Source organism: Buteo buteo, chromosome 1, assembly GCF_964188355.1.
Source record: "Buteo buteo chromosome 1, bButBut1.hap1.1, whole genome shotgun sequence".
Taxonomy (NCBI): domain Eukaryota; kingdom Metazoa; phylum Chordata; class Aves; order Accipitriformes; family Accipitridae; genus Buteo; species Buteo buteo.
The window spans coordinates 76,319,365-76,463,543 of NC_134171.1; the positions used below are offsets into that span (position 1 = coordinate 76,319,365).

At 38.3% G+C, this 144,179-nt stretch overlaps 3 protein-coding genes across 17 annotated transcripts in view; 1 reads left to right on the plus strand and 2 right to left on the minus strand.

Annotated features, from left to right (window-relative positions):
• Positions 1-38,278: 38,278 nt before the first annotated feature.
• On the minus strand, positions 38,279-49,064 carry C1H4orf33 (chromosome 1 C4orf33 homolog). 3 transcript variants are annotated; one of them, XM_075024932.1, is made up of 7 exons: positions 49,019-49,064; positions 48,689-48,735; positions 45,244-45,433; positions 43,298-43,358; positions 43,055-43,106; positions 42,726-42,925; positions 38,279-41,019 (listed from the first exon to the last, which is right to left on the minus strand). In XM_075024932.1, the coding sequence occupies exons 2-7, from the start codon at positions 48,725-48,727 to the stop codon at positions 40,920-40,922; spliced, it is 642 nt and encodes a 213-aa protein (XP_074881033.1). In that variant the 5' UTR covers positions 48,728-48,735; positions 49,019-49,064; the 3' UTR covers positions 38,279-40,919. The 3 variants fall into 3 exon arrangements, with proteins under 3 accessions (XP_074881033.1, XP_074881122.1, XP_074881202.1); XM_075025021.1 differs by lacking the exon at positions 48,689-48,735 and having other exon boundaries at positions 49,019-49,063; XM_075025101.1 differs by lacking the exons at positions 48,689-48,735; positions 49,019-49,064 and adding an exon at positions 48,459-48,495.
• A 106-nt stretch (positions 49,065-49,170) lies between these two features.
• On the plus strand, positions 49,171-95,705 carry SCLT1 (sodium channel and clathrin linker 1). 3 transcript variants are annotated; one of them, XM_075036615.1, is made up of 22 exons: positions 49,171-49,297; positions 49,730-49,815; positions 52,385-52,452; positions 53,155-53,207; positions 54,120-54,189; positions 55,323-55,378; positions 55,757-55,889; positions 56,702-56,824; positions 58,858-58,923; positions 62,150-62,220; positions 68,301-68,391; positions 68,564-68,655; positions 70,373-70,550; positions 74,020-74,118; positions 75,826-75,897; positions 76,859-76,933; positions 77,446-77,591; positions 78,505-78,697; positions 80,092-80,288; positions 91,352-91,430; positions 92,519-92,614; positions 95,423-95,705. In XM_075036615.1, the coding sequence occupies exons 2-22, from the start codon at positions 49,782-49,784 to the stop codon at positions 95,483-95,485; spliced, it is 2,055 nt and encodes a 684-aa protein (XP_074892716.1). In that variant the 5' UTR covers positions 49,171-49,297; positions 49,730-49,781; the 3' UTR covers positions 95,486-95,705. The 3 variants fall into 3 exon arrangements, with proteins under 3 accessions (XP_074892716.1, XP_074892733.1, XP_074892725.1); XM_075036632.1 differs by having other exon boundaries at positions 49,201-49,297; positions 49,730-49,957; XM_075036624.1 differs by lacking the exon at positions 49,171-49,297 and adding an exon at positions 49,426-49,588.
• Positions 95,706-98,904: 3,199 nt separating this feature from the next.
• JADE1 (jade family PHD finger 1) overlaps positions 98,905-144,179 on the minus strand; it is a 46,278-nt gene continuing 1,003 nt past the window's right edge. For 6 of the 11 annotated variants that reach the window (XM_075036536.1, XM_075036567.1, XM_075036517.1 and 3 more), the window contains exons 2-11: positions 134,592-134,669; positions 123,601-123,683; positions 119,964-120,121; positions 116,042-116,229; positions 112,362-112,573; positions 110,738-110,905; positions 110,009-110,125; positions 105,808-106,338; positions 103,475-103,592; positions 98,905-102,554 (exon numbers count right to left, since the gene is read on the minus strand). In XM_075036536.1, coding sequence (XP_074892637.1) covers positions 101,653-102,554; positions 103,475-103,592; positions 105,808-106,338; positions 110,009-110,125; positions 110,738-110,905; positions 112,362-112,573; positions 116,042-116,229; positions 119,964-120,121; positions 123,601-123,683; positions 134,592-134,643 — 2,529 coding nt within the window. In that variant the 5' untranslated portion in view covers positions 134,644-134,669 and the 3' untranslated portion in view covers positions 98,905-101,652. Of the gene's footprint in view, positions 102,555-103,474; positions 103,593-105,807; positions 106,339-110,008; positions 110,126-110,737; positions 110,906-112,361; positions 112,574-116,041; positions 116,230-119,963; positions 120,122-123,600; positions 123,684-134,591; positions 134,670-140,696; positions 141,398-144,028 lie in introns of those variants that run through there. The other 5 variants (XM_075036593.1, XM_075036584.1, XM_075036602.1 and 2 more) reach the window with 3 other exon arrangements.

The following is a 144,179-nucleotide window of genomic DNA, read 5'->3' on the forward strand; positions in this document are numbered from 1 at the left end:
ATTAGAGACAGACACTTTCAGAAAGCAATTCAGATTTTCAAAGGAATGAATGGCTTTTGGAGTGTGCTTACCTCCTTTAAGTGACTACAGAGGGAGCGTGAGACAACAAAGTTCTCAGTTTAGGCATGTCAGCATAGTGCTAAAAGTTAAGTGATTAGAAGATCTAAGTTGTTTCTGACTATCAAATACTGTTACACTAGATAAAAATAACATGGGTGCACATGTTTCTCTCTCAGAATCAAACACTGAACAGAATTAAGGGACCAAATATAAGGACCTCACCCAGTTGATCAACATCATTTGCATGTAACAGAGCTACAAACGGTACAACAGCCAACAAGTGTCCATTCTAACCTCATTTAGAGCTCACATATCCTTTCTAGAGGTCTTCAAAACAGCTCCCATGTTATACAATCATTCCTAACTTCATTTCAACGCCTACATCTGGATCTAAATGCCCAACAGTAAAATGGCCCTTTATTCTTGCTTTAATACCTTTGCATGTAGGACTTGCATGTAAAAATAGTAATGACTTGCCCAAGCGTTTCTTCAGGAACATGCTGAACAAGATCAAATGTAGTTAATTGTAATAAAATCATTACAGGTTATAATGCCACTTGATGTTCATAGTAAAGTGAACTCATTAAGAAGAAAAAGTGGTGGTGTGTCTACTCCCTTGTAAGGAAACAGAATGATTATTATAAGTCAGCCAAGCTTCATTAGCAAAACAGCAGCATTTGTGAGTCAGAGCAGCACCAGCAGACAGCAGGCTAGCCTATTTGATCCATTTTTAAATCCATTTCTATTAGCCTTCAACTACTATTTTCAACGGTACAATGTTTAAACTGCTTACCATAACACAAAATCACCTTCCTCAATGTATAATTGAAGCATTCAATAAACAAGGTATTCTGGCAAGTAATGAAAAACAGGGCACTATATACAACAGTAAATATTTGACTGGTTCTTCAAAAGAAAATTGCAGCATTTCAATATTTACTTTCACTCAGAAGTGTTGATGATTTCCCTGCTGAGCAATAAAAGAGGAAAATTAAAAGTGCCTTCATAATCACTTGATCTTCCTTTTTAAAAATAATATTTGCCAAAATATCTCTGTATTCCTATTGTTTTTGAATTAGAAAATGTAAATTGCAAATACATTTGGAAGTGCTACTGTTTTAAAATAGCATCTCAAACTTTGATTTTCCTATCCGCTCTCTGCCCTAAAGCGATAGCAATTTCTCACTATGACAAGATGGATCTGGCATCCTCAAGCTATATCAGCATGAACTATCATCAGCACTTGCTGAGCATCTATCTCACGTTATATACAGTTCCTAAGACATTTATGCTACAATGGCAATTATAAAAGTAACATTGGCTGCCTGCAGATGGTTATTTGATCCATAACAAAAATGAGTCCTCTTATTGTTTATTATCACTGGTGTAAAATCCATCCTGTCTGAGTAGAAGACAGTTAACAGATATCTCTTTAACTATGTAGTCTCTTGAGAGTAAATCATCAGTTATACACGGTGATAAGGATGACCCAAAATGTCACTTCAATTTTGATCATTCAAAACATTTGGAATAAGTCTCGTCTAAAGTAGTAACAATAGCCTGCCTGCCCACGCCTTTCTTTAGAATTAAATGTGTATTTAACACAACTAGGTAGAATTTACAAGATAGAAAGTCACCTCATTTGCCAGCTCCCACCTAGCAGGCATGCAATTGGTACCAATTTATGAATCTCATCTCCATCTTCACCAGGCAAAAAAACAGAATTAGGTAGTGTGCTGTTCCTAGAATAGGTAGTATGATATAATTTATTTTCTTTTAAAGATTCTGACACTTATTTTGAAATACTTACTCTATAAAGGGCCAAATCCTTAGTTATGCCTGAAAGCAGCTCTTCAGCATTAGCCTTATTTTTCCACACCAAACCTCAAGTTTTTCATGATGAAAAGTGAACAGAGAAGTCTGATTTTTCTTACTTTGACTACCTCTAGTTATACCAATAGGCTAGGCAAGCCCTCTAGGCTCTCCTTAGAGTCAACAGCAAGAAACAGGCATCTCCAGAGGGCAATTTATCCCATCCCAAAACAAATGTTATGATACAGAATTGCTGACACCTATCTGTTCACCACTGAATAAATGAGATACCTACTTTTTCGGATAGCTAAAGATGAGAAAGTCCTCTTGGAGACTTTCTTTGTCCAAAGTAACACACGACTTAGTAAAAGCAAATCAGAATCAGCATTCATGGAGTAGTGGCTACAGCCAATCAGTAATTCCTGGCCTAATTGTAGGACAACAGCAACAGTGTTTCAGAGAAGAACAAAGAATATGTTATGATTAATTAAAACTATGCTACAGATAATTAAGTTCTGGTATAGATAAAATGCTATATAAATGTAACAAAATATTTTTTTCTGTGTTATCAGAACACTCAAAAAGCCTTAGGAAGGAAAAAGTGTTCTTTTCCTTTTCAGAGAACACATGTCTGAAAAACATTAGCCCATCACTCAACTGAGGAGACTGGATTTTTATGGATAACTATGAAATGAGGAAAACGTTGTCAAGCTTAATTTTATATTTTCTGCTTTTGTCAGCTTGTGTGAGTAACTTCCATCCCCTTTTTCACAGCTCTTAATGTATTAAAAATAATGAATAAAGGAGACTCTAACAGGAGAAGTCAAATATGACAATATAGTTAAATTACTTAGCATCCAGAAATCTCTTGCTTTTCAGATCTATGAGTTAAATATATGCCAATTCAATTTCCTTAAACACTTGACAGGACCTATTTTCTATGAGATTTCTTGCTAACAGGCTTTCAGTCACATTAAGTGCTCACAAAGTGCACAGAAGTTGTATTTTACTGCACAGCCCTAATTGAGCTGTCTGGGCTAAAGTAGCTGAATGTTACAGAAATGTTTATTATACAAGCCCACTTACTCTCAAACCAGAAAAGAACATTCCTGTACATTTGAGTGTAATTTATCCAAGAAAAAAGAAAGCAAAAGGTCTTTTATCACCCTCTCATTTCAGTGAATTATGCTTATGGACTTCTTTTACAACTCAAAATCTGGTTTCACTCCAAACAGCAAAAGAGCAAAGTCTCAAATACCTTTCAGTTGGCTCTCATTACATTTGATGTCTCTTTTTCACCAAGAAGTATAACTTAGTCCCTTGTAGCACCCTCCTATTTATAACTCGTAAGTGTTCATACCTCAGCAGCACTCTATGAATGGGGAGATGATATATTTTTGTTTTCAATAAACAACTTGTTGTGCGTGTTTGCCTTTTTCCTATAACTTCATTTAGTATTTGTTTCTCCATTTCGTTTGAGCATCTATCCATCCAGTCTGAGCTAAAAGTCATGTTTAAAGACACATAAAATACAAAGAAAGCAGATGTAAAAAATCCTAATACCTGCACGTGAAACGTAACTGTGACTGAAATGTCGCACACACCCAAAATCCCTCTATCTATCCCATATGCTTTCCTCATGGCAGCAAAGGAAGTAAAGGATGGAAATCAACTTCTCTCAAGCAGGAGACTAAAACCCAGCTCTGTTACAGAGTAGGGATGTGTTGTAGCAACCAATTTATTGAATAAAAGCTGTAGCAAAGCTATTTGAGTTGTAAAGCAAGATGACATTAACATGTAACCCGGTATCAGCACTTACCCAATAGGGGCTACTAGCTCACCTGACCCTCTCTTGAACAACTCCGTATCTCTGCAGCATGGCTCCGAGAGCTCCCAGCTGTGAGGACGGGGCAAAGACACCTGATCTGACCCCACAACTTGGGCCAGAATAGATCAGCAGAATCTATTCATTTGATCTCTGGGTCACACCTTATCTGAAACTGTGCTAGTGGCTCGCTGACTCAGTACATGCCTTGGAGAAGAAACGTCAATCTAAATGAGAAACTCAAATATTAGACTTGACCTGTTTTCCTTTATTTCTGAATATCTCTGTAGTTTCTTAAAAAAAAAAAAAAACAAAACCAAACCCAAAACAAAACAAAAAAACAATGCACAAAAACTGCACATCAGTTTAGCAGGCTCTTCTAGGCTACAGACGACTTTGGTTTAAATCCAGTTTTTGGCACAGTATGGCCCCACTCACACAAGCGTATTATCAAAAAACCAACCCAAGCTACTTCAACTTGAGAAAACAAAGGAGGAAAGAACACTAATGAAGAGCAAAGACTGAGAACTGTGTTCATTTGTTTGTAACCAAAAAGTCCAAATATAAAGTAATACAAAAAACATTCTTTTAGTAGGCTCCCTTCCCAACATGCAATCACTATAATTACAGACAGGGATATTAGATCACAAGATGGAAAGGAGCTTGCACCCAGGGCCATAAAAATAAAGTCTCTGCTATCCTGTCAAATCTTATTTCCCCCCTGTGTATTACCTCCGCTTTTCCAACTAATTCATTTTATTTTATTTCATTTACTTTTCCCAAGTGTCCTCTCATTATAATTCAGTGTCTACACTAGACCTGCACCTTGACTGACTGATTTTTTTTTCCCCCCTTATGTCCATGCTTGGCAAGCATTTAATAGTAATTAAGGATTTCTCTAGTCTATTCAAAGGGTATGCAGATAATCAACAGGCAGTGACTTTGATTGATAGTCACTGTCATGAAAACTGGAGGATGAAACCTTTGAGTGAATTTCCTTGAAGAAAAACTCTGTAGATAATATGTTCCAAACTACAACTGAGCCATATTTTTACTACATGCCAGCGTTGCTCAGAAAGATGGTACAGGCTACCAGAGACTGGCACAATGAAAGAGATTTGCTGCAGCCATCTGAATTTCTCAGTGATCTCATTTGCCCTGGGGTATCTCACCTTCTCAATATTACTTTAGACTCCTTAGTGATGTGACATATCAACAGAAAATCAATAGCAATAAAACTACAGTAAAGCAACCTTCATTGCTAAGAAATTAAGACATAAAGTGAATCTCATGGATTTCAAAATAATGATGAGAGATGACAAAAAACAACAGCAATGGTAAAAGGGCAAGAAAAGCGAAAGGGTCTCCATGGGTCATCATTGCAAAACATTATTTCTGTATACACACACTTGATTTAGTGCTGGTTACATGAGGTCTATAATACCACAAAAGCTAATAAGTCATTGCCTTGGATGACAGCCTTAGCACCTGTGCTTCATCAAACAGCAGTAAGCCTTGTAAATTACCTAGAGAAGCAACTGGTGACCATACAGCATGCCTGTAAGAATCTTGCAAATCCCATTTCAGGTTAGGTTAATTTCATTTTCAATATTATTAAAGCCCACATAAACACTTTATAGTATTATTTATCCTTTTGCCCTCATTACTGGTTTTAGGATCAAGTTAATATCACTTTTGCTTCTTGTTCTAACAGAGATGCATTATTCCTGATTTTTGAAGTAGTGCCAGCATGTCTTTGACAACAGTCTGGAACATCTACTAATTTAACAGGAAAAGTAATGGCTAGAGACTGATGTTATAGAAGACCCTAGGCACTTGTATTTGAGGATAGATGGATTGTTTATTTATATGAGAGTGAAGAGACAGGAAAATCTTTAAAAGTATTTGACTTGGTACTGGAAGTCTTTATTTTTGCTTAAGTTAAATTGCACCAAAAATTTTTTCATGTCGATAAAACTTACTTAGCGGTGAATAGAAATATTAGATTATGTGTCAGCATCAAGGAGAGAAATTCCACTGATTTGACTAGCTCTCTATTTATATCAGCGGGGAACAGTGTCACAGGGTCTTGATAGTATGCAGATGAATGTGAAACAAAGTAACTTCATGGGTTGCATCTCAAATTCCAGCCTAGAAATGTTTAAGATAATTCTGAGATTAATTGTTGCCAGCAAATGAAGTGATTTTACACAGGTTTAAAGAAGTTTCAAAAGGGAAAAAACACAAAAAAAATCTGCTTCAAATATTACGAGATGTGAGTTAACTCAGTGGATTTAAAAGTATTTGAAGTTGAAATCTACCATTAATTCCACCTTAGACAAATGAAAAAAACAACTGAATTCACGTAGAGGATACATGAATGGCCACTAATAACAAAGAGAAATACTGCACAAAAATTCCTCACTTATTTCTGAGTTCTGTTTATTAATACATTACACAACATGACTGCACTGGAGACAAATTTGGTCATTTTCTCTTTCCCTCTTCGGAAGGCTAGACAAGAAATACATTATAAACTTCTGCCATAAGAGATCTTGCAGTGGAACAGAGCTGCAAGAACTCTTTTTTGAAAAAAAGGCAAGTTCAAAGAAAAGTGACTATCCATGGGGGAAGGCAGCAGTCACATTCAATTCATTCCACAATCTTCAGCCACTACTTGCAGAAATTGTCTCCCTTAAAAGCAGTCTTTACCTTTACATAAATACCAGCAGCATTCTTTATCCCAAAGGTTTAAGCAGTCACCCGGTTATCCTGAATTCATGCCATGGAACCCGCTGAAGATAAGAAACAAGACTTAACTCCAAAACTCTGCAGAAAGGCACCGGAGAACTGAGTTCAGTGCTTCTATTGCTGAGGTCTGTTGCAACATTTTTTAACTGGTAGAACCTCCTAAGTACTGAAGATATACCAATATACATACAGCACTGGTCTAGACCAGGTAAGGAGCAACAGAAAACTGAGCAGTAAAGTCAAGCTGTGGTCCACCAAGAGTAAGGTAGAAAGCTCCTGCTATATGACAGCAAGCTATAGGCCAGATTTATTAACCGTAGCTATCACCTTCTACCAAGGTCACATCAAATCTGCAAATGTCTCAAAACACTTTACTGTGCCCATCAGTACTACTTAATTCTTAGTTTCATCTTCAGGTGGTTTATACCTATGAATGTGCTTCATCCAACCCCTGGCAATCTTCATAGTAGTAGCATTTTTGCATGAGATAAAGAATAACTAGAAATGCATAACATCTGCATATTGAAGGCATGTAAGTTCCTCACATTTAACTAATTTACATAAGTAGTCACAACCTAGATCTTGAAACAGGCTAGAAAGCCATGAGACAGGGGAATTACCTGGGCTTAGCATCAGACCAGAATAGGGCTCTGCCATGAACCACTGTTCTTGCCAGAAGCTACAGTTTCACCCTTCACCTAAAGGCCACCTTTCCCAGCTGTGGACTCTGAGTTTTGTGAGTGGTAACGTATTATAACCTTAATATAAAGATGTAATCTTAAAATATACCTCTCAACAATACAGATTCGATCAGATTCTTCCCACTCACAGAAACTGATGACAGCCACAATCAGTAGAGATTTAATGAAAGTGGAGAAAATTTGAACGCACGTCTTATAAAAAACAGACAAATGGGTTTCATCAGCTGGAGTACACCAATAGGAGGTCATTATCCAAGGAATATCATGACAGCATTATAGCCTTAAGACTGTAATGAGAACAACTTGTAAAAATGGTATAAAGATTGTCCACTCTCATTTTGGTCTCTATTACTAAAAATATTCTCAGTATGGTTTTTATTTTCCTTTAAAATGGATCCATATGTCAAAGGACTGAAGTTCAGAAGATAAATGCTTCAAACTGCAAATAAATTGCAAAGAATTTGCAATCCTCATTTCAGCCTCTATTAGCAATCTGCCATTCATCCTGTGTAATTGATAGCCCATTCTATTTGCTTCTCAACTTTCTGCTAAATTCTAGCTTCACTAAATTGTCATTCACAAGTGAAATAAATACTCATACAAAACACAGATTGTTAGGAAGACCATAACTGATACAGCTTAACATTGTCTTAGCTCATTGTATCAGCTCTAACAGTCTTGCTAGCCTCTAAAAATCATTCTTTCTACAAAGTGTATGATTCATCATTCCCAGGGAGGAAACCAGGTACAAAAGAAATGGAGTAGGAAGCCCAAAGAATTAAATAAATATGCAATTATTATTTGCTACTCCTAATTAGAAGTATGAGCAGCTCAATGCAGAAGGGAGGCCCAATAAGGAGAAAAAAAAGTATACAAATCTATCAGTCATGAATTCAAAGATCATACAGACAGCTATATTCCCATAGCTTAATGAGTTACTATTCAACTGAGCAGCAGTCACAGTGTATCTGCATGATTTTGGCCAGCTACATAGGAAAACTGTTAGCTCAAACAAAGACATTTAAATTTGCACTCATACCATACTGAAAATGTGCAGGGAGCCAGTTACTATAGCTGAGCTGATGCTTGTGAAGTTATCAAGTTAAGTGTCTGAGCTATTAATAAGGAAGAAGACATAAAGACTAAGTCCGCAAAGGAGAGAGAACATCTAACAGCGTAAGAGCACACAAAAAAAAAAAAAAAAGTCTGAGCTTACGTGGATAGCAGTGGTGTATTCTTTTGCAGGACCCACAATATGTTTATAAAATACATCAAATAAAGACTGTACCAGTAGTCCTTTCAAAAGCTACTTGCTTAGTCAGACATTGTTATTTGTAGTTATGGATGAAAAACCTGGCTTAATCTGTTCATTTAAAAGCTCTATATTGGCATCCCCTTCTTGATTTTAGGATTAATTTTTTTAACATTTATGGGGTGCATTTCAAATTAAAATTATTCAATCATCTTCAACACTATTTTTCTTTACAGAAAACGAGCAGTAAAGAACTGCTCACTTATCTTGAATTTAATTTTTAACACTCTTTTTTAATAAAATGCCCATTTGATCTTTTCATTCTCGCTAGTCATTTAGAGATCTCTTTAAGGGTGAAAAGATTTCTCAAATATTCCATATGCACCCAGAGCACACCTGGCTTAGGGGACGATAACTGATCAGGGAGATGGCTTACTGCTGGAAAGAATTCTAGGTCTGTCTGATTAACAAAGGGAAAAAGGAATGCACAAAAGCAAGACACTATATCGATTTATATTTGCCTGCTCAAATTAAATAATTATACTCAGTTTTTATAAATATTGGCCTATTAGTAAACCTAGTAGATTATTCCAGTTTCACTGGCACACATTGGGAGTTCAGGAAGTGGACCTGTTACCTTCCCCCTTCAAAGAATTGGCATGCTGTGAGGCAGATTGTAATATCAGTATTCAGATCAAGTATTTTGTACTGTGTGTAGTCCCACAATAGCCAACAGGACCACTTACAAGATACGACTCATAGATAAAGGAGTAGCAGACAGATGCTACTGCAGTCATACCTGCCACAAAAGGGGCAATCTAGAAATACACCATCACTCTTGCTGCCGCACAGAGAAGCCAAGAGAATAGAGAGATGATTCAGCCGTGCTGCTTGTTCTTTAACTCAGTAGAAAAGAAACACAGCCTGGCAATAGCTTCTACAAGTACTCAGCCTTTCCCTTACATATTCCTACGAACCTTAGAAAGCTGTCAGGCTTTCTGCTTCCTTCCTCTTCAAACAGGTGCTAGGAATACCCGTCTTCCCTTTGGATACATTAAAGGGTTGAGGAAAAGCACATTGCATCCCTACGTAGCCAAGAATGGACTCTGCTTTCAGGCTTCCTTACAGGTTTTCACTGAAGCTCCAGCAAAAGAAGTCACAGCTGTAGGGTACAGCCCCCTTCTCTGTTACTCATACCTGTGCTGGTCCCACTAGCACTACTTCCATGCAATTGATAGCTACAGCTGCCCATTGCTCTCACTACTGAAGCCAAAGGTGGGAAGCAAGACCTTAAAGCTTGTTTTCTCACGCTAGCCAGATGCATCCCTCTTTCCCTCTCGCAGTAACCACTTCATACAAAGCTTTAGTGTGCATGTTGTTTCACAGAGGCCAAATATCAGATTTCTCTTGAACCTGACGTCTTTTGATCCCCTGAAGTTTTCATACAAGCTAGGATTTAGGCAGACAGGTATAGCAGCAGCAGAGAAATTGTTCCATTACTGCCTACATTGTCTTCAAATGAACAGCTCCATGCTCCAGACCTTCTCTTTTAACCAACAAAGCCAGCTACGCATTTGCAAAAGGTTACACTATATTCTTTACAAAAAAAATTCCCATTTAGATCGATCTAAAATGAACTTTCCTGCATTAGACTGCTAACCTGTAGAACACTCTGGCTGCAGCTTTTATTGATTTCACCCAATAGTATTTTGACAAACAAGTTTAACATTGAAACCAACAGTTGCAATTTGGCAGCCAGGAGTTTCCTCTCTTTCATTTTAATAATGTTTCTGCCAGCACTCACTGTGCTTGTTATTCAAGATACAGCAGCCATAACTCATGTCTCTGGGGCATTATTGTATGTATACTTTGGAGTAAAGAGGGCTCTTAGGATGTCTAATATGATGTCCTTTGCAATCTGTTATTAGAGTATGAATCACCTTGCCAGTTAATCATACCATTATGAATGCGGAAGACATGAAAACCAAGAGGGATTGAAATGCGTATATTTCCAGATTAAGAAAAGCTATTTGAAAAATACAGGCAGGCTAGTGAAGATAGGTTTTGAACTGTGTTGGATTGGTGCACAAAACTGAAAAAATTTAATCAAAAGGGCTTTTTGCCTTAGTTGCTTGTAATGATACTGGAAAAGAAAGGGAAAGAACATGAAAACTTCCACCTTCTGCTAAAAATGGAGATGTAAAAGGAGGAATTCAACACATTTGGATGAAACCCAATATAATTAAAAAACAATAGATAAATATATCAAGCCTCTATTTACCTGCACTGTCATTTTAAGCTAGAATAGGCTGATGCATTTAGTCAGAGTCATCATCAGTACTGCGTAGCATCATTAATCTCGCTTGTTTATGCGTTAGTGTTCATTTTATTTTCCTTGTGTGTACTTTGCTGCCACCTCCAGGACGCTGTGGTTATAAGACCGAAAGTTTAAAAAACCTGTAATCCACTGAAAGTCCACCTCTGCTCTGAGGTGCAGTATTTCAAATTCTAAGTATGGCTTTAGTTTCATTTAAAAAAAAAAAAAAAACACCAAAAATCTGTTTGCAGACACTATTCACAAGCATGGGTGTCACGATGGCTTACAGATGCAAAAGCTGCAGGCTGCTTGTTAGAAAAGTAAAATGGTGCTTTAAAATAACAGCCTATTTAGCATAATGCTAAATTACAGAGGAAACCCTATAAAAAGATATTTATGGCACACGTTCATTCCAAAGGAGTATTTTGTGATTGTTATTCCACCTAATTCCAGGAAAAGAATGAGTAAACAAACAGTTCTTAAATGGAAGTATTTCACAGGGTTGGGATTTTTTCCTTTTTTTTAAACTGTGTTAAGTCATTCAAGGCACACTGCTAGCCCCTTAGAAGTAGGCAATAATTGCAGTGAAAAAAAAAAAGTTTCAAAATCCTCTAGAATGAGAAGGTAGTAGTGGTATCTTTCTTCCTCCTTTATTAATGAGAGGATCAAGTTCAAGTGGATGGAATACCAGATATCATTAAGGAATTTGTTTTTCCAAAAACTGTAATGAGGTGCTAAGTCTCACAGTGCACAGTTGTACACAATGGACTATAGAAAATTTGTCCAAAAATTAAGACTAACATTAGACTAGAGCAAAATTTTTTAGAATGCTAAGCAATTAGCAATACCTGCTTAATATAAGTCATGTACAACAGTCATTTTTTTCCTCATATATAAGTCTTTTCATCTCTTTCATCTTTTCTGTTACCTTCCTTTGGATATTTCCTGACATTATATCAATGTATTAATTCTGTACTGTACTTTACTCTCTTGACTGCATACTATACATCTTCACTTGGTCACAATCCCAAAGCTACACCCATGTTGATAATGCACTGGTAACAGTTCTTTACCTCTCTATCTGAACATCAAGCCATTTCCAAAACATATGACTTATCTGTTCTACATGCACTTTCAATGGTCCCTTGTTTGCCTAACCACCTTTTGGGCTGTTCACACAACCCTGCAGCCTTCATTACCTAAATGAATTTGATCTACGCCAAGCCAGTGTCCTAACTGACTATGACATAATACTTATTAAATACTGACCTATCTCATTATCATCCTTGTAATGGGATTCAGAACTTGCTAAGACTAACAGTATGTTCTAGTTGTAGACATACTATATACTTTTTTATGGTATCTCCAAAAATACAAGATCTTGAAGTCATAATTTACAACAGTGAAGGAAAGCTCACCAAAGAGATGCTACTAGAATTAGTTTTTATTAAAAAATAAGATTCGGTGAAAACGAGGCTGTACCTTACTAGGACTTTCTTTTTTATTATGAATCTTCCTATCTCAATAGTACAGGTTGCAGCTCAGTTTCATTGTCTACAATCTACACCCCAGATTTTTCAGTCCCTGATTAACTGTAACAATGGGCAAATGAACATATCACACACCATGGCAGAAATGGTCTGTAACACTGGATTAGGCATTGCCACACTCTTTCTCTGTAGAGAAAATTAGCATAGGTAGTATATATCACAGAAGCCACAAAACAAGTTTAGTGACATTCAAGCAAGGTCTTAAATTTGTTAGACTTTTGCAGAGTTTATCCTACTAGCAAGTGTTTCCGTACAAATCATGCTTTGCCAGGCGAAGCATTTGTAGATGGCAAGCTACAAGGCAAACACATACAAACATCTTTCCATGTTATAGCTGAAGCGCTTTGCCAAAAATCATTCAAAATTACGTGTATATGGTAAGTTATTTGGCTCCATTTTTATTTTTATTCTTGCAGTTACTTAAATACTTAGGTTGCTAAAGGTGAGGTGTGTGTTCACTGGGTTCTTCTAAAATCACTTGGCAATGATCTTACCAGAAAAAGTGGAAAGCATAGTAATATGACTTTGATTGATTTCCTGCACTAAGATCATTACAAACATATCAGAGTCATAAAAACGCATAGAATAGGTGCTCACTGTGTTTACAAAAATACTGAACTATACTTACTTTTTGGAATTCAAAAGGCTCAATTACTTTTCCTCTCTTTTAGATAGAATTCACCTGCTTTCCAACCTGATAAGAATTTGAAGTAGCTATTAATTTGTACACAGTAAATGTAATATTTCTTTATAGTTGAAGAGAGTAGTTTGAGAGGAAGACAAGACAAAAACTTCAGTGGAATGTAAGTAGCTTGATAAAATTTGACCTGCAATCCAGAAAACAGTGCATTATATGTCAATATTTCAGAGTACTTCAGAACTACTAAAGAAATTACACCAAAATAAAAGCATTGTACTCAGAGTAAGGACTCGGCTGCCTGGAAAATTCATCCACAGTAGCCTGAATTGAAATAGTCAGCTACTCTGGGACCTTGAACTAACATGATCATTTCCTGAAAATCCCTTTAAAAAGACATCATGACACAGGCCCTCTTTTTTTTATATTAGCCATCCTGAAGAACTAAAACTTAACATGAATTTATTTTGTTGAAAAGGGAAACTTGTGGTAATTCACAGCGTATCAGCACCTCATCAACAGGGCATATTTGTGGTTATTATTTGGACAAGGGTATAAGTGTCTGCTAAAAGAAATTCAATCACTCAAGTAGTAATAAGGATTTTTTTTATTGTTTTCCTCTGGATTATTTGTTTGCTTTTTACATGCTGTGTAAATCCTAGGATTTACATTTAAAAAATGTCTGTAATCCAAGGAAAGCTAGAAACTAAAATGAAAATAGTAAATACACTGAGAATTCCTGAGAAGAGATAATTTTCTGTTATTCACACCAACTTCTTTCTTATATAGAACAGAAATAAAAGGCTCATATAGCCTGTATATCTGAAATTAAGTTTTAAAACACATTTCTAGAACATATTATTAACTCCATTACTGTTGTAATACTTTATAGTTTTTTCCTAGCAGAAAGCTGGATCACATTTTTCTCGCTATTGTTAACTTGTTATAGTTCCATGTAAACATAATCCAATTAGATGTTTATCACATACAGACTTCTGCTGTCAATATTCAGTACGATTCTTCACCAGAAGCCATCAATATGACCTACACATTGTATTTTCTAACTGACAGGTCATGCATCAGCCACATGCTGTTTATTTGTTAGCTTCATTGATTTAAATGCTTTCTTATGCTTTTACTTACACATCCAGGAGGGGGATGATATTAGCAGAGGCCCCACAACACAGACGCAATGAACTACTCAAAGCGAACACACCATGAGATGAGTATCCATGTCTTGAAGAGCAAGAGAAAATTAAATACTGTAAGTATATCAAGCTGCTTTTGCCATCTTGATTAAAGGGTAACAAGCTTTCAGGCATAAATGTCCTTAACAGAGTTTATACATTCCACTCTACCATGTAGTATCATCAGTGTCTTTTTTTTCCAGCTAAGCCTTGTCTCATTTTTTAAAATACAAAAATGTAAACTTTTTTTTTAATAGTTTACACTGCTATTGTGACAGCTAATGTAGACAGGATAAAGAGTTCAAGTCTCCAGCGTGGAGAATGAATCACAGTTTCTGACACCTTTAAACCAGACAGAATTAAGCCTCTTCCTCATCACATGAGGTTGAGTGGAAACAGTATTGCTTCGTGCTAAAAGGATTTAATGCTCCCTTAGCCTTGTTTTATAAATAGTCTTCATGAGATTACAGCAACTACAAAACAACAGGGTGGTGTAATTTATAATTTCACCCCACAACAGCAACGGGGTCAGATTCCCTATATTCTCTGAACATAGGCAGAAAATTCATGACATCAAAGAACACAGGAAAAAATTCTGATCAAGACAAGCCACAAAGGAAAAAATTAAATTAGTGACCACTGTGGGCATAGTGCAACTCCTATTTCAGGCTAAATCTTATTGAGATGAGAGTCCCAAGACAGTCCCATTTAAACTAATTTAGCATAAAATACCACTCAATATAATGGTGGAAATGTCTAGTCTCAACTGTCTCCTGCAATTTACTTTTAATCTATAACATTCCCCACCTTCTGTGCAATTTCATGGCAGAAAAATAATACTTATAAAGGCTACTTTAAAATAGTGTTTCTGGTTACAGACCATACAGTTGTAAAGACACTGAAGTACCCTAGTGCTTCTATTCAAATGTAAATATTTGTGATTTTTAACATCTTACTATTCAAAGCAAAACAAGCTATTCATTTACCACAATTTTTTTATTCAGAACACTTTGAATAACTTTTACAGTCAATATTTTATATTTTCAAGGAAAGTAATTTTTTTCCCTTAGTTCAATAATCATTGTCTTTCAAATGTTGCTATCACCATTGCTATTAAATACCATGGCATCTTTTTCAGAAATTATAACAACTGCAGGAAAAGGTAAAATATTTCAAAAGCACATTGTAAATAATAAATTGGGCCGTTCAAAACTGCTGTGCCTCAGAAGGAGCTGAAGGCAGGATCTTTGAAATAATTACAATTATTTCCTTACTACCTTTTGTCTCAAGACCTTTATCAGTAATAAGTTAGTTCCTCCCAGTTCCCAACCCCTCCCCATGTCCACCCTCCCAAACATGAGTTAGAAAGGCCAGTACACCAAAGACTAAAATATAAAGTGCTGTCCATTCCCCATTTCTCTCCACTCACCTCATTCAGCAAAAGCAATAGACACAACAGACAGAAGGAAAGGGGCAGCAGAGAAAAACAATCATGCAGAAGACTGCACTGAAGATCACTTACCCACTTACTCCCAGGCATTCTGGCCCTCAGCAACCGTGGAAGTCAATGCTGAATATTCCAGTAAGATCATACTGTTTGAGTAAACAATTGTGTATAACCTTTACTTTAGCTGATAGAAAATGATGCAGTGTTCTATTATCTACACTGACAAGTGATTTATTGGTATACTTTTTATTCCTCAAAACTGTTTTCAGTATTACACTTCTCCACAACTGTACTGAATTTCTAACTCTATGTGCAATTCTGTGTCTGAACAGTAGTGCTAGAGATCCTTAATTGTTAATGATATATTACAGTAGTCCATTTTTCCCCAATACATGCTTCCTCAGGAATGTTTTTTACAGCTACTTTACTGCAATATTTGAAGGCTGATCTCAAAGTCCCCAATTTTTTTTTTTTCATACCAGTTGTTTTACTTGTGTCTTGTCCCCCCTCCAAGATTATACACAATCAAATCAGACAGGAATACTTCTCTACCAGTATTTTGTTTCACTACCAGGCAGCTTAGCGTATTTTACACCAAAACATTTCAGATGGCCTCTAGTTTGCTAGCTAGCTGAATACAAGTAACCAACTTTATAGATTCAAGATCATTCTGACCTATTTCACAGTCATCTTTGAAAAGACCAATGAGGCTGCATTTTTCAAAAGTTCTCAGCAATTCTCCTCCCATTGTATTCCAGAAAGTCTAATGCTTTGCATAGAAATAATTAGTGAAGGGGCAAATGTTTTAAATCCACGTATTGTTAATGCACTGGACAAGCTGCACTGCCTAGAATCATTCTGTTCTCACAGATATTGCAAAGACTTTGTTCTACTTTAAGAGCAATTAAATAATAATCTGATACTTACGTAGTCAAAAAAAATAATCTACATTTATTACAAAACAGAATTCAAGAACAGAACTACTTTCATGGGAATTTTCAAATATTAACAAGAGAAAAACAATTCCAAAGTGCAAAATAATGTAAGCTGTTTTCCCTCAGAAGTTATTTACAATCTATACAGAAGATCTATGCATTTGTCCTTCATATTCATATCTAGGTAGTCATGAATGGAATATACATGGCTTGAGCCCCAGCCTCTCAGTAAATCAGCAACTACTAAGTTGAAGTGGAAATATTAAAATTCACAACTGACCGTTCTAACAGTAGTTAGACACAATATCCTCAAGCTTCCAGTAGTAACTGGAGTACAAAGTTATCAAAGTCACTTCCGTAGTGTTTAAGAACCCCCTTCTTTCTTTAATACTACTTTCATGACTACTAACACAGTTGCTTCTTCAGAAAAGACATGTTTAAATAATGCTGCTCAGTGCCTAAATATAATTGCTATATTAATGCAGTGTCTCTTTCACTACATTTAATTTATACCTCCAAGTTTATGTTCAGCTTTGCCTGTACCTGTTCAGTACGACTACTTCTCATTCTGCAAGATCATTTGTAGGGACTTCATTCAACTTCCTTAATACACAGCATGGTCTCTCTTCTTTCGTCTACCCTGAGCTCAAGCTATTCTAAGTCTGGAAAAAATTATAGTGTAGAGAAATGATGCAGTGTCTAAAAAAAAAAAAAAAAAAAAAAAGAAAGAAAAAAGTAAGAATGTCCCTGAAAGCCCCATTATCATCATTATTACTCCTTATGCCTCTGCCGTCTTAGTTTTTTCTATTCCCTTCCCTCTTACTTCAGGGGAAAGTAAAGGACCTTTGACCACACTCTTTTTCAGTCCAGCCTCCTATGCACTAGTCATTAAAGTTAGGTTGCTTCCAGAAATGGGAATGCACAGTAAACAATATCCTGCTTTTAGAGTCACAACTCCCTCTTCAGCTCTAGAGCAGAGTATCTGCCCACTACCTCTTGCACATATCTCATTCAAAAGAGTATTAAAAAGCTTGAGATGGGAGTGGCAAAAAAAAATGCTTTTTTTTTAAAGGAAGAAAATCAAGTACAACTCCCTTTTTGCTGCATTATACACCTAAATAAAGGTAATGTCTGAAGAGTTTTTAAGGCGAATTTTGGTATTTTAGAGTATTTCAGTTCTTAAGGGATGCTATTTCTGTAAAACACATCAACCTGTAAAAAACAGTATGAAGCTTTCAGATCTCCAGTCCACCAAGAATACCAAAACATCATGCAATTGTGGGAAACAAGCCAACTAAAAATCCCATTTCTTGCTTGGCTTTGCTCAATGATTCCATATGAACTCTTTTTTCTGCGCTGCACGAGTTAGCTAAGCGTTAGCTGACTGGACCTAGTTTTCTCTATTTCTTCCTATAGAACCAGAATAAAACCTGTGGAACATTCCAATAGAGTTTCAGAACCAGCTTTTGCTTTGGCCTAGATAATTTACATAACTGCATCACGTGACCTTTGTGAAGATTGCTCTGTGTGAACAGGTTACTAAGCTCTTAAACCATATTCTCTGTTCACCCACTTTCACTGAAAAGTTTGCCAAGTCTGTCCCCCTCTTGCTGGGTCTAGGAATATGTATATCCACAAACATATAACCTACAGAAAGACACCATGGCACAAGCTTCTCCTTTCTGTTATAATGAATCTGTTCTGCCTTAGAGATGAACCAGTGCAGTAACTAAGTTCTTGTGAATTTAAACAAGGTATGTAGCCTTTTTTGTTTGTGAACTGTTTCTAGAATCTAATTACAGTCAGCTTGTTCACATAGTCTTCAGAAAATTCAAGGTGCAAAGACAAGTGAAATAATTTTCTTTAAAAAAAGATAAAACATGAGAAGGAATAATCTAATCAAAAAGAGTAAATACCTGAAAAAAGTTTTGTTTTCATGTTCTAACGTGTTTTGGGTTTTTTGGGGTTTTGTTGTTTTGGTTTTTTTTTTAAACAAAAGGTATATTCATAGAGTGATTTTCAAAGAAGGGGCAACATCAAAATTTGTTGATGGTACAGTGAAACTTATGTATGAACCAACTTTCAGCCCAGAAAATAGTTATAGGTGCATTCATACTTAAAAGCAAAGCAGCACATTAATTTGGGGTAATCATTCTCACAACTTTCACAAAACTACCGCATACATTGTTTCAAACTTAGTGGGAAGCTCACGAGATCTCAACTTTCCCATGTTCTAATCTAATAGAAGCCAAAGATATGAAATTAAGAGACAGCTTGATGATACCCAAGGTCCCTCTAAGGAAAAGCAAGTTATTTTGTAGCTTAGGTCCACAGCAGCATGCCAAGCAGTGTTTATGAACTTGGATACCCTTCTTAAAACTGCAGTTTTGCAGTTAATGAGCCATTGATACCCATACTTCAGCGATGCATAAAATTAGGACAGAGGTAGACTGCTGACCTAATAAACTTTTCATTAGAACTTTTTCAGATATCATTTTTACCAAAGTCATAATGCAACTAAGACCTAGGGAGGGCCCACAGATTTCAAGGAATAGTCCCACTCCATCCCATAGCGACCCCATTGACTTCAGCAGGACAACTGACACTACCAAACCATGAATTCGAACTCTGCACTTGACAACAGGCTGAGTAGGCGCTGAGATAGAATAATTGTTTCACCCTCTGCAGCCAGGGTTATACCGTGTTCCTCAGGAACCCAAGGGAATTGGCAATAAAGTCGCTCTTTATACAAAAGACAGGTGCAGTAAAACACTGACCTTGGATTGCCAGATATTTTCAAGGATATCATGTTGGCATTTTCCATGAACACTAAATTCAGTGAAATGGAATGGGGTTTATTAGATTAATTGGCAATTATTAAATTAGCAGTGAAATGATGATAGTACCTGAGAGTCTTGCCTTCCAGACCCTATCTAAGCAGCAATGAAGGGTTTAACTAGAATCTAGTTTAGTGTGAATTTGCAATCAAAGTAAGTTTACTGATAACAAAATAAGCCCAAAGATTTATTTTCATATCAAATATATTTGCAAGAGTTCCTAAGAATGGACAACTTCAACCCTATTTCAAAGTGCTATCAATCGGTTGCACTATGCAAGTTGAAAATAAAACCTGAGGGATAATTGTCGATACTGATGTGATATTCTTGCAAGAAAGAGGAATTAATGGACTTAAATAGCCACTCACTGTTGTGCCAGAAAAATCAAGATTCTCTCCCACAGCTCCCTCCCCTTTTTAAAGCAAGAAAGAGGACATTATGTAGAGAAGCACTAAGATGAAAATTAAGTCTTTTACTGAATTAAGACTTAAAGACAAATAAACACTGCTTCCAACAAATATCCTTTTAACCTATTTCACCAGTATAGGCATAATTGGTTGATGGCACAAACCTACCAAGCAACTATGGAGTTGGTCTAGGAGTTTAAGACATACCATTATAAATTATTTTCTCACTTGTGGATGACCAACAATGAACCAAAATTCCTTAATTTTGAGCCATTATAAGCACATTTCATTCCACTGTAAAAGAATCATCATTATTTATCATGACCCAATGAACATGGTGAATCACTGAGAATAACAGCATCTATTTTCTTGTAATTTTTCTGGGAAAGAAGCAAGAAATGTACATATCTACTAAGGGAGATGTCTCATATCAAAGTACATGCAACAGCTCTGCACACGTCAAAACTCAGAAGAGGACAAATGAATTCAAAGTCAGAGTTTTGGACGCCTATGAAGTCTGGCTTTATTTTACTACCTTCTATGCTACTCAGGTTCAACTCGTTTAATAAACTCAACAACTTAAAGCTTAAACGATTAAAGAAAGGACATGTAGTAAGAAAAGACATATTAAAAGTAAAAGCCACACTCAGATGTAGCCATGTTAAAAAATAGAAAAATTGTAATGAGCCCTATGCTTAGGAGAGAGCATTGTGCAGTTAATGTAAGTAATGAACCTTTCATGTGAAATGATGTAGTGTCACAACTCATTTGCATCCCACTTAAAGTGTAATTAAGTTTCCCTGACAGCATGGCTTATGGCTGAAAGAACAGACCTGGCTGCTAAATTAATCCAGAATCCCTCTAGTTAATAACGCTCTGCAAAGAAAACTTTACACACTTTCATTTAAAGTTCCTAAACTTACATTTAAAGTGGCACTATAAGGAATTTCAGAGGATGTTTTTAGACTTCAAGCCACACTCAATCTCACAGCTGACTTGAAGATAGGTGTACTGAATCCAAGACAAGGTTTGACCTTGACTTGAAAATAGGTGCACTGAATCCAAGACAAGGTTTGATCCAAGCCACAGTACACAAGAGGCGGCAACATGTCTAAACACATTTCTATTTTTTGTTACTCTTGGAAAACTGACCTCCACTTTGCAGGAACTCCATCACCAGGGGAATGTTCTCAACTGCAGAGAGAGATAAAAGGTCACCGTGAAAAGGTGCTCCTAACTACAGCAAAACAGATGATCATCAGCTGGTTCATTACTTGTAATGACAACCAATGTCTGACTTTTTAATAGAACAGTAACATCCAGCAATGCTCAGTAATAGTCAAAGTTATTTTGTTTTGAATTGAAAGAAGCCCTATTATTAACCATTCTTTTCAGCCATGCTCCAAAAAAGTGTTACTAAAAACATTATAGGATTGTCTATATAAAGCAGTCATGCTTTTAGTTTTTTGGGTAACATTTTATGTTTTATGAATCAGTTTATTCTTTACTGAGTTTCATCTTAAAGGTTCTATTTAGAGCTAAGAAAGGTGAAACACTCCTGAACAGAAAAATCCTGTAAAAACCACATGGATCTAAGAAAAGTTAACTCATTACCATGAACTGCAAGTTATGGACTGTCTAGAATAAAAAGTTTGTAAGCACTGTCATCTAATTTACCATTACATTCCTGTATGCATGTTACAAATAACGAGGCACCTACACAGTTTCACTATTATTCTGAAAATCTCATTAGAGAGAATCCTGTTTCTGCCACTGGAAAGAATCCAGTTTTTGCAGCTCCACAAGATCGTTCCCAAGAGTCACTCTGAAATACATTACATAAAAATCTGCAAAGTCAGAATTTGGATCCAAAAGGATCAGGTACACAGTGGCAATAACTGAACTGTATATGTTACAAAGGGCTTATTCCTTCCCTACAAAAGGGTTAGTTATAACAGCTTTTGTGACTACCACATAAGACTAACTGAAAAACAAAAGTCATATTTTGCAAAATATTTTGATGTTCTGGAAGACAATTTTACTCTACAGTTGAAGAAAATGAAAGCCAGTAGCAGTTATTTTTATATAAATAAATGTTCCAACTAGTCACAAAACCCATGGTTTTACAGCTGGTGGTAATAGAACACAAACAACCAAGTCTCTCTGAATTTGAGAGATTAAGGTATAGCTTTATAATATGAATGCCATCACTACTTAGAAGATTGGTCAAAATAATTTCAAGTATTTTCTGTTAAGGGGATGGTTTAGGAAAGCCTGTTGTGCCCAGGAAGAGAAGTTTTAAGCACCAATTATCCCTCCACATTCATAATTTATAACAACCAATGCAAAACCTGAGAAGTACTTAAAGTGTAGCCCCTTAGCTGATAGAATTTGCTCATATGCCTGAATGCGACTTTCAACATAAGACAACACAGTTTTAGCAATCCAGACCAGATGTTTGTTTTCAAGTAGTTTGAGTCATTACTTGGCAGTAGGAACTGATTTATCTATATCCACAATAGTAAGGCAGCTGGTTCCCAGATCTCTCCCAGATTCCATTTTTGACTTGTTTTGAAATACACCAAATGGTAACTCATAGAGAAAATAAGGAACAGGAAAACAGTGTGCAAGTAAATGTTATGAGTTCCACTAATTTACACTTAAAAATTAAATTCTCTTAGATGTGATGAAACCAGAATTCATAGTTTCTGGCTTTTGTATGGAGCCACTTGCAAGTCTAACATGTTATTCAAGGCCCCATATGTATCTCATCAGATACAACTGCGCCTTGGCCACACATTTCAGGGCAGCAAAATTCAATTTTGCTTTAAATGCAATGAGGTTTTGAGTTGGTTTTGCAAGTAATTATCAAGAGTTTATTGCCATTAACTGAACTAGTATTGTATAATAACAATTGTATAGTAATATTGTATAACATTAAGAATACGAATGCTATTATATTCCCACCAATCAAGTAGTTAGATATCAAAATACTAGATTTTTTTAAAGCAGCAAATAAATACGCTTTTTTTGGCAGGGACAGAGCAATTTCCAATTCCTTTGCTGCAACAGTGAATAGGAACACATGCTCTAACAGAGACCACCTAGGGTCCTTCAGGCAGCCAGAAAATTCTGAGGTACTACAGAACCACCAATCCTGAAATGAAGGAAAAGCTGCTGCAGTAGTTTTTTCTCTAACATCATCCTGCTTAAGTTCTGAAATCAGGTTCAACGGGCACTATAAATCAGCCCCGGAGCTTTGAAATCAATCTGTTCCTGCATAGAAAGAATATAGCTGAATATAATCTCTGCAACTTGTTTGCATATAGCTGTTACACTTCCTCTAGAAAATTCATTCCTTGTAATTGTATGCAAATGATCAACTTACATAGGATACTCCATATTTTGATTAGCTGAAAAGTCTCATTGCGGATGACAGTCCAGATGACATTCCAGTCTGGATTTAATCCATTTCCGTTGAAGTCAAAAGGAAAAAACTTATTTTCAGACTTTGGTGGCCTCAGAGCCCAATCTTGCTTTACTGGCAAAAAGAAACTGTTCATACTCACAAGTCAGGCTCCTGACCCAGTTCAATCTCTTCTTTAAGTATTGGATAAAATGCTCATATATTCTTCCAATCATATATCCATGGATAATATGGAATTAATTATTCTAAGGTGGCAAATACTTTCAACAAATAAATGATGCACCATTCCAACTGCTCCAGCTTATATCCACTTTTTATAGCAGATCAATCCCTTTGCAAGGCATTTAAAAGGAAGTCATTAAAATTTCAACCTCATTTGTAATGTGATATTGGCAAAGTACTTTGAACTAAAGCATTTTCAAATACTCCGAAATATTTTCATTATCCGCATTACTCGGACAAGGACCTCCAAGTTTCTCTACTATTTCCCTATTATTTATTATATAGGGGTTATTCAACTGATTCCCTGACAAAAGTTTCAACATATAAGTTTAAGAAATACAGAAGATTACCTATGGAAAAGAATTACTGAATGTTACCATTGCAAGCACTGAAGTGCACATGTTGAAATATAGACATGGATTTTGATTACTTTGTAATTTTTAAGAGTATACTTTCTTTAAATTGCCATACCAATAGTATAGAGATATGCAATGTTTTTGTTAAAGAGATCAAACTTCACTAAAATAACTGAGTAATAATTCCTGCTAGATACAACAGATTGTTCAGAACATCTTCCAAAATAGTGCCATTCCTATATACCTCCTCCTCTCCCATTTGAGATTGCACATGGGGACTGACAACACAAGAACTTTTCTCATGTTTGCTATTAAAATAGTTGTGGTAACTTCAGTAATTCCTTAACTGAGAAAATTATCATTAAAGTCATTTTTAGTTGTAATACAACTGGTCAATGGAAAATGAAATAGCAGTTGAGACTACACATCTAGCTGAAGCATCATAGACTGTTGTGTTTCATAGACAAAAGTTTATGAACACAATAAGGATCAACTTTTGACAAAAACAAATTTACAGGTGCTATTAAAATGGAGCAACATATTATCTTACAAGTTATAGTGAAATTAATTTCTAAACAGTTATGTTACTTGTACATGCCAGTAACAAGTACTTCATAAAGTCCATATATACACTGAAGAGTGCAGGCCTTCTATCGAAGTGCTCAGTGGTACCATCAGTTTTTCCATTTTTAATTTCAATTTGAAATTTTCAATTTGAAAACCACCAATCTTTCAATTCACCATTGATGTAAGGGTATAAATTAGTTTCTCTGTATTCATCTTATAAAACTGTGTACGGACATTTTGGATTAAGACAGAAATGTCTAAGCTACTACCACAGTGAAAGATAACTGCTTTTCAGTGTTAAATTCACTCTTACTGTGGACAATACTGATAAAGGTACTACCTTTTTCCTCTACAGCTTTTTCAAAGACTCGTTAAAAATAAAAGGACAATCATGAAGTTGTCCAACCGTGTTGCCTAACTACAGACAAATACAAAAAAATGAAGATCACTCAGAAAAATTACTCTTTTCTTTAGCCTTGGTTACTGCATTATGAGGTGTTACAATATCTGCAACAACGTAAGTGCTACCCATTAGGACAGAAAGTGATGGATGACAACGAATATTTATGTGCATTTAAGAACAGCAGGCTCCAACTTTATTTACATTGTGTGCTTCCACAGACACAAGATGCTGCAGATATGCATAAGAGTATCTCCAGGTATTCTATGGTTGAGAGACATGGAAAAAAGCTTTAGATGAAATCAAACACTGAGCTGGAAAAGGCAAAGACCACCTGCAGAAGTCTAGAATTATGCTTTTCCCCTCTCACAGATCTTGTTTCCCCACTTGCTTCATCATACATTCTGCACAGACTAGGTTCTTGGACAAAAAAAAGTTTACCTAGTTCATTGCCAGAAATTTTACTTCTGAAGACCGTTCTACCACAATACTGCATTCAACCTTATCAATTATGGCTGCATATCTTGTATTCCTAAGCTGCAGCAAATAATAATAATATTTTTAAAATCTCCCCTCTATTTGCAAGAAAAAACATACCCAAGTCAGCATTTTCAGAAAAATTCTGGTTTGGTCCTGACCAGATGACTGGATATACTACAGCATAAATTCCAATCCCTACTGGTAATTCAGTTCATCATGGAGGGAACTGTTGCTTATTTTCTAAATCAGAGAAGAATGGCTAAGCAAGACTCAGATGAGCCTGAGGTGACAAAATAGTAACTAATTCACCTGCCCAGCTGAAGACAAGACCTTTTGTTATATTGCAAAAGAAAGCATCAAGTTAGTAACTCACCTTGGGATAGCCACCATGCCAAATACTTACCTTAGCAGCAGAAGCAGTGTATTTGTATTAACAGCAGTGGTATTTAAAACAAAACAAAACAAAAAAACAAACCCAGGAAAGGATCGATTGCTGCTTAAGTACAAGAAACATTTTGATCACACAAGGTGAAATCCAATGAGTTTTGTCATTTAATTCAACAGGAGCCAGATTACAACTGTAAAAGTATAATGAAAGACTATAATCAACTAAAGTTTCTGCAGTCTTGATGACACACTCTTACAACTTGTCTCTTAAATTAATACTTTTCATTCAAGTACACAAACATTCTAAAAGCTACCTGCCAAAGTTTTCACACATTTCAGAAATCCTATTACTCTAAAAACAAAAATTTAAGTTTGCAGTTAACTGAAAGTGTGAGCTATTGAAAAAATGTATTTGTATTCTGCACAATGTGTTTAAGTGAGGCTGGACTTTTTCATAATTAATAGGGGAAAACCAGCTTTGGTCTTCATAGAGTGTCCATAAAGCTTAAGTATAAACTTGAATATAAAGAGATATCCACAGAACAGTTTTCTGATTAACTGGATAACCTGAACCAACTTACAAGGGATACGGAGGTATCCTGTCATTACGCCAAGTGCATTATTTCAATGATTTATTTTAGGACACTAAAACAAATTGAGTTAATTTCAGGTTTTAGTAACCAGAAGGAAAAAAAAAATATCATAAAGGAGAAGATGGTAAAAAGAGCAACAATTGTCAATTTGCAAACCTCTCTGTAAATGAAAAACTGGGAAAAACATTAAAAGAAAAGACAGTAGAGAAATTGATTTTACCATGATGGTTCTCATCTATTTTTACATTATTAAAAAATTACTTGCATTTAACCTTGAAGACAGTATATTTTATACGGAAACCTACTAAGTGAAATAGTTGGCAACGTGTGAATTATTAAAAATAAGAAATATTTTACATATTCCTGGATCTTATGCTGCAGTGCTTGAACAAAGGTACTTTTAAAAATAGCTTGAAGAACTCTTTTTCAACTTAAAACAGAGCACCATGCATAAGTAAGCATTTCTTGATTTAAGAGTCTTTTGTCTAGTGCTGTTACATATATAGTAACTGAGAAAAATATTTCTAAACCCTAGCCTTAAAAAAAATCCTCAAGTCTTATTAGACACTTCAATTGACTAACCAAACCTCTTTTAAAAGTGACCTACCAAGCAAAATATTTTAGACCTAATTTTCTTACTCTAGAAATTGTTTTTAATGTGAAAAAGCACCTGTGCAGCCAGAATGTTTAACATACAAATATGGCATAATGTACTTCTATTTCTCTACCATTAACATTAGAATACCAGAGTATCTTTTCAACCCATATACTTACCTGTTTATTCACAACTCATCATCGTGATACGTTAGTGTCTGGATGAAAACCTCTAACCATCAATTTTCTACTTACTGGCCAAGAAGCTGGAACAGCAAATTACCAGGAACCACTCTCATCACTGTGGCTAGCAAGGAGAAAGTACAAGGGCTCTGTTTCCTCCTGTGAATTTACAGCAAGGCACAATCTAATCCCAATTGTCATGCAAGATGTACAAAGAAATGCTGTATTTATAGAAATAACTATGAAGTCAGTGACATTGTACCCATTAGCTGTATCCAACTTATTTATAATCCAATTATTGTCCCCTATTAATGGAGGATTTTGTCAGTATTTTGGGAAATTTACCATCTGCTGTCCTGAATAGAACTCTCTTCACATGGATCTCAATTGTTTCTAAGCACTGAACACACCCAGACCTCTCTAAGACTTCCTTACCCATTGTTTTCTCCATGTCAATAACTACCTTTTTTTCCACATATGTAGTCGAAAGTTACAGAAAAAGGGAGCATTGTCTGCAGAAAACTTTATTCATCAGGATGCCTTTAATTCAGTAAAAGCTCAAGAATGGAGTCTGGATTTATTGTGTAAATTAAAGGGAAATGCAGTTCCTAATTAATGAGGCTATGAAGGCATGAAAACAACGTGAATTGTGTCTTTCCAAAAACCTGATCATTCTGAAGTTATTTTCCGTGAAAATTCTCTGATCTCATTGATAAGGACACAAATAAGAAGCCCTTTAATTCTTAAGAAAATGAAATAAAAATAATAATGCCAAGAGAAAAAACAAGGAAGAGTTAATTTCAGATGGCATTTAATTATCCTTGCAGGATACTACTCACTGCAAAGTAGTCTCCTCCAGAGAGGGTTCCTCCATATTCAGTCAAACAAAATCACCTGAAAACAGAATTTCAATTATAATGTTAAAACAAGGTCAGTCAGGGCCACATTAACAATAAACAAGCTTTTACAATATTTGTGGTGAAAAAGACAGTGAATAGGCAGATGGAGATTCAAGTTACTGCCCCTATGAAGTAAACAGGGGTACAATTTTCAGTCATTTGCATTTTGTTTAATAAGCAGTTGCTAGTCAATCAGCTGATACGTGTACCCAGCATACCAAGCAGATTACCCATCAGCCCCAATAGTGTGTGCATAGCTCCAGGAATAAACTATCTTCTGCTTAAGATAGGCATCAGAGGACAGAAAGGCACAGGGAGCACAGAAAACAAAACTGTAAGAAACTACACACTGGGAAACTGTAAGCAATATGTTCGAATTATGCAACAAAGGATTCGTGGTTCATAATAAAGCTTGGTGTACATAATTTGCATGTTTGTGAGGTTTTTTAGTAACATGGCTCTGTAACTGTCATGGGCTCTTCAGAGTCAGAAAGGAAGCATTCACGATTCCTAGAATACTAGATCGGACTTCTTGCTAAACACAAACTTGCAGATGCTGCTCAGCAAATCTCAGGCCCAAATTTGATTCAGACTATGGATGCGTGTATACTTTAAATCCAATCAATACGCAAATCACTATAGCAAGGCAATTCCAGCAGTTTTCTGGGAAAAACACAGCTGATTTAACAAAGCTGGAATGGACGTTTGAAATTACAACCTCATCATCTACCATAGATTTCCTCCCACACCCTGCGCAAACTTTGGCATGAGTTTTCTGGTTTCAGTTTTCAAATATACTTCCACTCGAGACTGCTTGATTCCAAATGGGCATTCCATGCTGTATGGTACTACTCATTGCAATTTATGCCCTGACATATTTAATCATAGATATTAATATTCCAGAGTGGGTAACAGGTGGCATCAGTTGATTTCTTAAAAATATAGCTCTTCCAGTGTGCAACATCTCCTAACACCCAGCCTTTCAGACTCACAAATCACTTCGGATTCTGCCAACTTTTAAACATTAGATATAAAAATAACCTTCAATACCAGTGCTAATAGAGCTTCAACAAATATGAAAAGCTTCAGACTATCTCCTGCTTCAAAAAACATCCTAAGATGTCAAATGCAAGCTTGTAGACCTTACTGAAAGCTGATATGTGTGCAAGCAAAGCAACAGTTAACCTTTTCACCAAAAAAATCTCAGCATATTCCTGTTGTCTCCATTTGTGAGAAACAGATGACTGATACTCAGCTCAATCAGAGTCTGACAGCAATTACAAGCTCCTTAACTGTCATTCTTCTAACAAGACCTAAGATTCTTAAGTGATTTCTAATGCAGATAGAAGGGCTGAGGGAACATGGAATACAAATCCAATGGAAACTAGGCTTGACAAAACAGCTTGTAATTAGTACATTCTAATTAGATGCTGAAAGACACCCAGCCATCCACAATTAATTCTATTCGTGATATGTCTTAGGGAACATCACAACTGAGATAGAAAAGACCACAAATGCCAAAAAATGTGAAAGAAATACTAGGTGGCTCCCATTATGTGGCCTACTGAAAAACAAAATACTCATCTTGTATAATACCTGGAATTCATTTTAAACAATCCAGTCCTTATGACCATAATTAGTTACATTATAGCTGCTGAAAAAACTAGACAATTAGTAGCCCTAATAAACTAGCCATTAACTTGTACCTATAAATGCCTGATTTTAAGAGCAGTATATTTAATAGTTTAAAAGAATCATTATGTTTGTCAATTAGCACCATCTTTTTTTAATTAAATCATCTCTCCATGAATGGAGAAATAAAAATAGAGGAGATGTTTCATGAAGTTTAAGCAGAGCAGACAATTCTTCTGACTAAAATCCAATTTTTAAGGGCTGTAATGGCTAAACCAGTGTTTTGAGCCGTAAATGTTGATACACAAGCTAAACAGGGAAAGGAGAGAAGTTGCACAGATCTTTCGACAAAGTTCTACTTTAAGGGGGTTATTCTGGTCTTGCTAATCAGGAAAAAAGTGGATTTCAGCAGAAAAAAACCAGACATTGTTGAAAACTACAGAGGGCTTTCAGAATACATTTAAAAATCATGCAGGAGGAAGGTGTGAATTACCAAAGAGGGAAATTCAGCATCTCACATTACAGTGAACACAAAATTGGGTGAATACAGTCAATGCTTGTAATGTAATCTGTCCAACAGCCCCCATTTTAACAGATAAATTACACATCTTATAAGCAATGCTATCATGATTTTAAGCACTTCAGGCATTGTAGACTCAGGAGGATGAAAATAAAGACTTGGCACTGTGATACTAACACATGCAGAATGTGATTACTTTTCCCTATATCATTTACTAAACCTGCTAATTAATCTGGAGAGCCTCACCCAAGCATCAAATCCACAGATTAACTGAGATGGAAAGCAGTCAATTTAATTCTCTATTAGAACTAACTAAACAGGTGCAGAAATAAAAAAAATAAATTTCCACTTCTCATTAGCTCAGATATTCTTTTCCAATCCTGAATGCTAAATCTCAATAAGTCTTGACACCTCAGAGATGTAACATGTGGAAATGGACTCATGTCTGAAAAAACTTCCAGTATATAAAAAAATCCCCTTCCTTCAAAGGAAGCAAGTGCCTTACATTTGCCAATACCTTAAACTGTAGTAGTTATCCCTTTTCCCTGACCCGATGTCCATGTTTATGTTCCTTTCTTTATGTCAACACTCATTCAACTGAACTTTATTTTGGTTTAGGGTTTTTGCAGGTGTTTTGCTGCTGGGTTTTTCCCCCCTCTCAGAGAGAGGACCTGGGGTCAGGGTTGGGTGGGAAAAGGGCTTAGTTGCTTCTTTATAGCTGGAGTTGTTGTCTACACTGACTCAACTCGTGGCTGGAAAAATTCCACTGCGAGCACAAAAGGGATATCAAGCCAGACGCACTGCCAAGATAAAGACGCCCCCTCTCTTAAGCAGCAGCCTGCACTCAACCTTCAAAACCATATTTTATCCTAAAGACTTCACTAATGACCATGTTATCAACAGTATCCAAACAGATATAATACAGTCACCATCGCCTACCCAAAGAACAATATTACCATGTGACCTGACAGAGTTTGAAGTATGATGTCCCTTACAGGAAGGTTTGACTCTCTTTCTCTCTACACAGATTATATCAACAATTTAAGAATTCAGATAAGATAGCCAGATCTATTTAACAATAAAAGGAAAACATGATTAACACTAGTTTGAACAGTGATTTGTGATATACAGACTGGTATCACTTTACCTATTGTCCTCAAGGCAAAAGAGCCTGTAGAAGTGATTGAAGGGATCCATCAAAGAATAATAAAGGAGCATAAAAAGCCACTCTGGCATAAACTACTCAAGAATTCAGAAGTGGCCAAGTACCCTGCAGCCTTATATGTTTCATATTTAGTTTTTTGCCTATGACTATATGATTCTACATCACATTGAATTACATATACCACATGAACTGCCACATTTATTCTGTACTCTCATTTCACGTGATGGACAGCATGCATGGAATGAATCTGCTACCAGCAAGACTTCTACATTTATTAAGAAGTTGGGAAGAATATCCAGAACAAACAAACAAAAAAAACCAAACCAAAAGGATTCAATTACAGTTCAGTAACTTGAATGATATCCTGATAAATGGAACTGTATTTCTTCCTCTGACACAGAATTTTTATGTGATATTTGCCAAGTCATTGAAACCTAACTTTTCACAACTGACCACTAAATGTAATCCCATCCTGCCTCACATTCCACCTCTACAACTTTATTCATCAGGTTAAAATCTCCAGTACAGGTTAAAAGCAAAAACAATGAGAGGCTAGTTTTGTTCTTCATGGTCCACCAGACTACAAAAGACAAATTTAGCACTTGGCTTTCATGGTGATCTGCTAACAGCAATAGAATATGAAAGTATTCCTGGATCTAAAGAGAATAGCCTGTAGAAGTCACTGAACTTACTTTCTTTTTTTTTTCTGGCCCTATCTCCATTTCTTCTTTTCCCTCAAAGCTCTTTCCCTTGACTCTCCTGGACTTTTTGCCAGGCCAAGTCTACTCTCCCCTACCTTCCCTTAGTTCTTCAATGATGTATTCCCAGCCATCCCCTTCTGTTTTCTTGTTCAGCTGCTGTTATATTTTATATCCTTTTCTCAGAATTAATCTTCCTTCATAGCTCCATGTCCCACCCTGGGTCTCCCATCCCCTCTTCATTTCATGGTTCACACTCATCCCACAATAGCTAAGACTGAGCTTCCCAATTTCCTGAATTCTGGCAGGTTTCTTCTTCCACCTCTCATTACCTTGGTTCAGCATGAGATTTTTGAGAACATCAGCAAGAAGAGCTGCTTTGTCCTTCCGTTGTAACAGACAGTGCTAGTATAACTTTACAAGTAATGAGAAACAACTGCAGGGAATTGGAAAACAATTACTTCAGTTGAGTTTCCAGATACAAGAATAGCTACAGTGTTTCAGATCAACTAGCACAGTGGCCTTTATCCATAAGTACATGTCTAAAGTAAGAACAGGAAGTAAAGAAAGCATGTGCTTATCCTCCTATACTCCCACCCTCCAATTATTTTCAGCTGAGTGGATTTCTTTAACCTGGTTTTGTATTTTTAAAAACCTCCACTTCATCTTCCTTCCAAGTACCTTTCACAGTCTCCCACTAAGTCCACAGAAACTTCTCAAACACACAGTGGCAATACAGTGTTATGAAAAGTACCACCTTTCTCTGCTCTGAGTGTGGTACTCACTAGCTTCATATGATGGTCCATCCAAGTCAAGCCCCACCCAGCTTCTCTTTATATTTTCATCCATCCAAACTCTATACAGCATCTATACAGCAACCCTCTACCGCATCCTCAAACTTCCTCTTCCAGGCTGAAGACAGCCCTAGCCTAACCAGTAGATATACATAAAAAAAGCACATTCCCCACCACATAACCTGTCACCAGGAAGCAGAAAGACCACTCAACATTGAACAAGTCAAAGCCTGGCAATTCTACCTGCCAGTGGTGTATGCCCACTCCCAGCAGAATCTTCAGAGAATTCACCTGTCAAGCTGCAAAAAGCTCTTCTGAAGTTTCCGAAAAGCTGTTTCACAGAGATTACAAAAGACGACTCCTGCCAGTAAAATTACCAAATCTCAAGATTTCATTCTAGAAGTTATAAGAATTTAAGGAGGTACAAGACCACATTTTTGTCTTCTAACATCATGAACTACCTTCTTCTGAAACAGCTAAGTATTTTGCTGAAATTAAAGAAGGATTGAAGTAGATAACTGGCATAACAGGTTACAGACCACCCTGCTAACATTTAGGAAAGTAATATGCCACTTTAAAACAAGAACCAATTATTTAAAGTGCCAGGCACAATTAAATATCAATACCATGGCTTGTATAAGCTATAAAGCACTGAGAAAATACCAGTTTCCAAAATGTTTAATTTGCTGATGGAAGCAAACTCAGCAGTAAGAAGGAAGTGAACCAATTACATTGCCTAGAATTAAAGAGATCAATAATTTTATGATGGCTACTACTGGCACCAAGTTATAAACTTCATTGCCTGCAGTGACTGAGTTCAAGGGAACAAACTCATGAAATGAAAGACAAGATTAAACTGGCAAAAAGTGTGTTCTACAGGGGGAAGTTCTGTATTTTAAAAAGGTGACACCTGAAAATTCCTTTTTTTCCCCCCCCTCAACAATCTGTTGCATGGTCCAAGAAAGCCACTGAACTAGTCTGGCTAGGTTGGTTTTAAAACAGCAGTGAAGGCACAATAATTTAGCTTTTATATCAGTGCTATTTTAACACAATTTAGTTAGTTATAATTTACAACATGTGTAAGAATACATTTGTATTTGCAAATAAACTACATCACTGGCAGAGGGTATTTACACACATAGTCAGTGGTAGTCTATGGTATTATTTCTGAAAATGAATCAAACATATTTTTGTATGTTCATAGCTAGTGCAGATACAAACAGTACCTCCTGAACCATCACTTAAAACCCTTCCACAGACCCTGCAGCTAAGGTTTTTGCTTGTTTTAAACCACAATAAAGAAAACAAGCAGTGCTAAACAGTACGCTCTGATAGAACTAGCTTTTAGAACTGAATTCTCCCAATAATACTGATACTAATTTCAACAGATAGACAAGTAGATGGAAAAAGGCATAACTGCGATACACTTTATGTTAACCATTGCATTGAGCTCACTGGGACTATTTGTATGAGCATGTGTATAGATGTTTATACAACCAGTGTAAATAAGGGTTCTATAATCAGGCTTAAAGCACTTCCCAGTACTTTTACTGAAGCACTGTTCAGAGACACTGTACTAAACTAAAGCATGCACTGAAAGCAAAAGCAAGGAATCATCAATAAAATAAATGCAGGTTAACTATCAAACTTCAATAGCATTATTATAAATGTACCATAATTAAATGCAATGAAGTCAACTTTAGAGATGGCTCTGGCAGTGTGAAAGAATAGTTTTAAATTTTACGTGCAGCAAATTATGCACTGTGCTGTTCATATTTTGAAAGTATTTTACATGGTCAGAATTTAAAATACAACAAACGTTTTGTGCTGTGCCTTTCAGAGGCACAAAACACCTCAGCCTGGGAAAAAGGAACAGCAAGCAACATAGTACTTAACATCACATTCATCAGTATTGTATCATCACAGTGCTGGGCAGTACAAACATTAACTGACTCACATTTCTAATGAGTTAACTGGAACATATAATAAAGTAGCTTGCCAACCATAGCAAACAAAACATATAATCCAGCATGAAGTTAGAGCTTACTAGCTCTAACATCTCACTTGGCATATTAGAGAAAATTATTTAAAAGTATACAAAGACATCAGCAAAATTTTACTCCCACTCAGAGCATTTGTGTAAAAAAAGCCCACTGTGCAGTGTCGCTATATGCAGTGTTAGATTTTATCACCTACCATACCTGACATCCTAAGTTGCTCCACCTTTGCATTTAAGATACAAATTACTTCTGCCAGTAGGACACATTACCACTCAAGTTTTCTTGAAAGAAAACTTTCTTTTTGCATTTTTGTATGAAGAACAATTTTCTGTCCCTCTTAAGCAACAGTTCATGTTGTTTCACATTCTTCTCTAAGCTTCACCCCAGAGTGTTCATTCGCACCACTCAAGCCTCACCCTTGAAAGGATGCACCATCTCTTACAAACCAGACTGTATTTAAAAAAAAATATATTCCTTCAGAATAAAATACAGCCTTTTAGAAGAGTTTGCAAGAGACTATCCAAGACCAAAACAAACAAACAAAAAAAAACCCCACCCCAAAAACCAAAACCAAATCATTTGCATATCACAACACTAACATTTATATTACAGACTGACACTTCATGGAATTTATCTTCTGTTAATTTTGTCTGAAAATTATTTATAGAAACACTGCTGTAGGAAAAGAAACATTAGAACTGTAACTACACAGTGTGGTATATTGTTTCTTTTGATAAAGTCTCAAAAGAATCAAAATAAGCCATCATCAGCTTGACTGAAACATTTTTTTTCTAAAATCAAGGATATAGTAAAAAGGAATGGATCTAGTTAAGGCTAACTAGGCTGGTAGCACCAAGGTATAGTTTTGATAACCTTCTTCTTCCCCCTAGTGGCAAGACACATAAAAAAAAAAGTCTGTGGGAGTGTAGCCATAAGACGTTTTCAAACACCAACTCTACAAAGATTCACTGATATTATAAGTAGGGCTGAGTCATGTAGAATTCTGGTTTTCATTTTTAAGTTCACGAGTAATAAACATACTATCACAAGGAGCTTCGAAACACACTTATGAGATAGAATTGTTGAAACAAACCTAAGTTCTTTTTACAGGTATATTTTTCATTCATGAAGCTCAGTGTTTTTGTTTTCCAGGTTATTCAGTCTGATCATCTTGTAAGTAAGGGGTTGCAACTATCCAAATACGCATTTTGCCTCAACTGCTCAAGTATTTACTATGAAGATGTGAAAAAAAAATTAAAAACACATTACAGCAAAGCTGCTCAGCATTTCATTAAACTTAGTAAATCAAATACCACAATAGTATAGACTAGGGCAGATAATTCTATTGCCTTATAGACAGGGGGGCGGTTGTAGCAGAAGATAAGAATTAAAATTTTCTGCTGAATTACCTGGCCACAGTGGAAAAAACACACCTAGTAGCATCGAGCACTATGTAAGCAATAGAAATATATCCATTATGTCAATTGGAATTTTAAGCAAGAGCAGTGTTTTCGAGCTCAGATTCTGCTTCTCTTCAGGATCGACATTCTCACAACAGAACCTACTGAATTAGAAAATGGATTAAACCAGAATTGTATTTTCAGAGGCAATGACAAGTTGATACTACACACTACGTCCTTGTGTTTCCAACTAACCCTGGCATTAAACTTCGGAAAACTCCATCCCTTATCCTTTGTGTGGGACCTTCTTCTGAAAAAAAGACAGGAACAGGGGAATTATTTCCTCAAATTTCAAAAAAAACCAAAACAAAACAAAACAAGCAGCACTACTGAAAACATGGCTCCGCATACATTTATGTTTTATATATATACTCTGTCTCCTAAGCTTCTTACCTCAAGATCACTAACACTAGGGCATAGGTCTATGACATCTAAGCTCACCTCTGTGACAGCACACAGCACCTCATATTCCTTAAGTTCCACACATTTCCTAGTTTCCTAATCAAAGTCTAAAGGTAAGAGGATATATGTACCACAGCTGAAGTTAAGCATGCACCTACTGCTTCAAGTATGGGGCACTACAACTACAGGATAAGGACTAAGAGATGATTTCTCCTTTTCATCAATTTGGGTGCTACAGCAAGGCACTGTTTCCAGGTGTTCACGTTCACACTTCTGTAAGAATCTAGTATCTTTTGAGGCTGTCTGCTCCTCTGATTCAGCTGACATTAGCTAATGGATTTAAAAACTGTTGTGGTAGTGGGGAAAAAGGTGATGACAACATTGCCAGAAAGACAAGAAGGTAATGCTAACCCAACAGTCTCACTTCCTTAGGAATTCTGGCTAAATATGGTAAAATAATTGAAAATTGCCACAACATTGACATTTTCACATGTGAAAATGTCACACTTAAGGTTACCTAAGCCTTTGCAGAGCTAAAAAAAATAATCAAAAACTGTGTACTCCCCAGCGGGTATTCCACCATTTCCAAAGTAATAAAATTCCTGCATCTTAGACTCAGTACATCACATGATGTAACTGGCACAAGGCCAAATATTATCCAAAGGAAACATTTATGAGACAGGTTGATTTTTTTTTTTTTTTTTTTTTTTTTTTTTTTAAGAGAGCAATGGATAAGAAGTGCTCACAGGGTTGAAGTCTTTAAATCCATTTCAAAGTGAAATGGATTTGTGGATAGACTGCTTGCGTGATCTGTGCTTTCTATCATGCAGCTCTGCATTTTATCAAATTGATATCCTCCATAAAGTATATCCAGTGTGACAATTTAGAAAATTTATCTGTATTATTCTTGATACAAGTTTGACATACAAAACCAGCACAATGCTGAATACCTCAATATATATATGCATGTACGTACACACACTGAGCTAGACTGGACTGAATCACATTCCTTCTATACCAGGATTAATAATTATTGAACATGTACTTAAATGGAACTCATGCAGAACATAGTTTGTTTTGTCTTCTCCTCCTGTCATCAAAAAGAGAGGCAATTCAGGAAATACAGGCTACAGTTGGCCTCCACAGTGTAAAACAAGGCCTGGTTAAAAGCAGATCAGAGCAAGAAAGCTACAAACTACCTAGCTATCTCAATGCACATTGATATCCACCCCTGCAAAGTCATGGGAGCTTTAAGTGATGCTGGCAAGCATTGTATTGTCCATTGACGAGCCACGAATTCACTAGTATGTGCCAAGACACTGTGCTTCCATCTAACATGCCTTACGTAGGACTCCCTCCTACAGTTAAGTTTCTACCAAGGGATTAATTTAACTTTAAACCTTCAGAAACATGTCAGCACACAGGTTCCCACTCTGCACTCTATGAACCCATACAGAAACCTTTGATAAAAGCCAGCACTTACAGTTCAAACAGACTCTTAAAGCTTAGAAACATACAAGTGAACCAACTGACAGTGGCATGGAATAGCATGTGCCTTGAATAAAGCCTGTATGATAACTCCCATCTTCAGAAGCATCTAGCATTATATTTTGTACTGCAGAGACAATTATTTTACTTTAAATTACTTATTCAGGGAAAGTAATATATTTCCCTCAAAGTTTATAATTTGCATCCAAAGTCAAATCTGAAGTTGTCAGTTTGAAGTGGGAATGAATATGAGATGAAGCCTCTGAATAAATAATTTGATTTACTGTCCTTTACATACAAAACATCATTCATCACGTGAAAACAACCTTTGTGAGAAAAATAGTAAACTCATTCTGAACCTTTGCATGCACTTTTTTGACACACTGTTTAAAATGAAGTCTAAAAGTTTAATGAAACGGTTTTTGCTTTTGACTGAAATTTCAAAAGCAGCTTTGAGATGTCACTATCTGGAAGATGTTTTTAATCAACATTTATTGGATTATTCAATATTTCAGACTGATGTCATCCTTTAGAAAAATGTACATGGATTGAAGGTAGAAAAGAAGCCAAACAATTGAATGTACAATACTTATAATTTTCAACAGATGGCACTTTATAGCAAGGAATGTATAGTGTCTAATTAAAAGAGAGCAAAAACAATTGGATGTCTCAGTGCATTGACGTGCCAAAGTCTGCATCTGAAAAAGCCTAATATCCTTAAATTTGAAAGTATAGTTCTATAAAACTGAAAGTAAAAAGAGGGAATCTAAAGTCAAACAAAAACTCTGAAGTAACATTCGATCTCAGATATTAATCACACAGAGATGTTCTCCACAAAGGCAGGATATTCCCATCTTCTCTTCTTCTCAGGCAGAGTCTACAGGTAGGGTTAAATTTAGAGACAACAAAGAAAACATGACCATCAGACTATGGTTATTAATGCGTACAAGCTCAGAAGAGAACAGAAAATCCTTTTAGTAATATGACTTAGAGTGCAGCCTTGTGCAAAACTTCACAGGCATTTTGATGTCTAAAGCTACACAGAAGATTTTTAGAACCATTTATGAGCTAAATAAACAAGAAAGGCCTGGGAGCATTGTTGTCTCTGAGTTTCAACTCAAGTTACACTTTTACATTGTCTGTCATATTATCTGAGTGGAATGTGCTTACTAATGAGAGTCAGGAAAGGCAAACTGAGAATGATGACATTTAGAGAAATCCATGGGGAGCTAACAGTTATCTTCAGTTACCTAATTGGTAGTTATAGAGAAAAAGTCACTGTTCTTGGAGATGCACAGAGAAAAGACAAAAAGCAATGGACAGAAGTTACAGCACAGGAAATGGCAATTAGGTAAATTTTCATAACAGAACTAGTTGAGTATTGAAACAGGCTACCCAGAGCATTTGAAGCTCCATCTTCGGAGTTACTCAAAACTTGACAAGGCCCTGAGCAAACTCATCTAGCTTCAACAATAGCCCTGCTTTGAGCAGGATGTTAAGACTACAAGAACACCAGTCCCTTTCAGGAACTTGTAGGATTCTGAATTTTTCAGTAGAAAATGCTACACAAAAGGATGAGACCCAACACCACATCCTCAGGGCATAACTTTTGAAAGATACTCCCTCAGTTATGACTGAGCCATATTCTCTCGGACTCCCAAAACAATCCTTCTCACAAAGGTAAAGAACACAACCACCTTTTACCCTGTGATAATGACATTTCAACAGGATGCAGGAAGTCCTCTTTCTAGTAAAGGAGTGAGGACCATGTCTTGGTCTGAATCCTCATTCTGGACAAAACCAAAGTTTGATTTTAAAGTCACCTATTTTTCATATGTAGGATCTGGTTAGCAGGTAAGCTTCCCATTTTCTAAGTTAATTTATATAGGATCAAGTCAGCAGCCACAATCAAGCAGCACTTACTATGCCAGACAAAAAAGGAGCACCTCATTTGTAAATCCTGTGAGAGTTTACAGGTTAGATGTTAACATCCAACAGTATACAGTACTGTTAAAAACATTCATGCCCATAAGTATAAAATGTAGGCACATACATTTAGAGTATTTCCAATATTAGGTGGCATGCAAGCAAAATTCTTGTACGTCTGAGCTGAATCCTTAAGGTGATGTGATAAGGTCTTGGAACAAATGAGCTTTTGTAGGCACACAACTATATCAAAAGGTTATACTAAACATTATTTGTCCCAGAAACTTTTCCTGGAATACATAAAACCTTTTGTAAATCTATCCTCTGTACCTAAAAATCACTAGAAATTCCACAGAGAATTTGAAGGAGAGAAGTGTGCTAATAAAGTAATAGAGATTAAGTTCCCCCCACTGCGCAAGGGAAAACTTCAGGTATAGGAAGGTACAGCAAAGGGTAGCGTTACACCTCCACAGCATCTTGCAATGCAAGTACTGGGCCACAAAATGCCACGATAGCTATATTCTTTTCTGTTCCTGAAGGAGGCATTCTTTCTCCTGAGAGCAATCAAAAAATTTAGGTGCATAAGAATCTCATTCAACAGCCAAGAAACAAACCAGCAGCAGTCAAAATACAGCAGAAACACAGCAACTACAGCAAACTGAAAGATTCCAAGCCAGATATTGGCCTTGTCAGGCTTAGAGCTCTCATGAAAACACAGCTGTAATTTTAGCACACTTTCTCCCCTTCATTAGTAGGAGCAGGTTCATCTCTTGCACAGATGAAAAACTCCATACCCAGATGAACTGAAACACAAGCTGTTGCATACTTCATACGTTCAAAATCAACTGGCCCAGATACTTTACAGTTGATTTGAAGATTGATCAATGATTTTGGTGTCAAGGAAAGCCTTAGTAATCTGATATTTACAAACTCTGCTCAGAATGAAGAAGTTCTTTCCATACAGCTTCATCCAACCTTAGTGCTTTAAAAATTTATGCCTCAATCCATTTAATTAGTGAGAGACTTCCATATGTCTGATTCAGGCTGCTTCCAGTCTTCTCCCATTAGTCCTTTCAGGTTCAAATCTTTGAAAAATTCCAGACGATGACTGTAAAGAGAGGAGAAATAAACAAAAAAGTTGTAAGTCTTATAGTATGTGTCTTAATAAAAGGCAGCAACCTCAATAGGTTTAATTAATTTTTATTTTGCGGTCATTTCCTGTATTTATTGGACAGGAATGTAACCAGCATTCCATGTGCTCATTTTCCAAAACTTGAGTTTATAAATAAAAAACACTACTATGTTTCTGAAAACCTTGTACTGGAAAACACAAGGCAAAATCCTCCGCTATGAACAAGTATCACGCAGCAAAATCCTCAGCTATGAACAAGTATCACGCAGCATAAACTGAAGTTAACAAAGCTCACCTTTTAAACTCCCTCAACTTACGTTGCCTGGAACTGCAGTCAGAGCAAAAGCACAGTGACCCTATTTTACGACTTATCCGCACTCCAATAGAGTAAAAATTGAAAAATCGTATCACAGGAATATCCTTTCATTACAGAAAAGAGTAAGACTGGATAAGATAATGAAGGTAGTAAATATATTTTTGCTGTAAGACTAAAAGTCTTGCTTTCTTTTAAACATTATGAACCAGTTTTTGCTAAGGATTTCTCCTTTAGGCTACCATAAAGACACAATAGAAGGAAGACACTGAAGCCAATTGCTAATTAATACTTACATGAAACAACTACCAAGCAGTAGACAGAACATCTGACACTACACTAATCATTTAAAAAGGTAAATGGAATTCTCTTACTAGGAAATCATTTGTAAGAGTAAAGACAAACTAAGAGCAATGAAAGTAGGAAGGAGCAACCTCTTCATATAATTGCATCTGCTACCAATGCCTGAAAAAGTCAAGGGTTTTTTTGGAAGGGATATTATAGAAAGAATAGAAAGAATCCCTTCCTGAAAAATACTACAGGCATTTTCCAGTTTACCACAGAAAAATAAAAGTATCTATTTCTTTCGGACACTGATAAAGAGAATGTATTTTATTATCAATAGCTTAGAATTTTTTTTAAATAAACAGTTGCAGAAGCTAAGTTTTTCTTAAATAAAGGCAAAAAAAGGTAACTTAACTAAAATATACTTTACCTGGCTGTCATTCTATGTTGAGTAACAAGTTTGCATAGGAACTGTAGTGTACCTTCTAGAGCTAGTTCATTTATAGAAATGCCCAGAAGTAGCAGTTTTTATCAAATCATCTCAGCCTCACAGTCAAAGAAAATAAACAGGCCCAAAGCACAATTTAAAAATCAAGATATTCTAGTTTTTCTGTTGATATTGGGTATCCTTTTATTATACTTTTCCATTCAGTCTGCATTTTCAAATTTTTTTTCTATAATATGGAACCATCTGTAGAGGTGAGGTTGCTTAGAACAGTAGGGGAGAAGCAAAAGAGATTTACTGGAAATGTATCTGGTGAAATTAACACTAAATGGCATTTCAGGAGGCGCTGGAGGCAAGGAAAAAGTAGAACAACCTATCTATGATTTAGCTGAGGAAGGTGATAAAACAGATGCCAATGGTGTTGAACGCATCATTTTCTATGAACCTAGGGGATAATATAGAAATCAAGCACTAATTACAGCTATCTGCCACAGTGCTTTATACAACGTACAGTACCAATGGATCTGGGGCTAAGCAGTATAATTAAAACACTAGAGGCACTCAATCTGAAAACCAGATTATCTTTAAGTATTCCAAGAATAGTGCAACTATATTACAAAAAAGCTAGTTTTAGCTTACAAATCTGGTTTCTGTCCTTCCTGTAGTTCATGTCGAGGCACAGGATGAAGCGCTTCATATTTTCTCTCTTCTCCTGAGCCGTGAATTGCAAATGCATTGAATTTGTTAGTGCATGGTGGAAAATAATTCCATGGAAGATAAGCTTTACCTTCCCATTTGGTTTTCATTCTGGTCACCTCAAACTCTAAAGGAAGTTCTTCCTGTTAAAGGAGGAAAATAAAAAAAAAAAAAAAAAAAAAAAAAAAAAGTGATGTCATCTTCCAATCAGGCAACAAGTACCTAGAACCAGTTAGTTTTTCTGTACATTATGAAAGTACTTGACCACTTACTTTCCATACTCTTCTTTTGCCAGAAAGCAGCAGCAACAAGTGTTGTCCATGGCTGTCAAAAAATCAGAGCACAATTTTCTTAAACTGATACCAAATTATTAGTGTACTGTTCTGCCACAAATATGTACATTCCCCATACTGGAACAATTTCTGTACCCAGTCTTCCTCATATGTCTATCTTAAAAGCATTAGAACTGGAAATGCAAATTTAAATTTGTGACTTGTTCAGAGTGCTGTACTTACGGACAAAGTTCAACTTCTAAATACTGTTCAGTTCTGTCACTCAGGAAAAATGCTTCTACAACTAAAAAAAAACAGGCTGTCAATATTTCATGTTAACTGTTTTGTAATATCCTGAGACTTTTATAACCCACTAAAACAATTCTGTTTTCATAATTTTTGGCCTGTCCCATGCCAGAGCTTGACTAGCTGTGTACATGCTACTGACAGCTTCCTAACTATTCAAAATGCTGTGCCATAATTGTAAATTCAAGAGCTTTTATTTTTAATGCCTATCATCATACAGAGCTTTATAAAGCACTGTACTAATTTTATTTACTTTACCAATTCCAGTTTTGGAAACACTTATCTTGATGCAGCAGAAAAATATGGCAAGTCTGCTAATTAATGTTAGCTGTCCATGGAGTAAGACAAGCATCAGCACACAGCTATTTCACCTAGTATGCTTGCTGTGAGCAAAGCTGACCAAGATAAGAGTGACCTCAGTCAATCACACTCACAGCAGGCACTCCAGGTAGGGCACTTAAGTGCAGAAGTCTTGTGTGCTGGTAGCCTGAGGATTCAGAGCACCAGAGACTAGGAAAAAAAAAATATATGAAAAGAGGAACATACACTCACAGAAGAGCTGACACCCCATAACTAAGAGTGCTAAATCTCAGAAATAGTAAGAAAGCATTTAGCTCTTAAATGGTTTTGCCCTGTAGATGGCCGATACTTTGGACAAGGGATTACTGTTCCAGGTGTACCTGAAAGCCACATGTGACTGTTGAATCACCTTTCAGGACCACAAGGTAGAACTATAAAGGTGTTTCTCACAGCAATGACACTATTAGAAAGCTTTAGTTAGAATCACAATTAGATATGATTGATAATGTTATTTATTTTTACATAAGCCTATTTACTACAGCAATATCAAAGAGGTGCTAATACTGCTTTAGTAGAGCTTTAATCAAAATAGTTCAATAATCACGAAGTGGAGAACTGCTGGAATCATTAAATTCTTGCATTATTCAAAGCACCACGTAAAAGTGACAGCATTGACAGGAAGGAGAAATAAAACAGCATTACTATAAGAATATACCCCATTCCATTCGGGTACAATTTTGAATCATTTTATCAGCTGCTATTTCTTTGTTTCACACCTTCCTATTTGTCAAATAGGCTCTGGAAAACTGATTAAAATAGACATATATTTTAGCTATTGCTCTCTACTTCTTAAAGCAAAAGTAGAACCTACCTTTAGTATTTCACTTCCATTTACCTACTGCAAATGCATTTATATATATGCCACAAAATTATTTTGATATTCAAATACGTCAAGCCTCTGTTATTCCACAAGTTATATCAGCAACCCAGAAACTAAGTTTAAGCACTGATACTATTGACAGGATCAGGAAGAGTCAACCTCATCATTCTTGAAATCAACCCAGCTCATTGGACTCCATTTCTTTATGGCCACCGAGTGACATAACGTATTTCCTTTGCTTCCCAGTCATTTGTACTGTTGCGCTGCTATAAAACAACCACTCACCTTACAGTCAGTAGTGCTAGTGATGAAAATCAATTCACCACCTAGAAAAAGAGCACCACTCTTGATACAGTTTGGGGTAGTTTTCAGTTGAATATAGCATGAGGCTTATAGTTACTCAAGGAGCCGTTTAAGGGTAAGGCAGTGATTACAAATAAATTCTTTCCCAGTGTTCTTTCCCAGACTGCTCAGGATATAACAGAAAGGAAAACTTTTACTTTGCATTTCAGATCTGATCTTTAAAAGCAGTACTGTGACCAAAGAAATGGAATTTAATTATATGTCATACACTCACAACTGTTAGATCAGTTGAAAAAATAACCATCACAGATTCTTAAATAAAGACGAGGCATATTAACTACAGAGGAACATTAGTGTCTACACAAATTGGATATATTTGCAGCAGAACAGTTACACTTACCCTCATAGTCCCACAGTCTACTAAAAGGTTTCCCTGGCTCTCCAAGCGGTGCTGCAGGATCATCAAAGAAGGGAGCATTAACTTCCATTAGCAGTCCTGCATTGTTCGACTTCAGCCCAATTGTTACCGGCTCATGGCTCACAGGTAAACCATCCCAGGTGTGTTTAATTGTAAATTCCATCTTCATATACTACATAAATGAGAAAGGAAGGTTCTGTCAAAGAAGATCTCAGATTCCATTTCAGCACGAACTGCACTGTTTGCTTGTCCAGGAAAAAAAGCACGCTTTTGCACAAAGTCAATCATCATATCATGTTTTTAGACACCAGAAGAACTGAAATAGTTTAGCTTTATAAAGCAACTAAATAAACAGTTACATGAATGCTTTTCATAGGTTTTTATACCTGCATGGTTACAAATCACTCTCAAGTCTTACCAAGCTTAAGGCATTTCAATTATGTACCTAAATAAACACCTTCCAAAACCATCAGAAGTATTTATCAAGAGAACAGATAAACAAAACAAAGTCTCCACTACATTATCTTAGATGATTTGGTAACATGAGAAAAACACATTGAGAAAAACCTTTCATGAATCTGAGATGCAAGAAAACGAAACAATTAGCTAAAGCTTTCCTTCATGGTCATTGCAAACCAGCCAAACTAAAGGATTTCAAGGAAAACTGCAAGCACATCTTGTTAAACACATTGAACGTTTGCAGAGCAGCAAGAACAGACTACTGCACTCCAACAGCTGTTGTTACTTAGAAATAACTGTACAAACCTTAAGAATAGCCTTAATCTATTTAATAAGCAAAAGAACGAGCGGAGCCCAGTTTCCAACAAGTTTATGGCCCCTTACCCTTCCCCTCCTCACTATTATGAGTTCCTTCCCATCTCCACAAAAGTGATCCTTGATTTGTTCCCTTACACATCTAGCCATACAAGAAGGGAACTGGCAGCACATAGCCTGACTGAGAATTATGCACATGCTGTTAAGTCTTGTGACCAGAGAGGTGCTAGCTCAGTAGCTAAATTGTAACCACGCTTCCTTCAGTGGGGAACACTAAATCAGGTTATTTAACCTCTACCCAGATACCCATCTTCTTGGGTCTCACAGAAGGGTAAGCATAACTTACCACATTCTGCAGGTGTTATCAAGAGGTGTAGTACATGAGACAGAATGTAACCACACGCATCACACTTCCCTATATGCCATAGCCTTGCTCTTATGACTACACATTAACTGTCTCATACCCTCTGCAACAGTCACATCAGCCAATTTCCCTGCACTGATGTTCATGATGAAAAGCACCAGACCTCCTCTCTTTGAGTTCAAGTTGGTAAAATAGCTAGAATGACATTAGGTTAAGTAGATATACTCACAGTGAAGGGGATGATGATCTGACCAAGGAAGTGTGACAGATAAAGAGAAAATCTGAAGCAATAGATTTAGTAATTAGACACCTTAATTTAAGAAGTCCAGTAAAAAAGGAAAGTCAAATATGGGACTATCACTTTTGACAAAGTTATATTTAAATAAACTGAAAACTAATTAAATTCTTATGTCAGCATTTTAACTGCATGATATGCTAGACAAGCATCGTCAGATGTGCTTTATGCAAGAGACCTGAGATAGCCCTAGAAACTATGAAAGACTACCATCATTAACATTCACTCCAACTCAAGGAGCAAGTTTCTGGAAGCAAGATGACACAAGTTGAAAGAAAACAGTGTACAAAGCATGGGAGAGAAGACAACCAACAGTGTCCTAACAGCATTCTTAAGCCAGCAGAAGCTGGCTCATAGTCCAGTATTAGCAGTTAACTCAAACAGGCAAAGCTAAATCACCCACAGTTTACAACAAAAAGAGAGAACTAGTAAGAAAAAGTATTCTGGGCAAGTACAGTGACAACTCTTCTGCAATAATTACAATGTACACCACCAAATAAAAAAGCAGTATGTTAAATAACAAGTCCCTTTCACAACACAAACAGCTGCTGAAACATATCCAATGGGCTATATAGCCTTAAACTGATCTAGAAAAAATTAATCCACAGGAAATGCGGACCAGTGTTGTGTTTTTAATTTTGTAAGCTGCAAACACTGAGCAGCAGGAGCATGAAGTATCCACAGATGGTAAGACCATTCCTAGCGTTTTTTGAAATGAACAGAATTCCTGTAAATGGAGTGCACAAGCTTTACACACACTTACTGTGAAAGGAAACAAGACAGAATTCCACAAGCAGGATCACTTACTCAAAAGAGTGAAGTTTAAGAGTAGATGGGTGCATCTAAGAAAGTTAATAAAGTGTTATGAACCCATTTTTTACTACACTATTAAATTAACATTATGCACTTAGAAGTCAACGTTTCCTTCTATTATTCTATTTTCAGTTTGTGCTAATATATTTAACTATTTCCATTCACTGGTCAAGGCAAGTATCTCAAACACCTATTTGAAAATACTGCCAGATTTCAACAGTGGTTTAAAATAATATAGCCTTCTAATAAAAGCAGCCTGGGAAGATCTTAAAATCCAGGGAGAATTACATGACTAGCTATTACAATTCCTGACTGAAGTAAGCAATGCGAAGCTTCTTCTTGTGCACAAGATTTGAAAAGTTGTCTCGGGAAAAAAGCCACAACATACGAAGTTTTAAAAAAAAGCAGTGAAATAATAGAATCTGCTAAACAACTTTAGACACACTACTGTAACCGCAGTGTCTAAAATGAAGATGAGACAAGACGCATCACAGATTCGTATTTGTACCTATGGTATATGTACCTATACATATACCTATTTGTATATGAGAGACAGATGACTTTTTTTGGTAAAAACCTTAACTCCTCCAGGGACAGCTTACAGTGTACTGAACCAAACATACTGAAGATTTAGCCCATTGTTGTAAACCAATATTACTCTTAAATTGAAGAACACGCAATTTTAAAAAGAACCATAAAGCTTTAAGGAAAATTGCAAAACATTCACTAGCCTTTTTCAGAGGTCTACCTAGCGCTAAGGTTGCTCAATTTACAGGACAACAGATCTCAGATTTTCCAAATTAATGGCCCTTGGTGCAAGTTTTAAGTTTATTACATTGCATGGACTTAGGTAAGCTGCTTACTAGCATGCTTTTAAATCATAATAAAACCAGCAACACATAGCAATGGCGTAAAAGTAAATTAAAACAGGAAGAGGAGACCTTTCATTACCTTTTAACGCTAGACCTCAGCCAGTTCTTAATACACTGTAAAGAGATGCAAACGCTAAACGAAATAGTTTTACAGCAAGTACTTTCTCAGCTATTTAAAAGCACTCGCACTGCACGGCCACAAGCTACCCAGAGCTGACAGCACCTGGCTGATATGCCTAGACCTCAGCCACATGAGCATCACACCTCACCAGCAAGGAGAAAGCTGCTGCTGCTTGTCGCTGTAATCACCTCATGTCTCTCCTTATCGAGACGATTGACGTCTTCCATCCTAAACCCTGTCCACGTCGGTAACAACGACAAAACCAAGGAGGAAGTAATTATGCTGGCATTTTTTCTTAATTGCTCCAAGAGGACAGGGAGAAAGTTGGCAACCAAATAAGAGACAGCAGCTTTTAATGTAGCTAAGACTGCACTCTTAGACACAGGCACGAGCTCCCAGAGGGCTCGAAAATTCCCCGTTTCCGCCCCCCCCCACCACCACTAACAGCAGCAGCGTTTCCTGAAGAGAAATTCAACCCCTAAGCTCCTCAGAGAAGTTTAACGAGAGATTTCTCACACCTCCAAGCAGCCGCTGCCGCCACCGAAAAGAAACTCGGCTCCCCGACAAACCGAGCCTTTCCCCTTCCCGCCTTCCCCCCCGCCACAACCCCCCCCAGCCCTGACTGGCAGCCGCTCAACAGCGCGCATGCGCGCACCCTCCCCCCCCAGCCCGCCCTTTTTCCGAGGTTGGCGGGCTCGGTGACTCCGCCGCCACGTGACCGGCGCGCTGCTTGGGGCCGAGCTGGGTCGCTAAGGGAAAAGGACGGCGGCGGTTGGTAGCAGCAGCTCGCGGGGCGGGTAGGTGGGCGCGCGCCCGCCGGCCCCCGCCGCGAGGCAGGCGCCGCCTTCGGCCGTTAGCCGCGATGGGAGCGCGGCGCCAAGCGGGGTTAACCGTCGCTGAGGCGGGGGGGTTGCCCTCAGGGCCGGCCGCCGCTCGGGGTGTTTTTTTTTCGTTTCTGGGCGGTGGTGGTGGGATTGCCGCGCCGGGCTGAGGGGAAGGGGTAGGTGTAGAGGGGGAGGCCGTGGTTACTGCCTCCGCCCCGGCCAGCTGCAGCCTTACAAAGGCTTTACTTCAAGAAGTGGGAGCCGGTAGGTGAGGGGGAGCGCGTCCCCGGTGTTCGGAAGTTATTGTCTCTCATCTTTCTTATTCGCCGGTAGAGGTGAAAGCCCGCCGGGCAGCGGGGGTTGGCGAGCGGCTGAAATAACCGGCTTTCCGTCGGGTTGTTGCAGGCTTTTCCTGGGGAGGAACTCGCAGCCGTGGTGAAGCTTTTCCCCTGGAAATATGGCCACTGAGCTCGGCAGCGGGGGAGAGCCAGGTGAGGTCTCGGCGAGCGGTCGGCTTCGTGGGCTGCCTGCCTGCTCCCGACACATCGCGGGTTGGCTCTGGTGCTGCTCCGGGGCTGTTTGAAGGACGGAGCTGAGCAGCCGAGGCCTGGACCCTGCCTCTCCGGAGCTGGGGTCAGTTTCTACAGAGGGTAGAAACCCTTTTGCCTGTGGTTGTAACGATGAAGATTGATATTCTGTAGCTCTTCTAGTGTTTGCTATAGTGAATAACAGTATCAAAGCTACTTTTTAGTTAGCTGAAGACTAATAATTAAAAGCTGCTGATGAGGGTAATAGCCAAAAACACGTGCATTTTGTGTGATAATGCCTCTTTTCTCCAGTTAAGAGACTACTGCGTTTCCTATGCTTGTCTTCCACCTGAAAGACAAAAAAGCTGTCTTGCCAGTTACTCATAAAATTTCTTTTACAGACTAAAATCAATATTTTTAATTGTGTTATTTGTTACAATTTTGATTATTTTAATGTAAGCTTAATATGACTGAATCAGGGTACACTTTAATTCCTTACCACCGAAATACTGGCAAAATTACTTCTACACACTTTATATTACTATAACTAAGGAGTGGTTTGACATGTAGTCCCAAGAATGTTACTGTCACTAATTAATGTTGTGGGAAAACTTGATAGCACAGCAGGGAGTAGGATGAGATCACAGTGCATAAAGTGCTATGGCTGTGCATCACTCAAAAATCAAAATTTCAATTGGTATTAAACTTTGTATGACAGCTTTGGGTGGCTAAAGGTGAAAAAACAGCTCTTGATTCCAAGGACCATAGTAGCAGAAGAGCTTCTGTCTGAGCCAACAGTCATCCTGGCTCAAAAGCCCATATCTTTATCAAGCTTTGCATGAGTATTTATTATACTGTGATGTGAACAAATCATGGTTTTTAAAATACTGGTATTTTGCTTTTTTATATGTATCTAATTTGTCTGAGTGTAGCTTCTTTAGTCTGTAAATCTGTAGGCTCTAAATAGAGCTCAGACCAAGTTCACTGTGAAGTGGTAGGAGTTGCCTTTTCTATCAAGGAGTTTAATTCTCTCTTTTAAAAAACTTTTTACATTTTGAAAGGTGCCAAATGACAAATTTGAATTTGGCTTGTATGCCAACTGAGACCTAAGTTATTTGAGGCCTGCTGTAAGTCTGATATATGGATTGATGTTTCTCCTGTTTTATGAATGTGAAATTGAAGTTCTAAAATGCTGAATGTGTGTAATACACACAGGAAGAGATTCTCTAAGCATTGATATTTTTAATGTTGTAAGTATTTGTTGTGTTAAATATGTAGCTGTAAAAAAGGTTCTCCAAATGAAAAGCTAGTATCTGGCACTGATCGGTTATAAATTTTTTACGTGAATGCATTTTGAACTATCAGCAGCCAACCCTACAAATAATAATTCCTCCATTTCAATACATATTTTTGTGATACTACTGAAGACATACACCTTTTATCAGAATGTATTTAATGATTCACTGTTGAAGGTGAGTATGTCTGTAAGGGGTGTTTAAGATTGTCCCCTTTTGTAGCTGTGGCCTCTCATGTTTGCAGACTGCTTTGGCTGATGTGGGCTGCTGCTTTTCCTCTTTCCTGTTCCTTGGCATCCTTTTACTATCATCTCCTTTCTATACTCTTTGTCTTTTTTCTATATCCTCCTTTAGAGGATGAGAACCAGAAAAAGAGCCATTGGGATGTGTATTAAAAAACAAAAATAGGCAAGAAGTTGTTTTAAATCAAAATGTTTGCATTACCTTCGTGACTTCCTTTTTTTTCCTCTTTACCCATTCCAGTTACAAAGGTGTTACTCAGATTCTTATGGTTTTGTTAGATGAAAGAACACTCCATGAACAAGAGGGAAGAGCTATTACTTCTCCTTTCCAACCTTCTGCTGGTTCTTTCAGAGACTACTTGTACTACAAATTAAATCCCAATAGCCAAAGTTAGATGAATAAGGGGGGAGAGTGACGCCTTAGTTGATGTTCCTAACTTAGCAGTGTGAAATCTCATTATTCATTATTCTTTGCTTCTTTCAGAAAAAGCAGATACTGGCAGACTGTGTTTCTTCATTCTTGTTTTGGTTTCTTCTGGATATACTTGAATGCTCAGATCCATTTATCAGCGAAGCTCTTGACCTAAGTTTGTTGAATGTTTATTGAGAACTGCAGGGTTGAGTTTCCAACAACAGGTTAATTGTCAAACATCCAGCTAATTGAATTGGACACACAATGTGATTTGTTGCATGTAGACCTCGTGAATCATTAAGATGTGTGTTTGTGGGTTTTCTAGGCAGAAACTTCATTTTTTTAAATTTCTAAAAGAAAACAGAAGGAATATGGAAGAAATGGAATTCATTATTATTACACAGCCTTTAGGCTTTTTCAAGTCCTATTTTCATTAAAATAATTGTGCTAAATTGAAGGCACACAACTGCTTCATAAAATTCTTCTAAGCACTACACTGTTAAACATATTTCTCACTGCCGGTCTGGTTTATCTAGATAATGACCTGTGTTGTAGCTATGATTCTCAAACTTTGTGTTTTTCAGATCAGGGGCTAAAGGTGGCACTTGGACAGTATGAAACGGATGAGATTTTGAGAGCTACTGTTGAGCAAGTATGTGAACTCAGGGATGGAAGTAAGAATTTTTGTGATGAGGTTTTGAGACAAACATCTTTGCATACGTAGAGCACAGCCCACTTTAATGTGGCCTGGCCTTGCTTTAGGTCCATCACACCACTCTAGAGTTGCTTGTTGTTTTTCCAAGCAGCAGAATAAATGTGTCATAATGGTGAATTCTGGTATTTTTGGTGCATTTTCAAAAGTTCGTCATATGCAGGAGAACATACCCCTGAAGTAATACTTGATTTCTACTTTAGTAGACTTTTTCACTTTTATAGACTTCTCTTTTCCAAGACACTTGTTTCCTGTGAAGATAACTTTTTGTGCTGGGTACCATAAGCTTGTCTAAAAGTCTGTGCAGGAGCTCGGGCATCAGCACTTTACTGATGCCGAGATGCATGGAAATGAACTAAGCACTTAGACAAACTTATGATTGCTCTTTCAAGAGCAAGATGATTGCCCCTCACATGCAATTATGCTTTATATCAGAGCATCTCCAGGGGAAAAAAAAAAAATTAGAGTTTTTTGAAATTGGGTCAGCACTCAAGGATTTTTGAACATAATCCTGGAAGTGGTCACGTGGGATGTTGTGTATGATTACAGTACAGGCAGAACAACAGCTTTGGGTTGCATGCAAAAATTTAAAACTATATGCAGTTGTGTGCAAGTACTAATACGTAAAGTATACCATTACAGCAAAATGCCGCTGGTGGTGATGGCATATCAGGATCCAGGATGATGGACCAAAGGTAACTAATTGCAAATTATAAGTGGGAATACTACAAAGTATTCAAAAGAAATTGACATGTGCTTTTAAAAGTGTAAATATCCAGGTGAACCTGGTCTTACGTATGCGTGTTCACAGCTCTGAGAACTTGTGAATGGAGTCTGTAAAAGTGTTCCTGTAGCAGTTGGTTTTAGACACTGTTCTGTTTATTCAGTAAATTAAATATATTACTTTTCTTCCCCAATCTGTAAAATAAAAGGCGGGAGATGAATGAAGGAATTCTCTAGTCTAAATTTTAAGATAATAAACAAAAGTACAGGTAGGATAGTGCTGATCTAGGTAACTGCTGTCTGTTGAGGTCAGGTGGATGTTTTTAAAAATGCTTATTTGACAATCTTCAACTAACAGTTGCCTGTTGGCAAATGGTTTAATAATCATTGTCATTTCCTATTACAAAAATAACCTATCCTTTCTTGTTAGATTTTAAGGCATTATCACTCTGGACTGATACAGAATTTTCAGAGAATTACTATCAATCACAAAAGTATTAGGAGGGAAAAAGTATATAAGTAGAACTACATTATTTTACATTGTCTTATAGGCCACTTTACTGTTGCATGTGGCACCAGTAACAAAGCCTAGTCTTCAGTCATTTGGGATTCTATGTATGAAATATTAATGTTACATTAATGCTTATTTATAATGTCCCATGTTCTAGTTCTGTTATACGGGAAATCTGCTATTAATGATCATACTTTAAAAGTAGTAATTAAATTTGTTCATTTGATTCTGGTGAATGTTGAGCTTGGAAATAAAGAAAAGTGACTGTTTTGTTCTGTTCTCTAGATTAAGAATTCTTTAAAACTAGTTAAATACAAGAACAGTGTTTCAGTGCTTACAAAATTTATTCTAAGCATGTATTTCAACTTTTTAGCTTGTCAACTCTAATCACAGAGTATGAGAAACACTTGGAAGAAATGAGACAACAGTTGCAGCTTTATCAGGTATGGATGTTCCTAATGTTTCAGACTGTATATTCTTAGTATTTTATAGTATTAATATCTAGGCCATTAGTTTTTGTCAATAAAGGAAAGTATGCCTGCGCCGTGCTTCAGAAACTTGCTGGACTGCAGTCTGCCTCAAATGAAAGAACAGAGAGCTTTCTATGGAAAGGTTGGGAGATTGTCCAAATTGCACAGATTACTGTGTGTTTGGAGAAGGACTGTTGTGAAATGAAACATGCATGTTTTATTTCTCTAGATGTTCTTATATGGTTGCAGGTATTTTCCTAGGTGACATTCAGATGAGGCAGCTGTTTCTCTCTTTCCGTACAGGTCTGACCTTGGCCATGTGGTCCAGTGCAGTCCTGCAAGTGTAGATACACCCAGCCTTTTTCATTCTTAATAATTCTTCAGATTCAAATAATTCTTTAAATGTTTATTATCATGGAGGCTGAGATAGAGGGGGACTGTCCTTATTTCAGCCACAGAAAAATGAAACTTTTGAATGCTTCATATGATCACTGAAAAGCAAAATGATATGTTTAATAATTAAAACCTGTGGCATACAGAAAGCAATTTTTACTTGTGATCTACATGCAGACGTTATACTCTGGTTTTGGTTTAATGTGCTTAATTTGTTTGATCTGTCAATCATAAAGATTCTGCAAATGCAGTCTTCAAGCTTGGCCAATTTCAGAAGGCAATAGAAACACTGTGGTTTTGTTACACTCTTTAGTTAACAAAACAGTTCATTTGACTCATGTAACTGAAGTTTCTCCTCAGTTAATTCCTGAACTCTTTTCTCAAATGCTTACTGTATAAAAGACAAGTTATCCACTGTATCCCTAAAAGAACTCGAGTTAGTGAAGAATCCATCTGTAGGAGCTGTAAGAGTTCCAAAAGGTACCTTTAATGCTCGTAATAACTTCTGAATGCTGAGGTGTAACAGGACTTAGCAGCTGTGAAATTTGAGTGGCAGCCTGTGACTTTCCTTAAAGGAAGTGACTTTCATTTACTGTATTATGCTGAATTAAATTGTCCGTCTGTTACAGTATCAGTCAGAATTAAAAGGTGAAAGAATCACCAAAGTTTCTGTCACTTAAATGAGTGCTTACTCTTGCGTATTTTTGTGTTAGGTGCAAATGAATGAGATGAGACTAAAATTTGAACAAGTCACCAAGGAAAATGAAAGGTAAATGATTGCACTGCCCTGTTACTACTGCTGTTTTTCTTGATTTCTAAACCCTAAAAAGCTCTTTTCTAGGACTTTGAAATCTTTTGAATCTACTTAAGAGTTGAAGATTTCATACTCGTGAGCTTTATGTGAGAGTCTTTAAGTGCTTAATATAGATTACAGCACCAGGTTTAGGAGATGTAACCATATCTCTAGAACAACTAGATATTCAACTATTTCAAATTGTCTGTTGTGTTTGTAGAATGTAATTTAATAGATTAAAATATGACTTAGAAGTAAATAGTACATACAGATTGAAGGTACGGTATACTTCAGTTGTTAAAAAAAATTCCTGTTGGAGAAATGCTTTGCTGAACTTGGTTCTTTGAATTTCAGGCTGCATGCAGAGTTGAAAGAGGCCCTTGAGAAGCAGCTGGAGGCTCTTCCTTTCATGCCTCTGGGAACTGATATTCCTGCAGATGAAGGCATAGTGAGAAACCTTCAAGAACAACTACAACTTACAAATCAAGTGTGTGACATGAAACATTTGTACTGTTTTATTTCTCTTGTTGTGCCTTGGCAGATTAGGGGAAGCTGGTTTATTTGTTGGTTCAGAATTCCTTTGTTCAGAGTTCCTTGAGACTATTTTGGGGTCCTCTTGACTTTCTGTAGCTGAAGAAACAAGTACTTATACTTTCAACTTAAAGACCTGAAGGAACTTCTTTCCTAGATTCATCTAAGTTTTTTTATGTTAAATTGTGCCTGTAACTTTAGCTACTTGACTTGATCTTTATATTGAATTCCTGACCAGGAAATTAGTGAAGTACTTTGTTCAATTCAAGTTTTTGTAGTAGCTTGACAATGTTTTTGATTAAAATGACATGTGATACAAGGAGGCAAGTATATGTGGGATATAGAAAATAATATTTAAATCTGAAAAGGTAAGCAAGTCTTCTTGAGCTTATTACAATGATGTATCAATCCTTTGTTGCGTATGATGAAGTTGAAGTTAAACTGACAGTTGAATTTTGGTATTTGAATATTATATATACTGTAGGCCTACAGTAAATACCTGTGAAAGTTTGAGCTATTAAAAAAAAAAAAAACCACTAGAAAACTTGCAGTTCACTTGTAGGTGGAATTTGATGAACCTGTGAGCATCTGTTTTTCTGCACCTGAATTTGGTATTTTGTCTGTATAGTTGTAATGTGTGCAGAGAAAAGTACAGAAACTGTCATTTCTTCAAAATAGAAGTTAAGATCTCTTTTTTTAGAGAATGATAGATGAAGGTAAATGTGCTATAATAGAATATTTTATACAAACCATTGTTCTCTAACTTAGGAAAGAGAACAAGCAATAGAGCTCTGGCAGACTGTATTACAGGAGCATGATCGACTCCAGCGGCAGTACCAGGAACGCATGACTGAAACGCAGATTCACGTGGCTGAAAGGCAAAAGCAGAAAGTAATTTTCATTTACGTTTTTGTTAATTTTGGAATGTCTTTCTATGCTGTAGAGATTCTGGGTTTGTGTGTAGTCAATCGGAAGTAGGGGGGTTCTACCAGTACTGTTAATTATTTTCCATAATAGTCATCTAAAGTTGAGTGGTCAGATGTGGTCACTGATTCATCAGCTAAATACAGTTACAATTGGAAGAGTTCTTTATTCCAAATATATGGGCAGGAACTTGGGGAATGCACTGAGTCTGAGTCTTGGTGCGTGTATATGTACCCAAGATACGCATGTGCATATAAATAATCATGTGTTTGAATTGCATGGTTGGAAATCTTCAGTAGAGCTCAACATCTGAAAAAGCTGCTAAAGATTTCCAAGTTGTGAGGTGGAAGTCTTCCATGTTTTCTCCTGTTTTTGAATGCTGAATTTTGTCTGTAACATCACAGTGGTATAGTGGGAAAAGTAGTCTCTGTTTCCTGTTGTCATTCAGTAAAGAAGTGTGTGAAACAAATGAAAACTCAAGTTCACCAGTATTCTTCTAATGCTAGCTTGTGTTTAGCAGTCTTTCTGGGGAAGACCTGTCAGGAAGTCTTAGTTCAGAAAAGCTGTTGTGCTCTGATGAGCTATATAAAGATGGTGTGAAAATTGTGCTGTATAAAGATAGTGTGAAGAAGTAATAGAAACTTCATGCCTGTATGTACCTCGCTGCAGATATTTCTAGGTCTGTAAAGAGATGTTACAAATTTTTTTTAACATTTCCTTTCCATTTTCAAGGACCCTATACTTGTGGGCACAATTACAGCTTACCTACATAACAGAAATTTTTTTTTTACTGATTTTTGTTCTTTTGTGGTATTAAGTCCACCTCACCAATATGTTCTTTTCCAAGAAACAGGAAAAATATCTGTACAGCTATTGTACGCTTTCAAGTTTCATAATTATTTCAAGTAATAGTTATGAGGACTCTTATCTACATGTAGTTCCATCTTTTTGCTCCTGTTCTTTTTATTAGATTATGTCTTGTGTTGCATTGTCAGTTATTGGTAATATACACATGGTAGAACATACAGAGTTATTGGTAGCTGTTGGAGGGTTTAGGGCTCTCAGATTCCACTTTTCATTGGTAACTAAATTCGTGGTGGAATATAATGCCATTGTAACAAGAATGAGGTTGAGCTGCCTTTTATTCTTAAACGCCACTGGTCTCCCACAGAAAATGGCTTTTCAGTTAAATAAACTTTTCTATTTTAGGTTTTGCTTTTAATGGAGGAGCAGAACATAGCTGTCAGAGGTAAATAGAAATAGGTAAGATCAACTAGAATTAGAATTGACAGAAAGCAAAGATGAGAGAGGATACCGTTGTAAGGATTGGACATAGTAAATAAGGGAGTTGTTGGAATATGTTTTGAGCATATACTTGGCCTTGAGACTGTTAAATAAATGCAGCACAATTAGTAGATACTCCAGCTCAGGGGCTTGAGTGTTCTGTATGCTCTGAAGACACTTGGCATGCTGCAGATAATATTTTTTTTTTCTTTGTTATGCTGTTTTTCCTAGGATGACAGAGTTCATTTTCAGGGACTCAAGAGTTTAATTGAACAGGTTTTTTTGTATGGACACAAGACATCCTATATGGCAAAAAGCAAATTAAACTTATCCATACAGGCCTTTTTTAATTAAGGGGTACATGTCTGCTACTGTTCTTGGCAAAAATGCTTCTGGTAGCATCATAGTCTGTGTGGCTCTTTAAAGGCACTACTTGTGTATGTGTTCATATTTTGACAGTAAGCGTGTATGAGTTTTGGAAGGAGGCAATTTGTAACTGAGTGAAATTCAGATACATTTTTCAGTAGTAAATCTAATTTTCCAGATTACTAGGTCAGCAGCTAAAAGCAATCTAAATAAAATCTACGAAGGCATATTGAATTTCCTGCAACATGTATGAATTTTTTTGAAAATGTTTTCTGTTGACTATGAAACTCTCTAATTATACACTCTTTATGATAATGATGATTACAAGAAGCTCTGAATTCTCTTTTTAGGATCAACTGACTGGCTTTCAACAGTTGACTCGGCAACTGCATATAGCCAATGAGAAAATAGAGTTGGTAAGTAAAACCTTGTGAACAGTGACCTAGTAAATTATTTTTTCACTACCAGAGCCTCAAAGTATAAAAGAAAAGCAAAAAGTCCTTCATATATACCTGGTTGAAAAAGAAATTGTGCCACTCAGATTTGCAAACTTCTCTAGGGATAGTAAAACATCAGGTAATAATGGCTTTTTTCCTGAATTCCAGACAGCAGGTTAGGGTGGTTGAGAGGGTAGCTCTTAATACTATGCAACCTCTTTCTTCAGGAACTCAGTGGTAAACTTAAACTCAGAATTGTAGTATGTGGTGAGTGTACTTAAGTCACACGTTCAAAACCATGTTCACAAAGCAGAAAATCACAGAACCATAGAATGGTTTGGGTTGAAAGGGACCTTAAAGATCATCTAGTTCCAACCTACCTGCCATGGGCAGGAACACCTCCCACTAGACCAGGTTGCTCCAAGCCCCATCCAACCTGGCCTTGAACACTTCCGGGGATGGGGCATCCAGAGCCTCTCTAGGCAACCTGTCCCAGTGCCTCACCACCCTCACAGTGAAGAATATCTTCCTAATATCTAATCTAAATCTACCCTCTTTCAGTTCAAAACTGTTACCCCTCATCCTATCACTACACTCCCTGTTACAGAGTCCCTCCCCATCTTTCCTGTAGGCCCCCTGTAAGTACTGGAAGGCTGCTGTAAGGTCTCCCTGGAGCCTTCTCTTCTCCAGGCTAAACAACCCCAACTCTCTCGGCCTTTCCTCATAGGAGAGGTGCTCCAGCCCCCTGATCATTTTTGTGGCCCTCCCCTGGACCTGCTTGAGCAGCTCCATGCCCTCCTTATGTTGGGGGCCCCAGAGCTGAACACACTACTCCAGGTGGGGTCTCACAAGAGCCGAGTGGGGGGGGACAGTCATGTCCCTTGACCTGCTGGTCACACTTCTTTTGATGATGACCTCTTATATAGGCTAGCTCTGCCACATGTTTATCGATTCCTAGTTTGGCTCTGCTGGCTTCAGTGTCTTCGTCACTGACCTTTTCAGGGATTTTTCTGAGCTCTAATCATCTCCTAGTGCTTCATCCATATCCATAGATTTTGAGACTTTTTAGTCTCTAAGCTTTAGCCTAGAACTTCCAGGATTGACAAACAATTTTAATATCTTAGAAAAATCAAGGTGAAAAACTTGAAGTTTCTGGCTGAGCAGCTTCATCTCTGAAAGATGTGATTCCTGTGTGATTTTTTTTTTTTTTTATTAACGTTTGTCTCAGATACTGGCAGTGCAAAAAGACTCCTAACCTACTAGAGGCTGTCTACTCTCTTCTGTCTTTGTCACTGGAACCTTTTTTCCTCACATCTGACCTCTTGTTAAAATATAAGCCTGTTTATTTGGAAATATTGTAGGTATGAAGGAAAGTTTACTACATTCTTTGTCGTGATGCCTCTGTTATTGAAAATTTTTATATTGCCATCTTTTCCCTTTCCCTGCTTTTTTTATTCTGTTCTAAGCAAGTCAAGTCTTTAAATGTCCTTTGACAATGTTTTTAAGATGCCTAATCATTCTTCTTGCTCACCTTTAAATTCTTTCTAATTGTGCCATCTTTCTTGAACTGTGGTGCTGGAAACAGTATAATGCTCCAATCGAGTCCTTACCAATGTTGAGTAGTATATTGCAGATTACTACAGAATTGTATCTTGTGAGCAGTTGTCCTGTTTACAAGCTGTTTTGTCAGTATTAATAAAAGCGGAATAATGCTCTGAGAGGAACTTTTGCCTTGCATAGTCAGTGATGGTCTCAAAATTAACTACTCTCTAAAGATAGATACTTTAGAGTTACTGGGGGGGTTGCTGTCTGAAAACAATCTCAAGTAAATACAATTATGAGCTTTTAAAGCAGTTTTGCTGAGGATTTGGAAGTTACAGACTGTTTGATCTGCTGTTACGAGCAAATTGGTAGTAGGTACCTCACAAAACAGAATCACTGAATGCTTAAAGTCATAAAATTGGAAAGGGATGATGTGGAGAGGAGAGAGTGAAATATGTGAACTCTTTGAAAGAGATGAAACAGATGATAAGATGAAGGTAATCCATTTGTCTGCGTTATGCAGAAAACATTAGGAAAGATATGTTACCAAAGACACAAATATGTCATGGTATAAAGAAGCATGGCCTTTCTTGAACTAATAAACTGAAAAATAGGAAGTGAAGAGACAGAGTAATTAGTCAGCTTTTTAATTGTGGTAAAACAGCTGTGTTTCCTAGATGTGCTCAGGTTAGAGTTGTTCAGCATATTTATGAATGTTCTGGAAATTCGATTCAGTATGAAGGCAACAGTGTTCACTACTGATGTTAAAGTATTTGGGGTAGTGAAAACTGAAGTAAACTGCAGAAATTTGCAGAAAAATCTCATGATACCGAGCATCTGAGTGAATTTTGTCTGACACTTCTTTGCTATTAATAAAAGCAAAATAATGCATGGAGGCAAGAGGGAGCTTTCACTTTGGGTACTCTGTGATGGTCTTGAAATTAACTGTTACCACTTTGAATAGGTATTTTAGAAGTAGGAAGTGATTGAAAACAATTCTTAGCAACAGTCAAAAAAGCAAGAATGTCAGCAATTATTAGGAGTCAGGGAAAGGGAATATACTGTGCTTAAGTCCATAGTACAGTAGCATCTTGAATGCTTGCCTGCAGCTGTGGTCATCTCTAATATCTCAATGATATGTATATGTAAGATCTAGAAAAGGCTAGTAGAGTAACAAAAATATGAAATGATTCTCAAGTGAGAAGACAATCGAAGGAGAATGACACCTCCAGCACTATGGCTGGCATAGAAAAAATGAAGGAGGAGCATTTGCTCATTTTTTCTCTGTCTCTAAACCAAAGGAATTCTTTCCAGCAATATGAGGTCTACTGTGGTACTTATTGTCACAAGGTATTCTAGACACCTAAACTAGATGGGAATACAGATGGTCAGTCTGAGTTACTACAATTCCTCATCTCAGGAAGTTCTTGCACTACCAAAATATGGGGAAAGAAGGGTAGGATTAGGTAACATCACTCTGTATTTGCTTTTCTGAAATACTCTACCTAAACCTTGGCGCTTGGAGACCGGCAACAGTGTTAAACAGACCTTATTGGCTATTTTTATGCTTACTATATTCTGTAGAAATGCCCTGTGACAAACCTGAATGTATAACATGTCAATACAGTAAGAAACACGTTACAAATACCTCCTTATTTTGCAGAGCAATCAACAGTTTCTGAAAACTGTAGCAGAACAGAATGTGGAACTAGAGCAGCTACGAAAACAACTGAGGTATAAACCAGGCAATTTAAGAAATAATTTAATATCTTTTCTATAGCTTTTTGTAACCTGTTGCTCTATCATGGGCCTTGTTTGTACTGCAAACTGACTTGATAGTGATAGTTACAACGGTTTCAGTTAATGCCTCTGAAGTTTGTTAGAAATGTGTGCATCATTAGCATTAGGGTAGCATATTTCCAGTTATTGTTTGGTTCAGCTGTTTCCTGAAACATTTAACATTTGACCTTTGATTTAAAAGGAACAATGTATCAGTATCACAGCAAAATTGACTCTGAAGATAGGTTTTCATTAGAATACAGTTTGCTCAAAATCCAGTTACAGAATTACTCAATGCAGTTCTGAAATTTGAATGTTCAAAGTAGCTTCGAGTTCTAATGTTGTTAATAAAATTTCTATTCACTGTTTCTCAATAAAGAGCTCTAAACCATAGGCTCTTTGAAAGAGGTAAGAGAAGTGTTAATTATATTCCTGAAGTATATCACGGAAAATGAGAGGGATATCTGTGACACAATTTCATGATTATTTGTATTTACAGCCAAAGTCTGTTCAATGCCAGTTGACTGTAACTGTTAACTCTTTTAATTAATGATGGCTGAGATCAAAATAATATTTAATTTCAGTAAATGGTAGATTTGTGGACTGACAATAAAAAGGAAATGGATTAATTATCAACCAGTGATATTTTTTGTATAGCATTACCTAAGGCTTTAAATAAGCTTTTTAAAATAAACTTTTAAGTTTATAAGTTTAAAATTTTTAATGTACTTAAATTTTTGTTTAATTATGAATTTTTCCTTTGATTTTAGTTACTGTAATTTCCTTTGATACTGTGATTAAAATATTTAATATGGTTGGACTGCTGTGATGTTTCAGTTAGTTTCATTGTTTGATTTTAAAGAACGTCACCCCAAAAATGGTAAAAATTTCCATTTTTATGTAAACAGTTACAGATGGCTCTGTGTGTGTGTGTATGCACACGTGTTCATGTGCTCAATTTTGCATGCAGCTTTTGCAGGTAAAGCTGGTATTTAGACACCTAGGTTGGCTGAATGCATGCTGATACTGGTTTTATCCCTCCAAGAAAGAACAGCTGCATCAGATGTTCCCTCTCCTCTCTTCCAAACCCATACAAAATATTACACGAAGAGCAATTGGTATCTGTTGTAATGCCAAGTGCTTATCACTGTAAACATCGGGTGTTATACAAATTTCAGCGTCTATTTAATAAGTCTAGTTGTACTATTTGTAGATATTAAAGTTACTGTGTCACAATACTCAGAGTAAAAGATAGAGGTTTAGAGTGAATGGACAGATTCATCAGTGTTGGAATATTAGTCACTGTTGACTATTTATTAATCAATTTTAAAATAGGTCTTTTTTTTTTCAGGATTGGTTGTATGCAAACTTTCCGTTAGAGCAATAAAAATTAGTATTGCGCTTTCACCACCCCCTGCTTGGTACCTTATGGTTTACTTACTAGAAGAATTTTATTTGTTTTAAACAATGTTTATTTTTCCATTTCCTTTGTAAAATAAATCTAGGACCAGAACCTGCTTAGAAATGCCAAGTTACCTCAATCACTGAAGATGTGTTTTTGAGGGGAACTTGTTAGCACTTCACTTTTATTAGCCAAGATTTCTCCATGGAAAAACTATTCTCAATAGTAGTGTGTTTTGGAGAGGGAAAATGTTGTGACAAGCAATCAAAGATTAAGGTCGTATTTAGGGTATTTGCTAAAATAAAGTATTTCTAAACTCAGTCATCACTTGCACTTTGCTTGTGCATGCTACTATTTAATTCTTAAAAGGGAAAGAACAACATTTTCATATCCCTACTTTTTTGGAATTTCTTTCCTTGCAGAGGGTATTGGTGCTGAATCTTACCATTTTGGTATCTCATTCATCTATAAATCTTTAGTCTTGCATTGACATGTTTATGTTGACTTGTAATAAGTGGATATGAAAGCAATTGGCATTAACTGACCAATTTTAGACATTCAACAAAAGCTATCAACATTCAGTTTATTACTGCATTTCTAATACTCAGTGGTTTTGATTAAAAAAAAAAAAAAAAACAAAAAAAAAAACAACAAACCAAAAAAAAACCAAAAAAACCAACAACCTTAAAATCACTTATGTTGTGGTTGAACAGCCAGTTGAGTATTTTTGTTGAAATTACAGATTATGTGATTTCCTTTGGTCTCACCTTTATTTCATTTTTTTTTAAAGGAAACTCCTTTTTAGGCTTGATCCTTGGAGCTATCTGAAATTCTTTAATGATACCACTTTGATCAAATAATTTAGAATATGGCATGACAACCAAAATGGCCAAACTCTTTGATTCATAGCCATGCATACACAGAAGGATCTGTCTAACTGTCTATATGGCAATGAGCGTGGATAGTAGAAGGGAAGTGCATGTTTTCTGCTTAAGTGACTGCTTCAGGAAGAAGGTATATTAAAAGGTAGATGTCCCTGGGATGGACTGAAAGCTAGTGGATCATCTTACTCTGAAATTTTACTCACATGTGCCCAAATATACATGCATATTTTTGATTAGTTGCTGTTTTATAAGTAGTGAAATTGTGAGTGAATTTAGACTTCCATCTAAGTATCCACAGGGCTAGAGTAGTCATCTTCCTTATTTCAGAACACTAGATTTCTGATTTAATATGTATCTAGCTGGGCAAGACTGCTCAACACATGTGGCTTAAGTCAATCAAAGCAGTTAACTGCATGCTATTAATTAATAAATGGACAATCAGTAGCCTATACATTAATGATCAATATTAATAATAACAGGTAAACCATGATACTAGGCATTTCCAATATAGGAATAAACAAACACAAATCTATAAACAGCCTTGTGTAATTGATCCCGTGAAGTACTGACTGATCTCACACACTCTTTCTTGCTTGCTCTTACATAGGTACGCACATTCTCTCCCACAGGAAGCATGGAATTAAAGTGTGGGCATGTGTGCACAGATACTCCCTTTTTGAGACTTACATGTTCCCTGTGCACGCCCCTCCTGCTGAAGGTGTGGGTGCTCCAGCTTTATGTGTACTTGCGCTGCTTCCTGAAGTCTGCTAATTGTGCCCTGCTGAGACAGCACCCCAGGAGTTCCCATGCACACACCTGATAATGTTGGTCCCCATTTATTTCACCCTGGGCTGTCAGTCTGCCTGCTGGTTGCAGGCTACTCCTGGAGTCTGGTGGGGTGGCTGCTCTCAGACTTGGGAAAAGGTGGCAATGCCCATGAAGTGACTCCTGGCAGGGTCAAACACAGCTTCACTGCTGGGCTGTCACTCTAAGGTCTGTCACCCACAACCACAAGTTTTCATGTTTCCTTTCAAGCTGTCATCTTCTCAGAAGTCTCTTTGTAACTGTTTAATCTGCCTGGCAGTGATCTCGAGCAACCTCTGTCATTGTTACTCTCCCCATGGCGTTCTCAGTTTTGGGCAAAGAGGGTCTCGGAGGAATTTTGCGTCTCTAATTACAAGCACTGATTACACTCATTTTCCTCTCGGATCACCTAAAAGTTCTTGCAACCCTAAAAACAGTACTATGTTTTACTCAGAAAGCTAATGACAGCAGTTCTATATAGCTCTAAAGTAAGTGTTGCAGTGATTCTCAAAGGAGTCTGGAATGTTTTCACCAGTTGTTTCTCTTACATGAAGTTACATAGATGTAGTTTGCATGGATTTATAGCATATATTGCAGACAATTCTAATCCTTTTGGATGTTTTTAATAGATTTACATTGATTTATGGTGATAGAGTAACAAGTTTGGGGAGGAAAAGTAGATTTTAAAAATAAACAACTTGCGTATAAGAGAACTTAGGTTTTATTTAGGTTTGTATGGCCTAGATTGAGTGTCATTTTGGAGCTTTTGATATTGCTAAGCTTATATGTGTTGATAAATTTTAAGTATTTTAAGATTAATACATAGCAAAGTATACAATCTGACACATGTAGCTGTAAAACACTTCAAATATGCTCCTGACATATTGTCATCATATATTTCTAGTATGTATGCCTAAAGGAAGACTGCTAGATTAAGTTTTGGTAAGTCATCTGGGAAAATGAAGACAAAATTAAGAGTTCTGCTGGAAATTATTCTCAGGTTGATAATTGCTTTTATTCTTTAGATCAGAAGCTGACCTTACCCAAAATAAAAAATTGACATTTGGGCAAAAACTCCCTAAGAAGTGTTTGAGAACTGAGTCATTGCCTCTCATCAATGTGAACATAAACTCAGTATAAAATGTACAATTGCACTGTACTATTTGCGTACTATTTACGTACTATTACGCTAGCTTTTAAGGGTCATAAGCTGCCATGCATAGAGACAATGTAATATTTAACGTATTTCTGTAGAGAATTGAGGACTGAACAGACATCGCATATTTATATGCTAGAATTTTTATTAAAACATCTATTAGTGCTTTAGTGTTTCAAAGCTCTCTTGCATACAGTTAATCATTTAGTTCACTGTATTATTGTTCTCTTGAATTAACTACAAGCAGCCGTCTCTGGAGTAGGGCTGCTTAACAGTCAGTGATCAAATGGTCTTCTCTGGTGACGTGAACTGTTGAGTTTAGCTGCAGGTATTAAAAATGTTTTAATCTATATGCTAATGAGATATTTTTAAAGATCTGTGGATAAAACATACTAGCTAAGAAACTTGGCATTGCTAGGGCATGTATCTACATTTCAGAATCTTAAAGCTTTTAAACAGAGAAAACTTGCCAAGATTATGTTAAGGGTATATTGCACAGTGAAGAATAAAAGCTGTATCTTTAGAATCAATTTGTAGACACACACCTCTGAATTTGATCTGAATCTAGTAATTAAAATGCATTTTTAATACTTAAGCTGTTCTGAGTTTTATGTCCTCCTTATTTTTTTCTTATTTTTCCCTTCTTATGCTGGGGTTTGAGTTTTTGTTCTATTTTACAGCACTTTTTAAATATTTTGGGGGAAGCAACTTAATGTCCTCATAAATTTAACAGTACTTTTTGTTGGAGAAAGGTGCATGATTCAGATGGAGTAAGATCAAAGTTTTGGACCTGCAATAAGGACCATGTGTCTGAGAATAATGTCTTTATCTTTGGGTTTGCTTTTTAAAGAAATTATAACAAAATTAGCTTTTCTGATTAATTAAGCTGAAATTAAGTATTTGCTATAGACTTGTTAGGATTATGCTTAATTTGCTTAAGACATTCATATAAGTATAATATGCTTTTGTCTTTTATGCCATTAAATCAAAATTATTATTTCTATAAGGAATTTTTGCTCGAAGTTGATTCTTAAAAGTATTAAATATTTTCTAGCTTCTTTCATGACTGTTAGTGCTCCAGATTGCATTAGCTTATCTAATATGTTTGCTCTTTCTTAACTGTATCATACATTCAATTATTGGTCTTTAAATTTAGCCTAATATGCAGCCTGAATAATTGGGTTACACCCCAGGTGAAGGACTCTCTGTGTCTTTCTGTTCCCAAGTCAGAGGAGTAGGAGGGTTGCTTATTTCAGTAAGCTTTTCTACTGAGGAGGAAGTCTGATTTGTTAACTAGTCCATTTTTTTTTCCTTTTCTGTTTCAGCTCATAAAACCTACCCAGATTACAAAGCACATCAGTTAAATTCTTCAGAAGTGGTTAATGATTTTTTTTTTTTAATTCCTAGTCAAATTGCTTTAAAAAGTGGTATCTAATTCTAAAAAAGATTTCTCCATTAAGTATCTGTGGTCAGTTATATTTAAGTTATTGAATCACTTAATTTTTTGATTGCCTAGTCCTCCCAAATATTTAATCAACACATACACCTTCCTGTTAAGCTATCCTTAAGAATTCATTTCCACAGGACAGTTGTTTAATGAATTTGGTATTCCTTTCTCACTGTGCCACATAGTAAGAAGGAGAAAAAGCGGGAAACCTTTTCTGCCTTGTAGGAACAGTATTATGAAATCTGACTGCCCTTCACAGCTACTTCAACAATGTTGTAATGGAGCTGGTTTCTTCCCCTATAATAATTGAAATGTAATTCATAGACTGTTTTCTTTGTACAGGCAAGCCAAAATAGATGGGCAGACAGCAAATGCTAAGGTTGATGAAATGACCAGATTGACAGAGAAGCTTCAAGGCCAGTTGGAGAGAAAGGTATGCTAGAGAAAGGAATCATTTTCTGTTACAACTGAATGGCTAGTCAGTTATCTGAATGCTGAGGTTAAATTAATCACAAGTTGTTCTCTAACTTGGTTTATGTTAGCGTGTCTTTATTTTATTCAGGGAGGATCAGATGATGGCTGGATAATACATATATTCTTTCTAGGAAGAAGATGTGATATCTGCCCAGCAAAGAGAAACAGCATCTGACAAACGCTTGCAGCAAATGCAGTCTAGTATAAAACAATTAGAAACAAGGTAAAGAGATCTCATTGATTTTAATAGCAGGACACATGCAAGTGACATAAAATACTATGGTTTTTTCAGCCTCTGGGTTTTGTGTTTCTGAGCAATTCTGTTTCTTCAGAATACAGATACCTTACACCTGGCTGCGCTATATCTTATTTGTTCTATTCTGCAACCTTTCAGAACAGCTTCTGATTTCAATGTATTTAAAATGATAAAACAGACCACCTGATTTTATTGACTGTAGAAAAAATGGAGAAAAAATGGACTGGAGAAAAAATGAAGCATATATTTTTCATTCTAGTGCATAAATTCTAGTTACTCAACTCTTGTTAGCTTCAGGTGGAGTTCTAAAGAAGAACATTCACACTGAAATTTGAAAATGTTTATGTAAACTAGCTGGTTTTGAGGTGAATACAGATTTTTCCTTCCATGTTAAATAAGATTTGGTTTCAGGTCTTAGTTCAGCAATCTTTATACAAAAAAGATCATTTAATAAAGTTGTTAAAGCGCACTTCTTAAGTATAAATGCTAGTTACAAAAGTAGTTTGAATACCTGCGAAGGAGTAGAACTTTAATTCCAGCACTATCTATTGGAAGATCTAAGACTAAATCAGGTTCTTTTGTGTGGATTTTTTCTGCCCCGCCTTCGCTTTCCAAGGATATGACACGTAGCTGAGCACAGTGATTTTGATTCAAGTATCACAAACAGTTGTTGAATTATTAACATTGGTCAAATGACCTGGTAACTAAGAAGAATTTGTAAATTTCTTATTGAAATAATTGTGTGATGGTTTATCTTCCCTTCTTGGTCACGGCCTTCTGAGCATGATTAGCAGACTCTGAAGTAACTCTAGAAACAAAATAATTACTAGGGAACCAACCTTGTGACCATGTGGTCAAGTACTGCCTTGAAGAGTTGCACAGACTTGTGTGGCTACCTCTACTTGATGAATTTCACTGGCCTAAGCATTGTGGAGGCTCTTAAGTTTATTTTAGAATGTCTTAAGGAATTAGCTAGTTTTATTATTTTCTTCAGGTTTTTGTAGAACAAAAATTGTGCTTTGGCTCTACAGAAATAGAGTGGTTGTCTGTCTTTGTATGTTTTGTTACAAACATGTTAGAAAAATAAAAATGCATGGCTGCTCGAAAAGGCAGCCCAAGTGTTGCCAAAGTGCTCGCTATGGATATTTGGAACCGTGCACTTTATTGAACCAGCAGCACTTGTGGAACTTTCTGAGGCTTTTTTGAGGATACCTCTGAGGCTATCTTGCCCTTTCTCATTCCTACCAATACTGACAATCATAATTAAACAATAAGAATTTCTGAGCTGTTGTAAAATTGCCAGTGGTTTTCTTGTTCTAATGGTATAGCTGCAACTTCATTGCCCACATCCAATTATTCCATTTCCTCCTCAGAGGGAAACTATTCCTTCTGGGGCTGTTCTATTCTGTTTTAATATAGAACATTTTCAGTGATGTATCCCAGGATAGCAACATTCTTGTAAGGATCTTGTGAGATCAGATATGTGAGTTAACTCCTTTAATTCTGTTTCTTTCTAGGACTTGATGAATATTAAAGTCAAAGACTCTGTCCAAAAACAAGCAGAAAACCAGGAGTGCAGTTTTGGCAACTTGTGTATAAATACTTCATTAGTTTAGTTTGAAAGAATTAGAGTATTAATTAAGCATCTTACTGTTAAATGAGTAAAATTACTACTATCTTGTAGATTACGTGTTACTGTCGAAGATGCTGAACAGCTGAGAACAGAAAGAACAGCCCTGGAGAAACAAATTGGAGAGCTTCAGACAAAGTATGCTAATCTAGAAGGGGAGAAATGTGAAGCTGTTGCAAAACTCCAAGATTGCATACAGCTCTTAGAAGAAGCTAACCTACAGAAAAGTCAGGTAAGGCAGTGGATGAAGATATTTCTTAGATACTAGAATACTTTCATCACTTACAGTTGTGAAGTGCCTGATTATATATTCTTACAGCCATACATGCATACACAACCAAGCTTCTTTTATGTCTGTTGTATTAAAATTAGTAATGCATAAGATAGCAAACTGTGAATGACCATACATTACTTAGACTTGTCATACAGTTTAAATTTCAAAGAATATGTTCGGTGCCTGGATAAAGGTGATCTAAGTGATAATACTGTACGTGAACTTGAATTTTCAAAATTCAAGTATTGTTATCTAATACTTATAAACAAATTGGGCTATCAGAATAAAAAGGAAGGTCCCGTTATGAATTTATAATTTATTAATGAAAGAAAAGCTAAAACTAAAGGGACTTTTGTTGTATGATGGATATAGGTCACCAAGAGAGCGAGTTCTGTGTTCAGTTCTTAATTATTCAGAAGAAATCTGGAAAAGTGACTGAGTAATGAGTGGGTGAAGTCTGCAGTCAGGAAAAAATTGCAAAGGTGTTTATTAGTGTATTATAAAATGGCAGAAGAAATTAAAATGTGCCATACTGGGTTCTGAATTTAGTTCTTACCAGTCAAAAAATGGTTTAGGAGACGGTGTGGTTGTCTCTTAAGAATACAGTCACGCAATCCTCAGTGGTGCTTGATACAATGAATAGAATGTTCAGAATGGGAGTTAAAAATAAAGATGCCTTTAAACATAGTGCATCTTTATATGCAATTTTGATCAGCCCATTTCAGGCAAGACATAGGAGAATTAGGAAAGTGCAGGAGGAGTCAACCAAGAAAACTAGACATGTGCAGAAGCCTTAAAACAAATTTTTATATACAATATGTGATTGAACTGTCATAGGATGTGTATGCCAAAAGTATAGGTATGAAAACAGTCAAATTCATGACAGGACAATCCACCAAAACTTCCTAAAGAACGAGGTCTAATCCAGCAAGTCTTGACATGTCTATTGATCAAAAAAATAGTCACCCTGTTTTCCCAGTTCTTAACTTCCCTGAAGTATCTGTTGTTTGCCCCTTTAGGAGATAGGATACAGGGCTTGGTAAACTTTTGTGTAATATGGACTCTTTGTGTTCTAATGCTAAGCTTCAGTTCAAGTCAGACTTTTAGAAATTTAATGAATTGTGTTTGCTGGCAAGACAGAACTTTAATGCACATCTGATGACTAACCATCAGTAAGTGAAACCCAGTGTAGCTAATGTCTGTGGGAATAAATGGAGAATCTTAGGACTGATTCTATTTGGGCTACCATGTTGAACTGTTAAGCAGTTAAGGAGATAAGTGCTCCCTTTTAGTCTGAAGTTGCTTTTCAAACTTGAGGAGCCTCCTGAGTATCTAAACTAGCTTTTTACTTTCAACTTTTGGAATAGTGAAGTTAGTGGTGCTCTTGCTGATTTCAGTTCTGTGACAAAAGAGGCAGACCTGCCTCCTTTTTTTCTGACAGAAAAGGGAATTAACTTCTTTAAAGAGATCCTGCTACCTTCTGGCCTGCTTCCAGAATAGATTAAAATATTGACAAAGCTTAGGGTTCTGGTCATTACTGCAGTTAAACTTCTGTGATTCATCTTGGTATGCAAAAGAGGATTATCATCTTGTTATAGTCTTTCTTCCCATATATTTATAGTCATTTAGGAAATCCTTTGGTGGCATCTTTTCCTTTTCATAATTTCCTCATAACTTTCCGCATCTCATTTACTTTATGAACCAATCTGCTACAATTCCCTTTACCTGTTAGGCTCTGGTTCAGAAAGGGGTGAAAAATGAAGTTTTACATCCTCTAGCTCTTGATGGCCACCTTTGGACTTGTCAATTCCTTTTTCTTAGTAAGATATTGCAATCCTTAACAGCATTTTCGTACAGCCTGATAGGGGGGAGAATATGAAGAATAAAAGGTAAAAATAAAATAATTTTTTTCCAGACTTTAAAAACCAGAGAACACTCTTTCATTTGAAAATTACTGGTAAGGAGTATAAATTACATTTCCCATCTGCTAAGTATTAGTACATCAGAGAAGTGTTGGAACACCATTTTTCATCCAAAAGTAGTTCAGCAGATCACTTGATGCCATTTGCTATGAACTCGCATGAAGTTGACAGAAGGAAGTGACCCAGTAAAAATTGTGATGTAAATCGCATCTCTAAGACAGTAAGTGAACAGTTACAGATAAATAAGTAGCTTGTTTTAAGTAACAGTTGAGATTAATGCTGTAAGTAAGAATAAACTGGAATTTGCAGACACTTGTTAATTTACTGCTCTGGCTAAAACATCCTGAATTTTTCAAAATGGCAAGTTTATTAATGAACAGGATAAAATAAATGCAGCATAATATACATATCAGTTAACTCTTTGTGTCTTAAACTGCGGCCACAGAGGCTTCTCCCTGCTCTGTAAGAGGGTGAGGACTGGGAGTAACAGGCTGTCATCATAATGCTGCTTCTGTTACATTAACATTATAAAGTACACAAAGCTAAGCTTACAAAAATACATCAGAAGAATTTTAAAAGAGTGGTTTGAGAAGTAAAATACAAAGTTGAATTGAATGGGAGCAGTAAAAGAGAGTATGACCGATGAAGTGGCATGTTACTGCCTGAAGTGAGTAACCTGCTATAGGCTGAATTTATATCATTCTTTAGGGACGTTTTTATGTCTTTCTCCCTTTATGCATCTATATATTCTCTGTGTGCCATCTAGGATTTTTCATCTCACCCATCAAGAATTCTACATTCCGTAATCTTTTCAGACCAGTATCTCCTATTATACTTTAGTATCAGTAGCTTTCTTGCATTCTCCAGGGGAAGGGTTCCTTGCTACACCTTTTTCTGTAATTCTCACCATTCTTTTATGCTAAAGAGCTGTTTGATTCATTGTTATCCACTATGAAAGGGACTGCATACACATTCTTTAGTTGCTTATAAATTTTTATGCCTTTACTTTTAATTTTCTGGGAGATGAGTAATTTAGTATATCAACCATAAAAAATGCTTAGCTATATGTAGGAGCATGTGTGTGCATATACAGGTATTCCGTTTCCTAACAGAGAACTTTCTATGCGTTATTGTTGGCATTTTTTATTACAGATCCTGGCCCCAGATCAGAACATTGGAGAGTAGCCTTGCCTTTTGGTCTGAGTTCCTATGCTTTCTTCTGTATAATTCCATGCCTGGCCAAAATCTGAAAGCCCCAATAATAAGTCCCAATAGAAAAAGGCATCTACTGACACTAATTTTTTGTGTGGTTCTGATTTATAAGAATGTGCATTTAGTGCAAAATGTTCTCACTGTGCTTGTTTTCTTGTTGGGTCTCGGTGTCAGCTACTCCAAAGGAAAAAAGGTTTTTTGAACAGTGACTGTGGTTTTTTTCTCTCAGTGCTAGATACTATGTCACCACTGAAATATTATCAGTAGTATTTCAAGTTGTTATTTTTTTCTAGGCACTCTTTGGGGAGAAACGAAAGGAAGAGGAAATAAAAACAATGAAAGATGAAATGTCTCAACTTGCAGAAGATAGTGCTGCAAGAATTAGAAAGGCAGTAAGTTATGATGTTTAGAAAGAATGGGAAGAATTTTTGGTTTTCCTCAGTGTGAAAAGCTATTGATGGTGCATGGTCATCATGAGCAATTCTCTTAAAAGTGTTTTGATAATATTGGTAGCAAGGAGCATGCTGACAGTACTGTACTGTTCAGCTTTGTTATCTAGACATATGTTCTTCTGAACTAAATAGTATTCTTAAATTTCTCAAGAACCAAAAGTGTTGACATCTGTGCAGACACTAGTATAGAGAAGGCTGCACTGTGAAGATGTAAAGAACGGCACTTCAATTTCAGAGATTCTGTTCAGTAGCACGTCAACAGACTGAGTGTTGTATTGGTATCAGAGTATTTAATTTATGATACATGGCCTCATCTTGGAAGTTGTCGATGGAAGCTTATCATGTACATTCAGATGATAGGACCTGTTGTAAATTAGACTATCGGTTTTTTGGCATCTCGATACTTAAAAATATTCCCCTATTTAGGCAAGTAAGACTCTTTTACCAAGTACAGCTAACAATCAAGAGGCTCAATATTACAGCACACTTAGAAACCAGAATTTGGTAGAGAAATTACTAAAAAGAATGTTGTAGTCTCCATGATTTTTGTTATTGTTGTTATGAGCAGCTGAAAAATGGAAGCTCTTCTGATAAAAAACTAGTAACAAAATCAATTTTCTTCATGTTGTGTCCCATCTGCAGTTAAAATGCAGACTAATCTACCTGGAGGTTCTCAGTGATTATGATCATGTCAAAGAGACTTGCTTTATTTTGAGGCAAACTCCAGAGGAAATAAAGGCTTGTTACAGGCATGTGTTGGCAATGTCTTTTGTTGCAAGTGGACAACAGTGTAAAGCAATTATCTCATTTGTAAGTTTTCAGTGGTGAATTGATTTTGCCTCCTTTCACTTTCTTCACTATGACACAACATGCACATGTACTATATAGGGATGAAAGGATTCTTTTTCTTTCCAATTCTTTCATTTCGAGAGGTTTCAGGAACATACCACCTAAATTTTCAGAGCCTTTAAAATGAGGATAAAGATCTTTCATGCTTCTACTCGGTGGTTACCTGAAAGAGTCACAAAAAATGTATGGAATACTTAAAACTGGGATATTTAACATCATACATGGTTTGGAGAAGGTGCAAGAGCTAAAGAGCAACTAGGATAACCCTTCTAGTTGTGACAATGATTTACTAATCAGAATTTAGAAGTTCAGAAATGCCCTATTTCTTATTTTTAAATTATCTCAGTAGAAGTGAATCTATCAAAAGCATAAGAAGTAAAATTTTAAACTATGAGTTGTCATGTTTCTCCAGGTATTAACAAATAATTCTTTTGTTATGTGATCTAAAAGTATCTGAAACGCAAATTGCAAATATCTTGCAACTAATGGACCACAGCTTTCCTGATAGTCTTGTTATTCTTTTTGCAAGGCCTTGTTATGATGTCTTCCTTTCTGCTTTTTTTTCGAAACACCCGCAGTTAAAGTAGTATGGATTGATAATAAACATTCTTCTAACATTTATGTAGTAAGAGTTTTCAGTTACTGCAGTCCCAGATATTTCCATATTTATATACATGCACCACATATAGACTATGTGTGTGTGTGTCTGTGTATGTGTATGTATATATATATAAAATATAGGATGCAAAAATAGTTCAAGGGATTAATTTTTTAGTTTTACTTTGGTTTCGATCACAGCTAGACTCTGCAAAGAAGCAATATAATGTGCAGATTTCTCGACTAACAGAAGAAATTTCAGCTCTTCAGATGGTATGGTGTTTACTGATTAAAATATTTTTGATAGCAAAACATTTGAGACTTCTAGTTTTTGTTGATCAAGTAAAATACTAAACTGAGGTAAAAGTCAGTCAACTAAAATATGATTAATGGGTAATTGTCTAGGACTATGCTTTATTATTGTATAGTATTTTGCATCCTGCATGTTTCCAGACATTAATGCAACATACGGTGTCTTTCATGCTACTTGACAAAAGCTACTGTGTCCAGCATCTTCAGCAGTCAGTGCAAAGATTCATATTTAGGTGTAAAGGATATTTGCTTTGAAAATTCATCTTTAATGTACAGATTTGCCTTACATGTGTACAGTCATATCTTACTTTTACTGAGAACTTGCCTGGCTCTGCATGAAATAATACAGTCCTGCAAATCCACCCATTTGTTTGTGTAAGTTTATTACTTCAGTTATGTGTATTCTTATCATAGTTCAGAAGCATCTTGACAATGAGATTCTGTGCTCTAGAAAATATTTCCCACGTGATGGCATTTCCTAAGTATCCCTGTTTCTTTCAGGGATAAATAAAGCATGGAAAGCTGAATATTGCATATCTGTAGTTGGGTGTATAGAAATGAAGTATTATGAAAGTTGATAAAGTATGCTAAGAGAAAGTCTGTGCATCACAATCATCATATTCTTGAATGTACCAGGAACTTATAACAAATTATGTGGGAGACCAAAACCACTCAGTGCATATGCACCTATTTATGGATTAAATTTGTTTAAAAAAAGGTTTCGTTTTGCATGTCTAAGTCTGTATAGTGAATGAGACTGATCCTATAGAGAAAATAGTGAGCATGTAAACATAATCAAATGCATACAAACCAGCAGCAAGAATTATATTTACAATGGCTTGGTTTTGGCTTTGGCACTTATTGAATTTTTATTTTGAGTTATTTTTTATTAGATGTATTTAAAAATTACTTTTTAAAATAGGAATGTGGAGAAAAACAGGGTCAAATTGAACGAGCCATTAGAGAAAAGAGAGCTGTGGAAGAAGAACTTGAAAAGGTAAGGCAACTGCATGCATTTTTGCATCACGTTTAAGATCTCTTTTCAGAAAGAAAAGATAAATTGACTTTTCCCATTTCTCATGGGGTTTTTTTCCCTGAATTTTCTTATTTTATTTTTTGAGTAGATTTTCTTATTTGTAAATTTTTGTGTAATTATTTTATGGTTTGGGTTTTTTAAATTCAGAAAGTGTTTCAAAGTTGTAATACTAAGCTGAAAAAGAGGGTTCTTTGATAAGTGTAGAAGTAAAAGGAGAGATGATTGACATAATCTAAAAGAATGTTGGTACATATTCCAGTTAAACTTAAGCTCAATAGACAGAAAACTACATGATTGCCAGATCTTTGAAAACTTTTTTTCCAAGTAGCAGCAACAGTGATAGAAATTCAGTTTTGTTTTAAATCACTGGAAAATAGGATGCAATGAGGAGTAAGTAGCCTCCTTGTCAGTACTAAAGTGCCAATCACCAGTGCAAGGTGAAGATGATCTTATATGTTAAGTTTACTCTTCAGATTTACAGGGAAGACAGAGGACATGAATCTGACAGTAGAAAACTAGAGCAACTGCATCAGAAATATTTACTTGCAGAAACTACAAAAGGTGACCTTCAGCTAAGTCTACAGACAACACAAAATAAACTGAAACAACTGGAAATGAAGTAAGTAATGGATGTTACAGAAATTAGAACGGAAAACAATGGAAACTATTTCTGACTGTTTAAATTGTTGATTATGTGTTAGGTTTTTGTCACATCTTTTTAACCAGTAGCAGGAATAGTATCAAGATACTGTAATTCTGAAGCAAGGGCAATTATGAATCACTGTAAAAGAATTAGAGGGCATAACGTGCTATAGAATGAAAGATTTTCTTTACAAGATGAGAACTGCAAGCAGCTGTTTGACAAAAAAAATTAAAATAGGAGTATATGATTTGGAATCTTGCTGCATTTTTAAATACTGTTTGTAGGAAAAGTTACTCTATGAAATATTGAGGCAGAATTTATTACTTTATATATTCATCTACAGGGTGGTATCTCCTAGTACATGCAGAACACTGTGTTTACATAGCATACTGAATTTCAGGTCTGTGTGTTCAGAGCTAATAGACATTATTGCAGTTCCAATAATACAACGGTAAAAAGTAAATATGGTGCACATTTTTAGACCAGGTGGTTGTTTTCAGCCTGAAAAGTGTGGAATTGTTTAGAAGCTTCAGTCATTTCTGCACTCTGATAATCATAAATCCTGTCACTTCGCCAGAGCAATCCTCAGTTGGGAATCTGGAAACATAAAAATGAAAATCTTCTATTTCACATTGTCATTTTACTGAGATTGCTACAGTATTAGATTGGTTTTATGAATGCCATCATCTTGATAAAATTCTTTGCTGACTGGTGCATAGTTGTAGCTGTCAAGCCCTTAAACATGCTGAGCTGATACAAACTTTCAGGAAGAAACAGGGGAACAGCTGTACTGGGTCACACCAAAGATCTGTCCCAATATATCTTTTTTTTCTTTAGTAGGGTAGTTGTTCAACTCTTGAGTTCCTACAAGACTTTTCTTCTCTTTCAGCTCTGAGGAAGAGAAATCTCGTTGCCAGGAAGTTATCTGTAAATTGCAAAGCATTCTGGATTCAGAAAGAGAGAAGAGTGCCTTTGTCAGTGAACAAAGGCTAAAACTTCAGCAAGAGAATGAACAATTGCAAAAAGAAATGGAGGGCTTGAGAAAACTGGCCATAGAGGCTCAACAAAAAGCTAAAATAAAGGTACGGTTTATATGTTATTTTTATTTTATCGTAAGACTGATATTTGCTTAATAAGGCAGCAGTTCTAAGAGAAAAATCATCGAAAGTTTAAATTAAGGATGAAAGTTTCAATGATGCTTCCTGGTTTCTGCTTAAAAGTAATTTTGTTGTAGCATTGTGTGTCCTCAGAATCTACTGGGTAACTCAATCTCTGCTAATTAAATTGTATTTTAATATGTATTAAATTCTGCTTGATAAGAAGATCCCAAATGTTCTTTGCTTTTTGTAAGATGAATAGATTAAATAATAACATATTTTCCTTCAAGTGACTTCACTTATTCCACTTCCAGGTCTTCATTTATCTGCTGTCTGTAATGTGTTAGGAATCTCTGTATGACTTTCAGTCCAGGGCATTCCTCTACTTGTATGTCCACCACGTTGTCAGAGCAGTGTGTAACTAATTAATTTAATAGTGTGGCTGTCAAACATTGGTTCTGTGTTTTCTGGACTGAGAACATTTTACTGTATGGATAGCTGCAAACAAGATAATTAGCTGAAGGATGATTGTTCTCTTTGAACGTGTTCCATTAAATGCACCTGAACAGGCTGCAGGTAGGGTAACGAATTAATAGTAACCTCAGCAGATTCATGGTACCTTTGGCTTCTGGAGGGAGTAACAGCTTTGATCCTTGATGTGCTTTCTAAACATATAAAGCTGGTACTTGCTTCTCTGCTCTTAAGTCCAGGAGTGTAAAGATACTGAAAAGGGATCTAAGAATCTGCAGCACTGAAGACAACTTCAGTAAGCAGTTTTTACAGGTTATGAATGGGGACCATCTCAAATCTGGTTTCCACGTTGCACCACAAGATAAAGGAAGCAGTCAAATGAAACAGGAAATCTTGTTCCAGCTCCAGAACCCTTTGGTCAAACATAGTTTAAAAACGAAGGATCAGAGTCTTGTAACAGATAGGTAGCGGTTATAAAGCATGTACCAGATCTTTGTCTGTCTCATTTTTAATCAGACAGGCTTCTATTATAGTCACAGTTAAGATTTATTGCTTGCTTTCATTTTCCTCTGATGTACAAAGGATTTTAGATGCAGTTAAGAAACTCCTCACACGTTTTAGCTAGATGAAAGATAAAGAACGTGTTTCTGTGGAGAAAACACAAGGGAGAAGGATAAAGATTATTTACAAAAATAAGCATACACAGCTCATTATCCTTTATTGTCAGTTGTACTATTTTCTTAAATTGGCTTTGGGAACATGTATCTCTTTGAGCATATAATTACAAGTTAATTATTGTATGTTACATGCTTTTAACAAATGTTTATAAATCTAACTCAAGTGTTGTTTAAAAAAAAAAAGGTAAAAAGTGAGAGACTTGACTGTACCCGATTTGTATTTTTTTCTAGATAAGCACAATGGAGCATGAGCATGCTGTGAAGGAACATGGATATGAAGCTCGACTTAAGGAAATGGAAGACACCAGTCAAAAGTCTACTGCTGAACTTAGACGGCTGTTAGTAGCTCAGCAAAAAGCAACAAACCGGTGGAAAGAAGAAACAAAAAATCTTACTGAAACTACAGAAGCCAGGATCAGTAAGCTAAAGTAAGTGCAATTTTGTTCCTCTTCTGGAAGTTGTTACGGTTTTAGTTCCTGTTTGGTGCGTGGCAGTAGACCTGTGGTGAAAAACCATGAAGAGCAAACCACCCAGACTAGATGATGTGCTTCCTGCAAAACAAGGAAGAATGTTCTAAGGAGAACTTTTGATGCTCTTCGTGAAGTTAGCACTGAAGTAAAAATTTTGCATCATGTTGATGTGTGTGAATTTTGTAATGACAAAAAGTAAATGGAATATATTACTTTTAATTTTGTCTTTCAAGATATAGCACAGTCAATTTAGAGAATTTTAGCTTTGGATTATGAAAACCTCTATATTGATAGCTATTCAGAACAGTCACTACAAAATCAGTTGCGGAGCGAGTCTCCAGACTTTTAAAATAAGCTGGAAAAAACCAACTGGGATGCACATATTACGTTCTCTTCTGAGCAGTTGCTGTCATAAATGAGGATACAAATGTGTTGCGTGATTGCCCTAAGCAAAAATACGATACAAACTTTACTTTGCTCTTAATTCCTACAGGTTGCCAGGTAACTAGCTGATGCTCGTATTCCCAGCACAGACTATAAGAATATTTTCATTTTTGAAAGGTCTTAATAACAAGGGCGTCTCACGCAACAGACATAGATTACATGTCATTTCTAGATGCTGGGGAATACAAGCACCTATGGTGCCTGCGAGCCTATATACAGACAGACATCAACTGGTTTAGAGAAGACGGTGGTGTTATTGGAAATGAGTGAGTAGAGAAGGAACTGTCCCAATGAGAAATTAGCCGTTTGCAAGTTATGTCTGAAATAAATTGTACAAAATTATCTTTGTTTTAAATGCATGCTGCTGTAGGTGGTGTTTGCTTCTACTTGGATGTTCATATCCATTAAAAAAATGTTGAGAATCCACACTGATCAGTTTATGAAATTAAGTAGATAGAGCATCTACATTCATCTTGGTTTCCCTTTTCACTGTGTGGACACATTGCACAGTGTTAAAATGTAAATGAATTGATCTGTAAGCAGTGGATTTGTAGAGGCTTTCCTTTTCTGGTATTGCCTTCCTCCACCTCAGCTTTCTCGCATGTCTTGTGTTTAGTTGGCAAGTAACAGCCAAACTGTGGCTAGTTGCGAGCTGACAGACACACTCACGCACTCACTCTGGTTAGCCAGCTAGCTGGTGCTTTATGTCTTCAAGATCTCTTCAAAATTGGGTGAAAATTGGAGGAGATTGACAGGCTGGTACACAGTAACTTCTAAACTAGGAAGCCTGATTTCGTAAGTCTCATTTCTTTAAAATTAAAATGGATAGAGAAGAATATAACATCGCATATATCATTATCTTTTAGGTAGTGCATTCAGTGGTTTTTAGAAGAAAAATTGAGGGCATGCAGCTCTGTTAATTTGAGAAACTTGAAATGACCCTTTAACTTTAGTAACTTAAAGTGCAGGATACACTCATGTATAGTTCTTTGCTCAGACTGATTTTAGAAGTTGCTTATTACCATGTTAACAAGGAAGCAAAGCTTTTGCCCTATTAGAATTGGAAACCTGTGAATTCTAGCTTTTACTTCCTTTGGAGTAATCTTTGGATTTTTCATGTTTTATTATTATAATGGTTTACATATTCTCAGCTCGAACCATAATATTTCCAGTATCCTATGCAATTTTTGGAGTCACAATTTTTTAGGCATAACTTGACATTTCTTCGTTGTCAGAATGCCAATGGTGTGAGCGGAATTAGGATCCACGTTTCTAAACATGAGCAAGGAAAATAACTTCCTGAAAATGTTGCCTATAACAAATCTCCCTACCACTACTCCAACTTGGTTTTCCATCTTTTTTAGAGAAGTATGTGAATTTGACCTCCAGTAGTCTTGTGTGTAGTAGTGCTTCCCTTTAAAGAGGAATGAAACTAGTTTCAAAGTGACACAGTGTCTATCATAACTAGTTGTACCTATTGTCTGTCCAAATACAGGAATGTTATGAGTTCCATCCTGCTTGAAAAACAAGAATGATTGATAAAACTTTTCTTGATGACCTTTCTGTTTTACTAGCAGCTTCACCGATCTGCTTTTCATTCTTTCAGGTGCTCTTCTTCTGAGTGTTCAGAACACTTTGTAGTAGTAGTGGATTGTTACCTATGATAACTAGTTCAGTTCAAATTTTTCAGATAGTTCAAAATCATTCCAATTAGACATAACATTTTTGCCAATCCTTCTAGAAAAACAAGTCCTACATAATCGCTCTGGTCATTTTTATGTCTCCTAAGTAAGCAGTACCGGGTTTTTTACCTTATCTGTCCAGATATAAGCTGTCTGTGTTTTGCCTTAAAATACACTGCATTTTGCAGAGATTACTAAACAGTTCTTTGAAAAGCCAATAAGTCTCTTTCAGAAGTCATCGCAGTGTTGAGCACATCTGTGAGACACTGGGAGCTGTGCTTATTCACCGACAGTTTCAGTGATATAGCTTCACTGTATGTAGTTAGCTGGGTCTTACTAATACTTTTTTGACATCTTTTGTAAATGCAGTAACTAGAGAAGAAAAATATTTTGTAGTGTTTCATGCTAAGGTAAATTTTAGCTGTTAAACTTGTAGTTTATTTTCTGTAAATGAAACTACAAAAACTCTCACAGTTGAGCATCTAGGTTCATAACCAGATCCTGAATGTAGTTCAGCAACTTCCAATTAAAAGGGAAAAATTGCAGACTTCCAAAACAATTAAAGTTGTCTGTGAAACAGCTGCTTTCCTTCTTAAAGCTTTAATGTTAAGTGTTAAAACGTTGTTATAGCAGACCAAAAGCTTTAGACCTTATTTATCTGCAGCAAAATGCTGACATAGAAAATGTAACAGACATGAGAGGAAGTCTGCTTTGTGAATCTGCATGAAAAATAGGTAGTAAATTTTGAAAATGTCTCTGTTTATGTGAGAGACTGCCTATGTGGCATCATCTGGAAAACTCCTGCAGTAATTTAACATCCTGTATCAGAGAATACTGCCTGACAAGCAGAATAGAAAAAACGTTCATCTTATATTAAAAATTGTAAGTCTACACTAAGTCCATGTGATTCTCTGTGACTTCAGTAGATATTTTGATGCAAGTCTAAAAGCAAAGTCAGTTACTTTTTAAAATGTTTTCATAGGTGATGCTTTTACATACTGTATAAGCTAATAGCAGAAGATTTTATCAGATGTTTGCTTTACCTAACAAGGAAGGTGGCAATAGAAGCAAGTTTGTTCTCTGCTAGAAGGTTGTAATTTAAACTGACATAAGGAATTGCATAATTAAATCTGCGCAGTGGTGCTCTGATATTACGGTGACAAGTGGCTATAACACAACCTATAAGTATTATCTAGAAAATTTAAAACCAGCTTATTTTTCACATTTTATGCTTTACCAGACACCTAGCTATATAGTGCAGAATGCAGTTGGTATGAAGATTAGCTCCTGAATTACACAGTAGTAGTTACTCAATGCAAAGTCCTTGCTTATATTATAAATGAATAATTATCATATTTGTTTTAATCTTATCACAATAACATTTTGAGTATTTTGAGTGCAAGTACAAATGGCAAATCACTTCTTACATTGTTGTGAACTAAAATAAAGTTTCTGATTATTTAAAAAGCAAAATAATTTTGCAGCAAATGCATTTATCACGGAAGTATCGGCAAGACCACTAAATAATAGACTGATACCGGACAAGCAGGATCTACTGAATTAAAAGCTCTGTTTGAAAGTCCTCTTGAGGCTAATGCAGGAAATGCTATCACCAAGCCTTATAGCAGGGTCCAAGTGAAAGGCCGATGTTCAGCCAGCTTTCTTATATACATACATTTTTAAGTTTATGTAGTTTTGAGAGGGCTAGTTAAGCTGTGAGCTTGCAAGGAAAACTTAGTATCTTCCTTAGAAACTTCATCTTGTCTCAACTGGGCAGCAAGGCTATGAACTTAGATGAAGATACCAACATACCCTTTTGGGATTTAAATAGAGAGCTCTCCAAGTTCAGCACCATATCACAGTTATTTAGTATATTTTGAGTACAGTCTGAGGCATTCCTTGGCACTTCATGACGTTACTGTTTGATGTATCGGATTCATGTAAATATGTGAGCAAATACAGAGATTGTGTTGGTGATGTGTAGCTGAATTTCAGTTTTTAATAAGAATTACTACTCTTACAGCATAGTAATGTGCTTTATAAGTGAATGTTTTTCAGGAAGTTACAAACTTCCTAACAAAGTCATATCCATGTATACTGGGGAGGTAGTTTACATAAAAGTGTTTTATATTGCATTTCACCAGAAGTTTGCTGTTAGGGCAGCTCTCGTAAGCATTGAGTCAGTGTCGCATTTGTTAGTGTAGGTGTTTCCCATTCCTTTGCCTTAAATTCATGATCTGTTGCTGTTTTTCAGTTCTATCCTCATTACTTTCATTTTCCATATGAAGGTGTCTGAAACATTTTGGCTTCTTTATTAACTTCCCAGCAGCTGCTGCTAACTTTTCCATATTCTGTGCTGCTCATTTGTCATCATTTAAGTCTGCAGTGTTTTGTTTGTGAGGTGTAATCCATATGCATAAAGGAAGCATTAAATAAATACTTCCAAGAAATGAAGCAACATCAGTGAACATTAGGTGATTTTTAATTTTAAAAAAATTAAGGAAAAGTAAATTTTGCAACCTGTAACAGTAGAGCAGAGTGATCATTTTTAAATAACATGAGAATCTAGTAGGTCAGTGAAAAACCTGTATATTAAAATGTTGATAAATAAGTTGATACTTTCAGGCATCACTGAAAATTATTCTGTGCTTTCTTGGACATTTGGGTCTCAGTTCAAGTTAAACATGTAATTGTTGCCTATAAAACTGAACTTGGAATTAAAAAACAGTGCTGAAACAGTAGGTAATGCATTGAATATTGTAGACTAAATTCCACCATTTTCTTCATAAAAATACATTACAGTCTCCATATATGAGAAGCGTTTTCTCACCTCTTAAACATCTTAAGATGATGTACGCTTTCAGAAGGATTGACTGGTAATAAACCTCATCTTCACCTTGCAAGACAGCAAGGAACCAGTTTTGCTTTGATATACTTCTGGCAAAAGTCAATCTTGAAGGTAACTTAGAAGGTCAGTGCATCTTGCAACATAGGTCATCCTTCCAAATAAAAACATTGCTCTTGGCAGCATGACCAACAGCTCATGACTAGTGTTTATTCTCTTCATACCTGCAAAATGTCTAGGCTGGCAGACTATGAAACAAAGCATCCATTTTAGATGTACTTTGAGAGCTAATGACATTTACTGAAGTGAACTTAGGCAGCAAATACTTACAATTATGAAATAGTTATGCAAATGAATGATGGCTGTTAAAGGTTGTAAAAAAGTGGTGTAGCGCTCATATTTATTTAAAGACGAGTTGTCCCAGGGCTTTTCTGTTGAATTTAGGTTCTCTAAGAATGTGTATATACATAAAAAATTAATCTCGTATCTGTATCTCTCTGTAAACACATACAGAAACCATCACCCTCAGGTTAAGTTCGGGGGAATTTTATATTTTAAGATTGGGTGAATTTAATGCTTCTTAAAGACCTGTACTGGGTATGGCTGGGATAGAGTTAATTTTCTTTATAGCAGCCTGTGTGTGGTGCTGTGTTTTAGATTTATGACCAAAATAGTGTTGATAACACCGCAATGGTTTAGCTGTTGCTGAACAGCGCTAATAGAGTGTCAAGGCCTTCTCTGTTTCTCGCTCTGCCGCCCCAGCAAGTTGGCTGGAGGTGGACAAGAAGTTGGGAGGGGACACAGCCAGGATAGCTGACCCCAACTGACCAAAGGGATGTTCCATACCATGTGATGTCATGTTCACCAATAAAACTGGGTGGAAGTTCTTCCAAAGTAGCTGTTGTTTGGATACTGTCTGGGCATTGGTCAGCTGGTGATGAGTAGTTGGTTTTGTATCAATTTTTTTTTTTCCCCTTCACTTCTTAAACTGTCTCTCTTGACCCATGAGGTTTTTTCACACCTGTACCCTTCCGGTTCTCTCCCCCTTTCCTCTGGGAGGGAGTAAGGGACCAATTGGGTGGGGGCTTACCTGCCAGCTGGGTCAATCCACCTCAAGACCAAAGGACAGATGTGGCTTTTGAGACGGAAATGCGTATTAACACTTCATTTTAGTTGAATTGGTTTGGTTACTTGCTGTGTTTCAGCAGGCTTGCATTTTTTGATGGTTGCATCTCTGCTAGGGTCTGGGATTGAACCACCAATTCAGCTCTGACCAGGAATAATCAGTAGAATGAAGTGAACTTCTGAGAGGCAATAAGTCATCTTTCGTGTTCCTTATAGGGGTTTAAATGGAAAATAGTAAGAGAAGTATAGAAATTCTTTAAAACTAGCAAACTTTTTTTTAAAGATAATTTTTTTTGTAACCCAAAAAGAGCTTCTAAGTCTTGGTGAATAATTTAACCATTATATGTTCATTAATTTAGTAATTTAGGAACTGACACTTACTTGAGTTTCTATTTGATTTTTTTTTTTTCTCCCCCTATATCTGGAGCATTGTTGTAAGTAACCTAAATAACCAAACTGGAATTAGGTTTAATGTTTAAAAAATTATTTTGATCTTCAGTGTCACTTCTCCACAAATTTGTGTGGAATTTGATAACAAATCTAAGCAATCCATGTTGTTGTTGCTGTTGCTGCTGATCTACAGGGTGTAGATTCCAACTTTACAGTTGGAAGCTCTAAGATCACTGTCAGTTTGAACGTCCCAAAACTTTAAGGGACTTGAGTGATCTGCCTTTGACAGCTGTGGTAAAAAAAACGGGTACCAAGTGCTTCCAGCTTCTTTTACATTTCTTGTCTTCATTTCAAAGACTTTACTTTTGAAAGAAATGAGGAATACATACACATCCTTTTAAAGGCTCTTGCTTTCACTGAAGTACTGTAACCTAGAAAAACAGTTCCTATGGCCATGTTTGGGGGAAGAGACTGGCTAGGACTGTTCTTATTACCTTACAGCATTGTGTATAAAACTATATATTTCTTCAGACTTAAGCTGAGAAGAATAAACGACAGCAGGGATAGAAAGTGAAATCAGCAATACCAAAGGAATATTTACGAAATCTGTAAATTGGAAGGAAACAAACTTCAGTAACAACAGAACACAGGACAGATCAAGAAGGGGTGAGAGAGAAAGTTCTGACAACAGAATTTAAGCAAAACCAGGGTAATCGGATCTACCAGCATTTACTGAAAGAAAATAAAGTGAAAGACTGTATGCAAGTTTAAAAAATAAGGGCAGATTATTCATTCATTCATTCTGTAAAGTCCACCTTGACTGGTCTGTACTTGTGGTAACTAGGTTAAACAAATAAATAAAAAAGAGGTCGTAATACAAGTAGTAGTAGATGGTTAATGCCTTCTAATGGGGATATCAGTATTTTTCATAGATTTTTGTGTTCTAATCCTGAGAATGAAGATAAGAATTGGAGTAAACTGAGAAGGAATTTGGCAGATAACCAGTGGTTATACATACACCGTTACCGAACTCCTCACCAGTGGCCAACACCCAAGAGCATTTTTGTTGAACATGATTCTGGTTGGACCAGGGATCAGAACAAGAACCACAGTGATAAGTGTCATATTCACCCAAATGACTGAATTATCCACAGAATGCCCTTCAGTGGAGTCAATCTTGAAAACTGCAGATGAGGAGAAGGTAGATCTTGTAACTTGAAAACTACAGGAAATTGACTTCTCAACTTTACTATGAATATTCCTTTGGCCTGTTAGACATGTGGATGATTGCTCAGTTAAGGTACAGTTGAGCCTGAGTACGGGTAGTAATAGGTATACACAAGTCTGTTCTCTTTTTAGAGATATAAACTGAATGTACAAAACAGTACATGAGACAATTTATAAACGTTGGCTTAAATGACAAAGAGGGCGAGTACTTTAGAAGTTACTTCCATGCAACAATGCATCTGAGGAGCTTTAAAAATCTTAAGTCTTTAACTAATAAAAAAAGTAATAAAATTTAATGCTAATATATAGTATGAACAAATTGGTAAATTAGTAATCTTAACCATCTGCCACTATTGTCTAGTAGTAAGATACAACATTTTGGGAAAAAAAAAAAAAAATTTGTTGTAACATAAACCCGTTATATCTGAGCAACTATACTGAATGACTTCATTTTTTTAATACTCACTTAAATTGTAGTTGTCAGTACTTACAAAGAGGGAATCCTTGCCATATTGTTTTTAAATTTAAATACTTTGCTTAGCTTAAGTCATCTGATCGCAGCTATTTTGAGTGTCTTTGTTCCAGTTTCTGCTTCTGAAAAATTTCTGTGTCATAGTTAGAGTCCCTGACTCATCAGTAGCCATGTGTGGTTTTTGGAGCTCTCCGTTTTCTTTAATTGAGAAGAATCTGCCTCTGAAGAATTACCTTTTTTGGTTCCTGTGTATGAAGCATTGAACAGGACTGCCTTCTCCTTCTCTCTCCGTCCTGTATAGTAGTACATTGAGTGAATTGCACGGCATCTTGAGATGAAGAAGTTTCCTCCATTTCTAAAACATTATTCTTGGCTGCACTTCTGTAATGTTTGGCAGCCATAGCTGCTTATTTTAAGATGTTCATTAAAGAAAAAAATTAACAGGATGAGAGACAGCTGCAGGTACTGGCAGTATACAAAATTCATAATTACTAAGAGTAACTGAAGCATATTATAGTATAATTCAACCGAAAAAACAGCTGGCACATGCTATATTTGTCATATGAGAGCTTTGCAGAACGTACTTGCTGCAGCTGGCGGATTTATCACCCGTCTGCCAAAATGCTAAAAGCTCACCTTTTGTTTCCCACTCACTTAACAAAGACAGTACGGGGTGGGGAGTGATTTGATTATTCAGCAGTTGGGGTTACTGCTCAATTTTAATATTAAAATCTCATCATGTGTGTTCAGGGGAGGGTTAACAATCAGAATGAATCAGCTGTCTAGCTCAACAGCCATCACATTTCCTTATGCTTACAAGGTTAAACTGTTTTCTTTAAATACATGTTCAGTGTGATCAAATTATAAAAATAATTTCTTGATATACAGCTGTATATGAGCATGTAAACTCTTGTTTATGGGCTGTGCTGCTAAGAATGCTAATTCCGCACCTCAGTACAAGTATAGGAGACAGATTGTTTTCAGTAACTAAGAATTTTTAATTTAGAAAATTGATCTATGTGGATAGTCCTCTAAGATGACATAACAATAAAGATGGTTAGTCAGAATTTAAGAATTTATTTTCAAAGCCTTTTTTGCTAGTGTAGTTGAACATAAGCAGTCTACACATTGTAAGGAGTAATCTTTGAATAGTTTTCCAGGGCGTTTATTTTGAAAAAGGTATGTATGAAAAGATAGGACAGGAATTGTATAAAATTTCTGTTCTGCTACTAAAACAGTTTATAAAAACTGAGCTTTCAGAAAACAGCTGTTCATTAGGGTTCCTATATTGAAAATGCTTCATCTTGATGCTTGATATTGGTTACAGAGGACAAATTGCAATAGTAGTGTTAAGTGTTATGTGCTATCTTGATCCTGCAGTTTTAATCCATCTTTAATTCTTATTTTATATAAAAATGTTCACATGTGGTAACACAGGTATAATCTATATATCATTTTAACTGTCTAACATGGTTTAAGTATCTGCCTATGTACTCTCATTTTTATAGCAGCTAGTCAAAAAGCATTGAACTGTTTTTATGGTATCTACCTGGGACTGGTTAACGGGGTTGGTTGACAACAAGGGAGTGGAAACTACCAGCCAGGTATACTCATCAACCGTAGGTTAACAGATAGAGTGCAACCTCGTATTTCAAGTGCCATATAGCAGTTTCCATTCAAAATTTTATAAAATACTAAGTTTAAAAGTTTTTGAGGGGTAAATTATTGTTGAGAACTAAATGCCATCATTAAAAGAGCAGAGGCCTTTTAAGATGAAGATCTGATGTTAAAGTGTCTCCTACCTTACTTCCTTTTCCCCAGAAGGAATAAAGGCTTTAGCTTCCATTACAGTGCATGTAGTTTCAGTAATAGGCAGAGCATCTAAAGGTTAGGTATCAGCTTTCTGAGCATTGTCAATGTGCTACATACTCATGAAGGTGGTTGCACTTCAGCATGCTTTCAGCTTGGCAAAGGAGGGCAAATAGATTTGAAAATTCGTCTTCACAAACATGTTTGAACCTCAGTGTAGAAGGTGAAACTGGTGGCAAGAATCTTGATCACACCATTTTCTGTGATGGCTGTTGCTTCTAGAGTAGAGACTGGTGAAAGGTTAGAGCAGCTCATTTAGTTTTGCATATTCCTCTGGCTAAATTACCAAAGTTTAGGTATTTCCATCTTTGGTCATACCTCTTTTTCAGTGGCTTGTTATGACAGGAGGCAAGAACTGTTTCCTTTGAGCACCAACTCAAAGATGTCTACTGTAACCCAGATATTTTTTATCTTCAGTACTACACAAATTCAGGATCACTAAAACATTCAGTATAAAAGTAAAAAGACCATTTTGAAGACGGTGGCTTTTTCCTTTTCCTCATGAAGTGTTACATTGCTGTCTGTCTTGCAAGTATAGTATGATTTGGTTTTAGGTACTTCAAAGCACATTCCAAAATGTCCACATTGAAGTTTGGTTGTGAGACACAAATTAGAATGTTAATCTAAATATTGAATGCACTGTGAAAATGCAGCTTATATTTATAGCATATTTGATAATGTGCCTGCAAAATAAGATTCGATAAACAGAAAAAAACTCCCGTAAAATGTCAGATAAACTCCTCTTGATTCAAACAAATACATCTCATTCCTCTGCCATTATAGTTTTGAATATACATCACAAAGAAGTGCTAGCTGTGTAGTGCTTTTGAAATGAATGTTTTAAGGGCAAGGCTGTAATTAAAAATACACTATCAGTCCCTACAATGCAAGAAAGTACCTATGAAATTATATTCTGATAACTGATGCACTGTATGTGTTAATCAGCATGTTTTCTTCTGATTAACAGAAGTGAGCTGAGTCAACAAAAACTTCGTAGCCAGGAGCTCATTTCTCAGCTGGAAATGGCAAATGAAAAGGTAACTGAGGTAAGATAACGACTGATATGACAACTACTTGCAGTTACAACCTGATGCATGCACACTAGGATCTTAACAGAAACCTATTTAGATGACTTATGTTGCTGGTTTAGAAAAAAGTAAGGATTTTTGACAGGAGTAGTCATAACTGGAAAACCCCACTGTTTCTGCTGATTGACACGTTCAGATGGCAGGAAGACAAATTAACTTTACTCTCAAATTACAAGAAAAGGTAAAGGAGAGATCGTCTTTCAGGGTTACTAATCTAGCAATTTTAGACAATTCAGGAAATGTTTCTGAAGTCACTTACATCTATGTATGCATGCATACCTCTAAAAAGGAGTAGGTATTGTGTTACGGATAATGTAGCATATGCAGAGATACCAAATTCTCAGCATACTATGTGTATAGTAGAATTTACACTGTATGTGCATATATGCATATAGATAAAAGCATTATCCATTAAAGATTAAGGGCAGGGTTGTTTTGGAATGTGCATTGTTCAATAATTAATGGCCACTTTAGAAAACAGCTATCCTGTCAGCCTCATAAATCTGGGATAATACCCAGTTCTATCTAGGATAAGTCCTTCTGTGTTGGTTTTTGTAGTGCTGTATTATTTAGAGGAGAAGAATGGGGCTGGTGCGAGAATAGATTTCTGTAAGTAAAGGACGGTTAAGTAAGACTTTATGTGTACCCTTTGATGAAGAGAACAGAAAAAACCTGTAGGAAGATTATCATCTCATTTGTGTTATCTAGTACTTTCTTTTTCCTCTTTGACTATAGCTACGACATTTACATTGTAAGATTGTGTAAATTAAATTACCTGGATTAAAATGTCAGGTTTTATGCATCTTACTTCAAGATGGTGAAATGAGTAAAACTTCCTCTGCAGATTACTCTGATTGGAAAAGTCATATGATGTCAATTTTGAGCTGGAAATTCTCTGTAATGTGTCAGCAGTATGTCTTCAGTCTTATTGTAAGCGGTAAACAGTTCCGCTTCTTAAATTCCTTGTTTTAAGCTTTTTCGCTACAGTATGCATGGATCCAGTAAAAAGAACTTTGCATTTGTAATGAGGTATTTCATTTACACAGGATGAAAAATTAATGATGGAATATCGAGAATACATCAACAGGCTTCAAAGGCGACTGAGCCAGGCAGAACAGAGGGCCGCTACAGCATCTCAAAAGGTACAAAACTAACAAAAAACATGTTACCCAAGTGCATTAAAAAAATCCTATTGAATACAACAAAAATACTCACTTCGTATCATTCCTGAGGTAGAGGGGATCATTTATGTGCGTTATCACTAATATAATTTTAACAACAAGCTTGTATTTTGGATGCGTCATCACAAAACTGATGCATATTCAATTAAGTGTCACCTTCTGACAGGATGCTGAAGTGACAGTGCATCAAATTTGTTTCCATAAACAAATCTATAAATTAAACTTGTATGGTTCAAAATGTGTGAATGAAGGTATATGATCATTTCCATCTGCAGAAATGGCAGCAAGCTAACAAAGCGGAAGAAAACCTCCTTAAACAACAGCAGCTCCTATTTACATAAAGCAGGCTTTTTTTAGCTTGGTGTAACCTCCTGCAGCAGTCGCAAACGGTGGCTTCACACGATAAAGAGCAAATTTTGTGCCGATTCCTACACCTGTCTCCTGGGGAGTTTGATGTAGAACAAAGCACGTCTTGAGTTGATGACTAGAGAACTGCCTTACAAAAACTGCTAGGTAGAGTAGCTGGTTTGTGGGAATTCTGTTTGTGGGGTTTTTCAGCCAGATAAGTTCCCTGGTCCAATTCATTGTGTGGCCGCACAAAGAGCACGGGGAAATGGCGTGCAGTGGAGTGGTTGCAGGACAGAATTGATAGTGCAGACCTGCTCAGTGTTCATCCAGTTGCAACCCTGAGTGCCTTCTGCCATGTCATGAGAATTTCCACAGTTGTTAACTTCTTGTCTGTCCGCCTGCATTTTCATTAGTAGCCTCCAGTAGCTGTGTCCCCAAAGATTGTAGGAGAAGTACAGCCCACGGCAGTTACCATCAGTTACGTGTAATGGACACACCAAGTCCTGTAGTATCAAAAATACTGAAAACTGTGCAGACAGAATAGGAAATACTTGCTTTTTTCCAGGCCCTGGGAAGGGGGGAAAGAAGGGATGGTGTATGTATCTCGCTACCGTAGTAAACATGCCTAGTACATGTTTCAGTGATTCTGAAAACTGCAGAGAAGGTGGGTCTGTTAGAGCTGTTTATATGCCTAAGACCTCCTTGTGCACCGTTGTGATCACTTAATGAGCTGAATTGTTGCTGCCTTCTTTTTCCAGTTCTCCTACAACTCAGTTCCAGCTTTCAGCAGTACTATTCAATATTTCTAGACATTAGGGATATTGGGAGGAAAGGTTTTCTTCTCTTCAGAGAGAGAAACTTGGGGCTTTGTCTAAACCCCATGCTACCTAGAATTCTGTATTTTCTCTGCTGGACAGTAGGTTTTTTCTTCCATCCAGCGTTCTTTTTTCGATTCTGTTTAAGCTCTACATCTTGAAGCAAATCCCATGGGGGGCTTATACACTGGGTTCGCTTATTTGCCAAGCAAATTTGTTACTCAAGTTGGTCTCCTGTTAAGTAAAGGTGGTCTTTCTGCCTCCTAATTTTTTACAGTGATTTAGGTAACCCATGTGCAAATTAATAGCTTTTTAACGTGGGTGATCCCATGTGAGTTGCAGAGAGGAAATGTTTGGTTGATCTAAATTGTCCAATTAGGACAAAGGGCATTTTTTTCCTGACAGCAGTGAATAAAGGGGCATAGCTGCCAAGCTATCGTAACCTAAGCCCCGTTTCCTGGCTGTAAATGCTCTCTGTCATGACAAGGTCTACCCAGCCGGTGAAGGTTTGCTCTGAAAAAGTGGTTTGGGTTTTTTTTACCTCCTGTTTCTTCTATGGATCTGTTCAGCAGCTCTAATACTTCTGAGGTGCTATCTTCCCTTAAAAAACATGGTCACAGCACCTTTCAAGGGAGTAAAGTCCTGGCCTCAGTGCCCATATAGGAAGAGGTCTTGCTGTTCCTGAAAACTTCAATAATTAACTGTTCCTCACCAGTCGCCCTCTGAAAGGTAACAAAGAGACTTGGCAAGATGTCCAGCAGCTAAATTGCTGTCCAGACCTTATTGCTGGTCTTCAGAACTGCCTTGCCATCTTCAGGCTTGGCAGAGGTTAGTGCTGCCAGCTGTCGAGCATGGCTTCTTTGTAGTGACTTAAGAACTTCGTGCCAAGCCCCTTCATCTCCCTGCCCACCCCACCCCCCCACAAAAGACATACCAGCCCTGTTCCCACTAAAGGCTGGAAAAAGCAGTCTCCAGGAGTACTGCTGCAAGAACGTCCGCTCTTCTGAATCTGAAGAAACAAGGTGTTCATTCTCTTCTAGCTCTCAGAAGACTGAATGTTTGTGCGTGTGCTTCCTCAGAATCAGAACGGTAACTCTTCTCTGTATTCTGAACCTGTAGGTTGAGGGCTACTTTCTGACTTGACTTAATTGTGTATTCTCATTCCATTATCCAGCTTGCTTGTAAAATTAAATCCAATACAGGCTAGAGCTGGACTATTAGGGAGTCTAGAAATTACATTTTTCTTGTGGTTAGTTCAATGACTATAAATCTTAGCTATTTATTAAATAATAGTCATTCAGGAAGAAACATAAATACAGGGTAATGTTTGCACAGGCTTAAAATGTGTGTATTCTATATGTAGATGTCTTTAAAGTATACTCCTGCCACCTAATCTTTCATCATCATGAATTCTTTGGGATCTGAAATGAGACAAAAGCAGTAGTCATCTATAGAGTGCGTTGTGAATTTTACTGTTTACCCCAAATTCCCACTTAGCTATGCTTGTTCCCTCTCCTTCACAACACCTTCCATATTGAAGTTCTGCTGCTACTTGGGAGCTTAAAAAACATTCTATAAGAAGCTATCTGCTTGTTTTTAATTACAGCTCAGCCTGATAACTACACAGAAGAAAAAGGCTGCTTCCCTGAAGGATCTGGAAAATATTTAAACATATGAATTGTTCATTCTCGCCGTGTTGACGATAAGAAGATTGCTGGAGAAACTTCATATTGGAGCATTAAAGTCAACTCCACGGCAAGGCTTGTAAAACTTAGATAAACATTTTCTGATTTATTCAGGTAAGAAAGGGGGTGGATGAAGATACTGTATCTGCATGCATAGTAAAGATTGGAAGAAGACTGCAAAATGATGTAATTAAAGTCCTTTAATGTAGCAGATGAAACAATCTGATACAGTGCTGTGGCATATTGGTCTTTTTTTGGTCTAAACACCAGCTCCAACTACGACAAGATTGTGTACAGGGAACAGATAACATTATATTGAAATTCATGAACAGCTTTGCTCACATACAGTCGATACCTTTAATTTTTCTTTGTAGTGCAGTAACTTGGGAACGTTTTGAAGATCTTTTATGAATTGTAGTAAGACACTAATTAAATCATGAATGCCAAATAGTTGCTGGTTTTGTAGTAGGCGTTACAGCTGCAAAATGCCTCCACTGCCTTCCAGTTTTAAGAATTCGGTTCAGTTTGTTCGGATGCCCCTGGGAAACAGTTAATAAATAAAATGCTCCTGTGGCTACTCATACAGCTCATGTCGAAGGACCGTAATCTTTCTTCGGTTGTGCTTTTTCTTCCTGATTACTGTTTTACAATTGTTCCTTGCTTTCCTGTTGATCTGCTCTCTCGGTTTGTATGTGTCTGGGAATTTCAGTTCTCCATTACTTCAGTTTGCACAAAGCCGGTTAAGTCATCCAGCTGTTATGCATTTTGAACTAGCGTGTTTGAATTCTACAGATGCCACTATGTGGGAATCCTCTTGCGTGCATGTTTTTGGTAGCTGAGAAACTTCATACATACAATTCTAAAATTAGAGCTGAACTCTGTTTTCTCTTTCAGCATATATTATAAACATTGGATAGGTGTTAACTGATTTTGAAGTGCTCCCATCTTGGAGTTATGTGATGTAATTTCGTGTCCTTCCTCTTAAATGTGAAGAGTGTAGTTCTAGTTTGTAACTTCTAACTCAGTTGATGGAAAATGCTTACCTGGTGCTTGGTGAAAACTGTTGTTTTGGACTAAGAAGCCCATACGTCTGTCACAGTGGATCTTCACCACATTTGCATTTTAGAGGACAGACCTGGGTTGATCACCACATGGAGAATGTAAGAGTTTGTGCCACCTCCTGAAAACCTGGCTGTTCAAGTACAGCCTGCAAGATGGATGCAACCTCAAGAAAAATTTCTGCTTACCGCAGAGGAAGTTACTATTTTCTACAGTTGTACACACACACATGTGCTTCTTTACTAGTGCTTTCTCAGTTTGATATATGACTGTATCCATTACAATCTCTAATTTTGCTAAAAGACCACAAAGATTTTTTTCAAAGCAACATGGATACATCGTCCAGCAGCTCCAAACCTCTGCTGCAGTGAGACTTTCATCAATCAACTGTGTATGTGATACAGAGGGAGGTAAGTACCAAGCACCTTATTTTAATTTGCATAATGCACATCTGAGATGATGACAGACCACCTGGAAGATTTTCTGTGAGCTATTAATCCCATTCACCTCTTAAAGAGAGGCTCTAGCTGTGAAGTGAAGCCTGGCTGAAAAATGGCAGGTAACTCTTAAGTTTTTGAGGAACAGTATTTGTGTTTTTGTTCCTTGAGGCACAGAAGGGCACCTGCCTGGTTCCCTTTTAGTTATGGGTATATTCATTTCAGCTTGTGGTGGGGCTCTTGTGTAATGGTTACTTGCCAGAATATGAACTGCAATGACAAAAGCACCTAGTAGTAAAGTTAAGGGGCAGCAGAGCAATTATGGCAGATGACACAGGAAAGAAAGACTTCCCTCCTGTCTGCCTGATCCTCTGAGCAGCTAAAAAATGACCAAACACATCTGTCTGAACCACAGAAGGGAACGTGGTCAAGTGAAGCTCGTCATCTTGCCACCACCTCCTTTCATTTCCGTTTGGTGTCTAGAGGCTGCTGGCGTGTTGCTCCTAGGTTGGACTTTCAGAGGAAAGGCACTTGCTGGTTAGGTAAGTTTTGCTCTTTCCCTCATGATGCTAGATTGTTTCATGGAATTGAGCAGCAGGCTTTTCAATCATCTGTCTTGGCTATTCTACATCTGTTTCTATCTTAGGTTATTTCTGGTCACTCTTCCATTGGAAAGTGTTTGTTTCCCCTACCTTCCTTTCCCACCCCAACACCAGTTTTTGAGTGTTTTAAAGATTCCCTAGTGTGATACCAATGCTCCCCATTGAGTAAAACTTTGTTCTTGACAATCTTTACTTAGGTAAAGTTTTTAGGTGAATAGTTAGTTAGTTCCATTCAACAGGTGAGATAGATATATAGATAGATAATCTGACTACGAAGGTAGTACAATTTCATTTTGGGCCTTCCAAAGGGCCCCACACACCTTCTGGCATAGGCCGGATCTTGAAAGAGCTATCACTGCGTATGAGAAACTTTTTCATAGTCTACTGCAGCAGTTACCAAGCTGTCCTCAGCTCTGACCCACTCTTACTCAGTAACCCCAGCCCTGCGGTGCCTGTCAGAAAGGCTGCTGTCAGCAAGATCTACAAAGCAGCTGCAAGAACCTCTTTCGGACTTTTATTCACACCTGGAAGAGCTTGTATTAGTATCTCTTAGGAGGGCCATCCTTTAATCTTTATTCTTTGAAATATGTTTTTGAGGGGTGCCACTCACAGCTGCCCACAACAGGAAAGCATGTGATACAAGTAGAGATCTGAGAAACATTATTTACCCATAGCTGTTTTTCAAGCTGTATTGCTAGACATATGCCTTCACAACCTTGTCCTGTTCCTGCTCTGCTCCAAGTCTGTTCCATGTTTCCATATCTTGAGTTTCAAGGAAGCAAGAGGGAAGGACCTACTCTGCCCTTCATGCCTTGTGTCCTAGAGATCCTGCTAGAGCAGCAAACATTCTCTGTCAGCATTGTTGACTATAGGCAGTTCGTAGTGTGAATGTACATTCAGTGGTCTTGTCTTGAAGATCCACAGGTAAGAACCTCATGTTCTTCCAGTGGAACACGTGTATGAAGATTATGGACTTTGGAAGGACATCAGATACCAACAAATGTAAACTATTTGAGGTAAGCAACATCTCTTTGAGGATCTCAAGGAAAAAAGCATACAATTTTCTGTTGGTGGGATAGGCACAGCTGTCAGTAACAAGACCCTATACTATTCCTAACCAAAAAAAAAAAAAACAAACCAAACCCAAACCACTTCTTTCTCTTGCAACCACAGTGTGGCATTTTGTAATAATCCAAATTAAATGCTTATTTTAACCATGAAAGTTGTTCGGATCATTGCAGTGAAGTGTTTAAAAACCCAAACAAAGTAACTACTGCAAATTCTAAAACACTGCTGGCAAGGATACTGCAAAAATGTACAGCATTTATTCACATACAGACAAAAAGGCACAATTCTACTGAATATCTTAACAAAAAATACAGCTGTCTTCAACTAGGTCTTTATAAATACTTCAGAAAAGGGAGAAAATAAATACAGGATAGGGCCATGTAATATAAAATAGTCATCTCTACATATACTTTTTATTTCTATCTGTTTGTCTTCATGCACCTTTTTTAATTAATTTCAGCTGAATGGACACCAAAGCTAGGCACGTAGTGAAAAATCTTCTGTACAAGGTTTTACAAATGTAATGACAATTTTCTCAAATTTCTGAAATTAAGATTTATACACAACACGTATAACCCTTCATTTAGCTTTGTGTGAGTTTATAACCTAACAAATGGCATTCCAGGCAACTTTACGGAAGTTCAACTAGCCTACAGTTTGACAGAATACACCAATCATCATAATCAAAGATCTCTTGGTCAGTCTGCACAAGGAAAGGTAATGCTTAAAAACAGAAATTCAGCAAATGGTTCTATCCCAATAAAATACAGGGCTGGGTTTGTATTGTCACTGCTGTACTTACAACACCTCTTCTGCTGAGCGCTAAGCATGGGAGATGAAACTAACCTACAGAGCTGGTCACACTGCGGTCGTCTTACAGCTTTTTTGGTTTTGGTTCAGCCTAACTTGAAACATTAGAAAGCTTATTAACCTAAACATCGGGGAGCAAAACAGATAAGGCATTAACTCTGCACAACATTAGCATTCATAATAGTGCAAATTAACAAGGTACCTCTTTCAAACTGGTGTGAGGTTGAATGTTTACTTAGAATCCAAATTTAGATTACTCCATCTATGGCTTGACAAACAATTCCCTATACGGTCATGAGTTTCTTACAGAAAGTAACAGTGCCTGTCTGGAAAATAATCGGGATGTTGAGTAGAACTTACCTGCATTTATCTTTTGTCTGTCTGTTGTTGTTTAATCAAATAAGTACTTATTCTTTTAACATGTCCCAAGAGTGACTACCTAATTTCAGATTCACCAGTTTGACTGAATTTCACCTCTGTAAGTCATGAAGTTAATCTAACTTCTTAGGACCAGCAATGGTTTTTTTAAAGGTATGCTATCTTACGCAAAATTCCCCTTCCTCAAAAGGTTAAGACTTCTGAGTTTTAAAACAAAGGATAGGGATGCACTCTGTTGAAATATTTAATCAGGTGATAACTTGCATAGCAAGATAGGGTGTTAATAAGCTTTTTTTTTTTTTGCCTCTTTTTTTTGGTGATTGAATCCTCTGGAAGACAGTTATGGCAGAGTTCTACTGTGTTTTAAATGTTCCCTGCTGAAGAGGCATTAACAAGTGAGCGGATGTGATAACAGCAGGCTAGGAGTAGAAAAGGGGGGGGGGGGGGCGTGTTGCAGGGAAGGGGGTTCTTTATGCCTGTCCTTCTATAACATGTTGCTGCTGAAACTTTTTCACCAGTACATACCTGACTTATATCTATGCAGAATTCCAAAATTTACAGGTTCCTAACGCTCCACTGTTATATGTGCACTCTACTTGGTACAAAACAGTATCCTAATGATCTGCTAATATTATTGCTCACAGCTTACTAGTTATTGCCATTTGCCATTATTAAAAAAAAAGGTACACTATCAGAATATGAGTTCCCTCTTCCATCAAATCTAGTCCAGAATAGAATGAAATATTTTTTCTTCTTTTGACTGTAAAGAGCTAATCACAATTTATTGCCTCTCCATTTTACTCTGTTTAAAAATATATATTCATGTCCACTTTAAAGCAACCCTTTAGTGTCATAAGTGTGGCTTTCCCAGTACGTACCATTAGTGCATATGTGGTGGGCTTTGGGAAATCCTACCGACTAGTGCCTTAGAAATTATTTTTTTCTTGAATTGTCATCAGACTCCCAGAGGCAGGTGACTGACTCAACGGTGAAGGGTTACTCCACGGGCTGCCGCAACCCACAAACCTGCGCCCTTTCTCAGACCTTGCTCAGTCTGAGTCTTTCCAAGCTGCTGTTGCACTGCAAGGCAGCTGCAGCCCTGACCTGTCCCTTCCTCCTCCTCCAGTATAACGTCACGGTTCAATCTGGTCATCTCATAAGTAAGTGTCTTGACATGTAAACTCTGGAGCTTATGGAGGGTTTTGAGCGGCCACCTATGCTCAGACTGAATGCAAGAGAAAACACTCTGCCAAGAGGGGAAAAAGACCTACCACCATCCAAGGAAAGTGACCATTTGTAATGGGGTTTAGCAGTGCAGTATGGTTGAACAACCATCTTCCATTCAATACACACTAGTTAAATTAAGAGCTTGTGCTTTTCCAGAAGGCAGGGGAAGGCAGTAAAATTTTATCAGTGCTTCTTAGCTACAAGGGATGAATGCAGCCTACTTCCCCCTACCCACCCTAGCCCCTTCTAAAAGGTTTTCATGAGTTATTTTAGTGTTCATCACAAATCCTATTATAGTAGTGATGTCATTTCTCTGCTTACTCAGGAAAGTTGCAAATAAAGGAGATTCAAACTTCTCACAGAATGGGGGGGGGGGGGGGGGGGGTAAAAAAAAAAATCTTTAAGTGCATGTAAACATGTTTATACAGCTCAGGAATAATGGGTTATCGATTTGTCAATCTGTAGCCACGTCTAAGAACTCTCCTCTCTCACACCAATAAATAATGTGGAGTTGGCTTGTAGGCAGTGACTCTACTGACCACGGTGCTGACACCGTGTCCCTGTGTCCAGTCAGGATGCCAGGATGCTTCGCCTAATAATGTCCGTCCTTCTGCTGATAGTGCTGTTTGGACTGAGCCTCTGCTGCCTGCACTTTTTTTCAGCCACTTCAGTCTCTGAGTCGCTCATTTCGACATCGGGGATGTACCCATCATTCTCACTGTCAGGCTTTAGCTTGCTTTTTGGCCTGTCCTTCGGTGAAACTCTGCCCACGCCCAGGTAGGGGTAGCTGGAGTTCTGGCGGCAGGTCTCCTCCGGGCTCTCGCCCTGCTGTTGCCTCTCCCCCTTCTTTGGAATTCGGAATCCGCCCCAGTTTTTCACTGGGCTCGTGGGTGTCGTAGGCACTTTAACTACTGTCTGAGTAGAGTTTACTTTGACAAGCCCCCCATTGCATTTAGGCACTATATCCCTCCGCGTGCCAGGTGCTGACCTACCACCGGAGTGGTTCACAGCCCTTTTATTTTCTGATTGCCTCTGAGAGAGTTCTGTGGGTCTCAGTGGTTTGTGGTTGTGTTTAGAAGTCTTTTCCTTTAGCTCTGCCTTGATCACCTCGCACTGGGGACGATTGTCTCTTCTTTTTCTGTGGTCTGGTATAACTATGCCATTTTTCTGCTGTGCTGATACAAGCCGTGTTTCTGCAAAGGTCTTGTCAAAATTTAAAAAGTTACCTGGAGCTGCACCGTCTTCCCTTTGGCTGGGCTGCCGCAGCATGGATTTGCTGTCATTCCCAGAGCTGTTTCTTACTCTGTCTCTCTTGTGTGTTTTTTTCAAAGAGTGGCTTAGAGATGTGCCCATTTGTTTCCTGAAGAATGCCGAATGCCATTTCAAATCCTCTATCTTGGGGGCATTGGGGCCTAAAGATGGACTATTGAACAACACCGTGTTTTCCATTGAGGAGAATGAGGAAGGCACACCTAAATGGAAACAAATTAAGACAAAGTCAAGCAATTCCATGTCTGGGTAAATAACTGCTTTTGCATGCACCTATTTGAACTCTGTTCCTCACACCTGACGTTCTTCAGCATAGATGGGTATTTGGTTGCCGACCCAGCACCTTTACGTCACGATTATGCGGCTATGTCGTGGTTTGACAACATTAACTACTGGTGTAGTTTACTTTCCCATAGCTGTGCTGCACCTAATTGCACTTGTAGCAAATAGAAATCCTAGCACTACTCTATCCCCTAGGACAGAGACAATCCTCAGAAGAGGGGGAGGAAAAGCAATCAGCAAGTGGAGCTGATTGATTGATTCTGTCTGAAATATGGTTTATTAGTTACTGAATACTTTAAGGATAATCTAGTTAACGCAGTAACTGTGAAGGTATTCATCTTCCTGAGAAAAGACTACTGTCAATGAGATTAGGCAGAAAAAAAGTGGTGTTGTAAAACCAGAGCACTACCTTTTCAAAATTCGTTTCTTTAAACTGCCATCTATGATGCAAAGAAGCACATACTAAACACTAATGCAGCGGCACTAATAAACTGCAGACTTACTAGGTACCATATGGCACTTGAATGTAAGTCATGGTCTCTCTGTCATACGGGGTCATTAAAGAATCACACCAGAAAGGCTCTGAAGCAGCAAGCCATTCAGTGCCCCACGGATAAGAACACAGACTTAGCAGTTTCTATAGCAATGTGCCCCCCATTAGAGCTACACAGATTCTCATTTTTCCTTCCAATCTGCTGATGCATGGTGGACTACACAAGATTTTAATGAGAATAAACGAGGTCCTGTTTGTCCTTCAAAATTAGCCAGTAGCCTGTAACCAAACCTTTCAATGCTTCTGCCTCCTGTGGTCTTACATGAAAAAGGTAACACTGAAGCATACCTGAAACTCTTTCTTGTTCCAGCTGCTTTGCGTAGATATTAAATATCTGCTCCTGAACTTTGCAAACAGATCTCTTGATTTTTTCCCTTCGGGTCACCATGTAAGTGAGATTACGCACCTAAAAGACATCAAATCGATGAGTTTTACAGGAATTATTTTTCTGTGATGTTGTCAGTCTGTGCTTTGAATTAATTCAGTTTAAGTACTATACGCCATTTAAACAAGTTAGTAATGTATTTAAATTTAACCTTCTTCAACACACTTCTTAGAAAAGAGTCTTAAATACCATTTAACTGACTGATTATTCCATCAGACTTGGGAGGGCCACAGCACAGAAGTAACTTCCGTGAACACCTCAATCCTGTACATACAGACAGGAACTCTAAGAAATGCTGGAAATGCTTAAATTGACTCAGTATTAAATAGCCTAGCACCAGTTGCTTCTTACTGTTTGAGACACAACACAGAATTATACTTAATTAATAGCATGAAAATGCGGAGAACTATTCAACAGTACCAGTCTTCGTGATGACCCTGCCATTGAAGTATGATTGATCTAAATGAAGGCAGGCCAGTCTCTTCATGCCGTAGCACAACAGAGGTAGCAGGGACTAGAAACAGTAACAAACTGATTGTTTGACTATCTCCGGGGTTTTTTTTAGAAGAAAACTACATTTCTGCCCTTAAAATATGACTGGCAAATCTAGACAGCTGTGTAAGTTTCACAACCTCCACTCTACTAGAGCTCAGCAGTTATTTCTTTCCCAGGCGAGGGAATCGCAGGGAAGTATACGTGGGTGTTCCCAAGGCTCCTCTCCCAGTTCAGTGTAGCTGCATAGAGCCTGGTGCCCTGTGGATTACAACTTTGGCGGCTGATCTCGCCCCCAGTGTAAGGAGGAGACGTTTAACAAGCATGACTGGTTTTGCTAAGGTCCTGCTCTATTGAAGGCTTCTAGTCCCAGGACAGCCAGTACTTTTACGTAACTGTCGTTACTCTGTGGATGTGAATGAGAAGGGGTCTGTCTAGCCCGGTACCCGCCCTGATACAGTCCACGGTCTTTTGTTCTTCGCCTTGTCTGATCCAAGCTGCACACACAACAGATACATCATGTCCACAGAAGTACCTGTTTCATTAGGTGAACTGGATGACACGATTTCAAAGTCTCTGTCTAGATGGATGATACTGTCACTAATGTCAAGTCATAAAGAAGTCTACCCGACTTTATCTTGACAAGGAAAAAAAAACTAGGCCCCATTTTTTACTTTTTTTTTTCATCCAAGTTATCTTGGATGTACAATCAGTGGGAACAACGGAGTAGTAAAGCATTAAAAATATTACTAGAATGATGTATCCTGTTTTGACATCACACTTAAAAATGGAAAGGATACCTACAGAATAATGTAAGATCCAGAGAACACAGTGACAAACTCAACTTATTTAGCTGATCAAAAAGAAGATCAGAAGAAATCTTGAGCACACGGAGCATAAATGAAAGATACTAGGTAGCAGCTACAAAGGATGCAGTAGATGCCTGAGCACCTGCTGTGCTGATTTGAAGACTAGATGAAAGGCTCTAGTTCTCCCACAGGTTACTGACGCTGAGGTAGGACCTCTTGAGCCGGGTTCTGTACGTGGCCTATAAGAGCCATATGCTGTACAGATGTAAAAAACTAAAATAATTTCAGTACTCTTTCTCGCTCTAGCTTATCTTAAACTCTACTAGTTAGCCCCTAAAAAAAACAGAAAGGAAGGAATTTGGGTCCTTGCAGGATCAGATGTACTTAAAACACCAAACTGATCCTACAGAACTGTTCTTTAAACATTCAGAACCTAATTGAGTGGAACATCATGTGCCTCCTAAACCTACTACAGAGACAGTCCAGTGAAATGTCCTCCTACTACGCTGTGTCAATGAGAAACATCTGCAGAGCAAGGTAAGCTCCATAATCTTTTTCCTTCTTGTGCACCAGGAAAGGAGCAGAGAGAGCCCTTAAAGGCTAAAAAAGCTCTAGCCAGGGGTTGCAGTACAGTCCACAGCCATCAGTGTTAATCAGTAAAAAAGCGTAAGCAGAAATACAACAATCCAGTTATAAGGAGAGTGGATTCTACAAGCCAAGACCTGCTGGCCCTGTGAACTAACCCTCTACTTGAAGAGGGTAACTGATGTGCCCTGCAGAAATTTAGTGTTAACCGTCTTTCCCGACAATAACAACGCTAAGATGCGGCATGGAGTGCCTGCACGCGAGGGCAGTAACTGAAAGCATCATTTGGAAAGGTGACTAACGAAGGCTAGCGCACCTCGCACAAGCGCGGGGGCAGCGCAGTGACTTACCCGCTCCAGATCCTGCCGGAGGTGTGTGAAGAGCTGCAGTCTTCTGAACAGAACATCCTGTTCCCGTTTAGCCAGATTGTCCTCTTCATCCTTCTTTGGGGTAATCAAAGGCTTATTGAAGTTGGCTTTTCTCTTCAGCTTCCAGTACTGGTAAAGGAATCCCACCGGCTCCTCAGGCAGCCGCAGCGCTTTAGCCACTTCCAAAGACTCAACAAACGTATAGAACTCATCCTCCAGCTGCTGGAGCTTCTGCTTGCGGAGGCTGACCCTGTGGGCCTCCTCCTGGTTTTGATCCATGCTGTGGAAAGGGTCGATGTGGGCAGGAAGAGAGCTGTCCTGAATCCCATTCCCATTCTCCTGACTTGGGCTTTCACTGAAAGTCTCATCATCCGTTTTCTTGGTGGAGCTGTGCTTGGGACAGTAAGACTTAAATTTCACCTCATCGTTCTCTGCCAGTATGGTCTTCATCTCCAAGCCACGGTCAAATGCACAGGTGACGTGAAAGGCTGTTCTGCAGTTCTTCACTGAACACTACAGAAATTAAATTAAAATTAATCAAATATAAATTTAAGAAGCCACACTACCTAAAATTGTTCAAGCAGCCAGGACTGCTTTGGAAGAACAACACTGTTATGGCGCTCTGCTTCTAAGCTGCATGTACTTTCCTGCTCTCTTTTAATTAGGTTTACGATTTAGTGCTTTCAGGCCAGGCAATGATCAAGTGGCCCAGTGGGGCAGGAATGGTTAACCCCTCCCTAGCCCAATCACGCTATTCAATAACCAGCAAATCCACAAGAGGAGCGTTCTTACCGTCTCCGGAGCCACTCACATAAGGCAGTGTTACACAAAGGAAAACGTTCCCCCTTTGACTGTGCCAGCATGAGAGAGAGGGAAAAACATCTCGGCGGCTCCAGGCCAGTCTGGTACTTTTAATTAAAAGTCTTTCCCAGCACCTGCACCCCGTGCTACCAAAAAGGCCTCCACCAAGGGGAATTTTTTTTTTTTTCCTGTTACCCCTATTTTACAATGTGAAATATTAAATCACTGTCAGTCACTACTGCACTGACTGCAGCCTTCACCTGGGGGATGAGGAGAACAGGGAATTCAATTTTTTGTCATCTTTCTTCCCTCCCAGTGAACCCAGCCATCGTGGAGTGACAGGCACTAGTTCAGCTGATTTAGCACTTCATTTCAATTACATGTAACTTTCTCTTGCAAAATGCTGTCATAGCTATTGCCAGCCGCAAACTGAAAGGTTTACATATATGTATGTATGTACATGCGCACACGCATATATATGCTTTTGTGTCAACTCACACCTCTGCCTCCAGTGAAAAGACGTTAAAAGTGGAAATGAACATTAACTAGGAGGAAACAAAACTGTGCTTAACACAAGTCATCTAACCTTAAAGAGAAATGCATTGCACTAGGATGTTTGTACAGTACTGTGTAAAGAAGCCAAATCTCTTTTCTCCTCCGGGTTTTCCTGCTCAGGTTGACTCGGCAGCCAGATGGCACATAAAGGTACAACAGAGTTTAAACTGCCGAAGTTTCAAATGAACATTCTTTAGTAAAATCAACATAGAAAAGGAATTAAAAAATACCAAAGCATCTTTTGCCCTTTCCGCTCTTACTAGCGAACATGGCAAAAGCAGCCCAACTGGAACACCAAACAGTACAGGAGAGTACTTTAAGCCACGGTTTCCGGGCTGCTATTGTCTAGAACAATCAGCTTGTAGCATGGCTAATATTTTACTGGGGGAAGAGGGGAAAGCCTGCCTCATCGGAAGGAAATCTGCTGAACCTGGGAGAATATGCACTCTCGTTTTTCCCAGCTTACTGCAGCTGCTTTCTGCCCAGCCTAACACATACTTCCAGCTGCCGGCTTTTCTAATTGTTGTGCTCATCTCATAACATCTCTGGAGAATCAATCTCTCTCAGTTCATCCAGTTAACGCTACTTCCTTTCTATTGCAGTGGCTTTGTGTAATGTTCTTCTCTGCTGTATGAAATTTCACAACACCAATCTATGTATTTCTCACTGCTAGCTTTAATGATACCAAGATTTATACAACTCCTACAACATGTCAGGCAAAACTGTAATTTGTTTGTCTCTGCCCCAAATTTCAAATGTAGAACTGTCTGAAGTGGTAGCCATCGTGCCTACATGTCATCCTGTGTCGTCACTGGACGGGGAGAGGTGGTATCAGAAGAAATATGGAAGGACACTCCCCTGCACACCAACATACATAAATACTCAAGTGTTCAACTTAACTTAAACTACTGTAAGTTAGCCCTCAGAACAGGTCTGGAGAATGGACAAAACAGTTTCAACTACGCAATGGTGGCCAAGAGGAAGGGGACAGCTCTGCAAGGAGGTATTACGATTGCAAATTTATATGCTGTGGACAGATTTATTTTCTCTACTTAACATTGACTATTTTATACATGCCTTAAATGGAAACGGACTGATAGGTTTCACTGGAACTACTGCTGCATTGCTGTTTTAAAACTTTTTCTGGCAACCTCATCAAATGACTCAGAGCAGAGGAAAAAAGGAAATGGATAAAACCTAATTTTAAAAAAGTGCAGGACTTTAGAAATTTCTGTGTCTTACCATCATGGATCCTGTAACATTAGCCTAGCCACAAAATAGAAAGAGCTTTACTTCTTCAGACTCCTTACGAGACAGTAGTATCTCCCTATCTGTCTCAGGGAGCTTTCTGAGGATCATTTTGCTGAAGTGTATGAAGCACACCTTGAAGGTGAAGAACATTACCACAACACTAAGCTATACTTTGTCTTTTTCTACACAATCACAACATGACTCCGAGTGGGTCACCTGTCCTTACTCTCATCATTTCTTCTCAAGTAAGCTAGATCAAAGTCTTGTCTCGTGTCTCAGGAAACCAAGTCATCTCCTCTTTCAAAAATCTAGGGCTTGGTAACGGGTTTTCTCAATCTCTCTAGATTTTAAAATTGTTCCTAAAATTATTATTTAACATTTCTGAGTGATTTTCCACTGTAAAGGATCTGCAAGTGCTTTACAGCTAGCAACCCAATATAAATATGCAGGTGAAACCACACTGCCCAGTCTGAAACACTCTGGTGCAGATCAATTCAGTTACTTAACAGCGACAATTCACAGGCTACGGTGAGGAAGGCTGAATCCAAATCCAACTGAAACTGCAGAGAGAATTTCCAAAGTATGCAATGAGACAAACTGGCACTGGCCCAAGAATGTGAGTTGTTGGTATGAAACAAATGGCTTCATAGTGCTGGCTTTATAGCTTAATTATTTATTGCATACGGAAATCATTCTTTCTGGAACTAGGAAGACTAGACATGCGTTTTGATTCTGCCCCGGCTTGCTGTTCCGGGCAGTCATCATCCCTGAGCTCAAGTGAGCACCAGAAGTCAGAACGGTAACGTGGCACTGCTGCTACAGCAATGTGAACTGGGCAACTCACACCCAGGAGTTTTTTTTCTCCTTAGAAACACTAAGAGCTCCAGAACCTACCCACAACCAACGGAGGAAATGGGGCTCATTTCTTCAGCTTGTAGCTTGCTTGAATTTCAGGGCAGACCAGTCAAACAATCTTTCTTTCCCACTGCTCAAAAAGCCTAATATTAAATGACCAGATATGCTCCTCAGCAACTTAAAAGCTGGACCAACAATAAAACAGTTACAGAAAAAACAGTTACAGCCGAAACAGTCCAATGTTAAGCAGTACCTAAAATTAGAAATTCAAAGCTACAACTAGCTTTATCATCAAAGTGAAGGTGTTCACTTCCACTGACTTCCCTGAGAGCTGGGCATGCTCAGCACCTTCAAAATTCAGGCTGTTACAGGAAATACTCAGCTCCCACTGAGGTATCCAACTTGTCTTAGAACTCGCTAAATAGGGACTACCAGATAAGTTTCAGCACAGCAGCTTTCAAGCTTCCTTTTGTATGTGGTACATCACAGAAATACAGGTTTTTTCCCTCTACTCAACAACATTTAAGTTTTATTTCAGTGTATTAATAAACATATCAGCGTATCTACAAATCAGGAATTCTTATGGGATGACCTGCCCAGAAGGTAAGAGCACACCAATACTCAAAAGCACTTTGTGTGCAATTAAGGCCACAGTAACAAACAGGAAATCAAAGGAATTCTGACAAAACAAAACACACGGATATCTGTGCAATTAAATTACCTGTATAGAAGCTCCAACTTTTTCATTACAAAGGCTGCACACCAGTGCCCACCTACTGCTGGGAATGTGAGAAACCTTTGTGATGGGCTCCATTTTTTCTGGGCTTCCGATGCTCACCTAAGAGAAAAAAGGTTAAAAAACGCAGAGCAACTATTACACTGTTAACTAAAAAGGGAAACAATTTTACCAAAGAAATCAAATTCCTTGGGCACATATGCAAAATTAGCGTGTTCCAAGTTCCTCAGTTTATAAAGAACTAAAAAAATTAAATTTCCTTTTTTAAAAAATCAGTTCCTCGCTGAATGAACAAAGCAGTTTCAAGGTGAAGCCCACCAATTTAAAATGTCATACAGGATGAATATTTTGATTATGAGAACCCACAGGAATTCTCACTGTCACATCCAAACCTTCCTGATTCACCTTTAAAGTTCCATTTACAAAATACAACGGTACTTTGTGTGCTTGTTAAATGAGCTTTGCCCGCAGCAAAGGCCTAATTTTTTGAGGCCTAATTTTGGTTGACAAAGGTTATTACTTCCTTTACAGAAGAGGCTCCATCCTGCCAGACTTTGCATCTAATTGAAGATCTTTTATACTGTCTTCCTAAGAAGTTCCACGTACATGCTACACTCATTGTAGCAACACACACTAGGTTGAACAGCGTTTTTGACAGATTTCTTCTCTCCCAGAATCACTGCAGCCCTGAACTCCCAGAGGGTTGGCACCTACCTCTGGAATCCACAGAGCACAACTAACGTGGACCCACTTGGTGCCACTGCGGGTCGGCTTCATGGCACCACCCTTCTTGGGACACAGCAAACACTTGGGCTGAACGCCAAGCGCGCAGGTCCTGCACAGCCAGCTGCCTTCCGGCACCTTCAGGATCCCGTAACAGGCCTGTGTTCCCATTTACAGAAAAGGGAAAGAAAACAAAGGAAACAACATGCATGAGCTGTTCACACGTAGCCTCTCGCAACTCTCAAAATGTTCTTTATGGAATTCTTAACACTATAGAAACATTAGCTTGTGGAGGATCTCAGGATGCTTTCATAAACTTAGCCAACCACTTTACCCATTCATTCCCCAAAAAGATCTTTCAGTGAAAGGAGCAGAAGTCATGACCAGCTGCTAGGCAAGAAAACACTGCCCACTTCAACTGGGGAAATGAAGAACATGTTTGCCAGCCCAAAGGGCAAGGGGACTGCTGACAGACAACCCTGCCAGCAGTGATCTAGCGTGAAGTTCAGTATCACAAAGGCTACACGTAACAGGAACTAGACTGTATCTAATTCAAAAGGCAAGAACCACAAATTAAAGAGCTCTGCTGTGCAATACTCAATGTTAATCCAAAGCACTGGGGTTTACTTCTTATTCAGAAGGAAAAGTGCAGAACAGCAACTAATTAAGACCACTTTTTTTTCGGTAGATTACATCTTTATGGAGACCTCTGTCCCAATTACTGTCAGTTTTACCCCTCTTAAGTTTCAGATTTGACATGATCCGAGACTACGGATAGAGAACCACTGCAGATCTAAAAACGCCACATCAGAGCATCTTGCAAGATAGCCACTTGTACCTTACAGCTGTCATAGGCATATTTCTTTATCATTAGTACAAATGCATTTAAGTAACACATGCAAGAAAATGCCACTCTTGCTCACCAGACACCACAGTTTTCCAAATACTGAATGACAAAGCAAACTTCTTAAAGCTGGGAGGGAAAGACAGCTGATAGGAAGTCATCTACTACAGTAAGAAGCATCCATGGAAACAGATATGCTAAAATTCTGTTCTTTCATGGCAAGACAACTGACATCTTACCTGCCACAAAAAGGTGGTATGTAATAGTGCTTCATTAGCTCAGCTCAGGTCAGTAGGTCCTCCATTAAATTAAATTGACTATAATAAATCCTACTAGTGTCCCTAGTGATTGCCTGAAAGTTTTTTCCCCTCCCTGCTGAGCCAAAGTTGCTGATACTAGAGGTGTGTTAGCCCCAGCAGTGTTCAGAAAGAGGGGAAAAGAATATAGCAAAAGTAGTGGCCAGGTGAGAATGTACAACAATACACATTGTGTATGTTTTGGAGAGGCAGTTCCTTACCTTGTAACTTCCTCTACACATAAGCAACACCATTTTTAACCCTCTTAGTGTGACATTTCTAGAATTATGTGTAACAATTATTCTTCTCAATTACGTAATTTCTGAATTCATCCCACCGCTCAATGGTGAGCTCTGCAACAACTTAACAGATCAACGTCTGTCACTGGAAAAAATCCGATCTGTTATCTTTAATGGTTTGGAAAAGTTTCTGTCACCACACCTTCACCCCCCACACTGTGCCCTGGCTGCCATACCTGGTGCACGCAGATATTGCATTTGTCACAAAACACCATTTCATTGCCATCTTCTCCATCTGGAGACTGACAGACATCACAGACAACGTCTTCATCATATTCAATCCCAAGTCCTTCTTCCGTCTCAATAGCATGACTCATGTTATCATAGCATCGTTGTTCAAACTCCTCTATGACCCTTTCCATCGTGTACTCGTCCAGCTCAGGCATGCCTGGGAAACAAGAGTTGTTATTTATTTAAAGGAAAGAGTGATAACCACCGCCACACCCAACTCCAGCTTCTTTTTTAACAGATGAGTAGATAGAGCCGAGCCCCACACGTACACATGTCATTCCTAGACAATCATGCCTATTCAAGCATGAACAAAGGAAACTGTGAAAAAAAAAAAAAAGTCAGAGAAGTCTTATAATTGTATTAAACAAACAGAAGCGCAGTATCCAAACCAATCTTTCAAAATCCCAAGAAAAACTTTCATAAACTGGTTTTGGCTTCCTGGTCATATTCTCATTTTTCCTTCTGGGACAGCACTGTCTATGGCTTTTGCTTCAATTTTGCAACCCAGATGTTGACTCTTTGGTGAAAGATTTGGGAGTATTCTGAACCAAAAGTGATGGGGGCAGAGGGGAGAAATCAATGACAAAACCTGCTAATGATACTTGTAACAAACTTGCAGTTTCTAACAACAGTTGTTGGGTTTTTACAAGTTCCAACACAAATGGGTGCAACCACAACTGAGGTCTCCATCAGACCCTGCTACACCAATGAATTAGTTTTAACAAGTGAAAAACACAGTTGTAATAAATGCAACATCAAATCTGGGACAATAAATAAATACAACATCTAATCTGGGATTTGGTCTTTTCAAACAGCATCCATCAGAAAACTATTCATAACACCACAGCTACAGGCTGATTACATTATAGTTTTCTATATTTCTATCAATTCAAATTTGTTCATTATATTAAATTACCACTATAGACCTGAAAAAATATCTATCACAGAAGCAGCAAGAAAAATATCTAAAAAGAGCATGGTGCTTCCCCCTCTGGCTTCCATCTCTCACTTGCTCTGACAATGGCTGTAATACTTCCAAGTCGGTACTACGCCAACATTTACCACAAAATCATGCCACGCAAACACCAGTGAAACCAAGAAGGCTATGCTACTGCAAATAATAATTTTCCTTTTGCAAAGTCAGTTTAGCACAAGAATTGCCATATACTTAAATCACAACAATGAAGGGTACGCTTAGGATATCCCACTTTTGGTCTAATTCCCAATACCTAATGTTTACTGTGACATACAGAAGATGGCAACCTCATGATGTGTGCTTTAACAAGAAAATCTGCCTTTCGGGTCTCCCTGTGAGTAACTGAGCCACAAATCCCACAAAACAAAGAAGGAAAAAAACTCTCTACCTCCCCCAGATCAGAAGACAAACACTCTACAAAAGTAATTCCAGCTTCCCTTACTGACAGGTAAATCCTTGCGGCAGAGATCAATGCATCTCATACTACCCAAACTGAGCAGCTGAAAGGTAGCAAGAGGGAACATCCAAAATCCTGCTGATGAACGACAGTGAATTTTGCCCTGCAGCCCACAAATATTGCACCAGCAAAGCAGATGCTGGCAAGTTTTATACCAGTTTGCAACTAAATGCTAACCTCACGATTGCTATCACTTTATAAACAACCTTTAGAGATATGTCACTGGCTGTGCACTTATAAGGGTTAAAAAAAGTGAATCAAGGGGCTGTGGCTTCAGTTCAAATGTTTACATTCATTCTTTTAAAGACAGAATATACATTTTCAGTACCTGAAGCACTCCCAACAGATACCAAAGAAAACACAGGGAATTCATAGCTGCAGGGATACCATAAAGGAAGTGCTACAACTGCAGATCAGGAAGTATTTCACTTTTCAAATGCCCATTAATAGTATCTGCAGAGTGCAGTGTCTGATAGAGCACCCAGGTTCATGTTTCAAGACCCACAATGTAGTGCCTGGTAGCGACAGGAGCATTTCCTTCCCTCTGTGTACAGCAAAACTGAGTGGATAAAGAATTAGAGCAAACAAACTACAACAAACTGCACCAAAACACAGCATGGAAGATCAGAACTGTGAAATTCTAGCTGTTTGGTGTTTCACGTGCAACGTGTACTTTGAAGGTTAAGTTGGTGTAGCAGAACGGCTACCACAGGGCTTCATGCACAGGTACATATCTGCATGAGGAAGAGCCCCTCTTGTGCGTTTTACCGCTAACGTTGCTTACACCCCAGTGTAACACTGTGCTAGCCCTCCTCTGGTTTTCACAAAAGACAGAGAGAGGGAATTATCTACATTGGATAGATGGGTATCAATTACAAATCATAAACAGTATTTTTAATTTTTCTTTGAAGAAAGCTAAGGGGACCTGGCTCAAGGCCAGGGCTCTGAGAAACCTGGTCTAGCGGAACGTGTTCCTACCCATGGCAGGGGGGGTTGGAACCAGATGATCTTTAAGGTCCCTTCCAACCCAAACCATTCTATGATTCTGTGACTTGCTGCTGCTGTTTTCCTGACGATAACTGGACAGGTAACCTAAACTCTTCAGTCATGAACTGTTCCAAAATCCTCTAAGCCCAACACTAAACCTGAGCAGGCCTGACTTGAGACCTGGAAAAAAGGCTTGGGTAAGAGACTGGGTCAAGGCTGGGTTGTCTGTTTCTTCCATATGTGGGTTTAAAACAGAGAAACTTTTAAAGAGTTACAAATGGTCAGTTTGTGGTTTACCAGGTCTTGAGTCATGCCGTGTACGGACTACAGCCAGGTAAAACCCGTATGACTAAACTGTAACCCAAAGCAGGGAACAGCCACAATGCTAAAACAAAAATCAACAGTGTTCACCAACATGTCCAAACCTCTTCCATCTGGCACAGCATCTTTTCCCTTATCTAAACAATGTGGTTAAAATTTGTGCTGACTTACATCCTCTTCAATTCCAGTGAAATCCTCTCCTGAAGCACACACCTTACCAAAGAAATGTTCCTGTTCATGCCCTGCTCCCCTGCCCCTTCCCACACACAATCCATTCTGTAGAAAAGGGAATAGTTGCTCCCCTTGTGACAGCTCCTCTTCCTGCTTCAGAACTGGAGCACACGGTCGCAGTAAGTTTTGGGAGATTCCTCCAATAAATCACTGTGGGAATTCCTTACTGTCTCATTCCCTGCACAATTCAGCTCACGTAGGTTCTCTAAACCTCGTCTAACTTCTTCGCACTGAACATCACTAGCTAAAAAGAAGATACGGATGTGTGATGCAGAGAGAAATAAATATGTGAAAAAAAAAGGGCTAACTGGAAAAACTACCTGAATGGTCCACCTGATGTTCTCTTCAAGGACCTTGACAGCAAAATGGAAACTTTGTGACAATTCCCTTCTGAAATGGAAAGCAGCATAGAAAAAAGCCACGCGGCCAGATTCTGACCTGGTCTAAGCAGATACAACTCAGCAGTAATGAACGCATGTATCTTAGGGCTTAACCACATCAGGCCTGGTTTCCCGTGGCTACCCCAACTCATATGATTACTACCTCTTCATACATCTATCATTTCTTCCCACTGCTGCCCTCCCTAAAATTATTCTTAAGATTGCCAACTTTAAAAAAAAAAAGTAACAAAACCACAAGCACTTATTGCTCACCCATTTCTTTGAATTCTTCATTGGCAAGCTGCAACCATGCCACATCCACCTCATTGAGATCGTAGCGACACACGCTGTCTGCTAAGGTTCGAATGTCAACATAGCCCAGCTCTGGAGGCTCCGAACCTGATGAAACAATGTACTTCCTGGGACGTGTAAACGTGACAGCTTTCGTCTCGGACACAATCCTAAAACAAACAAGACAAGCAGACATCAGATATGCTGGGCTGCTGAGAGACTTGTTTCTAGAGAATTCAAAATGCCTCATTCTAAGTGACTAACAACCATCAGAGATCATCTAACCATCTAAGCAATCATCTTGCACCGAGATGGGAAAACAGTACAGTGCGCTTTCATGACAGATTGGCAGTACTGTAAGAAATCAATTGGAGTTGTCTAGAAACCCAATTTATTACCAGAATTCTAAATAAAATAAAAAGATTAGAGGATAGACCTGTGCTTACTCTTACCTGAAATTCACACTTGTTTAAAGCTAGAGTAGGAACACTGTATTTATGTAGTGATGGCTGCCATATACACAGATGTTGAACTCTGTTTTAAGACTTTTTTTAAATCAATCCGTTTAACTACAATACCAAAATCAAGAAAGTTCAAGGAAAAAAAAGTAGTATTTCCTGCTATATTTGAAGGTTTTTTTCTCCCAGTATGTTTGATTTTTTTTTCGTGTGTGTGCGTGCATGTGTGTGTAGCTACAGAATTGCCATCTTTGTGAAATTCAGGAGACCTTTCCACAGAGAATCAGTAATTTGCAACTAGCTTTACCTTTGCTTACCCAAGCGGATTCAAACTCTGGCATCCTGGGTCTGCATTTGCTCTTTCACAATCACTAATGTCATGCCGGGCCAAGCGCAAATATTAATCAGCTGCTGCTGAAACTACCTTCTCTCAGGTTTTGAAGGCTCCAGTTGGCCAACAACCAACTATGAAAGCATATTTCAGCTGCAAGCCAACTGAAATTTTGTTCAACCACAGGCACTGGTTCAGGAAACGGTGAAGTACCTACAGCACATAACTTGTTCTAGGTCAGATTCCTGCAATGCCACAACTTTGCAAAGCCAGGAGCTAGGGGCAAAAAACGCCCAATTCACAAAGGACAGCAGTCATTCTACCAGCAAGCTGGTGACTTGCCTGCAAACAGCAAGGTAACTGTCAGTCCACCTGCAGTGCGGTTCTCTCAGCAGGGGACAGTGCACCTTCTCTTAAGTTAACTGCACACACTGAAATTCAGTTTGGATGAAATGCACTTCACAACTAAACGCCGGTACCTCCAGGAATGACAGGCCACACTGCCAAATGACTGCCTCCTGCAGCACTAGTGTTGACGATTTTTTTGCACTCTAGTGCTACAGGGGAGGAGACAGCACCACTCCATGTGGACACAACTTTGTGCTGGGAATAGCCTAAGCTCCACAACAAGCAGGAGATTCTCCATCTTATTTTACCCCCATCTGAGGTCCAACACGTTAACTCCTCACCCTGTAAGAAGACCTTGATCTGCCACTACTGTATCTGCACACATAGGTCTCAGTAAACCCTCTACCTATTTCAGTCTCCTATACAGACCTAAATCTTCCCCTCATCTAGCTTATTTCAGACAACAATCTGAGAAATGGTGGGCAAGAGCCAAATGCTGAATTTGGGGCTTCTGAGATGCAGAAGGGGACTGTGGAAAAATACAAATCTGAATGATCTTGCCAGCCTAACCATACTGCTCAAACTGTTCCTGGTTATACTGTACAGTATTAAAATATTACAGACCACTACATCTCACAGAGAATTTACTTGAAATGGGACACTGCTCTCCGAATCTTCTGTACCATAAATTCCTTCCCGAGTAGCCCTCCATGCAGAAATCATAACCTCTGGGCAGCACCCTGCACACGCTGTCTAAATACCACTGCAGTGGCACAGAAGAAATAAACACAGGTAGTTTGGCTTCAAAACAATCCACCTTCATCTCTTTATTTCTGTGATAGAAAGAAGTAAAAAAAGCAACACTTACTATGTACCAAAAAGCACATTCAACTGGATTATCCATCTGACTGCATGCTTTCACTGAATCACCACACAGACTTGCTCCTTTCCCCACCCCTCTGAACCTACTCTTGCTGCCCTGACCAGTCACTACAAGACTAAAATATTTTATTCTCTATTATGTACCTCAACAGCATCAGCTATCTGTACTGTATTTTGCTTCTGTTCTACACCAGCGACTATTTGACTGCTGCCGATTCAATTTACAGAACATCTCCCTCCCCTCCCAAAGTTAAGCACAGAACAGTTCCAGCACTCCAGCACCACCACAGGGCTCCCCAAGTGTTTTGTGAGGGAGCAAACAGGATAATAATCAGGCATCAGAGGGCCTCTCTGACCAACAGAAACTCACCAGTAGGACTATACAAGACAGCTCAGCAACTAAAAAAAGAGTGGTGCCTCCTGAGCTGATACCCACAACTGTGGGTGCCTTCTTTCCCCATCTCCTTTAGTATCTTAAGTATGGAGCAACATCTCTGTTGGCGATTGGCAGAGAAAAGCTCTCTCTTAAGTGAGTACCTGGATCTGATGCAGACACCAAACCACCTCCCTGTAAGATATGGGGTGGGGATCCCCCAGAAGGTCTCCCTCTGCTAAAGTCCACAGGTCTCCTGACCCTCCTGCAGCCTTGAGAGGTGCTTGAAAGACAAAGCAGTGAGGAGAAGACAATGTGAGCACACAGATACAATGTGTGTTTATTTATGCAGGGACTGGGTGAGGTCAGTGTGAAGCAGGCTACCAGCACTGCAGGGAAAAGACACGCTCCCATGTTCTAAACTGCACAGCAGAGAGGAAAATGCCAAGTTCTCCTTGGATCTCCCGGCCCAATCCTTCAGAAGGAGAAGGAAGGAAAGGGTTTACCTGATGTGTGGGTAAGTTCCTCATTGTACAGACCTAGTAGGGCTGCGCAGCCGCCTGCAGATTGGTGCACAGGACACAGAAAGCGCTAACAAACATTCCTGTAGTCCGCCTACTCCAAGGTTAAAGCTGGCAGATGCAGACCTAACAGAAGCAGTGTAGTGTCACACAGAATTTTCTGCTGTATATCAGTTTGGGCTGTTCTGAACCCACCAGCACTGGTGGGTCATTTGGTAACGCCTTATGGGCCAGCCTGGACTTACTCAAAGAGATCTAGTATGATTAAATGGCAGTAATCCTTGTTCTTCTCACTTTCTCCAACTCCAATCCCAACTAAGCATAAAAGGGCCACAACACACTCCTGCCCTTACAACTGTACTGTTTAATTTGAGACAGAAAACAATATCTAAGCGTAACAAACAAGGTAAGGAAAATATGGGTTTCTTGGATAAAAGCTAGACAATCTCACATTAATGTATTTTAGTTACATGGACATCTGGATGGTTCTTAAAGCAGCTGAAATGTTGTACAACAAACCATTTCCTAAGTTAGTAAATGAAACAACCAAAAAAATAACGTGAAACCAAAATAAATGCTGTCTTTTCTCTAGCCCTTAAATCTGGCTTGTCTTAACTGTTCCTTGAAAGGAACCTATGGCTTGGAACTAAACACAAGAAGCATCAGACAAAGGCTCTCCCAGCAATGCTGAATGAGGTCAAGTCTGGGCTGAAAAACAGAAGCTATTTTTAAGGTTCTGTCATCACACTCCATCCTAATGTAATGCCAAAACTTATTCTCTGACATTCGTATTTCAACACGCAGGCAGAACAGGCCTGACTCTTGACCTCTCCGACCATTCAAAAAGCTGAGGCAGGTTGCTCTTCGTCTCCGAGAACCGAGAGCTTTCTAGCTAGACACTGTGGAATAAAGCTCAAGAAGCCAAGGCAATGTAGACATAAGCTGCTAGCATAAACGTATGTGTATTTGTTTACATTCCTCCAAACTATACCTGGCTACTGGTTCTGGGATGGTCCCTGGGCTAACTGGCACCTGAACTCCCTTTTCCCACTCCTGCCTCCAGGGGTCTGCCAGCACATAGTATTCATCAGGGTTCAGCTGGAAGGAGTCATGTAACTTCATGGCAGTGATCAGGTCCGTTCTGAACACCTGCAAAGAGAGTGACCAAGAGAGAAAAATAGAGACACTGACATTTGATATTTACACTCTATGATTCACAGCTTCAGGGTAACCATGGAGCACAGTGTGTAACAAGGTCACTGTATCAACAATGAACTAACCCAGCCCACTGCAGGACCGATGTTTAGCTCCATTGCAGGGAAAGGGGTGGCTGAGGGTGCAAATACTGACAGAATGACTTCCAGCTAACTCCACTACAAGCCCTGGCACTCCCCCCTGCACTACAGACATAATGCTAAAAGGTGCTACCCGCTTTTACCTCTGTCTTGGCTGCAATAAAAGCTGCAGGAGCTTTGAGTCTTAAAACAGCAGCACAAGGAAGACTCATTTTTGCTCCAAGGTTTTTTGGTTGGTTTTGTGTGTTTTTTTTTAATTATTGGAGCTCTGACTAATCCAAAGACATTCTACAAATTCCCTGTGGTAGAAATCAAGGCGTGACTTTACCATGACCAGCTGCAAGAGGAAATTCTAAGGAGATGACTCTTTGTGCAAGTATTTCAAATAATAACCCAAAAGATCAAATAAAATAAGACCCAAACTGGAATTCTGGTGGCAGCTCCCTGTTCAGTACAGGTGGTTGTTATTCGATCAGCTACAGACACCTCTGCATCACAGCTGTAATTTTACTTTGCCTTTGTAAAGGCATCCACCTCTAAAATGAGCAGGATGTTTGGCAACTTTTGGGTTAGCAGCCATGAACAAGCAGCGATGCTGTCTTCAACAAGCCATAGAACGAAATAAAAAGGGATTCACTCTTGTAGCGGGCATGCTGTGGTACTGTTGTGGCAGCTTCAGCCTGGTTGGCCACTGCCTATCAACACTGCAGAAAGCAAAGGGTGCTATCACAGACATCAGAACTACAAGCCTGCACTTGTTTACGTGTCTTCCAGCTCTCCCCACACTGCTCTCCCTGTAAGGCAAGGCTGCTGCAGACTACAGCAACTGCACTCACCCCACAACCACAAATTTTTAACTACTCAATGCCACGTTCAAAAGAAAGGGTTAAAAAGCAACCAGGTGACAGAAAATAAGCACCACCAGGACAAGAAGAAGATAGGTAACGTCTTAAGAGAAGTTTCCCTGCAGACTTCTCAGTTTGTGGTGGACATCCACCCAGATCCACATCGCACAGTTACAAAGGAAAAGACGGATTACCAGGGCAGTGCTCCTACATTCTCTTATTGGGCTGCTAAGGGGGGGTGGGGTGGGGGGGTGGGCAAAGTGACACAACCTCCCAGTCCCAAACCACACTGTTTTACGTGAGCTCCCACCAACTGCTGCATATGGCTGAGGAAGAACCAGGTCTATACAGAGTGCTAATTAGGCAGGCCTCCCCAGGACAGCAATTTCTGTCATACACTACTCACACACCTGAAATCTCAATAGATTCCCTACGATTTTGGGGAAGTATTTTAGGGGAACAGTGAACCTGATGGTTAATTATACTTCTGAGAATATTTCAAAGCATGATTTGCCTTACCACACTGCACATCTTGAAACCTCTCCTCCTTCCCAACACACATACATACTACCACACTTCTGTCTCAGTATGTTTGTTTCCACTCTGGTTTTGTGACAAAAATAGCATAAAATCATGACATTTCTCTTAACACTTGTCTTGACATGTTCAGAAAAACTGCCAACATTAAAAAATAACGAATAATATTACCATATGAAGGAAAGGGTGAATGCAAGTAATGAAATGTAATGGAATGTTTTAAACAATCCAATTACAAGTCCTGTGAGGCTCCAATCAAGAAATGAGAAATAAGCCACAAAGTAAACTGGCTCACAAAACAAACAAGCACAGCTGGCCAGGGGATTCTGCACTTCTAAGTGATTTGAATTAAGGCAATCAAACATCAAATGAAAAGAAGACTAAAAATATAAAATGGGACGCAAAACTTGCTCAATGTGAGAGCCAAAGTAACTCAGGCTCTCAGATAAATTTGTCGCAGAAATCCCTCAGAAGCAAAGCTAATGCAGCACCTGACAGCCAAGAAACTCCTTCCCAGGCCAGTGGCCCTGTGACACCATTCTTTCTGCTCTAATTTCTGATTCAATCAGACTGCCTGGAGCAAAGCAGAGCTTACAGAAGTGCTGGCTCTCAGAAGCACTGAACACTTCAAAGCTAAAGGGTGAAACCCTGGCCACGCTGAAGTCAATGGGAATTTTGCCACCAACTTCAGTGAGACCAGGATTTCACCCGGGGAGTTCAGCAAGTGTCACTTTTCTGCCAGCACACTTATCATCAGCATAGTGTGCTGTGGTGAGCAGAAACAATGCAAATGGAGGGAGGGAGCAAGAGGGGTAAAAGACTGTGGAACAAAGCTAAAAGAAAGTATATGAGAAGTCCATCCAGGCTGAGAAAACAAGAGAGAACAGCACAAAATTGCAAAGATTCTGACAACAAATGCAAGGAAAGGGAGAGGAAAACACAGAAGCACATAAAAAACAACAAGATTCCTAATTATCTTGGATTATTTCTTGATACCTTTTCATGAGGTAGTTCTCAAAACTAAAGGGCTACTTCCAAAGGAGGTACAAAAGGTAAGTAAGGAAATCAAGCCTATCACCAGCAAGAATAAATTCACCAGGGGTCTCCACAAAAAACAAAAAAAGGTCTTTAACAGCCGACAATCAAAAAAGGCTGGAAACCACCAGTACTAGATGTAGTTCACACTGAACAATGAATGGGATTCTTGTGAAAACTCTTCTCTGGGACTTGGGTATACTGTCATTGGGGAGATTAATAAAGCAAGTTTTTTCTCAACATCAATCACTCACTAATGCATCAGAAACACATGTATTGGGCAAATATGTTAAATGAAGAAATTCCATCTCCCAAAGCTAACGCTTTCTTTGCAACCTCTCCAAAGTCCGCAGTGTAGTATTTGCCTGAAGACAGGCGAGATTCAGCAAGAGTATTTCCAAAGAACTGGATCGCATTTATGTGTTACTAACAATTGATCCATCCTGGAAAGTTCAAAGATTTCTATCTCCCTTGATAAATTTCCTCAAAGCACTACACAAGACAGACCTGTCAGGAAGCAGATTTCTAGTTTGACAAGCACTTTAACAAAGATCACATACCAAGACCCAATACATACTATGAAATAAATGCACCTAATGTAAATTTTCACTGTTCACAAATCAAGCTACAAATAAACCCTCATGTCTAAAATACTAGAAGAAAGACTCAGCAGTTATGTTGAATGAGTCTCAGACTAACAAAATTCACAGATCGAAACTGGTGCTGGCAGTGCCTGTGCCAACAGCTGAACTCCCTAATCTCCTGGTAAGAAGGGGGGGTGGAGGGCAGGTGCCAGCTAAAATGTAGCAAAAAGAAAAGAAAATGTAAATCTGAAGAAATGGATCCATTACTAGAACATGTATACAGCTTTGTATTTGATAGATGTAACAAAATGCAAATCAAATTCCAGAAATACCTCAGAAGGTTTTCGATCTTCATGTCTGGAACATGAAGTCCTCCGATGTCGAGATCTGGAATGCTGGGACCAGGTGGACAGACCTAGGATACAGAAATGATCATTTGCAGACACGCTGCCATCTATCAATAAAAGCCATTACTCTCTCTGCACACCCAAAGCGGCCCACTGAGTTCAGCTGGACTGTATAAGTCAGTCAAGCCAGAGACAGGCTCCTATGACAAACCTCCAAAAGACTCTTTCAAAATGAGCCAGAAAATAAAAGTTACTCAGTCGTAAACTTCTGTGATCGCTATTCCGGTTTTGTTTATAATTTTCTACTGATACATGCACGTATTGGCTGCACTGCACTTAACAGCCTTCACTCAGCATCTGAAGAAAGCTACCTCATAACATCCTTCCCCCTGAGCATCAATAAACCACTTTCTGCAAATAAGTAACTGACCAGGAGGTCCGCTGATCACCTGAGATGTACTCTTTGAAGCTAATGTATTGATGTCCTAAATATCTGTATCGGTTACCCAATTTTTACCAGAGCAAGCCTTTTCAAAATGACACACACTGTCATGCACACACAGTAGAGCCCACAAAACAAGTTGTAGTTTCTTCTCCTGAGCAAATCTCTCAGTGTAGTTGTACAATTTTTGTCTGCATAATTATTCATTACATTCCAAACAAATTACACCTTTTTGCCTTGAAACCTTTTGACAGAGTCTCTGTCAGCTTTCAGAAATATTTTAACAGGAGAAAAGGAAAAAGAGAAAGAATCTACACTCCATTGACAAGGTACTGCTTTGACACCACAGTACATTATACCTGTGCAAATCAACTAATTTTAATTCAGTAAGACTTACAGGTACAGCAGGTATTTTCCACTGTCAACTACACAGCGGTAATGAAAAAAAAGCCAATAAGTCCTTATGGGTTGCAGAGATGAAGGACTTGTAGTAAGGCCTATATGATAGGGAAGCTAGGACCTACATGTTGAACTCTGACAGATGAACACAGATTTTGCAACTCTGGGCATTAATTGTCAAAATTGAAGCAAGGTAAGCAGCAAACAGCTAGAAATCTTATATTCTGAGGTAAGAACACAGAAAAGATTATTATAAGCAAATGTTAGTGTTTCAGTATAAAAGCTGGTGATTTGAAAGGTTTTTAAAAAGTCATGGGCACTCTTCCTAAGCCACCCTATTTTACAATTGTATTTTTCTATTTCTCTGAACGGAAAAAAAAGGGGGGGGAAGTGACCAACTGCCATTTACTAATCTGTGTGGAAAGCCAGACTTGAAGATCATTTAACTACCACTCTATTTAAATGTTCTCTTGAAGACTAGAGAAAAAAACAAAAGCAGCGGTATAAACTCCTTCTGAGGATCCTATCAGCCCATACCCAAACTCAACCTAAAAAAGTCAGAGGGGAGTAAGTGAAATCACTCAAAAAGTGTCAGATATACAGCTAAAATTCAGAACAGAGAAACAGATTTTTCCTGCAATATAACAATACTAACATTTTAACATTCAGAGAGATGCAATTTCTTTAATCAACAGCCTCACTAGAATACATAGACCACACACATACCTACACAGATTAGTATTCCCTTCTCGTGGGTTCTGGTATTTTCCATCGGCAAGACATTAATATCTGACCAACTATCTGCCACTGAGGTATTCAGCTAGGTGGACCACTGCACGAGCTAGTCAGACACTTTGAAATCTCTAATTCATTTGTGGGTATGAGTGGTTTGTACACTGTTGGACCTGGGGGAGGGAGCCTGAATACAAGGTAAGGAAGTAAGAACAACAAGCTGTATTGGCGAAGTGGTGTTTGATTCCGCGGGTGTAGAGCTGGTGAGTCTGGAGGTTTTAATGCAGTTCTTCCCAAGTAATTCACGCATCTGGCAAAATTAGAGCAGTAGCAGTATGATGCACTTCTGGATCTTTACCCGTGTGCTTTTAATTCAGCTCTGATGACAACTTATCATAAACTGAAGACAAGCAAGAAAGCATATGGCCACCCCCTTTTTTTTTTTTTTTTTTTTTTTTAATGTAGGTATTAAAAGATGCAGATGCGATTTCCAGGTCTCTCTCATGCCACAGAGAAGCTACAAGGGTGAGAAATACAATAATCCCTACCGTATCTGCCATCTCCATTTCTTTACTGTGTCATCTACAGATGCTACACATCAAAACAGTCTTAAATGTGTACTTCTACTTTAGACACAGTCCATGTACACAAGGGTTAGGCCACTGGATTAATTAACTACTCCATGCAACATGAAAGATCAACTCTTAGCATCAAAACTACAGATCTTCATTTTAAATTATGTTTACTATACGAAAGCACACTAAGTAAAATTTCCATGCATAAGGGACAACTCAAACGCAGCCAGCCTTCCTCAGGATATATTATAATGAGTATTTTTTCCATGCCAACTAACTTCCTACAATGAATAAGGGAAAAAATAGTTTCTTACATAGTTCTGTAATAGCTGTTTCCTTGCACATAAAATTGGTGAATACACAGTGAAAACACACAATGTTATTAGTAAGTTACTGAAGAGACTGTTGTATTTTTTTGAGCAGTGTAAACTGACTGTACATAATACTAGAAGAAAAAGGTGGAAGAATTTCTCGTGGGACTGAGATTTTACTACCCACTAAGATCTGTAACTGTAGCTAACAGATGACCTTTGGCAAGGGCTTCACTTCAATAGGGAAAACATTTGCTCACTGAATAAACAAAACCCAACTATAAGGCATGCATTCACAGATTCAAACAACCACCACCACTTAGACACAGAAGTGCAAAAACTGAAGGAGCCAGCCAAATGATAGTAAAATATCCAGCCCATAACAGTATTAAATTTAACGACTTTTGAAATCTCAAATAAGAGCTTCAACTCTACTTCCATTAAAGTTAATGGCAAAATATCACTGCCGCCTTCAACAGTGCCAAGACCAGGTCACTGAACTACCCAAATCTGCTTTCATTAATAAGCAATCCACCCACTCTGAGTATACCAATAAAAGTGCAAGAGGAAAATAAAGGATGTTATTTGTCTTTTAAGCATTCTTTCCGTATTTTCATACTTAATCCAGAAGAGGGATCTCACTGAAGGAAAAAGTTCACAGGTAATTACAGCTACCTCAGTGATTAATGATCTGATTTTTACGTCTAAATAGACGAAGTAAGAACCATTCCTGGATTATAGAGAAGGAACAATCTACTGTAGTCAAAACAAACACAGGATTCAAAACAGCTCTTCTGTATTACTGAAGCACATGAACCTAAGTTATTTTAGAAAGATTCCAGACACTTTTCAACAAAATTATGCTCTTGCGTTAAGTATCCAAAATGACTATTGTTCATCAACAGTTTTCCGAAGTTTGCCTTAGTCACAAACTGGATTAGGATCACCAAGACTAGAAAAACAACTAAAGATCAAGACAAAGTTAAACCCAGTTTCGGTAAAATAAAAAAACACAAGGGAAGTCTGCATCACTGGGATTTGGAAGATGTAGAACTTTTGTAAGATAATATTATATACCTCATGGGAGAAATGAGTTCTACAGCAGATGGAAAATTAATGAGATGTTAAGAGAGCCCACACTACCAAAAGCCATGTGAGTAACAGTGAATATGAAGAATACACAACTCCAAAGGATGAAGCTAAACAAACACATTCAAAACATGCATCACTATCATCATTAGATATCAGAGATAAAAGGCGTATTATTAAGTGCCTATCCTGCTACATGATTGTGCAAGTTAAGGATGAACATAGTAGCCTAGCTAGCTAGCATCATCACTCCAGGAGATACACCAAGACCATTCTGATTCTTTTATAGTTAGGATCCTTTCAGGTTGCCTAGGTGTTCATGTGTTTTAAAAGGTTTTCACCACTGAGAACAATGGGAGGAGGATCATACTCTTACTACATGTCTCAGTTTTTCCCTTTGCATTTATCCACTTAGAGACAAAAAGCAAGAAGAAATCCCAAACCACTAACGAGGTGTAATTCACAGCAAGAGAGACAAAGCTCTAGCACACTACTGGTGCTGGAAAGGTGACTTCTAAGACTTGAGTAGGAAAACTTTCTGTTCCCCTAGGCTATTATATACACCTTACACTGTAAATACAGTGGTTTTATAATACCGCTACAGGGTGTATATAACACATACACCTCCTGATCATAAAAGAAAGCAATCAAGGAGTGTGAATTCTTTTTCTGTATTTGTGAAGAACACACACCTCCCAAAAGGAAAAACATAATCAATTTTAACTGTATCAATTTATTAAATGATCTGTCAAGAATATGTTTTGATTCCAAAAAAGCCCAACAAAACAGAAAATTCGTCAGGACCAATAAAGCAATTCAAGCCCTCAGGAAATTTTACCCCACAACTAATATACTACTCAGCATGAGCAGAAAAGGCTCAGCTATTATGTATCATGCACAAGGCTGTTGTAACACCACCTGCAAGGCACCCAGCTGTGTCCCTGGAGAACTACCTGCTGCTACAGCCTCTGAAAACTTCAAAGCCTCAGATCACCAGGCGTCTGAAAGCATTTCTCCCACCATAAACACACTCCTGCTACACCACTACACCAGGCAGCACAACAGAGCAAAACATCCCTGACGTGGATGTATGTCTAGCTGTCACTTCTGCTTAACACTGGCATTTCCAGATGCCTATACTGTTCCTCAACTCACTCTGAGACCAACTAGGTGCTGCTGCCAACACTCTGTCAGAAAGATCTGCAGCCTGAAGAGAAAACATAGATGCTCAGTCTCTCCATTTAGTGCCTGGCCCACAACTCTTTACAGTAAGGCTTCATGTCACTTAGACATAACTCCATGTCTAGAACCAAATTCCAGCACAGAGAAAACAGAAGCAGACTATTCTAAGGGCAGTTTTCCATTATGTTAGGTACAGAAAGAGCTGTCTGTGCAGAACTCTCCAAGCCTTATCACAGAGAAAGCAGCATGTATGCAAACACAACCTACAACATCATTTCACACAGCCAAATTCCCCTTCTTGTGTTTCTGTTGCTGGAAGATTTGCCCATCTATCTTCCTTATCTTTATATAATAGCGTATTATTATACAATAATCTCGTTCAAGATCAAAACAGAAAAAGCAACAGTCTTTTATCTCTTGTCAACACCGATCCTACTAAAAATTTAGTGTCATTTGACAACTACCCAATTGCAGCTGCTGAACAATGCATGGATCCATATGATCTCTGCAGTGCTTTACAACGTTGCACAATTGCTCAGTATCTGACACACATAATGAACAGTCTTTGCAGCTCCCTGCCACAGCAGCTCAATACAAGTTCCCTCCTATCATCCCTTTGCTCAGCAGCACACATTTGAGTTTTATAATCTCAAAGAACACACACATAGCCATGCATAGGCACATGTCACTCATTCTAACAGTGAGGAATTCCTAGACTCCATCTTATTTTTTAATCACAAGACTCAAGAGCCACTCTAGCTCCCTAGCTCCAAGGCCTCCCACTGTAGCAATGTTTTAGCATAACAGCATACAAAGCTTTAGCACAAGTTTAATACAGGTTATCAAAGTCAATTTAAGCACCTCCCAAGCTAGCATTCAGAGGTTGGTAACATGATGCTGTCAGGCCTTAAAGCTCCAGTGGAGTTAGGTGTACTCAGTATTAGCAGTCTTGTAAAGAAAAACGTGCCTCTCCAAAAACAACAGTGATGATTATGTGATGTCCCCTTCCTCAGATGTGATATCCCATCAGCCCTGGTAAGTCTTTCAAATCACTCTGGAAGAGTGCTCAAAAGCGTAACAACTTCACCAAAAGTCACCCTGCCCCAGTGAGCCTAACCTTCAGGTAAGATGCTACTTCTGACCATCTGCCATCACTCCAAATGCCACAACCCTTTTTCAAAAGCATAGTAGTTACCACTAAACTTGCTGCTTTGCCCAAATTCTAGCACTGTAACTACAGTACATTCTGTTGTTTAATCACCATCCCTCACCTACCAGCCAGTTCAACTGAAAACCGAAAAATATTCTTCACTTCCTTTTCATAAAATGCTGCAGAGTATTACGCGCGCTGCTAAGTAATTGCCACATTTCAGGCCAGCAGCGGCTGCAATTCTGTGGTAAATGACGTACACACCTAAGGTTATATACTCGGCAATCTTTGTGAAGGCACTCTGGGATCCACCTCAAACATAACAGGAATCCACTGGGATGAAAAGCCCTTTCTAAATCTAAGATCCCCGTCATTCAGTCAGAGCGATGGATATTGGCAAAATATGTTTAACTTTAAAATAACATTTGTTTAGCAAAGATAGAATAAGGGTCCATCTAAATTACAGAACTATATTCCATTATCCATAAGTATTAAATCTTTCATTTCTCAGAACCGATGCAAAACCTTGTAAATCTTAGAAGTGTTTTTCATCTGCAAGTGTCTTCGGTTCTTCTCTCAGACACTCTACATGTAGGATTATGATGAATTGATAACCCCTCCAAGAATAAATGAAGAGGCATCATGGGAGCAAGTAAAGTGTGAAGAAGATCATGCTCTGAATTCCTTGCTCATGGAAAACAGTGACCAAACTCTCTTTGACATCAAGGAGGACCTGGATTTCACCCAAGCTCCCTACAATACAACTGTCTGAGCTTCAGATCTTGCCTCAAACACAATCTGCCCACATGTCCAAGCAATTTGTGCAAAAGGAATGCCCTGAAGCTATAAATGGAAACTACTCCACTGCACAACTTTATCTCACCAGGAAACAAAGCACGTGGAATATGCAGCACAAACCACCGTTGCAGATTTACAGACCAAGGAGGCTAAAAAGTAAGGTCAAACACTGAGCAGGAAAAATGAAATGGCTTCAGTATCTAACATTTAATTAGAGTAAGACCTGGAATCATAAAGAGAAGGAGTTTTTGCAATGGAGGAGCAAGCTGAAATACAATGTAACAAAAATTGCTTAAAAACTATCAAAGCCCTAGCCAGCCATGCAGATAACAAGGACATAGATGAGTTTGAGGTAAACATTACTAATTTACTTAACACAGGTTTTGAAGAAGATGGCATATACATCACAAGGCTTTTAGGATGGGCCTGGCTAATATTAATACCCATTATAGCTGCTGTAATAAATTATCTGGAAAGGGACAGAAACTAACAAGCTGCCAGATAACAAAAAAAGGATTCCTTTCAGGTGCCAATAATCTTAAACCCTTCCCCAAGCCTCTCCCAATACCATTCCTCTGTATTTAGACAAAAGTTCAAAATCCAGAACTATGCCTGCAGCCATTTTTCATTCAATTATATTTCACGGATAGAATGTTCAAAAGTGACCTGTAAGTTCAGAAAATGAAATCTCTGAGAACACACTCGGATATCCAGGGACTAACTGCAGAACTGCTGTGCACAACTTCCACTGACACCTCTTGCTCAGTGCTTCAAATACGCTGTCTTGGCCCCATGTCTAAATGAGGATTTAGAACTCTGATTTTAAGGGGACACAGCTTAACAATTTTCAGTAGTTAGGTTGAAGGACATAAACACTTTTGGGGGCCTGAAGTCTGCACTTAGCTTTTGGGAAAGAATCAAGTCAGAGGGCAAAACAGAAGTGATGAGAAAAGCAAAGGTTCTATCTTCGAGCTGCAAGGCTTTAAAATACTGCAAATAATACATAACCACTCACACTAAATACCTTACATAAGTCAGTAAATACATGTATGTTCTCTAGGACTGCAGCTACGCTGTTAAGTGTTATTCTGTTCCATCTTTCACCCCTAAATGAAAATGATTCTCCCTTCTTCCATCTCACAAAAGAAGAGGCACCTTTCTCTTCCTCTGGAGAGCTACAGATATGCTTGTATCTTCAGTATAATACATTTTTAGTGCTTGGGGTATGAAGTTTGTTTTTCTATCACCTTGTGACTACCAAGGAAACTGATTCAGTTCAGTGATCTAATGGAAAACAATCTTTGTATGTTCATTTATTTTTTTAGATAAATTCCATTATTAGTAGCATCACTATAATTACCTTATTAATATGCAGGTTCCTGCATATTCAATAGTTGAACCAATTGAATCAATGCAGGTTCAATAAAATAAAATGTGTATTTCTTCACGCCAAAATATTTTTCAGGTGGCACTAGTCTACACGCTGGAGTCTACCCCAGACAAGCTTCATCATTCAGGTTACTCCAACAACATTTATCCAGTGACACTCATGATGAATCCGAGATGCCTGATCACACAGTCTACTAAGGCACCGTATGACAACCACAGAACTGAAGAAACCCAACAGTTGGAGGCCCAATCCTCACCTTGTGAGATGAGGGAAAGCAGTGCTGAGCTCTAAGCTGAAGGGCTATCGAGTTCAGTATGATGGGAATGCACGAAGTGCACTGGAGGGTCAAGAGGTGCCACTGACTGAAGGGAAGCAGATGTTTGGCAATAGGATTCCAACTAAGTGGTGATTAAAATTTCAACTTTTCAATTAGAAGACAGCTGTTTGAAGTGCTCAGAATAGTCTATTTAATTGTTTTCTGCCTCTGGAAACTCTGAGAAGGAAAAATAGCTAGCGAAAAACTTAAAGCCTTCAACACGAAAATTCAAAGAAATTTTTACCTTTTTTTTTTTTTTAGGCAACAAAATTTGCTTACCCTTCTAACACTAGTATCAGTACAGTGATTCAGAGATACTACTGACAAAGTGATAATACAGAAATTAATAGTAAGAGTAATCAGCAATTCTACTAAAGACAAGAAAAGATTAAATGAAGGTGAAACCTGTACGGGGAGACCCTTGACATTCACACACAGTTGCAAAGAAGTACTGGTATCTCCTCTAACAGGACAAGTGGAGAGAAAGGGCCTGAGCACCAGACATTGCTCTCAGGGATGAGTGAACGACAAAAAGCCTTGGAGCTGCTGACCATTCCTTAAATGTTATCTCAGTTTCTGATTACTAACCCTTGATCTTTTTGAACATGTGTATAACAACAGCATGAATATGCAGGAACCTGTACCTGAATTTGCCCAGTAACTTCACAAGGGGCAAAAAACATAATCAAGTCAAGAAAAAAAAAGTGTAATGAAAGGGAAGTGGTATGTATTTCAAACAATACTTGAAAATACTTTACAAATTTCACTGCCTTTTGCCATGTAAATTATTCAACAAATAGTTATTCATATTCATTAGACTTTAAAATAGAGAGATCTTAAAAGGACAAGAGTTTGGGCTTTTTTTTCCTAACTCATTTTCTTAGCTCTTGATCTATGGAACAGATGAAAATACATTTTTTGGGGAAAACATAATTCAGTAAGTCGACAGCTCTATTCCAGATAGTTATGTATCAAATGACATTACAAACAAGCATTATAATCAGCAACAGATCAGTCAATTGTATCTATTTCAGAACTTCAATTCCAAGATTATCTGCTTCATATTTTATTCGGTAAAGCCTGTAACACAAGGCACATGAAGGGATCAGAGTAAAAATAAAATAAAATAAAATAAAAACAGATAGGAGAGTGAAAATAAACACTATTATCAAAAAGAAACACTATTATATAAAGCCGCTAAGGAATGAAAAAAGGGTAAAGCAAAATTCTAGTGAAAGAAATCACATTTGCTGCTACTTCTCTATTTTACAAGTAAAAACACATCTTTGTTTTGGGGAAGTACACATCACGTTTGAGGAAATACACCTACTTAAATTTTTATAACCCCAAGTAAACTTCTAACCAAGAAAAACCAGGTCTGATTCAGGATTTTTTTTCTTCCAAAATCCCCCAACTGCAGGTAGCTCTCCAAAAACAAACCAAATCCCATACCTCTTTAGTAAGATTTTACTCAAATCTTATTTGGACTAACTCCTAATCAGCTTGCTAGTTCTCACCTCCTCCAATCCTTCTATCACTCCTTCATTTCAGCAATAGTTTGCCTAAGGTTGTTTTAAGGCGCAGATTTGGCCATACCTGAGCAGACTCCCATGCAACACAGCTACACCTAAAAAACGCATGCAGGTGAAGTAGTCACCTATGCAGGGCCACAGTGCAGCACAGAATAAAGCTTTCAAAAGCACCTGGAAAACTTCCCTGACCATTTTCTGTTACATTTCAGACTGAAGTCTCACAAAAGACTTCAGATTTGAAGATGTGCACCCAGACAGATCAAATTAAAACCGGGAAAATCTCTCAGACAACTGGCTAAGCTGGACTATTGTCAAGTACAATCAACTTGCTTGTTTGGGCAAATAAAACTCCTTGGCACACTTCCCAAACTGCCATTTTATCCCCCTTCCTCTTTTTTTTTTTTTTCCTGCTTAAATGAAAGATTATCAATCCCTCAAATCCAAACACAACAGATAAATATACCATACAGGGCTCAGTGTTAGTTATGTCAGTATAGAAACAGTTAAAAAAAATAAATACATTCTGTATCCAAATAACTGATCTACTGAATTCAAATTCTTGAAAGTTATTCCTCAAATAAGATAATCTTCAAACGAAGTAAGGAACAACTTTTATGCACCGTCAATCTTTCCTACTTCAGTTTGAAGCAATATACCTTTCCATTGCATGAGAAAGTATGAGAACACTGAAGCAAATTTAAAATCCTAATGCAAACTTCTATTAAATACTAAGCTGTGGATAACGTTAGCAGATGTCTCCATGCAAGTTCTGTCCTTGTAATGATAAATTATACTGCTTGCAAAGATTTTCAAGAGGACAACCAACTTTTTCTCTTGTTTTATCTTACTAACTAACACTGTATAATCAATACAGTGGAGGGATCCTAAATCTACTGCCCACCTGTGCTCAGAACGACTTGAGTTCAAAACTAGATCCTTATTAATACACATTTCTACCAGTTCAACCAATATGCAAAATGCCTCTGTCACATAAAGCACTGCATTAAAACGTGTTTTCAAACTCATAACCTACTGCACTCTACAACAAAGGAGCACTTACTGCCATTGTCGTCAGAATCCTCACTGCTGCTAGGAAGCCGACGTCGTTTCATGATCTCCACGGGAAACAGCAGGCAGCCTGCAAAGCAATGAGACAGCACTTAACCCAAGATAATAACACACAGTCATCAAATTGTGTTTCTGATGGCATTCGAGGATTTACAGCACACGAAGGAAAACAAACAACTTTAAACAGCATCTGAAATATGAACAGTGAGTATCTCAAGGAGGATGCTTAATTAGACAGTCCTCATACAAGTAGGTGAACAAAACTGGAGAGCACCAATGACAACCCCACCAATACTTTCACCCCAAAACAAAAGTGTATTTTGTTCTGAGAGGTCTTAAAATCACTAAATATCTGCAGTCAACATCCTTAGCTTCCCCTGCCCATTCTGACACTAGATTTGCAATACAATAACATTTTTACTGCTTGTGTAAATATTTACTTTGGCTAGTATGTTTTGGCACCATTTTATTCCTGTTTAAAGTGCCAGATTTATGAAATCAAAGACTAAAGTCATCCACTTACATATAAAAAAAAAGAAACATCAGCAGTAGCAAGCCAAGTTTTCCCAGATTAACTAAACATTAAACATGCATCATCTATGCACTGGAAGGCACCACCCTCTAAGGTAAGAGTGTTGCTTCCTCCTGCAGGCACATTTCCAGCACCATGCCTAACACTAACTGTCTTTCAGGAATCAGACCACCAATTGATTACACAGAAGCTTCTCCAAACTGCCAGACTTCTACTGAGTTCAACTGCACATGGACTGGTGATGTAAAGGCAAAAAGTTCCGTATCTTTTTAACTGCTATTCACAGAGCATTGGTATTTTTGCATGTATTCTCTGTGGAATGAAATCAAATTCAGAAAAATTAAGGAAGCTGTAAATAGCTAGTCAGCATTTACGTGTAAAAAGCTACTAAAAAGTGTAAGTTGAAGAGCAGAAAAAACATGACAAGACAAGTGCAGAAAGGCATATCCACTGTAAGTTAAACTGACAAGGACTCTAGATGCACATCAAATCCCCTGAGTCTTTGCTTACCACATATCAATGCTGGTATCAACAAGGTCTGGGTGTTCTCCTAGCAGCAAAGCCCTCATACATACCTCTGGGGCGCAGACTTGGAAATCAGATGCCAAAATACTTTTTTTCCTTCTAGGTAGGTGCAGAAAATCTAACCTCCTCATTTTCATGGGAGTTGAGATTTCCAAGAAACCTTTCAACAAAACTCTTTTCACTGACCCTTCAGTACGCAGCTAACTACTTCAACTTTGTTCACTGAGAACACGTCTCGTTGTAGTAAACTCAATAATGCTTTCAACTTTTATAAGACTAATTTCCAAAATAAGGAAACCCAAAAAGCCTAACTAAAGCCTGACACTATTTCCAAAAAAGCACAAAAATATCTTCCCTTCCAAAAGTGATTCATATAAAAGAAATAAGCTTTTTTTTTTTTTTTTTGGAGGAAATTAATTTTACCATCACTAACAAATCACAAGCAACTGAACCGGAGACTGTATTTTATACTTCCAGTGAATTTAATATACTTGTAATAGGCCGAGCATCGCAAGATTGCCTCCTTTTTCATATTGTACATGCAAACAGAGGTGGGGGGAAGCCTCCTTCCCACTGAATGACTTTCCAGAGTGGGACTTAGTATGGCTGTCTTTGAAAACTTTGCTCACTAAAGGTAAAGAGAAACTGAATGGTTCACTTCACCAAGATCTTTTGTCACCATTTCACAGAGTGAAGGTTCACATGTAATGTCTCATGCCAGAGAATAAAGAATCATAAATGACAACCTCTTACAGTGCTAGAAGAATTCGCTCCAAAAGAATTGCTTTGAAGCAGACCAGAACTTTGTGTGTATGGCAGATGGAAATGCTGCCAATGAATCAATACACAGACCAGCCTGGCCCATCAAAATCATCTGAATACAGATCTGGTATAAATGTAGTAGATCCAGAGCCAAGTTCTGATACGGTCACTTGATAAAGACAGAAAGCCAACATTCAGATCCAAAACCGGGTAAGACAGAACTGAAAAATCAATTAGCTGCTACAAGGCCAAGACCAGGGGGATAAATATCTATTCTGGAAGGTACTTTTTCTAGTGACTTGCATACTTTTCCTGTAATTGAAAGAAATATTAACAATAGCAATGTACAAGAACATACTCACTTAGAATGGAAATATCTCCCATAAACAAAGTTAAAGAGGATATATAAGAAAATACAGAAAAATTAATTATCTCAGAGATGTAACTTGTATATTCCTGGTCAAACTCCTCAACTTCTTGATTCGCTCCCACATACTCTGAAAAGTACTATGTGCTGTAAAGCAAAATAACACAGCGCATATGCACTGAGACACACTCATGAGCCTGCAATGAACAATAAAATCTGAAATTCTGCTCCTCCACATCTTTTTGGATAAGTGTATTTTGAGTTCATCTTCTCCTAGCCATACTTTCTGCAAATTCACAAAATAAGGAAAGACCCAGAAGCTTCTCCTTCCTACCACGTCTTTAAAAAACAAACTAAACATCTTTGTTGTTGTTTAAAGGAGAGAGTGGTATTCACACCTCCCAATTCAAGCACTCTCCACAGTTCTTCAGGAGATAAGAGAAGCCAGAACAGCAGCCACTGTCCAGGAGCACAGAGTATTAGATAAGGCAGCTAATTTCCTTGTCCACTCTAGTCAGGTTTCTGAAGTTGGCCACATTGAAAAGCCTGTGTTATCAAAAGTATCATGAAAAGAAATACTCCATTTGATGACGCTTTTGTGAGATTCCTTTATAGATGCATGTGAAAAAAAAGAGTTAAAATCCAGAGATCTCATTTTCCCATCTTTGAACCTATCCTGAGTTTACAGGGAGCTAAATCACAGATGGAAAAGCAGCATTTGGCTTCTTAGAGCAAGTCTCAAGCCGCGTAAGATTAACTCCCTAGAATTTTTGTCATTAGAAGTAATAAAACAGCTTTTTTTCAACTTCTAAAATTATTTTAAACTGTTCCCACCAGATGTTCATATCCACAGTTCAGAACACACGTTCTAGGGAGAACACTGGAACAGCTAATAAGAATTACAACCACACAGATTGAAATGCTGCTGCTCTTAAGGGCATCACAGTACCTCTGTCTCAAAGACTTACCAGTTTCTATCAGGTGATGGTGACCTCAAAGTCATGCAAGAACTGCATTAAAAATAAACATGGATTATGGATAGTGATGGTTAATGTGCAGATTGAAGGTGCAGGCTTCCCCTGTTCAACCTCAGACATACACATTTTCCCAGCAACTTTAGAGAGTACTGTGAATTCAAGTAATGCTTTTCTAATCCTCAATGAAAGAAAAAAAAAAAAAAAAACACCAAACCAACAAAACAACTATAGTAACTCATTCTTCATGGGACATCCTTAACTAAAAATAAGGAGGTACTTTTACACTGAAAAAGGCAGGATGGAAAAAACTATCAAACTTTTCAGTAAAATTACTTATTTCATTCTCTTTCCTTTCCTAATCTCTGAGATTTGAATGCCAGCAATACTACTTTTCTTTCAAATTCTCACTCTTCACAGTCATGAAAATGTTGGCATTTTTCACTTGACTGTATTTTGACATACACTTAATATACTCAGGTGCATATAAATGCATCTGATCCAACTCCAATCTTATTAAAACATTCTGAAACTGAAGTAAGTCTGTCAATTCCAATGGGTAAGAAGTAGAGGCAGGTTCATCAAGACTGATTGTACCACAGCTAGTTTAATGGTACAAATTGGCTATGATCGCTATGCCTGTAAGCCAAAGAGAATTCACATGTAAGCATAAAAAGGGTGAAATATTTAAGCTAAGATTTAAGATTCATACCAATAATAAGTAAAAACTATGCGCTCAGCCTGCAACACTTGCAGGACAGGAAAAGACCACCCAGGTTACCGAGTTCAATTCCCAACAACTGCACGCAACCACGTAATTGCTGTTTAGTCCAGAAGTTTCCACAAAATATTCACTGCACCCACACATGCCACAGAACAACTTCCCAAACCCCTTTGCAAAATGAATGCTTCTCTGAAGCAAGGAAGCAGCCAACGAAGCAGTGCCTTTGAAGCCTGTATCTTCTATCACAAACATTTCTACTGCTGTTTTTCCCAAATTCTTACACAAGCCCCAAAAGGGCATTTGCCCATATCCCGTTCACCTGCACAGTAAGCCCAACACTTGAAAAGCTGCAACAGAGTCCAGCAGCTCTCATGTAAGAAAGGCTGCTGTATCACCAAGCCAAACATTCCCTGAGTTTTCAGTGACACATCTGAATTCCTAATAACCCAGTGACCTTTGTACATTGTTTCACTTTCCTTTCCATGAAAGATGATTGTTACTTCATGTTAAAATCACCCTTTCAGAAATCAGACAGACCAACACACAGCACACTGATAGTTACTTCTCCCGAGAACTCCATTATAACATTTACCCATTTATTGGGAGGGGTTAAAGTGGACTCAGGCAAACGCCAGCCTTCAAGCAAACACAGCTTTCTAGAAACCGCCATAACTCTGCTGGCAATGTTACCCAATTTCCAAGGGTTGACGAAGTATCTAAGAACACTTCCTGCAATCACACCACCGCAATGGCAAAGATGGGGCAGAGGCCATGACTTTTTAGCCACCAAGCACCCTCAGATGAGCTACCCATACCAGGGCAGTACTGGTGAGGCTGGCACAGGTTGCAACGCGCTCTGCTGTGCTGCTCCAGAGGCTGAAGGCACTGTGCTTTACAGAGACACGTCACCAGTGGCTTTTCCATCCTTTTTCATCACACTAGCTCTGAAAGCTAAGCTCTGGGTTTTACTTGTTGATTAGGTACAAACTTCAAACGTACAAACGCACCTCCGAACTTACATGGTACAATTGCTCAGATGGTTTTTAAAGGCAAGATTACAATGCCTGAAACACTTCTTCTGGTTACTGTATTTTGAAAAGAGCACTAAGCATTTTTCGAAATACTTGTAAATGCTATGCAAATGAAATGGCTAGATGATAATCCAATATAATCAATGTCAGGCCACAAAATAACATTAGGATTTACATATCCTTGTAGAGGTGAGCAACAAACATCAAAGTCTACACAAATAGCTAGATACAGTTAGGCATACAGACATTTCTGTCTACTTCCCAGTATTCGCTGGCACTTGCAGTGCAATAGGTTAGAATAAGCAACATGACGCAGTACAGCAAACTCACTATTTTTACCAGTATGCATTATCGTGTTCCTGCATTCTTAGCTCTGCAAGAGATTAATTTAAAACAACCAACAAAACCCAAAAAACACACTGGACAGCAACGCTAAAATCTTTCCTTTTACTTTTTTCCTCCCACACTGAAGTCCCAGGAGTTGCACAAATACGAGTGAAAAAAAAAAAATCCAAATCCTTTCTTCTAGCTTCCTCAGAGCAGAAATCCAGACATTACCCCGGCGTGGCAGTGTGCACACACGTACATCCACGTGCAACACACCACAGAACTTTCTATGCAACTGCTGAGCAGTTAAGAACACAGTATACTTTTTCACTCAGTTTGACCCCAAGTAGAGAGATGATCAAAGAGAAAGATGTAAAGTGTGTCAGTCTTTGTTATGCAAATAGCTAAACAGAACCAAATTTTTTAAAATTATACGTGAAAAAACCTACATCCTCAGGTCAAAGGTTTTACATAGCACAACTCTTACTAAAGTGTTTTTAAGGGCTGTATAAACCTCTGGGTAAAAAGAGTGCATAATTCAAACTCTGACAGACAATTAACTGTAACCGTGTTAACGGATGTCACTATAATAAACTGCACTGAACAGCTGCAGAGACAGAATGGGAAGAAAGCAGAATTATGACAGATGTACACCCTGAAGACAAACCGAAAAACTGGCTTCTCCTGAAAGCAGCCCAGTAACTGCAATGAAACCAGGACCTAATTATCTCTAGTACACGAGAAATCGCTTCAAAACACTTATTGTACAAATGGAAGTGAAGTGTGACATACTCTTAACGGAATGGATAGTAGATGAAGACATTTGGCTTCTACTACTGTACTCTTTTTAAATACCTTGTTATGACACCAACCCGGTCTTCACCAACTGACACCTGACATAGCAAGAAAAAAAAAATGGTTTCTTCCTTCTGTGCCCAGACAAAAACAAAAACAAAACAAAAAAAAAGAAACATCAGAATGAAGTTATACTATTAAAATCCATCCATCTAAAACTTTATAATTCTTCTTTATCACCTATGGAAGCTTCAACAGCTACATTTTATAGTCATGAAGATAAAAGAAGAATTCTTAAATTATATACTACAGTATTATATAGCACAGTCCACACTACAAAAAAGTCACAGACCTTAAATTTGCAGAAAAAAATCCTCCAAGTCTCACAAAACAAAAAAGTATGTTCCAAGGCCAAGACTGTTCTCCACAAGGAGTATTTCTACTGCCTTCAGCGCACTTATTCCAAATGTCACAAGGAAAGGCAGAAGCACAATTTGGATGTATCAGCCCAACACTTCTCAGCAATCCACATGTTCATTTATGCACCTGTGCAAGTCAGCTCATAACGTTACCTTATAATCTGGGCAGTGGCAGCAAATTATTCCCAAACTGTGCTGGTGAAACTGACTGCCCAAAATGTTGAGCAATGACAAATTGGGCTCCATGAATTAATTCAACCCACCCTGCACCCACTGTAATTCATCTCTTCCATCTAGAAAAAGCTGTCAGCTTGGTCAGCTCCAGCTGAAAACAGGAGCGCGAAGCAGTAGTACTAACCACATGGAGAAAACATTTGAGGAAAGACTGGAAGTTTTTTTTACTCTATTCTGTGAATTGGGAATGAAACCAGAGAAGCTGGAAGGGAAATCTGCAGCTGTGAGGAGAAAGGGGAGTTTATTATTATTATTTTATTTTAAACATATGTATTAAACATAGCTCAAAAGCAGGGAGCGAGTGGTATCTGAAGCCAGAGAGAAAATCCTGCCACTAAAACGTACAACCCTTGCTGTTTCAACAATATCCCACTGAGTGTGAGAAACCTCTAGAAATAGAATCATAACAAGCATATTTTGGCAAAACTTTTTTGAAGGTTTTAGGTTTGTAAGAGTGGGCAGCTTTTGACTTACTTAAAAGACAGCGCCTGCTCAAAAAAAGAAATTATTCCCAATCACAGCTAAATCTTTCTCTAAAAAGAAAAAACGGGGCTAGCATAAAAGCATCTTCCCGCTTTAACGTTAAAAAGTCAACTAAGATGTGTCGCTAAATGCTATCGTAATTTCTAATACTACCTAACAGCTATCCAAGGAGAGGCAATCTATTTTTAACGCTTGCGTGCAGCCGCACAAACCAGTCGTTTACATGTCACACATGGCCAGTTCTTACTGGACCGACTGACAGGTCTCAAGAGCCCACGGACTTCACCTGCGGGTGAAATCTAATAAACTTTCTTGGAATAAAGCTGTCAGCTGAAGGAAAATAAGGAGACCGAGGGAGAAGTTAGTCAGAGGCACGCACTCCGCCCGGGAAGCGGGGCTTTTTGAAATCGTCTCACAGGTGAGCGGCGCTTCTCCCGATCCTAACGAGCGGTCGCCACCCGCCGAGCCAACGGCCGCCAGCTCAGGGCCGCCTTTCCAAGAGGGCGGGAGCCGGGGCTTGAAGAGTAAATTCAAAAGCGGCGCCTCACGCTCGCCGGCTCCGGGGCGGCTCTCCCTCCTCCTCCTCCTCCTCCCGCAGCGATCCCGCCTCAGCTCCCGGCCGGGCGGCGGCTGCCCACACGCGCGCGGCGCCTCAGGCGCCCGCCGGCCGTTAACGCCCGCGCCGAGGGCTCCCGGCGCCGCCGAGACCCGGACAGCGGCGGGGAAAGGAGACGGAGCCGCCTCCCTGCCCGGCTGCCGCCGGGCTACACCTCCCCCGCGGGGGTGGCACCTTCCTGGGCAGCGGCACGGCCGCCGCTTTCCGTTTGAAACGGCCCGGCTCGCCCCCACCTCCTCCTCCTCCTCCTCCCGGCTCCCTCTCCCGCTCCTCCCCGCCGCCGGCCGCACCAATCCGCTCGGACCCGGCTGCAAATCAAACTTGGTGCCCCCGGCTCCGCTCCCGAAGCCCCGAACCCCTGTCGCTGCCGAAAACGGCCAAAGCACCTTCCCCACCCGCCCCCAGCTCCACGCTGAGACCGGGGGTGGAGGGGGAGGGCGGGGGACGACACGGGACGGGACGGCGGTTTGGCGGATTGAGCGGCAGCAGCAACACGGAGGAGACTTGAGCTCATTTTCTGTGTCTGTCTCTCCTCCCACTCCCAGACAGTTCTGGAAACTGTGTATCACCTCTTGTCACAGGAAACCAACCAGCAGGCGGTGCAAACAAACAAACACCCTTTGCCTCCACCCTCCCCAAAATAATGAACGCCCCACCGCCTATCGGCAATGAACTGGCGGGCGCGAACGGGAAGGGAAAAGCAAAAAAAAAAAAAAAATAGTAATAATAAAAACCATCCTCCGAGCAGGCGACTACCCGAGCCCAGTGACGGGCAGGGTAGCAGCAGCAGCATCAGGGCGGCTTTGTCTAATTTCAGCAAGTGGAATAATCGCTAGAGCCGCACTCGCCTTCTGCGGGAGGCCGAGGACGGACCGTTACACAGACAGAACGCGGTTCTCCGGCACGCCGCAGCCCAGACCCGTCTCGTTTGCCAGGCCCCGGGGGAAGAGCGAAATCGCGGAGCTACCCTGACTGCCGCCCGAGCAACTTCAGGCGTTCGCCGCCGCTCCCCCGCGCTTGTTGTTCTGCTACGTTACGTTCGCGTTTCGACACCGCCGGTGACGTTCCGTTCCCTCGTCAACAAACTCCGGCACGGCCACGCCGATTCACCCCGGCGCGCCGCAGCCGCCCCGGGAGGCCGGCGGAGCAACGTCCTGCCCCGAGGCACCCGCCGAGCCGCGGGAGGGGGTCCCGCCGCGCCTTACCCAAGTTTACACCGCCTCCCCCCCCCCCTCCTCCCCCGGCCCCGCCGTGTCCTCCGCTCCTGCCGGCGCCCCGCTCTCGCACTTCAACTCCCCGACCCGGGCCGGGGGTAAGGGCGCTGCGGGGCCGCCGTGCACCTGCCGGCCGCTGCCCCGCCGGCCCTGCCCGGCCCGGCCCGGCGGCAGGGACGCCGCCTCCCTCGCCGGCGGGCCCGGGCAGCTCCGCACGCCTCCCCCCCGCGCACACGCTCTCCAACACGTGCACTTCAGGGCTCCCGCAAGTTGCTCTCCAGCAGGAGACACCGTGCGCTCGCCTCGGGGGGCGGGGGAGAGAGGGGACACGGCACCGGAGCACCTATGACAGCCCGCCCCGCCGCCGTCCCCCGCCAGCGGTGCCCCCGAGCACCCCCTCCTGCGCCCGCCGAGCACACGACTAACCGGCTGCGGCTCTCCCGCTCCGAAAGGCAACTTCTGCTTAATTTCACCGATGAGCAGTTTTTATGCTTTCCAAGCATTTTTTTTTTCTCCCCCCTACAAGCGAAAGCCAAGTGCGAGCGGGGGGGATCGGTGTAACTACAAAGCTGCTCCT

Bases quoted from the DNA above. Each gene is read 5' to 3' on its own strand.
- C1H4orf33 (XM_075024932.1), bottom strand. From the start codon at position 48,727: ATGGAAGACGTCAATCGTCTCGATAAGGAGAGACATGAG. The intron at 45,434-48,688 runs GTGATTACAGCG...TCATTTATGTAG, and splicing joins TCGATAAGGAGAGACATGAG to TATATGAAGATGGAATTTAC. The intron at 43,359-45,243 runs GTAAGTGTAACT...GTTTTTTTTTAG, and splicing joins TAGACTGTGGGACTATGAGG to TTGTAGAAGCATTTTTCCTG.
- SCLT1 (XM_075036615.1), top strand. From the start codon at position 49,782: ATGGCCACTGAGCTCGGCAGCGGGGGAGAGCCAG. The intron at 62,221-68,300 runs GTATAAACCAGG...TTCTTTGTACAG, and splicing joins CAGCTACGAAAACAACTGAG to GCAAGCCAAAATAGATGGGC. The intron at 74,119-75,825 runs GTAAGTTATGAT...TTTCGATCACAG, and splicing joins CTGCAAGAATTAGAAAGGCA to CTAGACTCTGCAAAGAAGCA.